The sequence below is a fragment of the Streptopelia decaocto genome (genome assembly GCF_964273445.1).
Source record: "Streptopelia decaocto genome assembly, chromosome: 3".
Lineage (NCBI taxonomy): Eukaryota > Metazoa > Chordata > Aves > Columbiformes > Columbidae > Streptopelia > Streptopelia decaocto.
This window is the reverse complement of record NC_138656.1, coordinates 50,681,585-50,824,232: the sequence shown is the minus strand read 5'-3', so window position 1 is coordinate 50,824,232 and position 142,648 is coordinate 50,681,585. Positions and strand designations below refer to the sequence as shown.

The following is a 142,648-nucleotide window of genomic DNA, read 5'->3' as shown; positions in this document are numbered from 1 at the left end:
CACATGTGGGCTCAGGTGACTCTCCTCTGGAAGCTGAGCTGCTTTCTTTGCAGGAGAGTCTTAACACATGCGGTGGTCCAGCAGTGGGGCTCTTCTGAGCTTCTTCCATCTTCCAGGGAAGGTGGAGATCAGTCACCACTAGTAGCAGACCAGTTGGACTCAAGTGTCACTTCATTGTGTTGAGTATCTTTAAAAATGCAGTAATGCTGTGACCAGCCAGTTCAGCCTCTGCATTTCTAGCAGGTAGCAAAGTTTTGAGGTCATTTACAAGTTTGACCTGGTCACTCCAGCATGAAAGATTTCCTTTATTCTGCACAATCTAGCTTTCTTTTTTTCTTTGAGTGCATATTTGAAAGGGTGTGTTCACCATAGATGTTCTTTATTAACATTTCTGCATTCCTGACAGCTTTTTGTCTCCTCCTTGCAATTAAATTGACAATCAAGAAAGACAAAGAGTACTTTAATTTATGGGCCTACTGGAAACAATAAGGCAAAGATTTCCAAAACAAGAAGATTTAAGTCTGACCCATTTACCTGTCAAATTACTATTTTCAAAGGGCATTTTCCCACCACACTTTGTTGCAACTGAAAGATGGCATAACAGCTGTTTTCTGTTATATATAGCTATTCCATTCCAATGCTTTTTCTAATGATCACAGAAAAATAGTTTTCACAAAGTCCATATCCATCAGTGAACACTGTGGGTTTAACTGCAGGTGAAAAATAATAGTGTTTTCCTTCCACATTTCCAGATATTTCAGTCTGTCACTGATCCCTTTTATTTCTACTCAACAGCCCCCATGAACTAATTAGGAGTGTGGCTTCTTTCCAACCTTTTGATGAAGAGAGTGTTTGCAATGTGAAATCCAAAGTACCCACCTCCTCAGTGAAGGTAGCGTCAGCTCATTTCAGACCACCTGAGACATCAGGTACTTTGATTCTTCAAGAGGCTGAGTCCAGTCCCACCATCCTCCAAGAGATTCCCAATCCTCTCTTGAACTCAGTCCTCAACTGAAAAGTATAACCCCAGAACCCATAACAGATCAGGTAGGAAAACAAGGTCAGAAGCAAGTATAACTCCACTAAAACAGAGGTTAAGATGATAACTGAAGTATTTTTCTTTCTTTTAAAGTTTGAATATTAAAGAAAATAGTACAATGGCATCTTATGTGCCTGGCTGACACTTTGTGTGTACAGCCCAGTTTATATTACTACTCAAAGCATGAATCATAAAAGTGACACCCTAACAGTAAAGTGTCTACCTCATTGCATTGTCTGTATCACACATTAGTTTGCTCTTACAGGGCTGGAAATTCATATTGACGCTGATGTTGTGATACTTTGCAAGGATACAGCTTGAAAATGTACAGATAAATGGCAAGAACATTTAGCAGACCAAAAAAAACCCCATGAAAACCAGTCCTCCAAAACAGAAAAGCAAATACTGAGCTTGATAGTTCATATAACCTCCCTTAATAAAACTAACATGTTTTATGTATGCACTTCAGATGTTTAGATACATGCCCCTCAATGGAGGTCCTATCTCTTCTTTACTCTGGCAATAAGGCTGTAAGAGATATCATCCAAAGTCCAGAACAAACAGTGGAAAACCTCGTACCAGATTTGCAAACACCTTAGCCAAGCATCTAGAAACAATGACAGACTGCTTTATTTATTTCAGCTACAGTCCCCTTGGTGGGACACTGAGAGATATGAAAATGAGACCCACAGTGGCTGTTCTCCTGAGTCCAGCCCTTTGGTATGGCTTATCTCACCACCACACCAGCGTGCAATGAGGCCCAGCCTTGCACAGCCTTTGCACACCAGCCTTGCACACCAGCACAGCCTTTGCAAGAGAGGATGCTTTCCTATGAAGTAGCAACATTCAATGCCCTCATTGGAAGGAACGCGTCAGCACAGAAAGCCACAGCCCAGAGATTCAAGTCTGGGAGAATCAAGCACTGTGATGGAGCAGGGAAGTGACACTGAAAACACTTTTGCTAAACCCAGCTCCTCAGGAACAGGAGTCTGAAATAGCAGGCAAGACTAGGGTGTGATGGAAGAGAGTGGGAAAGTGATCTATGAAATGCTTTAGACATATGAAAGGAGAGGGCTGTTACAGGTAAGAAGGTAACTGAAAATTGGGACAAGATGCAGTAGGAACGTGCCTGAATAACATGATATAGTTTTTTTATAAGATAGATGTCTTTCAGACAGAGGCATACAAGTCAGCCCAATCTCTCTGGACATCTGTACAGTACAACATGGGAATTATTAACTAAAACTGCAAAAATAAGAATCAGCACAGAGATGGTTAGGAGATGAGGACATTTCTGGGGAGATGACGAAGGATTATCCCACAAAGCAAGCAGATGAACTGGGGCAGTTTTCTCAGGAATGAGTCTAAGCACCAATTCAATGTGATCCCTAGCAGACAAAATGGGAACGTCTGGTAGTATTTATTGATGTAAAAAAGCTGGGGCCATTCTTGGCATAGAGAAGACTCACGATGTGTTGTGGGTCAAATCCAGTGACTTAGAGATCCAGACTAATGAAACGGGATGAAGTTTGATAATTTACAAAATCCAAGCTCATGCACACAGGGACAAGTTACCCAGGCTTTTGCAGCTGTCAGAAGTCCTGCCAGCTGAAAACAAGAGTGGAAGAAGACCTGTGTATACAGGTCGTGTGATAACCCACAGCTCTGACCTGGCTCTTCCCATTCAGCTTCCAAACCCAAACCATACTAGTGAGGGGAAAAGGCAGACACAGGACGGTTCAGGAAAGGGTTTCCAAAACAGACAGATAAAAAGTGGTGCCCACTGGACATGGTCAGCCGTGTAGAGACCTCACAGGTTTGCTGCATACAGCTTTCCTTGGCCATCTTTGTGTTGAAAAAATAGATCATGTGAATATGAAGCAGATGCTGACCATGAGACTACTGGAGAGGACACCTTAAGACACCAGACTAGACAAGTCTGGCTTTTCAACCAAAGGAAAGCCAAGGCTGAGAAAAAACATGACTGTCCTTTTTAAATGCAGTAGCAGAGTAAAAAGCAGAGAGGGCAAAAAGGCAGCTTGAGCCAAGTACAAAGCTGAAATGAGTATAAATTAGACATAACTACCCATACACTGGAAATTACAAGTCCGTTCCACACTGCTAGGGGAGCCCTGTACTGAAGTGGCCTCCAAATAGGTGCAGCAAGGACACAAGTCTCCTTGCTTCCCAGACCCACCTGGGTAAAGGCTTGGATGCAGTTTTACAATGGCTGTAGATGAGAAGACTGACCTTCATGACCCAGGAAATTTTTTTCCAGGACCACTTGAGCTGTGGAGGAAGTGCCAAGAAGTCATCAAAAGTTAGATATGGATGACACATGCTTACGGAAGGGAAAATGGAAAACAGAAAGACCATTAAAATACAGGGAGGAAGCCCTAGGTTACTGCAGTCACATAGAAGCAGTAGTATTTGCTTGTGAGAGTCTGTGTGCATATACCTACAGCCATAACTAAACCCCACACTCATTATCCCTTGATTTTAAGATTCCTCTTAACTCAAAATATCTAATAAGACAACTAAAAATACAATTTATTTCCTCCCCTGTTAATGACATGGGAACAGAAGCAATCCTACCTGTGCCAGTTTGCATCATGGCAAGTGTACATCTTTTCTGTGTGGTGCAGAGCCTGTGTGGTGGTACCCAGCATCCCTTCCCTCCTGTAGGCAGCGAGCATCCCTCAGCACAGTCATCTGCAGCTCATTATCTCTATGAAGAGGAAGCAGAGCATTATGCTATGTTGGATTACAAATTGTCCTTAAGCGCCTTGTGTCAAGGAGCAGAGAGTGAATACAAATTGACTGCAAAGGAAATAAATCCCAGAGAAAATACAAAAGCAACAATACTCAATTTATTATACTTGACCCTTCTTTTTTCAGTTTACAAAAATTTCAGACATCTCCAGGAAAATGTAATGGGCCAGACTGTGTTTGTTCCGCTTGGATAACAGCCTTCCTGAAAACTCTATGAAACAGCACAGAATAGTTTTAGCTTCACAGGAAAAAGCCATCACTGGTTGATAAAGAAATCACTGAAGATCTGTGCCCAGTGCTTCAGTGTTTTGCTTAAAGTCTGCTCGTCAAGGAGGAAGGGCAGGAGCAGAGCTGCCTGCCAGATTACTCACTGCTGGCAGGAGGATGGGAATCAGTGTTTGGAATGTACATTGAGCTGAAAGGAGGTATTTGTTGAACTGAAACAAAAGGTTAACTGCCAAGGACTATGATTTTTTTTTTCAGAACCTATGTACAAAGTAGATCAAAGTCTAGGCCTGAATCCGCAAATAGTCACGCATGCAATGAGTTTAGTAGGTTTAGTAGCAGTTGATCAGTTTGTGGACCTGCACAAGTTTTAAGCCCAAACTCAGTGTAATTGTGCAATTTCCTTGGTCAACTCTAACTGTGAAGTAAGAATTTGCTATGGTGGCAAAACTGCAGAGAAATGCATGTACAAGTTCTTGACTCTTCTAACATTATCAAGCCTTATTTTTCCAGAATTTACCTCCAGACGAAAGATCAGGTTCCTGTGTGCCATCCCTGTGCTGCCAGCTTCTGCGGTGCCACAGACACAGAGTTCACAGGGGCTGGAAGGACAAGCAGGGACCTACAGAGATGTGATGGCAATATCGCCATTTGACATAATGACATGGTATAAATGGGGAGAGGGCTACAGTGAGGGATGACAGACCATGTAATAAACCATATTTTTTTGCCTATGATCATCACACAATGTACTGCCTATGCCAAACACCTTGGCAGCAGTGCCATCTATCAAGGAGCGAAGAGCAGGAATTTGACAGCTATGAGATTAAATTTAAAAAGTCTGGAATGTCTCATCCAAAAATAATGAAGTTTTTTATTTCTTTTCTTTGTGTGGTCTCAGAAAAGAATAGGACTGGCTGTCGAGGGAGCAACAGTTGTTACTGTCTGTTTACTGATGTCCAACAGATCAGTATGTAATGCGCAATCTGGCTTACCAAAAAAAAAAAAAAAAAACAAAACTTTTTATTTTCAGAATTATTCTCATGTTTCTATTTTTGTTGGGTTTGGTTTTGTTTGGTTTTTTTTTTTAATCCACCTTCTCTTTCTGTCTCCTTTGGTAAGAGAAAACAGAAAAAGTGCTTGGGGAGTTGAAGAGAAAGGGCAAAAATAGGAAAAAACCCTTACCTACTGAAATTCAAAAGACAATTCAAAGCTGAGTTTTTCATGTGGCTGTTTCTTTGGAAGCACTGAACCCTGAGATTTCAAGAAAAGGACCAATTTCCACTGAGAAAAGGAGAGGGGTTTTTTTCCCTTTGAAAAATTTTAATTGGCTTCATCAAGTACTTCTCAAAGAGGTAACCAAAGAGACATAAAAGCATGTGCTTTACTAGTTCATATTTACAATGACTTGTCTCTAAAACTCATGCACCACTGTAAGACTGGCTAATGCAGTAGTGCCTGGGGACAGGATGGAAGTGAATGTTGATGTGTACCTTAATCCCAGGAGGAAAGTATCTCCTTTAATCTTTTTTGCATTTGCTTGAAAATACCTAGACCCGCCTTGATTCTTTGCAGTCCATGCGTGCCAACAAGGGAGCCAAGTACTCAAGGATATACACTTCTCTCCAAATAGCATATTTCCCCACTCAAAAGAGAAAAAAAATCCCAGCAGTCTGAGAGACTTCCAGGAAACTGTGGATTTAATTTATAGTTGCCAGCATCCAAGCTCTGTTTCTTTAGGCATGGGCAAGAAAAGGGTTTTTTTATATCCCTATTTACATAACTAATGAATACAGGAGACTGCCTAGCAACCTCTCATTGACCAGCATGAGAATCACCTTCCTAAAAACAAACTCACCAAGATATGGTGCAATCATTCAGCTGTTTTAGTGTGTGTTAATAGGGGAAGTTATGACTTTGCTTCGCATTACACAGACATGTTTTTTTCTGTTTTCTAATAGTTTCAGGTTTCTTGAAGGTATATTTTTATTTAATGTTTGAATCTAGTTTTTCTCTTTCTACTCAAGACGCCTTTTATCTGTAATTTCCTCATGAAAAGCCTACTATGCTAAGAGTATATTAAAGTATGCTGTGTTTTCCCTATTCTGTTTCATTGATGAGAAGCTCTTCAACTAAGGCAAAACTGGCTTGGGGGAAAGGAGGCAGACACCAAATGCAGGGAAGAAATTATGTAGGCAGGTGCTAAGATGTTGCATAAAGCAAATCCAAATGTCACAGCTGCGATCTCAAAGGTCACCCCCTCTAAGTGATGAACCAGCAGCCTCTGATTCTTCCAGAAAATCCAGAAGGTGGTTCATATGCAAAGGACAGCTTCCTGTCACCGCAAACATGATAACAAGTTTGCACCATATTACACCTGCTCAGTATGAAACTGGGGCCACCTAAATGTGAGACAAAGGCAGGGACAAAAGGGCTTGGTGGTCTCCCATACCTGACTGTAGCCACAAACAGGGAGGGCAGGGCTGCGCTTAGAGACAGCGCTCCCTGCCAAAGTGAGTTTGGTCATGTAGTTGATGGACAGAGAGGGGAGCAACTGGTTTTGGCTTCTGCCCCAGGACAAACCAGTCCCTCCCGTGACACCTTGGTAGTTGCTTGATGTTTTACAGCTGTCCATGGTGAAATCCCAGCTCACTTTCTACTGAAGTTTTAGTTTAAACGTGGTTCAGGCTCCTTGGAAAGGCACCTGGCTTTCCAGGCAAATTACTAAAATAGTTTCTTCATATTAATTTTTCCTTTCCCCCCGAAGCCAGCAGGTGACATCTGGAAAACATACAAAACAAAGAGCAAATTGTCATTTCAAAGAGATGAGCAACTCCACCCCATCCCTGTGGGCGCTGCAGCCCCTCTGACAGGCTGCCTGTCCTCCCATACCACACAGCAGGGCTGGGAAGCGCTGCAGGAGCAGGGTCAGCATCCTGGCGGTGCGCCGCGTCCCCACCACAGGTATCTGGGTACACCTTGCGTCAAGGTGAAGGGGAACATCAGGAGGAACACACAGTATGGTCTTTGTCACCAGCCCCAGCCTGTTGCATCCAGCCCTGCCACTGGCTCAGGGGTCCGCACTGGTGCCTCTCAGAGAGACTTTGAGCGTCACGGCTTGGCATCTGTGTGCTTCACTGCACGTGCTTGAAATGCAGATCTGCATGCTCAAATGCACAGGAGTGGAAGAAAAGGGATTTAAAAGATGAGGAAGTGTGAGAGACGTGAGGAGGCAGGAGGGACAGAAGCCCTTTCTCCCATGTCTGTGTGTCGCACAATCACACAAGCTGTGCTGCCTGCCTGGTTTTGTCAGGCATATCTGCAGTCTCACCATTCAGGTGCTTTCATTTCCTCTGCCAACTCTTTGCACACTGTTAAATCAGCTTTTCTCTTTTCTCATCTTTTCTCTTCCTAAATCCACCAGCCTGGGACTGGCAGAAAGAGGATTTCTACCCGCTCCATTACTACCACCATCTGTGGCCTTGGACAGATTGCTGCCTTCTTGTGACCCTGCAAAATGGAGGAAGGAACTCCCTTTCACATAGGGAGGGTAGCAGGGTAAAAAAAACAAACAAAAAACAACAAATTAAGTGATGACTGGTGCTTAGAGTCTGTAGCAATGAATGCCATACATACACTTTGTTTTGATGAAAAGTTACTGCAGAGGTATAGGAATCTTCTATTACCTGAAGGAAATTCAGTCTATATGATGTGGGGACACTGAATTTCCCCTCTCCAGTGGCACTTGCCAGCCACCCCAAGCAAGCAGCATCCCTCTGCACAGCCAGCTTTTGTTCCCCCAGGGCTCGTAGCTGAGGAAATACATAGCACAAACACAATCATCTGGTCCATACATTCCCCATAGCTTGCTGTGCAGGTGAGTCTTAGCAACCCAGCGCTTAAGGTGTAAAACAGAAATACAGCAGGCATACACAAGAGCTGTGTGAACCTGCACATGTTTGCACCGTGAGGAGGAAGCAGGCAGGGAACCTACTCTTCTCATGTTTTGCTATGCCAGCCTAAGCAATGTGCTTCTAGGGCAATGGCTGCCTGGCCAGGAGCAGAACGTGATCATAGAATCATAGAATCAAAGTCACCTAGTACAACCCCCCTGCAATGAGCAGGGACATCTCCAACTAGGCCGGGATGCTCAGAGCCCTGTCCAACCTGGCCTTGAATCTTTCCAGGGATGGGGCATCTACCACCTCTCTGGGCAACCTGGTCCAGTATTTTACCACCCACATTGTAAAAAATTTCTTCCTCACATCTAGCCTGAATCTCAGATTTGGCTCTGTTTTGTCCTCTCTGGGGGTGGGACACGACCTTGGATGTGGCCAGTCAGCTTCCAGACCAGAGCTGGTGCTCATCCTCTGGGCGGGAAGCAGGAGCCGAGACCGTGTATCCAGCTGCAGCCCCCTGTGGGAACATGTCCCCTGCCTGCCAGATTTTAGAAATGTGTTTAATAAAAAGTCCAGGATTCCAAGACTGCAGCAAGATCCGGGATGAGGCACGGCCTGCCTGAGCCATGTGACCCTCATAATTTTTGGCACATACTGAAGTACAAAAAAACCCTGTGCTATGCCTAGAAACTCATAAAACAAATAAATAAAATCATTCTTACTGTAATTGTATTATAACCTTTACACAAAAGGCTAACAGGAAAACTATTTAAACTTTGCAGAGACATGTTGGCTTTGACTTGTCTGAGTGACAATGGAAAGGGAGGATGAGGAACATCTAACACTAGTTTACTACAGACTTAAATGTTAAAGTAACATCCACAGCCAGGCGTTTCAAAACAATGCATAATATTCTGTGGTAAGTACTTAAAGTAATAATTAAATCACATTTTCTTTCAACACTGCTGGTATTGTAAATGAGCTGAAAATCAAGTTCATGTCAGCAAATGGTTTAACGAGCAACATTACACTGATTGTGTAATGACACATACGAGGGCTGCTACTGAAGGTCCAAGAAAGCTTGAGCTATTCCAGCATGCGGAAGGGTTAGAGAATGCTTGAGCGCTCCCTCATGCCCAGGCAAGGAGTCTGATTTTGGACAGAGCTATGGGAGGCAGAGTCAGTGTGATCAGGAGGTGGAAGGAGGCACAGGTGGCTCTGTGGTGCTCAGAGATGAGGAAGAACTGTCATGTGTGAGAAAAAGACCTGGTTTTGCCATGTATATGGAGGGTTTTCTCCCAAAGGATGTGGCATAATCAGAAATAGGGAAACACAGCAAGAGACTCAAAAAGTAGGAGATAAACAGCAGAGGACTCTTTTTCTTTGAACCATCATGTCCCAAGGGTTTCCTCTTGCCTGCTTCTTTCTCCAAGCTTAAAGTAACTGAGAAGAACAGAGGCAGAAAATGAAGAGGACCCACATGAGAGACCTCCAAGGTAGATCCAAAGATGTGTGAGCCTGGAAAAAGATCTCCTGAGGCTGTGGCCAAATGATATGGTGTATACAGTATAAAATCCTCTTACCTGCATTCTGGGAAACTTTCAGAAGACAAGGACATGAAATATGATCAGTGCTTTCCTCTGCTGATAAAGCAACAACAACAAAAAATGGCATGATGATTAATTTTACTACCTTGGTTTGCTTCATATGTGGTCTTCCAGAATGCCAGCTGCACAGATGCTGAGGTAAAAACAACATTAAAAATATTTTTTTTTCCTGGGATTCAAGGGAGACCACAGATTCAAATTCAAACCCCAGGTTTCCCTTCAGGCTTTGGTTATGAACTGAATCCACAAAACTCTGGGGGACTGTCTAACCTGCAGTCACATCTGCTGTGGTAAGGTTTGGCTCAGGGAGTAAGAAACTTAGAACAGCTCAAAAAGATTTTATAAATTCTCATCCCTCTCTAGGCCCTGGTTTTGTTCAGGCTTATCCTAAGCCTGACCCAGTTCTGAAGACTGGCATCACTGTGCAGAATACACAAGGGAGATGCAGCATCCACTTTCTCTGAATATCTCCTTAGGAAAATATAAATTTTGCTAGAAGCCAAAAACTGGACATTTTTATATAAAGGCTTGTCTGAGTACGTTGCATCCAGCTCTCTGTGGCCAAACCATTAGCCAGATATGAAGAACATTTTCTCTCTTTAGCTCTGATACACCTCTACAACAATTCTAAAAAGTGGACATGGTTATTTTGCTGAGCAAAGGAAAATCATCCCTACCAGTAGTGAAGCTGTCCAAACAAAAAGTAATTTCCTGAGCTGGCATGTCTCGCCCAATTAATCTTGTGGCAGTCTGGCCAAAGTCAGACTGCATTCACTCTTTGTTTATTTTCAGCCAGAGCTACATGTGTTGGAGCAAACTTGCTTACTTGCCCATCATAACAACTTCTCAGGAAATGGGATTGCAGGAACTTCACAAAACTGAGTTGAAAATATATCTCTGAGCTGCCCCACTGAGCATGTTTCTTTCTTCTTTAGCATAAAGAAATGGCACATAATAATGGAAAGAAGTAGTTTCACTTATTTGGGAAGGGTAATATTATAACCATGGTTTCTAAATGTTTTCTAAAGAGCCAACCTGTCTAATGCTCTTTTAACATCTTGGCTGACATATGAAGCTTGGAGCCATGATTTCCAATTATCCAGAAAGCCAGAAGAGGTGCTCAGAGGTGCTCCGAATGAAACTTTGACTGCAATACTTCAAAGCTATCTGTGCAGCTTCTGACCAACCAAACTCCCTCACCCTGGAGGGCAAGCACAATATGATAATAACCCAGTGCTTTCTATTTGCTGTCTGTGACTCCAGCTAACAACACAGCAGCATCACACGTTCTATGGCATGCTTACAAAAACTTGCTGTACCTGCAAGAGGTAACAGCCTAGAAAGCAGCTCTGGCATGTGAAAATCACAGACCCGTTACTGTGATATCCTATGTGTTCATATCCTCAGAAAGGAATCAATTAAACTACCAAACTAAGTGAGGAATACCTTCACTTTTCTAAAAGTCTCATCCACAGCCCTTTGTATTCTAAAGAAGTCTTTATATTGAGTTATTGCATAGCCAGCCAGCAGCTGTGCTGTACATATACAGTTTTTCTTTCACAATCTTCATTGTAAGACCCTCTTGCAGTTTAATCAGATAACCTGTCTTTGAACTCTTTGACCAGGATTTGCATGATGTGAAGATGGTTGGTCTCATCTGAACTTTAGGCAACTACCTAGGTTAACTCTTGTGTAATGAGGGAAGTAGGATGTATGGAAAGCTGAGGAGCCCCACTCAGAGACAGCTGCCTGTCAGCACTGAGACCCGTCCTCCCTGGGCACCTGTGTTTCAGGGCTGAGGAGGAGGTGCAGGACCTGCAGCTGCTGCTCCTGGGTGCTAGTGGCTGCTGGGAGGCTCTGGACCACAGCAGCAGGACGTGGTTATAGGTGTCTCCTGACATGGAGAAGGATTAACAAGCAGGGAGTAGGAACAAACCCCATGGTTTGAATGCAAAAGTAGAGAAACGGTGAAAAGAACAGATGACGAAAAATTGCTGAGGAGTAACTGGGAATGTGGGACTATCTGAATCAAGAGAGACATGGAGAGAGTGTTGGGAGGGAAGCATGAGGGGTGTACACTGGAAGTCAGTGCAGCTGTGGGGCATGTTGGGAGGTCAGGTAAGATCCAGTAATCTGATATGTAGAAAGATTAGATTGGGAGCTGAAATGACTGTAACACTGGGGTGTGAAAGAGGGAAAATGGAATAATAAAGGGCTGGATCTGGCAGAAAAGCACGAGAAATGTAGAAGCATGGACAAAGAGAAACAGGAGGCTGGTTTCAGTGAATAGGAAATAAAGAGGTGGACAGAAATGGAGCTCTAAAGACAGGAACAAAGTCCTCCTCAAGCCACCCAGATGCCTGTCAGTGCCCACCTACTGTGATGCTGAAGAACTGCTTCTCAGCCAGGGCAGCTTCCACAGTGACCACTCCCAAAGCACACCAAGGGGAGGACCATCATATACCATCTTTACCTCTGCAGTGCAGCACCAGCAGTCTCCAGAGCCTGGCAGAGAGGACAAGGAGCCCCAGGGAGGGAGGGGGTGGGATACCCTGTATCTCCATGGGGTTTTTCCCAGGCTAAAGGAGCCTCTGCCTAGAACAACCCTATGGCTCCCCAGAGACGATGGAAGGACTGTAGCCAGCCTCATACCATCCTTCAAGCAGGTCTTGCATGCCTTGCGTTGGCAGATGAGGCATGTGAGCAAATAATCAGCATGGATGGTGTGCAGGTGAGCCACCCAGGTGAGCAGGCAGTAGCACCAAGATGATAATTTTTAATCCATGTGGCTGCAGCCCCCCCATTGACTCCAATGTAGCTCTTCCTGCTAACAGCTGGGTTCAGATCAGGTGCATGGTTCCAGGGACCAGCTCTCTCCACTGAAGCAGGAGAAGGGATAGACATCTCTGCACCTTGCTGCTGCCTACAGCTGATCAGGCAGCTCTGTGGGGTGCCTCCTCATCAGTGGACAAGGTGACACTTGTGCCGATCACCATTTCAGGGCACCCTCCTCTGAAACCACAGCTAGAAAGGCCAAGTATCCAACTTTTCCCATTGCTTCTACAAACCCAATTTAGCAGCATGTGGTGTGGGTTTACCTCCCTTTTAACCAGACAGACAAAGAGGTGTTACCAGAAAGCAGCATAAAGCAGACTCTCAGGCACATCCAGCCCCACACACTGCTGCTGTTTTCACAGCCTCTAAAAGGTCTTTCCAGGAGAGCTATGACTTTGCAGCAGCCAGAGACATCTCCCTGTCCGTGGTGTGCCAGGCCAGCTGCTCTCCGGGCAGCATGCCCCACAGGGCACAGTTGGTGGAGGGATCTGACTCATACATGAGTTGTCTGTCAAGAAACAGCTGGAGGCATTCAGCGGTGCTGGGGTGCTGGACACAGAGCCTCCTCGAGGTTCTGAGAGGCATACTCTGGTGTTTCATGATGGGCTGCCTCTTTCGGAGCCAAAAGTCATGGGGTTGGTGGCCAAACAGATGGACTTCACTTGGAAGAGGGGGAGGCCACCTGAGGAAGGGTAACAGAAGCCAACACCAAACATGTGTAGGGCTCCTTAGCAACATGAGATTAGCTTAGACAGGCCATTGCATCGCAGACCTCCAGATATCCACATGGTCTCCCTTTCACACACTAAAACCCTCTCTGGACTCCAGCATCTCCAGTGGCGTCCCTCCAGCATCCTCCCAGTGCTGCTCCCTCCTGCTCAATGGAGGCCAAGAGCCAAGTCCCAGCATCCTCCATAACCTTTCCACACCAAGTCACCTAATATACAAATGCCTAATACACCTCAGTCCGCTCCTCTTTTTCACCTCAGGATATTACAGGATCTTCCACAACATTGATCTATGAGAGGAAGAAGGAAGTCAGAGTAGGGCTTTCTAAATGGATATAACTACCACCAGCAACACTCCCTCCTTGTCTGTATCATGTGCTCAAAAACTAAACAGTCTTAAGGCATCTCTGACCCATGTTCTGGGTCCTGTCAGCAGCAGCATGTCCTCCTACCAGAACATAACACAGCTGGTCTTGTTTCTGGTAGCTGCTCCCCACTGTCACAACGTGACTGATGAGCAGAAAGAGCTAAACAGAAGAAAGAGAACAGAGAGAAAAGAAAGAAATGGTAGAAAAGGCAGTAGAGGTGAAAGATGGAGGAAAAAAAAACCTTAAAGTAGTGGAAAACAGGCAGGAAAGAAAAAAAATAAGAAACAAAAGGCAGATAGTGAGGATCAAATAGAGAGGAGGAAAGAAAAAATATATAAAGTGTCAAACAAGAGGTTAAAAACTGAATGAATGAAGAAACAACAGCGAAGATGAACAAAGAAATAATAGAGAAGACAGTCCCCACCTTTAAGATATATATTAAGACTGGGAGCCTTTTAACCAGTACACAGTAGATACCTCGGTCATGAGGCAGCAGATGCAGCCCTTTCTGTGGGACTGGTGTTCTCACAGGTGGGATCAAAGGCACTCAAAGAGGGGGGAGTTATCGCAACAGAATCAGAGACAAAATATCTTCCACAAGCTTGTAAGGGCCATTAAACCAGTTATCAGAAAGCTGATCTGTTGTGAGTTCATAGTCAGTTCAGTGTTTGCATGCCCATGTCCTCCTTGCTGCACACACAGGGGGAGCACAGACGGGCCGACAAGGGAGTTCACAGCACACCAGTGATGAAGCTTTCTGCCTCCTTGCTCCCTGTGAAAGTGGTGCCAAATCTATACTACATGCAGAAATCTGTGCTCTCTTCCAGTGCAGTCATCCAACTGGTTTTAAAGTTGTTCTCTTATAAAATAGAAGACTATTTGAACTCTGGTTTATATCATTTTTTTCATTGCTAAGATGTAAATCTTTCAATGAAAGCCCACATTTTACCAATTTAAGGAATAGTAAATGAAAGCAATGCTGATACATTAAATGTTAAATCAAGGGAAACAAGTAAAACCCACTTTATCCTCTTTATAATTTTCTGAGCACACATGCTACCAACCAAATTCTGACTGAGTTATCTCCATGCAATGCAAGACATGGAAGGAGATTGCAGGCATGAAACTGAGGGCAGAGGTTGTGTGGGGAAGTTTTCTGAGATCACAGAAATGGTGCTTTTGTCCCTGTGAGGACGATTACTCTGTTAAAGCACGTGGTTGCTGATGCACACACTAGGCTCACTAGATCAGAAAATGCTGGAGCTCTTCCACAGGCTCTTTGCTTTTGAAACTTATGCTCTCTGTGTTCAGAGTAACTAAATACATTGAGGTTCGGAAGGAAATTTTTCAAAAATTGCCAAGTGATCTAGAAGCACCTCTTGCTTTCTAGCAGAGCACAGGTTTCTGTGCTGCCTGGACAATATCCCTACACAGGTATCAAAATTGGCTTTCTCAGAAGTGGTGTTCTCAGAGAAATGGGAATTTACACCACACAATTTTCTGCCCCTGGGTACCCACTCTTTATATGTTGAACTAGCAGAAACATCCTTATCATTAAAGGCTATGCCTGAACAACAAAGTCAGACTCTTCAGGATGTGCCGTTAATGAAAAGACACATTATCAAGAGATTAAGACATTCGCAATATAAAAAGACTATTTCTGAGCCATTAAGGCATTTTGAAGGTCTTGGTTTAAAGCACTACTTGAATCCTACTTGAAACTTTCCTAGAAACAGAAAAATAGGAAAGCGGCAATAGTATGCAAATAAGACTTGACTAAATAAAGGTATTTGGTAAGTAGAGTAACTTGTTAATTATTTTTAAACAATTAGCAATCAATGGGATTAATTTTGTTTTAGAGCAGTGAATGTATAAAATAGAGAAGGGAAAATCTTTTAATTGCATCAGATGCCAAAACATTTTTCTACACTCACTCATATGCAACTGAAAAAATACAGGATCAATGTAACAGTGTTATGTCAAGGAAAAAAAAATACAAACAGCTATCTTGTTGCTTTCCCACATATGTTTCTTAGGTTGGCAAGTCTTCAGTCCTCTTTATCACATTCTTTAAATCACCTTGCACTGAGGGAAGTTACTTCTGTTATATAAAAGTGTGATTTGTGTTCTGGTTGACTAATGAGGTTGTGGAGGGATGATGCTGTTATATGGTACTTCTCAAGGGTTCTCCAGTCAAGGTTAGAAAGAGCTCTCAGTATTTCCTCACTGGTACTGGGAAAAGGAGCATCAGGACCCTTCTGAACTGGAAGCAAAGTGTCCCTCATATTTGCTGTTTCTCATGTGTCACCTCGTCAGTACAGGCTACAGTAAGGCCAGACTAGGCTACACAATGGTATCAGCAGTTCAGAAATGTTTCTTCAACATGACACTGCAGCATACCCCTTCTTGTTCAAATTTGTCATGTGCATGATGTTGCCTTGAAGCTGGACTTAACAACTCAGCTCTTCCTTTGTGCAAAGCCCTTCCCCTTACCCACACCACAGATCATCCAAGAGACTGGTATCCCAGTCTCTGAGATGGTAGCCACTGGGATTCATCTTTACAGACATTCCTACTGTATGTGCTCTTAGTCACAATGGAGGGGACTGACCGTGCAACCACAGAGACCCTCTTACTCATGTCATTATTAGATCCACACTGTGCATTGGTTAATTAATAGCAAGTATGCCCTTGGGCTTGTTTGAGGTCCATCTGTTGGAGGAGGACTGCAGTCTTTTCGGGGGAAGGGACTAGTTCACTAATTTCTGGATTTCTTCCTCTGATTGCATCTTGCAGGTTGTCTTCCTCAGGTCTTGCTCTATATATGTGAGGCAATGTCATACACTAAATTGTGATAGTGTCCCTTCAGTTCAACATGTCATTGTGGCAGCCTCATTTTACACATAGTTGGCCAAAGATTTAGCAATGTGTTAACAGAAATGTGAAGCTGACATTTTCTAGAAACAAACTCAGTAACCACGTCATCTATTTTCAGTGTCTAAACTAAAAAAGAACATAATATGTAAACATACAGTATCAATAGCCATAAGCTATTTCAAAGTGATTTTTTTCTTTGAATTTTAATATCAAAAGCTGTTGGTCATAAAAGCACAGAAAATGTTTATTTTCTTTAAAAGCAAAAGCATTTTTAGCATTCTTAGGAGCTGATGCTTGTGAATAGCTGCAGTCAATTCTTGAGATATTAAATCCAACATGTTTTAAATGCATATTCATATAGTTCTAAATAATTAATCTAATAATTATTTTATTCTTTCTCCAAAGGATAGAATTTTTCCTTTGTCACATCTGACTTTTAAAAACTTCGGTCTCTGCACTAGGTAGACTGCATTAACATAGAAAATGAAATCATCTCATGACAAATACACACTGTACTGCTGCATGCTATTATTCCAAAGCCTAACAGCAAACTTCATCCAAACAAGCAGAACACTGGCCAAACTGCTTAGTTACCAAATGTGTTTGCAGTTGTGTTTACAAACTGAACACATCCCTTCCTTCTTTTAATTAAAGAAAAAAAAAAAAATCCTTGTAATTTATTAAACTGATCCTGCACTTGCTTGCCAAAGCTTGAACAGGGGAATGTCCCTTCCAGTCAATCACCAAAATTAGTGACTGCACTTCTCCCCATCATCTCTTTGCCACACCCGGTATCAGTGGAGACATCTCCACCCCACTCAGAAATCTCCTCTGGACATGAACACAATGTGTGCTAGGAAAAACAGTTAGTCTTTGGCAACTGCGTGTTTGTGGGCACCAGAAAAGTCCATGTGTTTTGAGTGTGAGTAGGGGTGATAACTCTTCCTTATCTGACAGAGTTATTGTAAAATTATTTATGTTTGTGAGGAAATCATTCAGTGTGGTCTGCAAGAGAAAAGCCTGCCGATAAACCAGGGATGCAGCTCTGCAGAGGATGCTGAGAACTGCCTGTCAAGTGGGATGAACTGGCCCAGCAGAGAGGAGATACCAACAGGATCCAAAGGTTCGAGAGGAAGTCAACATTTCATAGCCTGGTCTCTATGACAGCTGATGGAAAACTAGCAAAAGAAAAAAAAAAACATATCATCACGTTATAACAGGAGCGGCCAACCAAGTGCAACAGACTGACTGACTGGCCAATACTGTAACATCATATTTTCCAAGGAGGCTACATTAGAAAACAAAAGTGCACACTAGGGGCAATCCTCATCAGCCGTGATTCTCTGTACCGACACTGAGCCTTTGAAGGAAAGCCACAAGCCCTCACACAGGGTTAGGACCTTCTCAACCTGTGACAAAGCTTAATGGGCAGAAAAAAGGCTCCTTCTGCTGCTTCCCCTCACATTTCTCCTTGGAGGAGAAATGACCCAGTATAGCCTTGTTGGAAAACATGTAAACAGATGCAATATCAAATGCTTATTTAGCCAAGAACTGCATTTTCTCTGTCATACCATTTTTCCCAGCACACATTACAATACAGTTACAGAATTCCTTACAGCTCTGCAGGGAAGACTCCTTTATTGCATGATCTGTCACAAAACTTCCATCCATTCAGCAGGACTGGAGTTTCACCCAGTCTCTCTTCTACAGCCCTTTTCTGCCTGGAGGGGGAAAGTTTGTGCTCACATTGTCTTGCAGGCAGGTTCCTGTATACGCTCAGTTACACCAAGCCATGGCTGGGCTCTGCACCATCCTTCAGGTGCACCTCCCCACCTTTCTGCCCTTACAAGCCACAGCAGAAGAAGCTGCATGGGTGTCCTGCTGCTTCCAGTAAAAACATCTCTGTGGCCTTTGGATTTTGCAGTTTTGTTATTCTCAGTTGATCACTTTATTTTTGTATTACTCAGCCTGTATTTCAAAGTATATTGTCCCCTGCATGACCTCAAGTAAATTTAAAGGTACCATATGCTAGAGGACATAAAAAAGAAAAAGTACATACATTATCTGAGCAAATATGCAGAAACCAAATCCATTGTGGGGCTCTTTCCTTACAAAAATCCCATCCTTGAGGTGTGAGGTGTGATACATAGCATCACTGCCTGCCAGACATTTATTCTTCTTTCTCCTCACCATGCACAGAATAAATTATGGGCTAAAACATGGTGATGTGAGATAAGGACAAAAGCAATGGCTCAACCCACCATAGCTTAACGCTTGCAGGAGACTCTGCCATCCACCACATCAGGGCACGCTGGTGGTGGCCACATGCCCCCAGCTCCCCTCTTCGCTCCCCAGTGCAGGGGGCTAAACTGGCAAGATCAGAGCCCTTCTAGGTGTGGGTGCTACTGTGGGACAGCCCACAGGGATGCTGCACCTTGTCCTGCTGTTGGGGTATCAGGAAGGAGCACCCTGTCCCTGCAGGGGTACCCCTAGGTGCTGCTAATGAGGGCTCTGTCTCCACTCACACTGGCTACCAATGGTGGCAAGGCTCTGAAGTCCAGAATGACTTTATGTTTAATATGTTTTCCCTAGAAGGAGAAAAAATATCGCACTAAGAAAGAAGCTGTGGAAAAACTGAACAGGCACATGCAACTCCTTGCAAAGAAAGTTTTAATTTAGAATTAGATCATTTTAATAAGCAATAATAGCAGTGTTTGCCAAAGTACTTGCCCTGTTCAGTCTCTCTCTAGCAAAGAACTATGTGCTGAAACCTGCATGCTGTATGGCAACACTCATTACCTTCTATAAAATCAGATTTGTCTCTTTATTTATTTGTGGTCAGCTGATCAGTTCAATGAAGCTGCCTCCTGATGTTTATTGCATTTGCATGTCAGTGTCATTCTAAGAAACCAGTCAAAATTGGTGTGAAAAGGAGTTAAAGCCTCAAATCCCCCAAAAAAGGGTGAATATTCACTTTTACAAAATGAAGTCAAAAGTACTCCAGGCATAGGTTTGAAAGTCTTTTGTCACAGGTACAAAAACTATCTACAGTCTGTATTTAAAATAATTTTAAAATCTTATACAGAAGGACTGCATATCTATCTAACTGAATAAAATGCCAGCACAAAAAGTAGTATGACCACCAAAAAAAAAAGGTATTAGGAGTAAGGACAGTCTGTAGGGAATAGGAAAAACTAATTAGTCAATAAAGAAGTCTATGATTAAGAGTTCAGGAAATACAAGTACAGAGATCAAAAAGGCAAGGAGCTGGAAAGAAATTAAGAAAGTTTTTCTATTGTATATAGAAGGAGTAGAAGGACTGAAAAGTGAGGCTGATGGGCAGAACAGAGAAGGTTGAAATGAAGGATAAGCTAGACAAGGCCCTAAACCTGATCTTTAAATAAAGGTGGTGATCTTAAACATGGGAGCAAAGAGGCGATGGCTAGTAACAGTAGTTGGAAACAGTAGTTGTCCAAAAACAGGGTGCAAGTAAATCTGAAAGAAGATAATGAATGAAATGTAGATGGCATATATGTTGCTTTCCCTGTAATCCTGGAGTAACAAGTACCTGGAACTGATAAATGAAGAAGTCAAAGAAATGAAAGGCACTGTGACAAGTAGAAAAGGCAATAAACTCTAAAGTGCATATAGTAGGCCTAACATGATTTTTGGAGTACAAGAGAAGTGATTTTTGGAAAAATAAAATGCAGAAGACCTATTCCTTTTGACCTAGAGTAGAACATGTGCTACTGCACTGCTTGCAGAGATTGCTGCAAGCCACAGCAAACCAAAAGCAGAGAACAGGCTGCACTAAAAGGGCATGACTGTGTTGAAGGGAGGTTATTAGTGGAGTTCATCCAGCAGAAAGTATTGGATCTTATGGCAACACTTTCAGGAATGACCTGAATGACTTGCTACAGTTTGTCCTGTGTTAATGAAATCCACAGGAAAGAACTGCCTAGAGGGAAGGACTGCAATATCACTTGGGAAAAACTGGATGACCTTGAAGTATGGAATTGAAAGTACAAAGTCATGTACTTAATGGCTAATAAGAAGGATTTCTGCAATAGCCCAGGAGTTTGTTCGTGTGTAACAACTGAGCAGAAAGACTTAGGTGTATTATTTAGGGTGATGTTAAGCCACAATTATGGTGCATCCATAAGACAGACAGACGTGATCATTAGATGAATCAGATATTTCCAATCCATGAAATAATGAAACATTAAGACCACACAAAGTTCTTGTGACACCTAATTTATACTGCTGTGCACAATTTTGGTCACCTCTACTCTGAAAAGAGTAAATGAAATTGGAGCAGCACTAAGTGAGGTTACCGAGGGGATCAAGTCACCGGAGAAGTTATTCTACACAAGAAGAACAGAAAACCAAGTCTGAATGTGTGCAATTGCTCTCCAAATTTGAACAATTAAGATGCAGCAGAAAAAAAAAAATATTACCTCTGAACTACAGCTCTTATTTCACTGTAAGGCCATTGGCTTCCAACCCCACCCAAGGCAGCTGTGCTCGAGTTTTTCAAATCAAGCCTAAAACTTGTGACTTGGTTTTTGGCTGGAGGAGAGCACAGAAGACTGCTTGAAAGGAATGCTTGGAAGCAACAGTGAGACTGGGAGAAGAGAGCTGCAGATGCAGGGCTGGTCAGGGAGGATGCAAAGGGGCATCTCAGGGGTTGTATAATGAAGATCCAGCAATGGCTAGAAATACCTGAATATTAAAGGTAGCAGCAAAAGATCAAGCTCTAACTGTGCCTGACACAAACAGCATAGACAGCCCTGAATACCATACCTCTTCAAAGGCTTTTTTTTTGAGAGAGAGAGAGAACCGAAATTTACAATTCATCTGGGATTTATTTTAATTTTATGTTATTTTGTAAGGAAGTGCTCCACATTTCATATGATCATTTGCAAATGGAAGGAAAAGGTTGGATGTGTTTAGGAATCCCCCAATACATGTTTTACAAATAACCCTGCAACTCACCCTTGTGCCTCTGCTCTGGGTGAGTCACCAGCACACATAAAAGACAAGGAAGGAAGTACTGGGGTTAATGAAACACAGCCTGCTTGCAGGCTTAATTCTAATGCTAACAATTAAAGAAAACTAAAGATAAAGTATTCCTTCCAAACAAAAAACTCAACATTTGTTCAGAGCATGCCAAAATCAAAACAGGAATAATCTATTCCCCACAGTGTTGCAGAGGAAGAAGAATACAGAATTTATAGAATAAGCACTGTGCGTAGGAAAAGTTCTGGATTTTCTATAGTGTACAGTGGGAACTGTACACATTGATAATAGAAGCAATCCTGCGTATGGTTACTGTCTCAGTGCCTGTCCATACAAACAAGCCATGGCTTACCTGGTGGCCTTACAGATTCTCTCAGCACCCAGCAGGGATTTACTGGTGAGAGCCCAGCAGAATGGACATTCCCTGGATGCTGCTACCGACATTGCTGTTTGAGCTGCCCTCTCAATTTAGTGGACTCCTTCTTTTCAGGGATGTGTTTTTTCTAGTTTGCCTGGGTCTTCTCACATGGTAATGGAGGCCAGGATGTGAAACACAGCAACTGGAAAGAGGAGACCCTGCAGAGGCAAAGTCAGCAAAGCCTGACCACCTAACAAGAAGGTTCTGCCTTTTGTGACACATCCTCTAGTTACATAGGCAGCAATCATTACATGTACACTTTACTCTGTACTTCTTCTCATCCAAGTTCTTTAGCCATAAGGTCCCAGATTATTCCAGCAGCATAAAGAAATGCCCTTTCCAAACAGACCTCCCCTGGGAATGCATGCAACTGTAAGGATGCCAAGTGCTGCTGGTACAAACATGGAACCACCGATAAAACTGACACACCATGAGTCCAAAGCTGCCACACTAGTGCAACAACCTTGGTGCTGTTTTGGATTTTGCCAGAAAATGGGTGAACCGCAGGCCTGGCCATCAGCCACCTGATACAACCTCCTCTCCACAAGTAATCAAGGAGATCAGCTGTCAGTCACAAAGACCATGGCACAGCCTCAAGGGGAGGCCTTGGAGAGCCCTCATCAGGGTGAAAACCCCCTCAGGGGTCTTCTGTCAGCACCACAGACTGAGGTCACACAGGTCCCACCCTGGAGCACAGGGCCAGGGGTGACTCCCTGTAAGGACACGGCAGTACCAGCTACCTCACTATCATCTCCATGTCACACCACCACTGTGGGTGTAGCTATGGGCACTGTGTCATGACAGTGGTGGACAGCTTGTGCCAGCTGAATGGGGATGAACAGGGGACTGTATGGAAACTTCCTTATATGCTCAGGTGGCTGGAGCTTATTTGGGAGATACCGGAAAGCTGAAGAACAGAAAAACCTGAGATGTAGACCACTCAGGTGATGTATATACATTTTAAAAGGCTAACACTGGGTGGACGAGAATCCCACCCTTACCTGCTACATCAGACATTGGCCCGCAGTTACAAACAAGAGGTGGTGGAGCCAAATCTTGCTCTCAAAGACATTGCCACTGGGGCTGAGGGATTCTGGCTGGTCTCTCCCCAGAGGCACAGTGAAGGACCCACTCTGCTGGGACAGCTAGACCCTGCTCCTGGAATGGAGTACTGTGCTGCCTAAAACTATTGTTACATGGTGTGCTCCTTCCTCAAAATCCCCAAACGTGGCTGAGCTGGCAGAGCTCCTCTGTGCAAAAGAAGCCTGAGCTTAACATTCCCCACACAGTCAGAACAGGATTTTATGCAGCAGGAATAAGTTCAACAGTCTGGGGTATCTCTTTCAAAATAAATCTACAGATCTTATCTTCAAACAATATCTCGTGTGTATACAGATAGACAGTCAACCAATCAATCAATCAATCAATCAATGTGCCTATCTATCTCAATCAGCATCCTCCATCCTTTACCCTCTGCTCAAATGATCAAGTATTCGTTTGCAGTCAGGTCAATAAAGGGCAGTCTCTGCTCTAAGTCTGCATCAGGCTCACATCTCCGGATCTGCCACCATAATTGTGCTGCTACCACTTCTGGCCAATGGTGATTTTTTTTTCACACATATTCTGTCTGAAAGCATTGCTGCTACAGTCACCTAGGAATGAGGCTCTTGCAGCAGAAAGACAGAAATTCAGCTGCCGAAGGAGTCATGCACAAAGAAATTTACTCAGAAACCATATTTCTTAGCTCATATGTTGCATAACTGGAAAACCTGAAATTCATATGGTCTTCAGAAATTAAGAAAAACATGCCCTTTCCTAAATGTTAAGTGACTTCAGAGCCAATCAGAAAACTAACTTTCTATAGTGCAAGTTGCTTCTTTTTCTAAACCCCTGAACCAAGAGGCTTTGCATCCAGTATCTATTTCATCTGCTGGCCTGCCCAAAGGTCTTTATTGCCTGTTAAAGATCTGCAGCTTGTTGAAATTATACTGCATTCTCTTGGCATTCAATCAAATAGTAAATCTGTGTATAACAACCTTTTCCTTCTTAACGAGAAATCTTGTAAGCAATAGAAAAACAAATTAATTCTTTACAAGTACCACATAAATAAAGCTAAAAATCTGTACTTCCTGTAGCAAATGTTGTAAGCTGTTTATCCTGAAAAACAATTGATAGCATTCACTCTTCGAATATTTCACTAGGGTAATGTTATGGAAAAAGCTGCAGCAGTGGAAACTGTTTCAAGGCATTTCTGCAATGTGCATCAGCCTTGTTTAAGCGTTAGCACACCCTACAGATGAACACAGCAAACCCAGCAGTGAATTTCTCTGCCCGTTCTGCTTTGGGCCTGCCTATAGGAAGGGTACCGGATAACACAGCAGCTTCTGTTCTGTGGACAAAATTTGTAGTGGGATGAAACCACTAAGCCTTTACACAACCATCAATTGCCGTTTTCGTTCAACCTTAACTATGATCAAGCCTCCACATCATGGTAGGTGATGTTATTTGGACCTGATGGTTGTACACTCATTACACCCCATTTCTCAGGAAATCTGAGGCTTGGAGCCAGCCTGAGCAAGCTGGTGGCTGTAACACTGGTGGGGTGGGAGGTGTTTCATCCTGGTCTTCCTCTCTCACACCAGCTTCAGCTCAGATATGCTCAGGCTGTTTCCTGGCTTGAGGAAGGAGTGATGCCAGCTGTGGACATGGGAATGGGAGCAAGTCCACCTGAGGAGGTCTGTACAGGTAGCAACATCACAGTTACAGAGAGGGAGACCAAGGGAGGATATGTTTATGAAGACTGAGGTTCACCAAGTAATTTTAATAATATGGAAACAGAACACGACTAGAAGAAACAACTGACCAGTTATTATCAGAGACATGGTACAGCTCACTGTCTAATGTCCTTCCAGGAAGATACCACAGACTCTTCAAAGTTGATAGACTGGTGTTGACTTATACCTGCTGAAAGACTGGCACTTTTGTTTCATCTCTGGAGCAGCTCGGATTCAGACATCAAAAACTTTACAATACAAAGCCTGCGTGTCCTTTTTCAGAGTGGTGTTGATATTTTTGGTATTTCACGCTGATACAATGATAATGTGATTGAAGGTTTCTCATCTAGTTCTATCAGTAATTATAAATGTTCTGCAAGAGGACAAAGTTCATCACTTTTGCCTCAAAAATATAAAAGCAGATGTAAATACATAGCAAAGAAGGGATCCACCCTGAAGTCTGTTTCACTAACATGTGCTAAAAATATTTGGGTAGCTCTTGTTGCAGTCCTGTGGAGTTAAGTCCATATATGCTATTGACTTTGATGTAATAAATTTAGTATTATCCACCGTTATGTTTTATGATAGTTTCATACCCTGATTGACATAAACCGCTATAAAACCTCATATCTGAACTCAGATGAAAAGAGCACTAGCTCAGACAAATGCCTTTCATTCAGCTCTTTCAGAAATGCCTGGAATTTCTACTGCAAGCCTTCCTGGGACTTTCTGCAGTTAGCCCGTCATTCACTGAGCAGCCTACAGATTTACCAAGGTTGCTGCAGACCTTATGAGAGCTGGAAGAAAACTCATTTTCCATAGCTCAGGCCACTTTTTTTTCCTGGGGAACCCTACATTCCATGGGTTTTTCACTGTCTGAATTTGATATATGTGAAATCCAAGCTTTTAAGTGTGTTCCCCATGAGAGATTTATTTATTTTGCTACCATAAATACCTTAAAGCAGGCATCATGGTAGGAAAAACACTGGAAGAGGATAAGTGTTAGAATAGATGGCAACAGTATCATAATTTCCCAAAGACTGAGACACTAAGAGAAGTCTACACAAATTAGTCATTCATTTAGAAAGGAGTGTTTATGGGAACAAAGTGTTATTATTTTTTCTGGAAACTGAAAACCCCAAACCTTAGTGACAACCAGCTACCCCTGGCTTCAAGGCTCCATGATGTGTGACACTCCTCCTTACACCTGAAAAACTCTCTGTGTAGGGAGAGCGGACATGGTATTTCTGACCATACTAATAATTTTGATGTTTTCTGACAATGTCAAGAGTCACAGGAGGAGTTTCCTGTGACAACAAGCAGCAAGTCCTCCATTTCATAAGCCTAGCACACAGAGTCATTTAGATCACAACTGGATCTTGAACCCCCCTCTCCTACATACCAGTAGGATTGGGATTCAGCACTGGGATTCCGCAGTGACATTTTGTTTGACTAGTGCCTCACAATCTCTATGGCCATTCATAAAACCTACTACCTGCCTATCAGTGATGACTGCAAGTGTTGGTGAGATTTGGCAGCAAGAAACTGCTAAATGTAAAATGACAGTGCAAGGCAGTGTCTTGTTTCCTCTGCAACATCTACGACTAAGCCGATGCTGCCCTTCGGGACAGGGACCTCACTTGCCTTGCTGTGGCAATTTTGTGTGCAAAGCTCAGTGGGCGCACTTCTGTGTGGTCCAAGAGCAGCAGAAGACCTTCCATCTCCCTCCTCCTCCAGCCCTTAGTCACCTTGGTCCCCTCCCCACCTTGGACAAAGGCAAACACACAATCTGGGAAAGATCTTCTTGCCAGACTATTGCTACTAGTTCTCACTGACCACATCAGCAAAGCTGTGAGGGAAAGCCCAGCTATAGGAAGGTTTACCTGAACTTGGCAAATGCTACATGACTGCTACCTCAACTAGCCCTCAACACCCTATGCCCTTTCCAAACACTGTACCCTGCCAGCTTACAGACAGAGGTGCAGGCACTCCAGGCTCTCCTGTGCCTGGCCCTGCCAGCACAGAGGGAAGAGCCATGTGCAGGGGGAAAAAAGTGGCCCAGGGCTTGGGCTTGGTCATGATCCAGCCCCTCCCTGCAGGCAGGCAAGGGCGCTGAAGCTGGAGAAGAGCAGTTCTGCCTAAAACACACTTCTTTGCGGGCAGCAGTGACATGAAGAGCGGGCCAGACACATAATGTCATCCTTTTTATCATCCATAAATCTCCTGTTTTCCATGCTCCCAGCCAACTCTATGACACGGTGGATCAAACTTTGCTAGAGAAGGAATAGGAGCCTACTTGTTATTTCGTATTAAATAACCTGTGAGTCTGCCACAAGGGATATCAAACATTGTTTATCCAAATCTATAAATCTTGTAAGACTTAACACGGGGATTAGGATGTACCTTTGGTGCAGCTCCGTTACATATGCTTTGAGAGAAAAAGCTTTGCCCTGAAGGGACAGCACTTGCAAGTTTTGAGAAAGCAGTGTCATGGAACATCTCCTTCCCTTGCCTTTAGTCTTGCTGAAATCATCAGACAAGCAAATACCCATTGTGTCCAGATAAGAAAGATGGGGATTGATGTGCCAGCCTTGAATTTTAGGGCCAGTTTCATGTATATGTAGCAGTGTATAGCAGATCAAAATAAAATTATTCAGAAGACGTGAAGGAGGGAAGTGCTAAAATGTGTCCACATGCAAGCACCTTTGCCTGTCCCAGAGGAAAACATAGGGTGAAGGGAGCTCAGGCTGAGAAGTACAGTTGGAAGCACAGCTGTGTTTCCATCTGGAAGGACTGGCCAGGTTCTGTGCCTTCTGAAGGCTACAGCATTTTTGACATGAAAAAGCACAGAGGAATCAAGTACCTCATAATCCTGTATTGGAAAGAAATGGTGCTAAAAGGAGTTTGAAAGGACACCAGTGGGATGTGACAGTCAGGTCTGTAGCCAGTAACTACCACTAGATTTCTGTGCATGGTGGAGCTCATAAAAGTATTAAATAAAGCGAACCACTAAATTTTTCTCCAAACTTGTAGATGCTTACAATCACATCATCACTCAGATGCCATGTACACAAGTGCACACCATTATGTACTTCCAATACTGACAGTGTGGACTTCATATAATTGCCACAACTCTAATTTGGCAGAGAACTGTCAATAGAACAGTCTTGAGGGGCTCATTGTAAAGATGAGCTCAACGGTTAACGCATAAACATCATTCCATGTAAGAATCTCCCAGGGTCCTGAGATCACCACATATTTAAATATGGCCAGTTTGCTCAGCCAACAACAAAATCCCAAAAAACTTTATGGGCGTTGTGGGAGCTGAAGAGATAATGAATTCCTGGGGAAGGAGGCATGGCTTTTTATTGTGTGATGTTGAATGTACACCTATACTTGGAGAAAATAAAAAGAAATACCAATGGCATTTAACTTAAGACAGGAGTTACTAGTAGGTCACAGTTTTGGCCCGGCAGGACACAGGCTGCAACATTTATGAGGATGGTTTGAAGGAAACATTCGTTCATATTAATATGAGAAGAAACCATGCTTTAAACACCTTTTGAGACCTAGTCATTTCTGAGCCAGCAGAGAGTCTAAAAGAAAAATGACATAGTGCAATGCGGGACTTGCAACTGGAAAAAACCCACTGTGGGGACTCACTGTCGGTGCTCGCAACCCCACCTCTTTTCCTGTGGTACCTTGTACTTGCGCCTTTTGCACACTTACTGAAAGTTTGCTAAAAACTGTTGGGAAGTCCAGGAGGCAGTTGTGGGTGTGAGAGTGATGTGGCGTTGATGTATATCAAGTGCAGAGCAGGAGGAACAAGTGTCCTGCAGCCCTTTCCAGACCTGATCCCTGATGCTGGTCCTGTGGGACAGGGCCCATCCCACTACTTCCATGCCTGCACACCCCAACTAAAGAAGAAGTTCACTTCTATTGGTCTTATTCACAATGTACATGGACTCAGTCATGGAGAAAGGTGCCACACGAAGTACCTAAGCCTGAAAGCGCACTTTTATGTTTAAGAAGTGTTGAACAATTGCTCATACTTACAAAACTTATTTCATGGCAGTTCTGCCTCCTGAACACTGAAATTAGGCTTCTCTTTGAAAAGTAGCATAACATGGATGACTGAATCTACAATGGGAAATGTGTACCAGCCTTTCTTCCTCTGTAGCAAGGATGGAACAGGAGCCACCTGTGTTGCATGACAAGACAAACTCCATCTCCCTGCTACAGGGAAAACACAGAGGACCAAACCTGGGCATTCTGTGATCCACCAGCATCCTCACGCCTGATGTCTCCTGCCAGCACACAGTCCTCAATGGGTCCCTGCTCAGCTCCTCCTCAGAGACCCATGGGCCTTGCTACTGACAGGTAAAATTTGCTGTACATGCCTTACATCTTGCATTAGGTAATTCAACCCACCAATTTAGTCACCTACATCCCAGACTATCCAGTTCTAAGAAAAATCTGGAATCTGCCGTGATCATGGCTACCAGCATGCATAGTTTTAAAGGAGGCTATTTTGTAGAGGAAGAACTACAACACCCTGCCACCATGAGCAGGCAATTAATCTCTTCAGAGCTCAGGAACCACAATTCAAAGACACTGTCTTTTCTGGAAATGGAGCACGAGATGCCCATCCTTGTGTCTGACAGACACCACCATCTTAATCCAGAGTAAACACAGCATCAAAGCAAAGGATGCACACAAGCATGTCATGTATGCAGAAGCCCGCACTGAGTAACTATTTAGACTGTTATTGTTGATATCTCTTAAACAGTGCATCTGGCCAATTCTCACAGCCTGCGAGGACTCGAGTTCTGTTGTTTCTTACTTAGGATGTTTACATGAACAGCAAACTTACTGGCTTGTGGCCTTTTTGGGAAGTATAGATTATTAGTATTTGTTTATATCAAGGGAGTGCCTAGAAATTCTAGGCACAGACCAAAGCTCAGCTTGGTAAGGTGTTATCCAAACAAATAACAATTCTCCCCTCCTCTTCAAGACCAAGATCAAAGCAAAAGAAAAGAAAGAACAGGTACATATGGAGCATAAGGAAACAACTTCAATGTATGACCAAAGTTGACTTTAAGAGTTGCTGGGTTTGACTGATTAAAGACGGTGAATATAATTTCAAATGAAAAAAACGTCAGAGTTAAACATAAGAATTGTTGTGCTGGGTCAGAACAGGCTGCTGAGCTGCTCCTCAGTCCCCTCCTCACCAGCAGGTACAATCTCGTTGCTTTTCAAGGTCTGGACATCTCTGTGGCAATGGCTGTTCATGAAAGAGTCACAACACATTCCCATCTATCTTTTCTGGCTAGTGCTCCATGTTCAGAAAAAGTGTGCTGTGACTTAGACACCATCCCCAGAGGCAGCTCCCAATCCCAGAACGTGGGAATTGCTCCCAGCCTGACTGGCTGCAACAGAGTCAGATTGTGACCAGTGTATTTTATATAAGCTGCAATCACACTCAAGAGACCATGGCATACAACATGCTTGGAGGAATGTAGTCCTGCTACTTAATTACGTAGCTGCTCTGCCAAAAAAATAGTTTGCCTTTTTTCCTTTCTTCCGTCCTTCCTTCCTTACTGGCCAAGCTGTGCTCAGTGAAACCTCTTGTACCCATCTTTTCGCTCATTCCCTTTAATCAGAGAATTTAAATATTGTAGAGAAAATGCAATTCCTGTAACACTGCTTCACTTCCATGAAGATACTCATGCATAAGGGCTGCAGGTTTGTGACTCTGTCTGTGTTCACATGAGCTGCTCTTTCAGAGGAAGAATCCAGCTTTTGTTCTTAGTTTTCCATTACTATTGCTTCCCCTCCCAATGGGTTTCAAAAGTTAATAGAGCTTCTTCAAAATGATGATATTGTTCCCTTTTCTTGAATACCAGGAAAATCTGATACTCGCAGTAATAGTTTATTTGAAAAGTCTTTCCACTCACCTACAGCTATGACTAATACTTAAACATATTGTAATATCATCAGTCCGAGACATCTGAGGCTGAATTCTTCTTTCCATGATATTTTGGAATGGAACTGCAGCTGATGAGGTTCTACAAAGACATTTATACAAAGTGAGGAGTGTTGGAAGTGAGGGTAACAGCACTTACAGGTGCAAAATGCCGCTTACCTGGGCACTCTCTCAGCAGATGCAGGTGGATGGCTCCAGGGATGCAGATGCTTACAAACAGAGATCTCTCACATCCTGCAAGTCTGAAAAAAAAAAAGGAGGGGTCCCTTGCCTTCCTCTCAGGTGTTTTGTCCGTAGCTGTTCATTTCCTTTCTTTCCTTGTAAGTGCCTGAATTGAGACATTTAATCTGGAGTCAGAACGAATGTTTCTTGCCAGACTAAGTAGAATTAGTTAGATTCTGCTTCACTGGGTGAGAAATAAAACTGCTTCCTTTTTACACTACTTCAATCCAAAGCTGAATAATTTTTCCCTTCATCTGGCTATTTAAACAAAAAGTCTTGACATAGCCTTACGAAGAACAAAAAGCCCCACAACCAACAGCTCAAGTGCAAGAGGAAAGGAAGGAGATGGGCACAAACCTCTTGATTCTCCTGTCTTTGCAGAGGTGACAAGAGTGGACATAGTCTATCCTTATCCCCATATCTATTGTGAGTGCTGTTGTTCCAATGCTGCTTGCCTCAGGCAAGACAGGCTTCTCATCTTTAATGACAAAACTTTGCATGGTGTCTGTCACTTTATGGGTGGCTGGGATGAGACAATAACATGTAAGACTTTCTTCATGGAAAGGGCTGTCAGGCATTGAAACAGGCTCCCCAGGGAAGTGGTTGAGGCACCATCCTTGGAGGGGGTTAAAAGATGCATAGTGATTCTTAGTGAGGTGGACTTAGCAGTGCTAGGTTAATAATTGGACTCAACAATCTTAAAGGTCTTTTCTAACCAAAACAATTCTATGATTCTTAGGTAAACTCTTTTCAGATGTGCCAGAGATCAAACCAGCCTACTGACTAAAATAAGGAGGATCTCAGTAGTAGTTTTTTAGTTTCTTATGTCTCAGTAGCTGACCTGCATAATTTCCGTACCTTAGAGTTTGGCATTTAACACCATCAATAGAGTTGATTCCCCCTTACAGGCAAAAGTCAGCCATCTCAAACTAAAAGGATGTTTGCCTGATGTAGTGGTGAGGGAGATACATCTCACACAAATACATAGCACCATTTTTTGCTGCTCATCAGGGATATGTGTCTCAGTTCCCTCATGAGCTCCTGTGCCTTCCTGCCTAAGACAAGTTTTCATCAAATAAGCTAAATAAACAAGCTGCGCACACACACACACACAAAAGAAAAACCACCACATCAAGACAAAACCCTGGATGATGCAAGTTGGACTGTAGTCACTGGTGTAGCACCCAAAGGAAATTAAAAGAAAAAAGACAGGCCAAGACAGAGTTTAAGCCACTGAAACTGGAAATACCATTACCTTTTCTGGACTGTTTTCAAGCAAATCTGGGCTAGGTGGAAGTATTTCTCAGTTGGCTACATCACAGTTGCTGCACTGGGACATGCAGGGATGCCAAGATGAATGACCTGTCTGCACTGTAGTAGCCTTCAGGGACTGTTTTGAGGCTCATGTGTTTTGGCTATTGGCCTCTGTACATTCCCCAGAACACTGTTGAGCCTCAGGAAAAAAAGGGTACTCATAAAAGAGAAGAGCAGCATGTGGGTGTGAGATCCCCAAAGAGTATCCTGCCCTGCTGGCCTGGACCTGCTGCCTGGCAGATCTGGGGTGTTGTTCAGGGCATTGGTTTAGATCTGCACCAAGGCTGCTACAAAGACTTCCTGGGAAACTGCATCATCCTTGCAGTCTGCAGAATTACTGGGGAGAAGTTTCCACATCTTGGTTTGTGGGTCTCCAGACACAGATGAATCCTATATTTTCTTTCAGGCATTTGGAAAGAGGCTGGCACTAGTGTATTAAGGTCAGTTCAGCATACACATTCATTTCTTGGTTCTGGGCTAGTTCCAGACTGCTTCCGCTGGAAAAAAGCTTTTCTAACAGCCAGTATCCCTGCAGGCTGCCTGTTTGAATGCCTGTAGGTGCTGTCTTTTCATCCTTCTGACCCTAGTCTTGTCTCCTCTGGAGGCCACCATGTGCCGAGGATGTGAGCATTGGATACTACCATGAGGAAATGGCATTCCCTGAACTAAGTTCTATATGAGCAGTGGTGTCTAGAGTTGTTTAACATTGGCAGTCATTGCTCTGTAGTTCAAGTCCTAGTGTCCCCTCCAGCTTTGCCTCCCAGCAGCCTTGAAGACTGCCTTCAACTTCTGGAAGGGATTTTGGATGTGACAATTCAATTAACACGCTACTGAGACAAATTTTGGTAGAAGGTGAAATCTCATGTTCAATTCTGTAAAGAACAAGAGTTTGCTAGCAGTGCCTTAAAATACCTGAACACACTGTATGTATGCACACAGGGCTGCTGTGAGCATCAGTTCCGAGTTTCTTTGAATTATGCACTAGACACGTCTTCAGCTCTAACACCTCCTGACAATTTTCTCTGCAAAATCCAGATTTTGTTTTGTCTAGTTTTCACCTCTTGAGTGGAATAGACAAGGTTCATGTCTGCAGGATGTGTCCATGGGCTGTCCAGCCACCTTGGTGTGCAAGCAGAATAACCTCCATCACCACAAGCAGGAGAAAACCCACCTGTCTCCTCATGGCAACTCTGTCCTCTGTTCCCATTGGGTTGTGGGTGCTCTGCCCTGGTTCAGATACCCTGGTAAGCTTTCCCCCGAGAGTAAAACAGCTGCTTCCTCTCCTGTGCTGCACATCTGGAAGCTCCACTACAACTGCCCCGCCAGCAGTATGACCTCTTCCAGGATGATCATGAACAACACAGACATATAGCCTGCACTTAAGTGCAGGCATCTCATAAAGGGCAACAGCAATTTCCATGGCAGTAACCAGTCTTCTCTCTCTACAGCAAATACCCCCGAAAAGCTTGACTCAGGGCCTGAGTGCTTGGGTGTTTGGTAGGGGATGTGTAGTTGCTACTGAAGGGCAAGATGGGTAATGGCCTGGATGATTGTGGCTAGAGGGGCAAATGGGTTGACTGAGGTAATCCCCACTAATTATAGGGGTCTCTGTAATTAGGAGGTTAGTACTCTCCCAGAAGCCCAGAAAAGGAGCTGGTTTCCTGCAGGGGTCAGCAAGGAATTTTCCCCACCATCACTCACTGTGCAGCACTGGGGGGATGTCTTGGCAGACAGGCACCTACCCTCAGCCTTCAGCCTCCTGGCCTGGTGGCCAGTAGGAAAGCACAACAAATAATCAGTGCCAGGTTCCAGCCCTCAAGGAGAACATCACAAACTCGTGACCAGTGGGGAAGCAAGCCACTGGAAACCTTTGTCTTAGACCAAAAACCATGGCCGTGCCATTACAGAACGTTATCTGGACTGTTCCAGCAGTAACTACCCCAGAATTCTGCTGTGGCTGCCCACACAGACCAGAATTGCTTGGCTTGTGGTACATCAGTACTTGAGTCCTCTTTGCAACCTCCTCTCCTTCTCTTCCCCTGGCCCTGCAGCGAGGCAGCATTTGAGGAAAGTGCAGCTGAAGCAGGAGACAACATTTGCCCCACAGCTGCAGAAGCAAGTGACAGGCTCAGGCGACAAAGGAAGATGTCTGAAGTCAAAGGTCTTGTTCATGGCTCTTCACCTTATCCTAGTCCTTACCAAGACCTGTTTTTGGAGTGGGAGGTGACAGTGAGCAGGATGGGATGAGTTGTCTTTTGGATTTACTAGCCAGGTATAGAGCTATAAGAATGGGCAAATACACTTGATTATTCAGAAATTATATATGTATATATAAATATATACATATGTCCTTAACTATATATATATGACTGTATATAGAAAAGATTTCTATACGTGGCAAACCCATCAGAGAGCAGTCCTTATTCTTAAAACATTTGCTGCCTCCCATGGGATACAGTTAAAGGACAAGTAGGCTAAGACCTTGGCTCAGATCACATTATCTATAAAGAAGATGAACATTATTTTTCCAGTCTGTAGGTTGAGGTGACTGGCTGGGTTTTCCTCCTTCAGTGGAAGAATACTGAAATATTCAGAGGTCCCACGTGAAGCATAAATATGCCAATTCCATTAACTTCCTTAATCATTACCACAGCATCAACCTGAAAACAGATTTGTCCAGAGGTGATTTTTTCCCTAATGGGATAAACAGAAATATCTGTAAGAAGCATCGTGACTCTGCCTCCTCCTGCAGAAGAGCTGCTCAAGGGCCCAGCGAGGACAGGACTCTTACATGTCCTCAAACGAGCCCAGGGACAAAAGCAAAGTGCTCTCTGCAGTGGCCAAGAGCCTGGACCCAGCCAAAACCTGCCAGCTGTTCCAGTTTACTTTCAGTGAGCACAAACCTGCCAGAGGTAAAAATGGAGAAACATCTTGGGAGTTGTCGCTTAGAGTTTAGGTCTTCCCTTCCCCAGATCTTCAGTTCCTTTGTGTCACACCAACAGAGCTTTTGCCTTTTCCTGCAAGCGACCATCAGGCTATACAGATAGGAAATGACAGACAGCTCTCTGAATTAAAATGACAGACAAAGACTTTTAACTATGCCTCTAAACACCCTGGTTTCAGTGCAATGACCTCAGTTGTTCTTATTAAATTATCTGTCCACTGCAGCTAATTGACCAATAGCATTCACGTCATTTCGTGTTTTCTCTGTGAGACAGGGAAGAGTTTTTTGTTGATAACAATGAAACACAACCCACATTCTGTCTTAGGTAATTCAAGATTGTACAGCCCTGAGTGCCAGTGAAATTTTTAAGATGCTTGACAGTTATGGTCCAAATCTTCAACCACAACTCTGTTAAAAGGTGGGAACAGAACTCCTCTCAGAAAATATCATCAATGCACTATTTGCAGATACCAGATTGAGATATGAAAACACTGTGGGACTGATGCAGAAAAAACCAAGCTGAAATAAGTTGCTGATAATCAATGGACACACTGTGAGATATTATCGGAAAAGACCCGACAAAAGGGCTTAGCAAATGTTGCAATAAAGGCGGAGGGATGTAGAGAACACACTTCAGGACTAGCAGACACATGATAAAAGCGCATGTTGAATACAATTATATCGCAGAGTGGGCAGTGGTTGAAAAGCCAGCACTTTAAAAAGTGAAACAGGCTCCAAGGGGAGACAAGTAGAACAGGTTAATAACAAGATTTCAGAATGTCCGTATCAGGATTTCTTGGTGTTCATGCTGATGTTTCTGAATTCCCATTTCATGACCAAAGACAGGCGTGAACTATCAGTCAGCAAATGCCGTAAGTCAAAAAATATGTCTCATTCCAACACTTTGGCAGTAACTTAGAAACAAGTTTGTTGTATAAATCACATACATACATTCATGTACAAATATTTAATTTAAAGTTCATTTTTTACCCTCCAATAGGGATTACAGTGTAAGCACTTTTAAACTACTGTAATAAAATATTTTCCTAGAAACACCTTCATAAGTCCAATGCCTGACTGAACTTTTAGCCAGTCTTCAGCCAACCAAAGCAAAATATTTATTGGCCAAACATTAATGACATGATGTTGTTAGAGGTCATTTCAGACAAAGTGGGTACTGTTCACTATATTGCAAAGAGAAAGCCTTGGAAGTCCAGTTGTTTGTGGGAGGGCTCATACCACTACATCACTCTGCCTCTGGAGGGGACATGGTCTGTTCAGCAGTGCCACGTTTTCAGCACTAGAGCTGAGAAATGTCTTAGGCTTTTTTAAGACTCATGTTATGAAGGAACAGAAATAGATTTTTTTGGCAAGTGTTCTCTCCAAAATGTGCAGATAATTCCTATACAGTAAAAATGAATGATAAAACTGCACTGTACCAAGAGGAAAACTTATAAAACAGACCTTGCTGAGAGGAGCCAAGGTAAACATGTCTAACACTCTTCAGAAACCTGCCCTGCTTCATCTCCTGTTGCCCCTACCACAGGGTGGTGTTGGGCTTGGCAGAACCCTGAATGCTTATGCTGACAACCTGGTGATCCCAAGGGGCTGCCCTCCGCCAGATGCACTTGGTAGCCAGCACCATTGCCCTTCTATGACATGACCAGACGCTGCCCCCATCACACAGCTTTGCCTGTGCAGGACCACATTTATACACATACAGGCTCATACTCTTTGTTTATTTCTATAATCTCTAGTGCAATTTCTCTGGCCAATTTTTTCCCCTGCCTGTTGTCTTTCCAGGTCATCGTAGCTCTTCAAACAAAAAAATTATCCTCAGCCTCGTCCTCCTTCCAACACCTCCAGTGAGTCTCCATCTTCCCTCTGCTTCCTTCACAAACCTCACATCTGATCTCTCTGTGACTGTATGAGCCCAAACATCTGCCCAGCTCTTAGATGCTCTACTGAGACACTTCATTATGTATGATCCCAGGCTTTGTCCAGCCTCTGGCAAGCTTACGTCTTCCTGTTCCTTCTACTGGATGGCACAGGCCAAGGTGCATCTGCTTTCATGAAGCAGGTGAAACTGCAAGTTTCTCACCACTTTCTCCTGCAACCAGAACTAGTTTCTCTCACAATCCTTGTTTATCCTAAGGGTCCAAAGCAGAGCTTTTTGTGGAGTGTAACAAGTAAGACGAAGACTGTGAGGTCTGCAGTCCCATTGCCAGATGTTTCCAGTGTTGTAAAGAGGATGGAGGACACAGGGTTGTTGCACAGCTGCAGCTCTGCTGAGACCTGACCCACCTGCTGCTGCACTTTGTCTTTGCGGTCATTGCTGAGCTAATCTGAACCATCTGGCTGCTGCCATCTTCTAACAGCCACACATTTTCTGCATATTTTCTTGTCATTGCCGGTGCTTTGTTCTGGTGTCTTTCAGAAAACATCTGCCCTGAGGATTCCCCCCTTTATAACCTCTTTAAAATATGTCACCATCTGCTCACTCTTAAAATCTCTTCCTTGATCCCATCACTAGTGACTGGCCCCTCAATGACCTTCCATTTTGTAGCAAGGTGCTTGAGCAGGAACATTCATTCCTTTGCTTCACATCATACAGTACTCTGTTTCCTGCTTTGATCCAATGGTTTATTCAGTGTATAGCAGAGAAATGCCTCTGCTTTAGGAAACGCCTCTTCTCTTGGCTGTCAAAGGCTTTCTGCTTCTTGGCATTTGTACAGTGTCAGAAAGCAGCCCCCCGCCCCATATTTCCCTGCAGCAGCCCAGCTACAGGCATACGGTCTTTGGGTTCTGGCTAATAAATCATTTTCTCCACTACCCCAAAGCCCATCTGCATCAAACACCCAGACACAGAATCTTTACTGCCTGTTTTTCCCCTTTGTCACCTTGTTTCTTTAACTCCTTCTCTGCTGGCTACATCCCACACTCTTTTGCTGCTCGCCATGTGCTGCCTCCATTTGCTTTACCTCTTTTCAGCCTCATTTGGCTCTATCAGTCAAAGCCAAAAGTGTTTCTTTTCAGCACCAGCAGGATCCACAAGAAGTTCCTCTTCATCTTCCCCTATTGCCTTCTTCAGTCTGGACTTCCAGCTTTCCTCTGCTCTCTAAAACCCTCATGACACTCTTGCCTTGAGATTCCTTTCTCCTGCTGCATGATACATCTCCAAATAAACCCCTATTTCTGCAGTGCCTCTGCAACTGATGACACAATATTTTTTACTGTCTTAGCTCTCCCTTTCTTCATGTCTTCCCATTCAGATGTTCCATGAATTAAAATGTCACTTCAGGTTTTTTTACATATAGAAGAAACATAACAGCATTATAAGCTACTATTACAATAGTGGCCTTCATTTTTTAAAACTTCACCAGATACTCCCCAGTTAACTTTATGGTCCTCATCTTTACTTGAACACTACTATGCATTTCTCCCTTGCACCAGTTTGCCAGTGTTTCTCACATCTTTCTGCAAATAGTGTCTCATTTGGTCATGCTTCTTAGCTCCTCTCTCCCTTCTTGTTACCTTAATCTCATTATTGTGACTATTTTGCAGCTTTTTGGACTCAAAGATGGCTCCTCGAAGGGGCTGCACGCCCCCACCGTGTTGCTCTGGACAGAGGTTGGCTCTGGCAGCTGCGGGCACACGGCCCCTTTGGCATCACCCAGCAGAGCCTGGGGCTGGTTTGTGGCAGAAAGGTGTCTTTTGTGTGCCTGGGAGCTCCACCCCAGCAAGCCAGCTGGCCCTGGTTTAGAAAAGTGTTGCACTATGATAGAGACAAATTTTAGCATCCTAGAGACCCAGAAAAAGTTACTTCTGTTACTGGATGTTAATTTTGTTTGTTGGAATGCAACATTACCTGTGGGACTGTGAGGATCTGAAACCAGAATCTTTGAGATGCAAAGAAGAAATTGTTTTCGGTTTTGTTTGGGGTTTTTTTTTCTTTCCTTTTTTTTTTTTTTTTTTCCCGTTTGCTTTTAATTTATTAAAATACTTGCGAATCTTCCTGGAGATTCACCAGGAATAATTCCAGAGGGACTAATAATCATCATTTTTTCTGGATCCAGTTAAATCTAACATCCACTGCCCTCATCACTGACATATGTTAAACAGAGCTAAATATATCATCTTACTGTAAATTACATATCATTTGGCTTCTTGTGTTTTTCTTCTGTGGGCACAGATATCTGTTTTCTGCTCTGAATTTGTCATCAATATACCAGAAGTCATCCAGAGAGAGCAATTAACTGCTTGTATAAAATAATCTATCAGAAAATGTTACCAAAGAATGTCAGCAGGTGGGTCCCATGGACATTACAGAGAGTTACAACCATTTCTAAAATGGGGAAAATGTTGCAATTCCTGCCACCATTCACTGCACAACTTGGCTTCTAAAAGTGCTGGCAAACAGAAATTTGGCATTGCCAAATCTTCAGTTGTATCAGGAGTTGCTGATACTGAACTTTTAAGTGAAGTCCCCACTCCTGAAAGCATCTGGATTAGATGAAAATCTCAACTTTCATTTCTTATGAAAACACTGTCTTTCTAACCCATTTGTTTAGAAAAGCCTGGCAAAACATGGGTGTCATCTCATCTAGTTTTATCCTCTGTAACTTAGACACCTAGTACCAGTAGGTTATCTGCTCTAATCTACAGACGATGAAAGAGGCTGGTACCTCCACAGATTAACCTGCCCCCTCTACCCAGTGCTGACTTGAGCTGAGCCTGTATGGAGCTCATGGAAGTAGAAAAGATGGGGCTGCTCTTCCTCCCTGGCACCCGCACTTGCCCTTCTTTGATCCCCCAGCAACGCGATTCAGCCCACAGTAACTTGATTTCAGCTGAAATGCAGCCATGGAAACAAGAAGTTTTGGCCGACAAAGATCAGCCCAAAGAGTGTAAAGTGGAGCTGTCTCAGGTGCCAACTCCTGGGGCATCTGAGCTGCAGCCCTGCTGTGACAGCCATTTACCTCAACACTGGGGAGAGTAACAAATCCAGGGGGCTGTGTGGCCCCACCAGAACCCCAGCATTACCCTTCCAACAGCTGATCCCTGGCCAGGTCTTGGCCTGAACCCCAAGCTGATGCTGGATGCTGCCTAAGCCACAAAAAGCATCAGCTGCACAGGCAGAAAACTGTGAACAAAGAAAAAGTATGGAGCTATGAAGGCAGTAGAGCCAAACAGGTTTCACTGGTGCCAGATGATACCAAAGAGGGCAAGGACCATCGATTGTGACTTAGGAGATTTCATTTAATATCAGGAAAAAACTTTTCATCGGGAGGCACTGCAGCACTGGAGCAGGTCCTAGGTATGGGATGTGCTTCCATGCCTTGGGCGTTTCCCCAGGACTCATCTGTCTGTCAAACATGTGGCTGAACCAGGTGACCTTCAGAAGCACCTTCCTACCTGAGTCTGGAGACTTTGTGATATCCTCACCCAAAGGGAAATGAATTTCCCTTGAGTGGTTATACCAGCCCTCACCAGAGAGGACTCATGGCACGCAAACTCTTAAGGTGCTACCAGAGGTCAGCAGAGAGCCTCTCTTCTGAGAGGCATGAATTGTGACCTATGTGCTCACACATTCTCCATTTTGGTTTTTAATACGCATCTTTTATCTTCACTTGCTTACAACAGTTGTGAAACAAGTCAAAATGCTTTAAAAGCTCCATTCAAAAAATGGTGGCGGCTTTTCTGTTTTCAAGAATCTTTAAAGTAAGTCCAACATCATCTCTCAGTCGATCTGTCTTTCCCTCTTTTCCATCTTTTTGTTAGTATCTCCACTGGTTTTGCACCGTCCCCTCCCCTCCCCTCCTCTCCCCTCCTCTTAGATGAGTCCAATATCCAACATGTTCTCCCTTTGCATCACTGATGATGGTGCTTACGCCTCCTCAAACAGGGAAATCCCTGTGCTCATGAACTGAATGTAGTTCTTCCACCAAAGCTGTAACTTTAGACTGGAGTCAGGCAGATCCAACACATCACCTAAATGGTAGCCATGTGTTTCTGCACCAGGAGGTGCTGGTCCATTATGATCCTAGTATGAATGGCACTCACACTCTGTGAGGTACCATTTAAAATTCCATTTATTACAGTTAACACTAGAAGAAGATAGTAGTATAGATTTACATGTCCCTTTTAGATGCTGAGAGACTCGAGCAGTGCATCCTTGAACAGGACTCCAACTCATGCACTGTATGCCATATGCAGACCCCATCCACAGACTCTCCGCTTTCAGTAATTTGAGCTATTATAGACTTTTCTTACAAGGAAATAGCTCTGTAATGGTCTGTACAATGGTCTTCTGGTCAGGGTCACACCACCATGTCAAGCAGAGTGCCATAAGCAAGTGAGAGAGAAGAAAAACATGAACTAGCAGTCTGGCTAAAATGAGTCCCCATGAGCACTAAAATGAGGCTCAAAAACTATAAGCCAAATGGCAACAAGAGTTGCATAGATAGGATTAGAACTGTTCATATCACTGCCAAAAACTTTTATATGCCCAGAAGGCCTGTTAAAAATTGGGGAAGTTTAATGTTGGCTAGAAATATTGTGTTAATAGAGGGAAATGCAAGTTCTGGAAAAGAAAATTATTGCATGCTACACAAATGTAATAAAAAGCTGTTTGAAAGACATACAGTAGTGTATTATGGGTAGAGTAGAAGTGGCTTTGAAAGAAGCAATGGTTAAGAAAACCTAGCACTTGCTTTCACTTTCTAAGGCAGATTCAAAATTTAAAAACAGCAGAAAAGCTGGAAAACAAGCATTTCTTCCTATGTAAAAGGTAGCTAGACATGGAAGTTCCTGAAATATGTTACTTGAGGACTGGAAAATGCCATAGGAAGAAGAGGAAGAATGGAGTAATTTCACACTTCGAAGCCAAAAGTCTACCTACAAGGGGAAGGCTTCTCCAGATATCCAAAAATCTATCCCACCACCTATGCTGGTGTGCATTGTGAGGAACACTAGATTTCTGCTACACATAAACCCTAGATGCTCAAAAAACTGTGTTTAAAGAAAAAATATGGAACAAAAGAAAATGTGCAGAATGTACTGGAACATACACAAGCGAAGAAGCATCAAGCACCAGTGCAAACTTCAGCCTTAATAAACTGGATATTTTTCACAAACCTGAAACTGAGGTTGTAAATGCTGAGCTCCAACACCCCTTCCTTAGCAGGAGTAGCAGGGTTTTGATGGGACATCTTGACTTTGAAGGACAACTATGCTGCTGAGCAAGTTCTCCTGGCACCCAGCTGCTGGACCTTAACTTAAAATGTCTGGCACAATGTTCGGCCTCACTACCCTGCGTGGCCAGGCTTTTCTTTGTGGAAGAAGGTTATGAATCAAAGTGACAAAAGGAGTTTTACTCTCCCGGGTCTGATCACGGCTCATAGCTATATTCTTTACAACAAGGCTAACTACATGCACTGAACAAAGTGGAGAATGGCACGGGGCAGATGCAGCCCGAAGCAGCAAGGGCCAGGCAGTGCCCCCACATGGGGCTTTTGGTGGGGCATGAGGAAGAGGTCAAGACACTGCTGGACAACAAGAAAAGCAAAGTATGCTTTGAAGGGTGTCTTTGTGATGTTTTTTACATTACTTTGCTGGCTGGACGGCAGCATGGAGCATCTGTTTTCAGCTACAGAACTGCTCATGGAAAAGAAAATACTCTGGTGGCTGCAGAGGCTCCCTTCCCCCGCCCTGAGGCCTCCCCCCAAACCGCACCAGCACTGGATTACAGGCTCCATCACTCAGGGCATTTTGCCTATGATCCTTGGCAATAGATTTACATGTGGAGTCCAATTATGTCCTCAAATTTATGATTACAATGGAGTAATTTAGACTGCAAACAGAAGAGCTAATGGGTCACAAGACTTGTCTTTCTGTGTTTCAGTTTGTTCCTCTGGTGTTTTTTTTCTTCTTTCACTTTTGGGGAGTTGAGGTTTGGGTTTTTGTTGGGGTTTTATGGTTTGGTTTGGTTTTTGTCAGATATGCTACTTCCTCATAGCTTAACCGCACAAGGCAAGCAGGAAGAGGCAAGCCAATAGGAAGTAGTGACTTGCCATGCCTTGTGCATTTAATTGTTTTTAATTTATGAGCTGTAGGCAGACAGTGGCTGCAGCACATTAAAGTTTCTTTAGGAAATAACACAAAGGGTTTTCCCTCCACTGCCTGAAAATTTTGCATCCTCAATAAAAAGAGTGAGAGAGTGCAGCGCAGCATCAGCACTGGCATAGCACCTGCACACAACTGGCAAACCTGAGGCTCCATTGTTGCTCAGGGCTTTTGCTGCATGAAGGCAGCTCAGGGAAAGTACAAGAGCTCCAATGAAATCAGAAAAGCTGATGACAATGGATGTTTGCTTTGGAGATGTGCACTCCCTTTCACCCTGTGCAACACCATCTCTGTAGCCACTTATCTTCTCTGAACTAGTGAGAAACCTCAAAGGAAAAGAACAAAGTCAAAAGAAACAGGATCTTGGAAGAGAAGAGCTGCTGCTATGAATAAAGTACACCAGATGGGAAAATCACTGCACAGAAATGCAGTGTGAATCACTGCGATGGGAATTATGGCTCTTTTGGTGTACCTGGACCTCAGCAGGCAGACATAGTTGCAGATACTGTGTGTCAGAAGCCTGGCATATATTGTTACTATTACTAAATATTTCATCTCTGCTCATTTGGAACATCTGGTTCTAAAAAATCTCAGGAAGAAGACTGAGTATCTCTCTGAACCACACTACTGATAACGGTGAAAAGGCAGATAAAACCTTTAAACCTGTTCATGACATGAGGAATTCACCACCAATATCTTTCCACACCAAATATGCTTGGCATAGGATGCTGCAGGTGTAAAAGTCTACTTGTGTTCAAGGGACAACTTTGGAAGTTCATGAACCAGAAATAACATCAAGAGCTATTACATACAAAGGCACTCCCTTCTGGCTCGGACACAAGTTGCTGGAGGATGGGGAAGCATTGCTTTGCTGTTGCTGCAATCTCATATCATTGCCTGGCTTCAGGCCTAGCGATGGTAAGGCACAGCTTCCTGAGCTGGGTGAACCTCTGTCCTGACTCACTTGGTTGCTCTTATGTTCCTGTAGGTGTATTTTATAGCAAGTCAATTATTGATAGATCATTCCCACACGTCCTCTATAATCTTCTTTCCATGAAAGAGCATCTCAGGCCTACTACACAGTAGTTTGTGCTGATGTAGCTATTAAATGTTTTAATGAGTCTGACTGGAAACAAAGATTCTGATTGGACAGTGATATTGTATACACAGGCACCCAGTGCTGTAATACTGTAGTCTGGCTTTTCTTAAACCATTCTTTTTATTTTTCAACAGAGTAAAAGAGAACAGAATAAGCCACTCCTAACCCCGGTAGCCTACACCTACACTGTCCTATCTAGCCACACCAGCTAAAATACACAGTATTAATTAATCCCTGGTATTTTGCATGTAGAACAGAACTTTCTTGCAGCTCATTGGGGATGCTTTGCTCAGCACTATGAAAATGCTGCTGCTGTAGACAGAAATTACTTTCTGAGAGAATATGTAAAGGTGATGCAACGCTAGGATCTAGCATGTCATCCTGCATGCCACCAGGGTGACAGCAAGACCCTTTCTGGTTATGAAGGAAGTGAAATACCGCAGCATTGAGACTCAGCACTCGTGCCTCAGGTTCAAGCCTTCGAGGAGGTGGAGAGACATCTTTTCCCTGGAAAGGCTGCTTGAAGTAATAGGATGCCTTCGAGGCATCCAGGCCCTGTGTGGGATGAGCACTTTGTTCCATTGCATTAAGAAGAGCAAACTTAAATTTGGACTGCTTTGGAATACAAGTATAAATAGGAATTACACACAACACATACTTCACACCTTGCAGTGACAGAATGTGCTCTAAGTTGTTCTTTCCATTTGTCTGTCCCTGCTTCCAACAAAATGATTCAACCTTGCACACCATTCAGAACTTTAACCTTACAGGGATTATTTTATATCCACATGCTTGCAGACATGAGAAAGACTTTTGGTCATAAGGCCATACTCAATGTTTAAAGCAAAATCATATGGAAAATACATTGGGAATCTGGAACTTTTGAACAGACAATATTTAGAGCAGCTGGCTTCTGTTAAAGGAGAGTGTAGAAGCTGGTAAAGACTCATATTCCAAATGAAGCTCCAAACTGAAGACAACCCATTTTATAATCCCAGTTTGATGTTAACCAGCCTTCTAACACTACAAGCAATACATACCAAGGTCAAGGCAACCAGCTTTCCTGGGTCAATCCATTCACTCCACCCTTGCACTCAAGAAAGGAGAGCATTAAAAGCCTCCTGGGCTGATCCCAAAGAGCAGGGCAGTGCCAGTCCACACCATTAAAAGAGAAAAACTGGAGCAGCAGCAGGGTTTTTGTTGGCACCGCTTTGTGTATCTCACTCCTCAGCGTTTGCTGCTGTGGAGCAAGCGCACAGACACTGCGAGGGAGCTGCCATGCGAGCCCACACCAAACACCACCAAGGGCCGGAGCTTTCGCCCATCGGCAGCGCGCCTCCATCCACACCCTTGTCACCTGCAGCTGGGACAGCTGGCTTCCCCTATCCAGGACCGCAGCTCCGGTTTGGCAGGGGCAGGAGCCAGCAGATGCTGAGCTCCATCCCAGCCCTGGGTGTAGGGATTGGGGAGCAGTGCCCTGGGGTCCCCTCCCCGCAGGCTGGGTGTCCGGGAGCTGCACAGTCCCCATCCAGCGGCTCCCGCCAGCACCGCTGTTTTCTCTCTGGGCTGCTCTTGGCTTCCTCCTGTGCAGCTGTGCTCTCCACATCAGAAGGGACTTTTCAGAGAAAAGTGAAATTAGTAAAAATTAAGATAATTGAATGCATTTTGTTTTACCAGAGAGACTGTTTGTGGTTAGCAAATAGATGTGAAATGTTATAAAATATTTTCTAACAGTACCCTATAGAGATGACTTGTCTGTAAAACATGATATAAAACTGGCAGGCAACCACCACATTGACTTAATAAAACATAACATTAACTGACACCAAAAAGCAACTTAGTTAAGAAGCAGAAAAGTTTACAGCCTCAGTTATTTGAAAAACACAGAGGTAGCCCAGCTATTACGATGAAAGGGATCATTAGGGTAATTTCCACTATTTGGTTCACTGCTATTAAATGTGATGCCATGAATACATTGGCTTGGAATTTCTTTGACTCCATGATTCTTCTGACTACTCCTGCTCAAAAAAACAGTAAAGGACTAACTGCCATTTTAAAACCATACAATGTTTTGCAACACTCATTTAGAAATATTTCCAGCTGAGCCAATCAAGGCTTCAGAGTTTATAGAGCATATATCTTGCCAGTGCATAATGGTATGTACATTCTTGACATATTCCTTGGCTCAAACTGGATAACTAGAGGTACTGCCTGGGTCTAACCCAGGCCCTGGAAGCCTGTTAACCCTTTCTGTCTTTTAACTGCGATTTTGCAAGAACATCTGTGCACAGAAAAGGTGAAAACAACAGTAGGGTGCTAACCTAGAAGATAGTTATTTATTCACACTTACATTTTTGTACTGATTTAGTCCACAGAACCCAGCTGGTACTACACAGGTGTGAGACAAATGCAGAGCCTGGGAATGGTCTCCACTGTGCTGAGCACCTGCATCAGATGAATGAAAAGAAAGGGCAAACAGCTGAAGATGTTCTTAGCCATTTTTTAACTACTGTGGACTTCTGGACAATAGCTCTGAAGAGGCAGCCCTGAAGTATCTCTCAACATAAACAGCAAAAACATTCTTGTTCACCCTAGTCCTAGCTTAGCCCTTTGTGCCATGGGGCCCAGCAAAGCATCACAGTCACTGCTGTTCTGCCTGTCATGAGCAGCTTTCTGGAAAATCACAAGGTGTTCAACTGGCTGGTGAGGTGGGATCAATGTGAAATCACAGAGAGCTGAACATCGCTGCTTGGGCTGCAAGCAAGCCCTCGCAATGCCTCTGCTGTTATTATTTTACTTGCAATACCACAGTCCCAGCTCTTTAGTCTTTGGGTTGGGAATTTAGAGTACCAGATTGTCTTGATATGACTGTCGGCAAAAGGCTCAGTGTAACCTTACTGGAGGTGGTGCATGATCCCAAAGCCTTGCTGAAAAGGCCTGTCCCATAACTGGATGGGTCCTGACCCTATTCCTCTCTGTTCTCCTTGCTGTCTGAAGTGTCTCTCTTTCATCACATCTCCTCTAACAGCACAGTCATTTGTTCACTTTCAAATGCACAGGTCCCCTGGGGCAGTCAGCAGTTCCTCCTTTCTCTTTCTAAAACCAAGCACAGCATATGTTGGGGTGCCAGGGATGCTTCCAGCTGCCTCTTCATCAGACAGACACCAGACTTGAAAGGCACCTCGTGCAACAACAAATACAGGTACCATAAACTTTTTTCCCAGAACCTAGACAGCCACAAAGAGAATTGTGGGTGGTTTTGTTGGTGGTGTGTATTTTAAGAGCATCTAGTACCATGGATTACAGCAAGTAACTAAGTCTCCTGAGTGGTAAAATAATACAAAGAAATTAATTAGGAAAACAAAGTACTTGTATGGGGTAAATGTATAAGAGCAACTGATTCAGCCATCCTCCTTAAATTCTGAAGTGTTGTGCCATTGTTCTAAAAAGAGAAGACTCTGAATGCCAACAGGCAAAGATTTAATATGCTTTTCCCCTTAGGCTAAACTGAAGTAAAATTGGCTGCACTTTCCTGGAGTTAACAGCAAACAGGTCACATTTATCATCCTGCCACTTATGTTTGAGAACTAGCAATTTAACTGCTCCTAAATAAGCTGGTTTGGCCCTCCTGAAACTGGAGATGGGTGGTGGTTTATATGCAACCTTATCTGCTGGAAATGACTAATATTAGAATAACAAGGGACTGCAATCTTGACATTCTGGAAAGCTGGCGAGATCCTGGCCTCAAATTCTGCTTAGATGCTGCTGGTAATTTCAGCAGTGTTTGTTTTATTGCTATGATTTATGTATATAGGTCCCAGATAAGTTACCCAAGAAGGAAAAAGTAATTGACAAATTCTCCACTAGCCTTCTGAGTTGTTTTTTCCCCTCCCAGGATCAAAATTTCCTTAAAAAAAAGACTATTATTCTCTCCCCACAACTATAAATTCCTCAGCCAGCTCCTCTGTTACCATGCAGTCTGCTGGGCACATTCCAGAATTATTTCTGAAGTTGTCTCAGACTTCCATATAAGTCCAAAAATTCCACAGTCCTGCTCTGTGCCAGCATGACAGACGACCCTTACTGCTTGGCATCAACTTTCGAAACACCCAGTTCCGCTGATGCTGAGCAGTCAGTTACACTGACTGGTAAATTAAGGACACAAAATCTGCATAAGACTTTGGGCAAGAGCTGCCACGATAATCACACCCACGTCTCCAGGAGCTGCAGTAGCAAACCAGTCTGCCCCAGAAACCATGGGGACAGGGAGCATCCAGCCATGCCCACACGCTGCAGCATGGATCACCTCCAGAGAACATGGTGTTGTGAAGTAGTTATAAAAAGCGGGGGCGGAACCCCAATATCTGTGCAAAAATGCATGAATGGTACAAAACAAAATAACATTCATCCACTGGAAGCAAATAAATCACTCCCAGCTGTGAAGTCAAGCGTGACTGAAAGTGCTACGTGAAAATAGATGCAGTGTCCTCAGCATGGTGGTGTTCATGACGAGGTCTTCCTGGTGTCCCAGCCATGGTGTGGATCCCAGCCCTGCCATGGGCTGGAGGTGCAAGGCAAATGTCTGCTCAGGGCTTGTGCATCCCTCTTCCCTGCTAAAAGAGAGAATTAGCCAACAATAACAGTGTTTGTTTTGTTGCCATCTCAGTAGACGCTCTAATAGAGCTAATAGGAAAAAGAAACCTCACCAGAGAAGGGAAAGGTCAGAAGGCTAATAAAATAAATGCAGCTATTGTGCTTTCACTTGGCAATTCATAAGGGAGTGTGATGTTCTTTACTTCTTTTTTTTTTTTTTCAGTAGTAAAAGAGTTCACTGATTAATCCAAAAATGACATTTCAGTTTTCATACGTTTGTTGCTGACAACCGCATCATTACAGAGTCAGGAATTTTAGACACTTAGGTCTACACTTGCTAGATTCCTCTCTCATATAATTTATTTGGTTTTGAGTTTTTCTTCCAATCAGTTCTGGCTATCAAAAAGAAGCAGTGTCATCCATGAGAAAATGTTGGTCAAAAAGGTAATTTTATACCAAGAGCCCTGTTTTGTTCTTGAAGAGCACATCTGGCCAGTTACTGCTCTTTTTCAGTGTTGCCCAGCTAGGTAATTCATGGTTGTTTTATCTTCAAGCTTGTGAGTGTTCCTCTGTTTATAATCAAGCACCTGCTGAAGTGTTCAGCTGGTCCGGGGCTTTGAGTTGACAAAACACAGTTTGATGGATGGTTTACTTCTGAGTATGCTCCTCCCCATCACCGTATCAGCACCACGGCACTGCTGGATTCAGGGCCCCCATTCCTGTGTGTCTGAGACTACATGTATACACATAAATGTATATCCCATGTATCTGAGAGTCGCCAGGTACACATGGGGCTGAAATTTGGTCCTCTTACCAGTACCCAGGCAGGCCCTCCTCATAGTGGAGAGAGACAGCCACGGCTCCGAAGCAAGGCAGCTGTTGTAAAGCGTGCGAACATAGGCTGTGGTGCTGGAAATAGCTGATCACCAGCACGACAAAAGCTGAGGGAGAAAGTAGCCTGAAAGGCTGCAAAATAAGTTGCACAGCGACACTTAAGAGCGCTGGTTTGTTCCCAGAAACCAAGGCAGAAGGTCACTTGCTGCGATGAAGTTCTCTCAGATCTGCAGAGGGATGGATCCCATCTTTCACACCAGCCAGCACAGCTGAAACAGCAGCATCTGCAATTTCCCCAAATGGCCAAAGAAAATATCCAGTTTTAATCTATCAAACACACAGGAAGGCTTCGTCCTAACTTGTTGTGCAGCAGGCTGATGCAAGTAAACACCCAGCCCCGTGCCCTGCGGAGGAAGGAGGACAGTGTTTTGGTGGGATATCCTTCCCTTCCCAGCATACTAGAGAAGAAATACTAGAGAGGAAACTCACCACAGTAGAGACGAAAAATAATCTGTCATGTCAGCCATCCCTCTGCAGCACTGGAGCTTTTTCCTAGGCAGTATGTTTGTTGTTTTAAAGGGTCCAATTTTGCCCTTTTCACATCAACCTTTTCTAAAGTTTTACCACAACCACAAAAAAAATAGTTTTGTACTCTATCTAGTATATGTGTTTTGTACGTAGTAATACATCCTTTCTCAACTTCTCTTAACTATACTTCATTTCTTTAAAAAAACACAGCCTGAGATTGTCCACAGAGTTAATGGGATGTTGTGGTAGGTAAGCAGGGGATGAAGCATCACTGGCCGGTGCTTTGACTCTCTGCACCCAGCGCTGGTGAAGGTAAGACAAGGAGAGCTGTAAGCTACCAGGTTGATGACCACACATGAAAAGTGATGTTGGAAAATGTGGGTAGGCTCATAGATCAGCTACAAGAAAAACCTCCCCTTTGGTTGGTGTCCATGACCATGCAATCGGTGACAGACCATATAGGATATGCCTTTTGGCAGCTCAGTTAAATAAAGCACAGCATAGGAACATGAAACTGGCCTGTGAACATCTTAATAAAGTTTTCACTCTGCAGAAAAACCCATTGCTTTCCACATATAACCTATCTTCTTGGCAACTTGAGTATTCAGCCTACATTAGTACTACAGGTCCTTAGTTTTCCTATGACAGTTTCCTACCCAAACCTTTTATTCTACTGGAAAAAAAAATATATGACATCAGTGTGATTCAGATGGGGATTAGTTATTGCTGCCTCTAAAACAAAGATAATCTTTCCTTTTCGAGGCTTTCTTGTATCATAGGGGATTAGGTGGCCTTGGACAACCTAGTTGTTCCATACACTTCAGTGCAGACACTCAGACTAGCCACAGGAATCCTACTAATCTAATGAATCACACAAATTAATAACAGTGAGACTAGGATTTGATCGAAGCCCTCAGCTTTTGGAGGGAGAGAGAAATCAAGTTCTCATCAGGGAGAAAGACAGGAAGGGTAAAGCAAATTATATGGGAATTAAGAAAGGAAAGGAAAAGATATTAAGTTTACTGGCTTTAAAACACAAAGAGACACTGTGATCATCCATTTAATATAAATTCTTGCATAAGCCAGGCCACTACATGATTGATTACCTCCCAGCAAACACATGGTTAGTTCCCCTACAACTATAATCACAAGCGTCTTCAGAATAAGAACATTTGCTTTCATCCCAATATTGCAGTTTTTCACTAGCATCACCTATCCACCTTTTGCGAAAACATTCTTACACCCCTTTCCAGACACTGTATGTGAATTCTTGTCCAAAAATACCACAGACATGGCCAATACATTCACTAGGGGACCTCAAAAGAATAGAGGATGTCCCAGACCTCTTTATTAGAGAACACATATTGCTATTCAAACTTCTTCGAAGTCAACATCCCTCAGAGGAAGAACTGTCTCAGACTTTTCTATGAGCTCTCATTACCAACAGCGATATTTATGGCTGTGCCTTAGGGGGAACAAGCAGACAGCCCAGGCCGTCCCACGCACATCCAGCAGTCTCTGGGCCCTACTTACAGCATTCTTTTAATGCTAATTTCATCTCAGACCAAGAGTTCAGGCAATGACCTTCTAAACATCACCACAGCCCCAGCAGTAATTGTTTGGGCAGAATTTTATGCCAAGTTAAATTTCTTAACCTTAGGCTGCTCAATGGCACTGAAAGAAGAGCACGCAGCCCATGCGCTCGTCACTGCTCTAACCCAGTGTTACTGATCAGGCATTCACAGACCATCGTCATGTTGGATGGGACCCCAAGGGCTCTTTCAGTTCCCAGTGCAAAAATACAAAACACTTCTCAAGATATTAAAGCTTTCGGCAAATGCATACAAATCGGATGTGTTTTCAGAAAGCAGCAGGAGCAGCAGTGTGTTTCTGGTCTCCATTGCTCGTGTTCCTTCTGAAAGATATCAATATCCCGTCTGTTAAGGAAATTGAAGTGAAATTCCCCAGAGGACTTGTGAAGAATTGAAGTTTTGCATGCTGGGGATGCAGCACAAAACCAGCAGTCAGGACCTCATGGAATTCTGCAGCTTCAGAGAAGTGTTGAGACTTGCCTGATAAAGAGATCACTGAAATGCAGCTGACTTCTTACTCCATGACACTCCTGGCTATTAATACCACATGTGAACAATTTAACATAAGCTGGAGATAAATGTACTTGTTCAGAATTTAGATCTCTACATACTTAACATCCCAAAGTCACCTGAACTGCTTCCTGAACTCATTTTTTATCAAAAGTTTCACTGGCTTCAGGAAATTTTCACCTGAATCTGGGCCAGTTTAAGTTTTTAATTGCAGTGTCTTGCTTGGATTACTTCCAAAACAAAGTAAGTTTATTAATCATTCATTGTAAATGGGATCCACACAAAGCTTGCAACTCAAAACCAAGTTCAGAGAATAAAGGTGGCATGCTAAATTAGAAGAAAAATATTCACCTGGCTCTCAGCTAAGAAAAACATTTTTCAAAGGAAAGATAACATATAAATCAATCATTTAAATGCAGAAAATATATTTCAGGGCAATTTTCTCATTGTTTTCTATGTAATGCCATTTTCCAGAAAGTACCACATGATTATTTGCCAGCTGTATCAAGCACCACTTCCATTCTATACTGTGTTGCGGTACTTCATCCTACTAGGAAGGATGAAATACACAGAACACAAGAAACTTTTACAGACAATTTTGGTTGTATTTTGGGCCACCTTGAATGATGGATGAAGCACAGCATTGTGAAATGCCTACACATCCTAACAAACCAAAGCATCCCTCTGGTTAATGGAAAAGTGGAATTTTATTTTTATTTGGTCCCACTAAAAAGCACAATCCCAGTTAAAGGCATATAAGAAAGAACAGAAAATAGTCCCCAGAAAGGTCACAGGAAAGCAGTAGGTCTCCTTTCACTCCTGTCAGAGGAACGCAAGGCTGGACTCCAGGGAGAATGAAACGAAAGCAGATCACTTCAGCATGGCAGCTCTTCCATTTTCCAGGTATTTGAGCGATAGTTTACCAAGAACAATAGTAGGGAGTTCCTAGGGGAAAACATGAAAATGCCTTTTTGTTCAAAAACTCATTTAAATTTGCATGGCATCATCTGCACAGTTTTAGAGAGCACAGGGAGAAGCCAGAGGTTACCATTGTCTGTTCCCTTCTCTCTTCTGCCACATAGCAAAGGAAGTGACATTAAATGGCTTATGCTGTTCCTATGGAAATAAATACCATGTCCTGCTAGAAGTGCTCACCCTTGCCTAGGTAGGTCCTGTCTTAACAGAGAGCTCTCTTCTGGATTCATCCAGCTGCCTGCTCCACCTGACTCATGGTGATCTGGAACTTGCGACAGCTGTCAATCAGGACAGGTGGATGTTTGAATCTGGACTGTCAATACATCAGACAATAAACCCAAAAAGCAGTTACAAACTCTTCTGGGAGCATTTTCTTTGGTGAGAAGGAGCAAATACCTCTAGGAGAGCAGAGGTTCTGCACAAATGGTAATGCTGTTTAGTTTAACATCAATTTGAGAGTGAAGGATATTGTGGCAATAGGATATTGTTTGATCTAACTGCGGTCTATCTGATTTGATGTATTTTTTTAAAGGTTTAATGTTAGCAAGCCTGGGCCATTCTGGCTAATTCTTGGCTGTGAGCTGAGAACTTGACAGATGAGGCCAACAGAGGTGACAGCTTGTTTGTGGCGGATGGTGGTGATACTAACTCCTGTGAGCAGCTTTTAATCTTCACCAAAAATTACTGTAACAGGTGACCAAATAACTGGCTTTCTACAAAACCAGGGTTTTTTTGGTTTTGTTGTTTTCCAGTTACATCCTTTATCTCTGATTCCTTGGGGTTTTGTGTGTGTTGGTTTGGTTTTGGTTTGTTTTTTTCCTCCAGAAAATGTCTACAAGTTTCTCACCATTGTCAAGAATACCATACATATCAGTGCAAGAGACAGAAAACAGGCTCTCTTTCTGCCTCTTCTGCTGCATTTATTTTTCTGGTCAAGGTGAGGGATAAAAACTGATAAATTCTCCAAGAGAATCTGAGGTCGTGTTGCTTTAAAAAAAGAACACAATAATCCCAATTATCATTCTATCATCTCTTTTTTTTTTTCCCCTGGAAAAACTAACATAAAATACTGATGCTGTGACTTTCCAATAATACTCTCCTTTTGATTTGCAGTTTTACCAGTAGTTCTTCCTTTTCCCCTTGTTTTTCAAATTGCTGATTTCTACTTGGTGCTATATTTAATTTTACACTATATTTAGTTTGGTGCTCAAGTTCCTATAACCCAAATGTCACTGCCAAGTGCCACCAAGGCAGTCATTCTGTCTTGAGGTGAACAAATTCATTGTAAATTCCTTAAAAAACAAACAAACAAACAAACAAACACTTCTCAGCCCAAATATCTGTAGATGATGAAGACTAAATTTGATCATGAAGAAAATCAGTAAATCAGAGTTCTTGTTTAGCTGTCATTACATGTTCTTTGACTCAGTCAACAAATTTATTTCATTCATGTTGCCCTTTCAGACCAATAGAAAATCATTTCCTGGAGCTGGAAAATGCTTTGGGCACGACTGGGAGAAGCAAACAACTTCTTTACTGAATACGGGGTGTTGACTGATTCAGAATGTCTTGTCAGTTTATCCAAAGTCACCAAGCGCTTGGAGCCAGAAAGAGGATGTGGAGCTCAATTAGTGGAACGAGACCGTGACGAGGGCAGACAGCTCCCCTTGAGCAGTCAGAATACTGCCAGTACCATTTTTTGGAACTCCAGTCTCCCTTTTAGGTGAGAATCTCAGGCACTGGGCTGGAGGGGGCCACCTCTGCCTGACTACCCCAGCTAACCAGCATTTCAGAATTCACCACCTCCAAAATGCTGCTGGTGGGGCAGGCAGGGTACTCCAGTGGGAGATACACGTTCAGGTCAGCTTCAGCAGAGGAAGAATTCAGTGCTGCTCTCCTGCATTTTGAAGGAGTGTCCGAACTGCCCACCCAGAGTGCGGAGGCAAAGCTGCAGCACCTGCCTCCTCCCTCCTTGCGGTGCTGTTGTCCCACCCATTTTCATTCATCCAGAAATAAATCAAGGGAGGTAAGACACAAGGTCTCATTTCCTTAGGAGTTAGGGAGAGGGAAAAAAAAAAAATGTTTTTCCTGAATTTCAGTTGAGAGGCTAACAGGAAGCCTTTATTTTTTATGGCATTCACATTGCAGGACTAGCATTTCACCTCTGTGGTACTGCATGAGGTAACTGCATGAGCATTTCCAGCCCAAGCAACAGGTTTTTAAGGCCAAGGCTTTAGTGGTGAAGCGATATGAGAACCACACACACATACTGCCACTTGGACTAACCTGGCAACACTTCCACATAAAAAGGTCTAATGGTGGATGCCTCCTGTACTTCCAACAGAGGCCCAGCTTGCACTCTGCTGTGAGGGGGAAGTTCCTCTCCAGTGCTCAGTCGTAGTGGGGAACCAAAGCATGGAAACCATACGAGCAGAGATTACACAGCCTCTCCAGTCTGGCAGCCAGATGTTGGATTGCAGGAGTGAGCATAACCAGATGATTTTTCTGCCACTTTTTCTCCAAACACCCAGAAGAGTTTAACAGAACAACACACACAGAAATAAACTCATGATCACATTTGCATATTTAAACACATAGACATATTAGTCCCTTCAAAATGGTAATCCCTAAGAATCCAGCACAACTAGGATTTTCAGCTGTCAGGTCCAGCTCACACTCTGCAAGAAGCTGCGAGTAGCAGCTGGACTAGGACTTCTCCATGTCACTGCCTGGATGCCAGGACCAGCCCAGGGGTGCAGCCCACAAAATGCCTCTGCAGGTGGCTCCTGGGTGCAGCACTTGGGGACAGGTTTTCAGCTGGCCATGGACAGCTCTGCTCTTTTCTACCCATGCAAAGCTGCCTTGCAGTGAGCTCTTTGGGATTTGGAGTAACAAGTACATCGGGAAAATCATTGCACTGCTGTGAGACACTTCTGATGCAAAGGGCCCAGGCAAAGGAAAGAGGACTTTGGTGGGATATTCCTACATCCAGCATGAGCTAGCTCCTCAAATACTTCTCTGAAGTCGTAGAAACACACGAATTTCTAATGAAGCTGACATCAGAGCTCACTGGAGAGACACATGGGCAAGTTAGCCCAGAATCAATAGATGCAGATGTTACTTTCAAGGACCAGTTTCAGGGTTGAACCCTGAGCACCAACCCACCCCTGTATCCGTCCCACAGTGTCTACGCCAGACAGCCACATCTGGAACAAAAACATTTTGTTCCATTTAATATCCTGTGCTTTCTCCTGTATGAAACATGGGTTCGACACTCACACACACAACGTGTGTTGCGCAGTCCCACACCAGCTGGAGAGAATGCATTTACGACAGCAATGAATATCAGCAGATGGACAACAACCACCACTTAACTGCTGCAACTTATATTTAAGATTAAACAAAATCCAGGAACAACTCCAATTCTCAGCTAGATAATACAGAAAAACAGCAGTTCTGTCTCTGAACTGCGTTTAACTGACCTGGATTTCATGAAGGCAAGGGAAAAATCCCCACTGGAGCTTTTGACCCTCAGACAGGCTAATTCCAGTTGAATGTTCCCATTTTATTTAGTTATGCAAACAAGCACCAAGCCCTACACATAAGCCTCATAAATAATGTTCCTCCATCCCAAAAAAATTCAGGTGAGGGTTTTAGTTTCGTGATCCTTATTCTGTCATGAGAAAAATAAACAAGTAGAAATTCATGAGCATTTCTTCCCTGTAAATAACAGTGTATCTTACTGTAACTAAAACCAAGGTCTTTTGAAATGGCCCGAAATCTTAAGTAGCAGGGGGGGAGCCCAGATGGAAGGGTAAACTGATTCTGACACAAGTTTCTCTCAGCATCTTGAGAAATTAACTCAAACACTCAAAGGACCCACAAGTTGAGCTCTTCTCCTGGCAGGCTGGCCAGGTTTGTGCACATCTTTTATGGGAGGGAGAAGTCGAAGACAGTCCGATGATGCATCCTTTGACAGGCTGCATCTCCCCTCCTCCCTACAGCCTCTTACTCAACACAGTTCTTCTGGAGGGCCAAGAGTGGCTGGAAATAACCCAACGAAGCATTTAGTCTGAAGACAGATACAGAGATACACAGAGGAGGAGAGCTTTCTGAAACACTACCTTGCTGAGCCCAAAATGCTTTGTTTGAAACAACTCTCTCTGAATGACCTTTGGGGAAGCCTGAGGCTTGAAGCCCATGACAGCTGCCCCGACAGACAAGAACATCAGACTCCCCCAGCAGCTGTAGGGCCTGGGGAGCTTCTGGATTCCTGGAAATACTGACAAGTTTTCAATTCTGGCCAGTTTTGACCACTGCCAAATTTTAAAATTCCTGCAAGAATTCTGGCATTACCTTCAAATCACGACAACTAAATTAACAGATGTGCTTTCCCCTTACCTCCATGTTTGCAGACCTCAGAGGTGCCAGTGACTTCACACAATAACAGTGTGAAAACTTTTAATCCTCTCTTTAAAAATAAGGAAAAACTGAAATTCTTATACAGTAGCCTTCTGCTATTGCTTGTGTCACAAAACTCATGGAAAAAAATAGTTGAATTACCATGCTACTTGCTTGTAGATCTGACTTTAGAGCTACAGCTCAGTTGCCAGTAGCATAAAGAAAAAGCCTTTAGGATGCAAGCATTATGGAGCAGCTGGTGGGAAGGAACCCAGCTACAAGGAACTAAAGAACTGCAGAGCTCACTCTGAAGGAGGCGGCTCTCAATAATGGACCTCAGCAGAAGTAGGGAGAAGCCAGGGAATTAGACACATGGCTCCTCCTCAGACAAAAAGGTGGCAGAAACAAGAAAGGACTAGGGAATTGTAGTCCAGCTGAAGATAGACCCAGGCTTTTCAATGTTTTTACCTTCGTCCAGAAGAAGTCAGATTCTGCAAGCTCACCACCTGTCTGCAAATACATAATGCAGTAACCAGCAACTTTTGCAAGTTTCCCCAGAGTTTTGGAGAAATGAACACCTTCAGAAAACTGTCATTTCTTCTGCGACTTTATGTGCGATAGGAGACCTCAACTAGGGGACTGCCAGTCACTTCACATAGCCCTAGTGCTCAAACTTGCCAAGTGCTGCAGTGTGGAGAGTTCTCTGTGTTCCAGGGATTTGCCATCAACCCAGAGGGACATATTGTCAGTGAGCTGCTTCAGTAACGTCACAAGGCTACACCACCAGCTCTGGCATGTCCAGGCAGCCGGTTTGCTGACTGGCCTCTGTGCTAAGTTGTCCATCCACCTCTTCAACTGAGAAAATCCAGTGAAAAGCTGGAGTTTGTCCGGAGCAGCAACAGCCCCTGGAGGCAGCACGAGTGTAACTGCAAAGCTCCGTGCCTCAGGTAATCGGCTATGCATTCTCTAAAGCTTTGGCTTAACTATAGCAACGTAACAGACATCACTCCCTGTGGTTAAATAGCTGGTCTCTGCGCCTGAAAGACGGTGCAGGATGTCATGGACATTATATGTTCCCTACAGAGACATAGTTGCAGTCTGATGAGGCAGCCAGGTGGGAAACCCAGAAGCAACTTCATTTTAATTAGGAGTACCTTCCTCTAGCCTCTGCCTGCCCGGCTTTAGTTATAGCAACACCTACATTTGACTGTATGTATTAATATAAATTGTTTTCTCTGCAGCAGCATTGCCTCCTCCCCGCATACTGACAGGTGGCTTCAGCAGCAGGGCTGACCCTGATCATTTAGAAAGTAGAAAGCAACCGCCCATACAGTTCCCCCTCCCGCGCAGTCGGAGCACACAAACCGCTTCTGGACCTGCGCCTTGGGAACGGGACCGGGAAGCGCTTCGGAGCGCACAGCGCGGCGGACCCACACCCCCACCTAGTGGGTCCCGGGCACAGGAGTCTGCAGTCACACACATACCCCCCCCTAAAACTCCCAGGGACCCCCAGAGCCGCCTCGCCTTCTGAAGGAAAGGGGTAAAAACAGCTATGGTGAAATCCGAGCGTGTTGCTTTTAATCATTAAGCAGAAAGCTAGCGGTATTTTATCCTCTCGGCATCAGACAGGACTGCAAACACAGCTCTCTTGCTTCACGCTAGCGTAACGATTAACTTCGGCAAGGTCAATGCAACAGGCATGTAAAATGTTAGCGGAAAGGCATAGCAGCATTTTAAACCTATTTTGTTGCACTAGAGAGAACTAAATTCTTGAATGCAAAACAAAGACAACTAAGTCTTCCGTAAATAAAGAAGTTTTAATATGTCTAGAAGAGCCTGCCAGCTCACAAGCCAAGTCTCTGACAGTATTTTCTGGAGACAGTTTGGGGTCTATTACTTTTTTTTTAAAAATACATGATAAATGTGAAATAAATAATTGTGAGGTGAAAAGCAGAAGCCAGAGGAAAACAAAACAAAACATCTTTTATCTATTTCCATTTCTGACTGCTCAGTAAAGCCATCTACAGACCCCTTCTGTTCCAAGAAAAGGACAAAGGTGCCACCCTCCGGGCTTGCTGGGAGCAGCCACCACAGAGGGACAGTGGAGAGGCTGCAAGAGCTCGGTTGGGCTGGCCTTGCATTACTTTTCTCTTTTGTAGTACAGAATGAGACACAGCCTTCAACTGTCTTTTACAGGTCAGCAAAAAACCACAAATGAGGGCTTGCATTTCACAGAAGCCTGTTGCCCTTTGAGACCTGATTGCATCTGTTTCTGAAATGAAGTTCAGCCAGTGAAATCTGTTCAGTCTTCAAAGCAAAGCCTCTAAGAGCAGCAGTTTTGCCACCCATAAGTATTTTTAATGGGATCACCCCGATGTACTTTTTTCTTCCAACTCGTAACACATAATGATTTCCAAGAGCATTTGGGTTAGGTATGGCACTTTTTTCCCCTCTTGAAAATAATTCCAAGCGCTTGTTTTAACATTGTGGCCTACACACAAATTATCTGTGTATACACGCATGACACCTACATAAACAACACAGTTAAGCAAGGACTGACAAAAGCTTGGCTCAGGGTGACTGTCAGGATGCAATTCTTCTGCAACTCTTCTGATTTGTCCCAGCTCGAAGTATATTGAAATCAGCACTGAAGTTAGAAAACTCATTGTCCCTGTCATGCAGATCAAGTCTGCCAGTAATTCCATGCTCGTTGGCAATAGGTATCCTGCACAGTTCAGGCTGGAGACAACTTTACACACACAACTACTGTTTTTAGTGTTAGGGTCAGGAAGCTCCAGGTAGAACAAACGTCAGTAGTTCAGTTTTTGAGTAAAAGGTCGTAGACTTGTCCATTCAGAGAGGGCACATGAATTGGCTGTCATTATTTACCTTCCTGTTTCTCAGTTCATGTGGGAGACACACACCTGCCCGCCTCCAGAGCAACTTCTGCAATGCAAAACACTAGTTCTGAATAGCAACAAGCAGTTCCAATTTTAACAGAGATTAGTTAAGAGGTTTATGCATTTTCACTGACAGCTTTGCTAGCAGATCTGCTAAATGACACGCAGGCACTTCAGTTCCTAGTACCACAAGAATCACTAAAACTTTTTCCAGATTTCATGGAAGTTTGGAGTTTAAAAAGTTTAACCAAGACCTTCCTTCAACGGCACCACACAATCCACCTTTGTTTGTCCTTTATAACTGTCCACCAGAACAAGCATTATATTGCTTTCATTGCTTCAGTGTTCCTACTGTTTGCCTTCAACATTTAGTAAATTTCCATCTTCCTGTTCCACAAACATTCCTCTTTGTATACAGCTTTGGACTTCCTACATTCAGACTTAAGGGCAAGATACAAGACACAAGGTCAAGCTCACCAGCTGACTGTAAGCAGATGAACAGAGCTGCTTCTTAACCTGGTGCACAGCAGAAACCGAGCCCTACCAGCATGTGTTGGGTCTCACACTACCAGCCTTAAAGCCTCAGCAACAGTCAGTGCTGCTTGAGGAGCTTCCTGTGATTTACCTCCTCGCTGCCTGGAGTTAACTCAGGCTTACTCCAGAGCTTACACGCGCCCTTCCAGATCACCAGCATATGGCACATTTACCTCTCTGTCCTTCAGGAGTACACAGCACCAAGAAGATGCCCAACGCATGTGCTATGGCACTCACCCACCAAAGCCCTGCCTCAGCATTCACTCACTGAGGAGGAGCACTCCACTAAGGTTTTTTGTTATCTGCTATACGGTATTTCACCACATCATATAGACTCGTATAAGGAAAGAAAAAAGAAAAGACTCCACTGTTTCCTTCATCTCCAGGTACACTCCATGGTAAACACAACCTCCATGGTAAACACAACACGCCTCCTCTGTGCTTCTCTCCACATCTTAAAAAAATTTACTTTACCCCCACTCAATCCACCTTGACTGCAGGATTTCAGTAAACTGAAGTCTGACAACTAAAACCTACACATGGCCTTAAATCCAGATACCAATACAATTTGCTTAAATTAAGTTTTAAATCTATAGTTAGCTACAAGATCTACAAGTTACAGTGCTTTTCCTTTCTCTCCCTAATAATTACCAACAATATTAGTCAACCCTGTAACTAGTATTAAATCCTTAAAAAGGATTTGCCTCAATAGTCTTGCAACAGGAATACTGTGGGCTACACAATGTATTTTGCATTCTGAAGTGCTTAAAATGAAACATTCAAGGACAGAGGCTGGAAACATTAAGTTAGGAAGATGTGCTTCAAAATAAACTGACCACCCCAGTTAATAATTGCTGCAAAGATTTTTGTATTGAATTGCCACACAGGAAGTGCCACAAGCTTGTATCGTGAAAAAAATCCACATGCTGCTAGTATTTACTCATGGAAACCCAGGCTTCCTCCCTAAGAGGAAAAACTGAGCATCGTTAGTGACAGAGTCTTCATTCACCAGCTCTCCAAACTTACAGACGATCTTGCAGACAGCAGGAATACAGGTCTGACTTTTTTTTTTTATTTAAAGTCAAAAACTGCCAGACTGATTACCAAGAGACTTTTCTTCATTACTGCTCTCACACCCTCAGAGGTAAATCGAGGATATGAGGGATGACAATATGTTTTAAACAAGATGATGAAGCAATCCAGACTTCAGCAGAAGCTCAAGTTGCACATCTGAGAACTGGGCCTAGAGAAAAAAATATTCCACGGTAGAAAAAAAAAAACCACTTTACAGGTGAAATCAGCCATGTTTGCACAACTCACTTTCATTTGCAACAAAGATCTTCCACCAGTCACAGCTTTGCTTAGCTACTGAAAATTGTTCCTATGGTCATGGTATCTTCTCCCCCTGCATCTGCTAATGAAAGGCCTTTCTTTCTTTATAAACACTTCTCCCTTTAATCTTGCTTGCTACTTCAAAACAGAAGCACAGCAGTATGGTAATGTAAGCCTAGTCCTCGTTTCCCTGAGAATCCATCCTGAACTTGTAGGACTATACCAAAAAAGCTCAAAGAAAACTGATACACAAGGTACTATGAATGTCCAGTAGCATCCAGTCTGAAATACTTGCAACAAAATTGGTAAAAAAAAAAAAAAACAAAACAAACCACACACCAGCTATTTTTTGTATTTTTCAAGACCTTTTGGGCATGCTCCTTTACACCAGACAGTACTTCATTCCCACCTCAAGCATTAACATGTTACAGCTGCTTCAGGAACAAACACAGCTATGCAGAGACAATTTACACCTGAAATATGTACCTAATCAATCTCTTGAGTTAAAGGATGTTTTAGGATACGCTTGAGCAGCTAGTATGAACTGAGAATCACATGCTGTCATTCAGTCCCTGTAAGAACAATTTAGGCTGACCCAGTATTGGAATCTCTTGTCCAAGGTAACACTTAACAGCCTCAGTGCAATAAATGAAGATCTCACTTAAGAGACCCAGGAAGGAGCAGGGATGAGTGCAGACAGCCAAGCCAGGCAGGCACAGCAAGGCCCATTTCTCGTTTTTAATCTGTAAGAAAGTTCCATACCCGTAACGCAACAAATTACAAAAGGCATTTCTCTTCTCCAGTCATGTTCATATCAAGTAAGTGAGTGGACCAGCTATCACTAAAAATGAGTCTTTTGTAGACAGTTATAGAAGGTTCTTCTTTTATTTGTTTATAGCAACATGAAGTACATGTTTCCACTTAGGTATTTCAGTGCAACAAGGAAATCCATTACCTCATTAAGCTTCAGCAAAGTGATCTATATGCAATGGAAAAGATTATTTAAAGTATTTTCCTTAGATGCACAACAGTGTAAAGCTTCAAAAATCTAAGTAAATACATCTCACAGAATTAAACAAGCAAACACTTTGCTTGATTATGAAATGCTTTTGTTGGACAAACTTGGTGTGCACGAAAGCAATTCATTTGTAAGCCACAGGCACTACTACGAGAGTGGAATCAGAGTACAAGTGGTGACATTTCAGTAGTCTGTGCAAGAATTCCACTCTACTTTTTGCAAGCTGCATATCTTGAAGATACATTCTCCCAGCTGATCACATTCCAGATGGCTTTCAAATAATCAGGTCGAACATTTTTATACTGAAGATAATAAGCGTGTTCCCATACATCGATTCCTAGCAAAGGAATAAGGCCTGTAAAAGAAACCGGAGGATAAATTTTGTAAATTTATCATGCTTTCCATGTAAAAAGTCTTATATTGCATCCTGAAGTTGTACCCAATTTCTGACCCTTTATCTGCAGGAAGACAAAGAGCTCTCCAGCACACAGGTGCCTATTGCAACATTTCACAGAATTGTTTGCTCTCCACATACACATATATTGTATACATTGAAAGAGCTGATCAAGATAAACATCTATGAATACTCTAGAACTGCCTTGAAGACAACTGAAACCAGGTAAAGAAACTTTTGAAAGGTTTACATCTTTTGCACAGTTACGAAAGCATTTTCATCGGAAGTTACACCATGAGGGAGTAGCTTGCCATGCCAGTTTGCTTCAATATATTTTAATCACAAGTTCTTAATTAAGTATGTAATTATTTTCCTTGCTTTCGTGCTAAAATATCCTTCTCACTAAATTTTTAGTGGAGATTTTTCATGGGGGTGGGTGATATTTACCCACATTATGCTGTATGTTCCTATACCTTTTTTTTTTTCCTTACTGAAAAGCAATACATAAAAGTCCTTGCCCTTCCCTATGAATTCTACAGAACATGTTTTTAAGATATCTGAAATAGAATTTGGACAAACAGCCACCGCAGGCAGGACTGTCATTGGCCATGAGCTTCTCCTTCTCTGGAGGGTGTCCAGCATGCCACCGTCACTGCCATGTCTCTCTAAGCATGTAAAAATGTCTTCAAAAGTGATAAGGCCAGCATTACGCTGTTTGCGTAATTTATCCCCATCCAAGGCTTATTTAATTGACACTCACTGCTCCTTATCAATATTAAGGAAGCAGATTATAAGCCTTCCATTTTAAACCCAGCCTACCAGTAACCCTTGTTACTATGTTCACCTTCCCCCCTCCTGCTGTCTGACCTACACTGACAGTTCTGTGAGTAGTGTCTCTGCTAGAGAAAACAGTCTAAAGGCAGGAGGTTTAATCTTTCTCAACATAGGCAAGTTACTCCAGTTACTCAAAAATAATCCAAAGGAGCCTAAACTAAAACTATTGTCTGAGAAAGAGTGCTTTCAACAATATGCCCCATCTAGTTCCCCTTTGCCTAGACAGACCTTAAGCCCTACTGCTCTTTGTCTACCGTTTCTAAGTCCTGATTTACAAATGCTGCTTTAAAAATTGCAACTGTTTTTCACTCCTGCTAGTAGTGACATTCAGTATTCCAGCCCTATTTATCCAGCAACAACTTCTCAGCATTTGGCCACAAAGCCCTTTTCAGATTTCATATACTTTTCTAAGACATCTATAAAGAGAGAAGTGGAGGGGAACAAAAGAAATTGGACCTGTTGTTCCTTGCAAAGGGTCTTGATTTGCACAAGCTGCTATTTGTAGGCGTCCCTGCTCCTTGTTATAGCCAAGCCACCCCCAGCCTGATCCTTGAACACCAACTGATACGGCTGTCAGCTTCTCCTTGAAGTTTGCAAAGGAACCAAAGTCACGTTTGATGGCTTCCATCAATTCTCCTTTAAAAAAACAGACAAAAAATCAACAGAAGGTCAGATACTGAACATGTTTCAATTTCCAGATATCACCTGGAAATAGAAGGAAAGAGTAGCAGAAGCATTTGGGCTCTGTGAGAAGGAAATGTCTAGACAAACAGAGTAGTTGCATTGTTCTGTCCCAGCCTGCTTAAGTGGACAAGCAAGAAATCAGTGCAGTGGTCAAACATGCTGTTCTCAATGCCACAGTCAGGGTGCTACCAACAGGACATTCAGGAATTTATATTCTAGTCTAAAAGGAAAAGGAAAGTCACGGGGAGGACCAGGAAAGAAGGTAAAGAGCTAGTTTGCATATCTAAAAGGACAACACTAAGGGGCTGCCGTTTCTTTGTCTTCATACAAAGAAATATTTGGACATTTCTGACATCAATATAATGAGCCTACACATAGCAAGAGGTATTTAACCACTTCTCTCAGTTTTAAGATTTACATCTGCTTCTACAATTAAGTAGTCTATTTGATATGGCTAAGTAGGCCCTGTGATTAGATCCCTTCTTTATTATACAGTTAAACTAACCTGTGCTGGGCCACAGGGGACAGAAACTAGAATTGTTTTAGTGTAACAATGCACTTTCAAACTACTTCCTTTCCCCTACATCCCAGCACACTAGCAGTTTTCAGATATTTAAGTATTTGCTCAAAACCTGAAGGTATCTACACTTCTCTCTAATTAACACACGTAAGAATACTTCACACAGTGCAATGCTAGAGAATTCTTCATTCCTTTCACCTTCAGGAAGATGGTCTTGAAAATCGCTTGGTGATAGCTGAAGTGCATCTTAAGATAAGCTTTAGCAGGCTTCCTATAAAAGCCTTGAACTGTTCAGTTGAAACTGAAAGATGCCATTTTAAACTTACTGATTTCCACAAAAACTTTACAGAAACTGGGAAACAAAAATCACGGTTTTATAGCATCTTTTCTGATAACGTCATCTAAAAACAAGCTCTATCAGAAATGCACTAGTATAAGAACTGCTTGTTGAAATTTCAGCTTCGCAGCCTCAAAACTTTATGCTCTAGTCTTAACTGGGCCATCTTCAGGGCATCTTCGTACTTCCGTGGCAGAGTCAAAAGTCACAAGCAGATGTCACCTATGACCACTGCAGTACAAAGCATCTCAAAGCCACCAATTTACAGACAGGCATATGAACCTCATTTAGAAACCCTCAAGTTTATCACAACAGCTTTTGTGGGGCCTGTATTATAGAGCCTTTACCTTTAATTGCAGGTCACTTATAGGAAACCACTACGCTATCCTCCCAAAGGGGATTTCTTCCTTTAGGCTTTAACTGCTAAACTATCCCTATTTAAAATTAGAGGATAAACCCAGTCACTACATTGGGCGGTCTGCAGCACATTTCTTCCTTTTCTGTGAAGCAAGTACATATATGACAACTTAATAAGTATAGCTTTGAAAAACTATTTTCTCATATTAAGATGGAAAGGACAACACGCAGCAACAGCCAAGTATTTTGCAGTGTAGACAATTAGACTTAGAAATTAAAAATACTTAGCACAGGGCTAGCTTTTCATGTTCTTGGCTTGCACCTGAAAAACACTGAAGTCCTCAGACCTGGAATAACTGTCACATATAGACAGGCAAATTAACTCTGAAAAATAAAGATCCTTTACTCTCTGAAAAAGAGAAATTATCATCAGTTTTACTAGTTAATTAAAATTGACACAATAAAGTAACAAGCACTAACCTTTAGGCTCTCCTCCTCCATTAGGAGAAAGGTTTGTCCAGAAGATGGTGTGATTGATATGACCCCCACCATTGAACTTCAGGGCAGGCTGAAGTGATACCTGAGCTGTAACATCACCTAAGGATGCACAAGATAAAAATTCGCAGATAAATAAAAACATAATAATCACCACAGTAGTCACTAAGTTGCTATTAAGCCTCCATCGATCTCCAAAATCTTTCAAGTCTTACTAGTCTATAACATGTCCATGGAAAAGGTTTGTGACTGTTAATCATATTTTAGTCACTGACATAAACTACATTAAAGATTTCTTTATCGTTGACTTTTTCTTATCCTGTAATTATATGTGATCTGGCAATACTGCACTTATCAGGCAACTCAGACCACACATATAAGATCTACTACCATTCTAGAGCAGAATAAAGCAAATAGTAGAGACAGGACACTTTAAGCACTCAGCATTTGTAAATTGCTCCATGTTAAGACTACAAGACAAGAACACTGTTCATCCATGAGCTCACAAAAGTGCACACTCATTTTCAAATGAGCTGACAACTTAAGTCAACTCTACTCAGAACAGCTTTTATTTGAGCTTTCTAAGCAGATATAGATAGGTGAGGAAGATGTTAAAGATGATCTGAAGAAAAAACTTTACTTTCTATTGCTGAACAAAAACCATTGACAAGGATCTGTTATCCAGAAGAGATATTAGTGATTAGATGTGCTCTGTAACCCAACAATGAAATGCAGTGTAGAAAAGATTTTTTATTATGCTCAGTTTTTAAATACGGAATAAGAATGACAATACTGAGAGACTGAGGTGGTCATTCAGACATTCCCTTTTCATGAAGCCCAGCCTTAGAAGTTTTTCTACTGATGGTCAAAATACTACAAGAAGTTTTTCTACTGAGGGTCAAAATACTACACACAATATACTGGCATACCAGTTCAGAAAAAAAAGGCCAAACCAAAACACACACACACACAGATATCACAAGCAAATATTTGCCTGCTTTGACATGCACGGCCATCACCAATACATTACCCATTTGCAAAATAATGCCTGCAAAATCCATAAGGAAAGCTTAACTTCTACCTCTAGACAGACCATTTCCAACAGCTAGCAATGAGACACTACCAAAGTACAGTATTTTTGAAAAATACCTCAAAGCATCTACAATACTGCAGATGTTTCTGCTAACCAGAAATTCTGCCTCCACTAGTGGCTGAAACCTTGCTCATTAAACAGCATTAGTAACATCAGCAGCAGATACACTGATTTCTAACAGTTCAGGTTCCCTCAGGTCCTTCCTGGAGCTACTGCTGGCAGCCAACCTTGAGTAACCGATTCTTAACCAAATCTCATTAGTTCATTAATTTAGACTGCAGAAATTAATTTTAGGTTTATTTAGGCACTTGAAAATCTCTACACTTTCATACGTAACATTCTCTATTCAAGCACACTGGCTCAGAAACTGACAATTCTCACTTTCATGCAAACCCAGGCAGTTAAATTACAGTGTGTCATCACCTGGAAACCACACAGAGATCAGTCTATAAAGTAATCACTTATTAGAGATAAAATGATGATCCTTAGAAAGATAATAATGATAGGAAAAAAAAACCTCAGAAAATATTCTACCTTCCTCACACACATTATATCACATACTTTCATCAGTCCCACTGAAAAACTGAAAGATTTGAAAAAAGCATTTCATGTGTTTCTGTGTATCACTGCTAGAACAACTGTAAAGTTTTCACAATAGTCAGCATATCTCAAGATTCAATCTGAGATCTTAAAAAAAATCCCATGATGGTTTGACAGACATTTTTGTGTCTCACACTGGCACGCAACCTACGACCTCTTAATGTGACCCAATGATATGACAGCCAAATTCAGATCTCTTCACTGGGTGTCGTATACCTTACCTGCACATCTGTCTTACCTCCATTTGTTGGTGACTAAGATTATTTTGCAAGATTCAGCAAAGTATTTGATGTAAAAACCATCAAGGTGCACAAATTTTACTTCGTATAAATTTGTTACTAGCCTTTCATTAAAAAATATTTGTACAGTAAAATGACTGCAGTTTCCTATTGACTCAGTCTTTGGTTCAAGTTACTAATGTAAATATGGACTAAAGCCACAACAATGAATTGTCTTATAGTTTTACAGCACTACGAAGAACAGAAATCATGCTTTTTAGTTACACCTAGCTTCCAATTATCAGCACCACTGAAGCTTACAATGAAAGCTCATTCCTAATAGCACTTCTCTTTATTAAAAAGAAAAAAAAAAAAGCTTCAATTAGGTAACCCAAAAAACCCAAAACTTCTAAAATAAACTATTTCCCCTAGAATGAAGGACTATCCATTTTTTTCCTTCTGTATCATCTACATCAACTAGCTTCTGCCTCATGTGTTGACTGTGTATATACGAACCTTTTGCCAGCGCCTCTTTGTATTTCTCCTCCGTAACATTCAGGTTGTTCACGTAGGTGGCATGATGTTTGCTGTGGTGCAGCTGCATGATCTCTGCACTAATATGAGGTTCCAGAGCACCATAGTCATATGGCAGGTCAGGAAGAGTGTGCTTTTGCCTGGAGACCAAGCAGCCCAATGGTGCTATCAACTTGGTGCTGCTTCTAGAAGAGAAAACACAGGAGAAAGCAGTCTTATTCAGTACTTGGGCTTTACCACTGAAGCAGACTATAAGCACGACTGTTACAATCAGCTGCTTTGAGTATATGGAGTGGTATCTTAAGGTCAAGAAGTCAAACTACCATTTTTCAGGAGCTCAAAGCAAGCACACTCTAGCTTAATTGCAAAGATGAATTCACATAAAGGTCACAGATGCAGGGCTGTGCAATGTAAAGCTGCCACTTCTCAAACGGAGCCCCCCAAGCCCGTGCGAAGTGTCACCCGCCTTCCCAGACACAGCAAAGATGGGTGCAGGAACGGAGAGCCAGCAGCAACGTGCTAACATTCAAAGCTTCACCGCATCTTTATCGATTGAAAACAGAGGCCAAGATGTCCCTGAAGTGCCTTTTCCTTACTATCCACAAGGTCCCCGTACCAGAAAATAAACAGGCTGAAAACCCCACGCAGGTTGTGGTCATCCTTGCCCGCTTCAACATCTCGCACTTGTCATGAAACATAAAAGCAGAACCGCTGGGCCAGGAGAAAACTCAGCTCTTGAGGCCCTTGTACATTTCGGTGGTGACCTTGGCATAAAGCAGAGACAAACCAAGAGCGAAACCCTCGGGGCCGTGCCGAGCGGCCGGGTGCGGTGGCCCTGGCCAGCAAAGCTCTGGCAGCGCCCTGCCAGGTGCCGAGCCCTGCGGAGCAGCCGGCAGCGCCGCGACCTCCCTCCTCTCGAAATGGCGGGGCGCCGCTGAAGGGCGACCCCGCCGCCGCCTCCCCTCCCGCTCGGCCGCCGCGGGCGAGGGCGGCCCGGCCGCCGCCTCACGCTGCTGAGCTCTGCCCACCATTACACTCCCCCCAGCACTCCGCGGTGCGTCCTCACCTTCCCGCCGAGGCGAAGCGGCACAACATGGCGGCTCCCTCGCTTCACCGACGGCGCAACAGGGTTTGCGGCCGCCCCGCAGCCCGGGCTGTCGGCGCGGAGGGCGGCGCCGAGGGCGGGCAGCGCAGGGGGCTGAGTTTCCCCGAGTCGCAGGTGACACAGTGGTGCAGTCACCGTATTTCTTCACATTAAGAAAATTACATTAAAAAAAAAATAAGAAGTATGTATCACAATATTATAAACAGAACCACTATATAGAGCCGTTATGTTAAAACCCAGCGCTGCGAGCCGAGGTGAGGAGGCCCTGAGGAGCCTCTACCAGGCAGAAAAACGTCTGCCGGGAGCTTCTGCCTGTGGGCAGTGGAGAGGATCTGGCAGCACAAACCAGCCATGTTAAGCTCTGAAAATTTAATGTGGATACCTTAACCCCATCAGATAAAATAACCGGTAAAATGAGTACAAATAAGTTCAAAGACCAATTAAAAACTGGTTCTCCAGAAAGGTCAGTGAGAACTCAACTCCTCCCTCAGGAGGCACACTGCAGAGAAGACAAACAGCAAGTAAAATTAGAATTGTATGGAAAACATCTCTGCTACCACAAAATAATCAATCTTTTTTGGGTTTGTCTTTTTGAATAAAACATACATATTCGAAGATCTTACAGAACTCACATTTACCAGACCATAAAAAACACCCAAAAAATTAAGTGGGGGTTAGGTCTGAACAACCTTGTTGAAATCAAATAAATTACCTTGTCTTGGAAATTTCCAGGAAACCCATCTGGAGAGACTCACACTGGGAATGTGGGGATCTCAGCCCACACAGCAGCATGTGTCCATGCCCCTGCTTCTCGACAGACCTTGGAAAACCACGTTAATGTAGTTACACCCATCAGCCAGTGCTACTCTCTGGAATCTGAGCAGTGAAAATAACTGCTTCATCAATAAACACAATAAAAGGTGAATTGTCCAAAATCAACAGGAGCTTTGGAAACAGTATTTCCCCCTGAAAACATATACAGCAAGATTCTGGCAGCACCTAATTTTAAAGAGGAATATGTAGTATTTATTGTTGATCAACAAAATGTCATCTGCTAAAATGAACTAACTACATTCAGGATTACTAAATGTCATAATATAGGCATTGACAGCAAGGCAAGAACACGAATATAACAGGTTTTAGTATTTCTGTGTGTATTATTATATTGCAATACACTAATGATTTGCAGGAAGTATTCCATGAAACACATAAATTATATGATGCATTTTGTTATTAACTGGTACAATTGCTCGATTGCTTTCATTTTGGGGGAAGGAAAAAAAAAAAATCATCAAATAAAACACCCCAGCCTGCTTATTTAGAAGACACCCTCCCTCTAAGCAAGGAATGTCAAGGGGAATTGCTTACCTTGCCTTACAATTAGTTTTCTCCAACAAGTGAAGCTAACTTCTAGGCTGAGGGTAAAATTTGTATTTCTAAGGTTTTTTTAGCTCTTTAAGCTTTTTTACTACTTAAAAATTAAGCACCACACACTCTTAAGAAAATGAAAACCATCCTTATAGGAGTATTTAAGACATGTGAGTTCTATAATAACTGCCAAATTTAAGTAGCATGCTGTCACCTGTAAACTATGCATTTTTTTAACCTTAGCACAATTAATAGCAATTACTGTAACTCCAGATATTTATTTACACCCTTCTAATTCCTTATACTAGGTAAAAAGATGTCTACCATTTTCTTGGCATGAATTGCTTTCATGTTTCAGACTGATTTGAACCATGACCACATATTTCACAGGGATTTTTACCATCTATATCACCAGATAAAGCCAATGTTATAGTCTGTTACTAGCATTTTAGGCTTAAGGTATTATTTCTACCATGTACAGGATCTAGGATGTACATATACACATGCTATGGATAATCAAACAATATGACACTAAGACCAAGTATAAATCACCAGCAATTACAGAGCTACACCACCATCATGGATTTTTGTAAGCTAGAAATGACTTTGTGTGCCAGATGCTGGTACTTTTTTATATAGATACTTGCCACTTCCCTCTCACGCATTCAGCTGTTAACTACTATTTCTCTGGCCCCAAGGGCTCATGTTCAAAAAACAACCAGGTAGCGCAAACGGAATTTAGCCTTCCAGTGACAACTACTTAGTGGTTTTAATACATTTAAGTGAAAGCAGTGAAATTAAAACAGCAGCAGTACATGCACTAGCACGTCTCCAACACAGATGACAGCACCTAGTAGTGTTTTATTTACATCCATTTGTCTTGCACTACTGCAGATGCTAATGGTACCACAGAAACCCTTCTACGATCTAGGAATTTAACTGTAAATTCAAAACAAATTAATGTCCTAGAACTCTGGAGAAATACTGCTTTCAGAACAAGAGTCTGTTTCCACACTGAATTCCAAGCTGTAAGTTACTTACTGTTGTTTTTAATGGCTACAAATGAGATTATTTTACTACTCATCTGGCAATTACAAGATTCACAGGTAAGAAAAATGTTCAAACCAGATTTAAGTCTACCTGAAAATATATTGCTAAGTACTTTTATCTTCCCTTCGAACAGTGCTTAAAAGTCAGAGCTTTTTCACTTCCTTGTCTATATGCTACCATCACTAAACTAGTAGATAAAATAACAACCAGAAATTCAGGTTCTGAGAAATCTGTAGCTCATTGCTACTGAACAATAAAAGTATGCGCTTAAAGGTATTTTTTTCATTCTCTGCACCTGTTAAGAAGTCAGTTCCCTCAGGGTGGCCTTTAACAACAACAGGAGATATAGCTGGTTTAAGAGGCTGAATTACTAACTCCTTCTGTAATTTAATTTATATATTTACCTGTGGGATAATTCTAGCTTTTCGGAGTTTGTAAAAGCCAGGTTCCAACTCTAAGGTTTAGTTTTATTAACTTTCTCTTTTTTTCCCCCCCTTTCTCTGTTATCTGCCAATAAGGAAAAACCTTTAGAATAAGCACTGTCAGGTTAGCCTGAAATTAGTATGACAGTGCACACCTGTAACTTCAGGTATTTGGCAAAAGCTGTATCAGATAGGATTGAGACAGGAAGAAATTAAGCTAAAAAAAGCAAGTACAGTAAATACACTTTGTACAAATAAAACCGTGTAAGCCAATGCAGAACAATGAGGAAATAACATTATTAAAAGTTTTTATTTAGGTTTGGTCAGTACAGGTAAGATAATATTGGAGTCACAGAGCAATATGCATGAACAGGATACAACAGTTCTTAAAAACTGAGTAACTATGCACACAATTCATAAACATTCGGTCACCTAAGGAGAAAATGCACAGATGTGTGGTGGGAAAAACTGTAATTAACACTGAAACTACTACAGGACTCCTTCAGTAAGTCCATCTTTTAGTGATAAAACTACTGTACTGGGCAAACTTGGCAGTCATAAACCCACAGCTATTATGACAAGTCTCGAAGGTGGTGTAAGTTCAACAGTATGAGTAAGAACGCTCTTACACAGCACAGGTTCTAGATATACACAGATTTGTACAGACATCATTTATGTTATACTTTATGGAAGTAACTTCCATTTCAACTTCACATTAACTCATATAAAAATAACTTGAGCTACACAAACGTCCTTTTAGCAACATTCAACATAATTAACTGTTAAAATTTCCAAAGTGGCAGAGGTATTGAAGCAAAAAGAAACCCACAAAAAGGCAAAATTGTGACAAGTATGCACTAATTTAAACGGCTTCTGGACAGTATCCTCTCCCAATTTAAATGACACTGTATAAAAATGTTGCAGAAAAACGTTACAAAACTGAACCCTGCACATTTACACTGGAGTCCAAACCATTCTGGACATGACGAGAACCCGCAGTTCTGTTACCTTTCATGCTCACTGTTTTCTCCTCTTGAGGATCATGATTGGAGTCTGTGTCATTTGAGTGGTGAGTGAGAGAGTTTTCACTGCCAGTGGGAGAGTCTACACTTTCATACCCAGTACTGAGCTGGTTTATGTAGCTACCACTTCCTCTACCAGTTCTATCTTCAGAGTGGTTGGACAGCTTATTACCATTCCCTGGAGAAGCCGGGAAGTCATCTTCAGTGCCGCTACCCTCCCTATAAAATCCAGGCCCAGACGTCCGCTGATGGGAGGAGCTCCCATTGCTTGGTCCGTTTGCCAGGCGGCTGCAGTCCTTCCCCACCGCCTCGCCCTGCTCTGTGGGCTCGGGAGCTGCTGGAGTCCTGCTGGTGCTGGGGTTGGCGGCCTGGGACTGCTGCTGCTGCTGCTGGTACTGCGCCAGCTGCTGACGAGTCTCCTTCAGCTGCTGCTGGAGAACTAGAATGGTACTCTGCATGCCCTCTACCTCCTCATCAAGCTGGATGATGAAGTCATTCAATTCTATATAAAGAAAACACATTTGTTGCAAATACTTAATAGCCAGTATATAGCTTGAATCTCAGACAAAAAAACTAAAACCCTGTAACTCAACATTTTACAATTAAATGTTTCAACAATTTTTCAGCCATCAGGTAATGCATGGCTGTGACACTCTGCCTCTGAAGGAGGAAATGCTTAACTATCATCATTTTATACTGCTACTCAGAATATATGACAAGAAATTAATTTCCAGTGGAGGGTATTTGGAAAACAGTTCAATTCCAGCAATTAGTATTTTGCAAGTAGAACCACCTGTATCTACTTTTACTCAAGTATAAAACCTTAGAAGTACTCTGAAAGTGACCATGAACCACATCTGTATCTAACAGATCTGAATAATTGCAAAAGCCTATTCAGCAATCAAAAAAAATTTAGTCACATTTCAATGAAGTTTCAGCTCTTCCTGTTTTTACTTGCTGCTATGAGAAAAAAAAAATCATTAGGAAAACTGCTGCTGCAGGATTATCATTGTCTTTGTTCATATGGGGAAGAAGCAATAGGGGTTAAAGAACACATCTTGGTTCTGGAGCTTACTTTACTACATTGCATTCAAGAGCAGAAGTCTTTAAAGAATGTCCACCTTTGCTTCAGTTATGAACTTGGTAAATTTAGATGAAGCGCATTATCTAAACAGTAGTTAAGAAGCAAAAGGGTAACTATTCCAACAAAAAGTAATTACAGAAAGAATAATTTGCCTTAAGAATTCTAGTTATTGTATGTCACTTTATACTATTACTTTCTCAAAAATATGATCCTACGGGGATGGGGAGGGAGAAATCTATCCTTAATACAAGATATACCAGCTTAGATTAATGCCAAATCAAGTCTATGCTATCCTACAAACTTCAGTTGCAAAACAAAAACATATCCAGTTTTATGTGATACCTAAAAAGCTTGCATCCTAAGACTTGTTGTAATAATCAGATAGCTTACTGTAACATTATACTAAAAAACCAGTGATTCTATGCAGAACTCTCACCTGAAGATTTTTTTAACTTTGCATTTGCCCCTCCATTTAAATAATGCAAGAGATCAGAGTTTATACGTTATTTCAATTTAGGTTTACAATACTGTAAAATTTGGACTGTGAACACAATAATCAGGTATTTTAGTTCACCTGAGTTACCCAAGGTTAAAAAATATATTTTTTTTTTCCTGGGCAGTTAAAAAGCTGTTGATTTTAAAAAAATAATGTCAAAATTAATCAGACCTAACAAGCAGCATTCTAGTCTCAGTGCATGCTTAGCTTCATGCAACATTAATAGCTTCCATCTTACCAGTTCACCAAGTGTGTGCAGTCTAAACATTCCCTGTTAAATAGCAAGACCTACAGTATAAAACCTGGCAATTTCAAATTCAAACACTGCATTACTGGAGCTGCAAATCCCTCCAGTCCCCCAAAGTTAAGGTTGTATTTATTATTTATAATTTAAGACTACCAATGAAGACTTAATTTTCATATTTTACTTTATATTGCCCTTTCATTCTGGCAAAGATGGTTTTACAGTGTGTATCATCAGGAAATTAAATTGGCAGAAGTGCAAGGCAACTCCATTTTCTTAAAAAAATCCCTTACCATCCTGACTGCTTTTAAGTTCCTCACTATATTTCTTCTGTAAAGCCAACTCTGCCTCAAGCTGTGCAATACGTCCTTGGGACAGCTGCCTTCCAAGCTCTTGATTCTCCTGGATAAGCATTCGACACTTCGCCATTAACTTTTTGCCTGTTTGGCTGTAAAGGAAAGAGCCATCTATCACAAAATGAATACAAAACCTTCAGTAATCTTCCTCAATCACAATTACAGACAAAAAGGAGATGCAATTTCTGCATGTCACAATTCAATGAACATTATGTCTCAACATAATTGTCATAGCAGAAAGTCTCCCTATAGTTACCACGTGCTGTTCCAACGCCAGTTGATCTTCTGTCGCTGTCCCATAAAGTGGAAGGCAAGTTTTATTACTGCAAATATGGATAAGCATATTGTTCTTTTTTGATACCAACATCTGGATTATCAGTATGCACAATCTTGTATGTGCTCTCAATTGAGTTAAATATTTGATTAAAGATGTGCCTATAATTTAAAAGATCAAGTACTGCATGAAAATTACATGTGTAAACTGAATTATAAATAAAAACCTCCTTCATTCATTTTACTAGTAAAACTTAACTATTACATTTGGGTGAACAGAAGAAGCTTGCTAGGGGAAACTTTAAATACCACATTCATTTTTCACTGTGACATCCATTTCTCTTTAAGAGGCTCAGACGTTCTTTTGAATGCTGTTCAGTCAGTCTAATTTAAAAAATTCAATGTCTATTTTTCAACTCAATTTATATATCTGACAGTAATGTACAGTCTGTTTAATGATTTCTATGGTCAGCTTCCCCTAAGCACATCTTGCATGGTGAGCAGAAAGTAAAACATAGTTAAAAATTGGCAGGAAATTAAGGAAGGAGTATATTATTAATCTACTTCCTTTAAAATGACAGATTTCAGCTCATGAGTAATGATTATTAGGATATCCAGTTTCTGAAAGAAACAGGAAACAGGCAGGAAAGTAGTATTTTAACTGACAAGATTTTCTTTACGAAATGGGTAACATCACACATCTTTAATCTTCACGATAAAAATTGCACTGTAAAGCATTATAGGAAGAAGTATGCAAATTAATATATAGGCAATACAGCTGACTCCATAAATGAGAAAAATTAAAGTCCTTTAAGACTTTTGGTCTGCCAAAGTCAGTATAGTAACCACAAACAGTTCTCCTTTTAATATGCCCAGCAACATAATGAAGCTGTCATCTTTTCTACAGAAGTGTAAGCTCTGCCAGAAAAAAACAACAATGAAAACCAAACCAACAAAAAAAAAAAAAAAAGCCACAAAAAACGAACAAAAAAACCCCACCAAACTTGAACAGGTTTATTGCAAATTCAATGGCAGGACTTTATTACTTTTCAAGACCAAGAAGGTCACTTAATTGTTTGTTTTTAAACAAGTGATGAAGACTGAAAGAGATTTTGAGGATTAAAAAAGAAACCAGAAATTTCTGCTACAATTCACAGCCACAGTTCTCTCCTGAAACCAAAATAGTAATTTCCTTATCAGCTACCTTTTAAGCATTCAATCCTCAGTCAACTTTTAAGTTCTGCCAACTCTGCCCCATTTAACATTTTTCCGACTGACTCTCCCAAACTTTTCAGATGGGCTGCTCCAGAAGGAATCTGGCTGTGTAAGGTCCTGGATGCCTGCAACTCTGCTAAAGCAGCAGCCTTTTTTCGTTCTTGCCGTGATGTCCAATGCCAGGTCCTTGAAGTTTAAATTGTGCTGACCTAATACAGTCCAAGTCGCACACTTAAGATGCAAGTTTCCTTAGAGATGTTCATTCTGGGTAAAGCAGGACCGCTTTGGAGATAATCAATGTGACAGTACCCCAAAAGTTATTAGGCAGACATGCAATGATTTTTAGCGATTCGCAAATTCCTGTTACCATCACTAAAAGTTGAAGAAGTTCACAGTTTAAGTCATTTAATGCTTTTCTCTTCACAAAATGTCAACTGTAGAATTAGCATGTACCAGTTACCTTGGAATTGGGACAATTTTAGAATCCCGTTAATTTCTTCATGTTAATTCCTGCCAAAATGTAAAGTATTTATTACCTGTATAGAAATTTGCATAGTTACCTATAATGCTATTTCTTACCATCAAATTTTTTCCAGATGTTCTGAACTAGTATGGCACCATGTAACTTCCCCTTGCAATTTACAAAAAAGACAACACATGCAAGAATATAAAATCCAATAACTATTAAAATAACTCTTATTAGCTGAAAAACTAGGTTTGCATTCTTTTCACAAATCCTCTTGAACATACATGCAACAAAACCTGTAAGAATATAAGTGGTTAAATTTCAGAAGACTAGTATTGGTTGTACTAGGCTTACTGCAAATGACATTTCCACTAATTTTTAATCCAAGTGTATACTCTAATGACAATTGAAATGGCTTAGTATAGCCATTCCTTTGACTAAATATACCCTTTTATTTCTCCATCCAGACATCAGCAATGATTATGCTGTACACCTTTATCTGTGGTTAAGGCCCAGAACTAACACTGCTTAGGGTTGCAGTTAACATGTTACCCTAAGAGCATCAGGTGGAGATGTGACTAAGAACAGCATCTCTTTCAAAAACTAGGTCTGATGCCATGAAATAAGAGTTATTGCATATAAGGATGGACAATTAAAGCAATTAAAAGAGGGAGGCAGGGACTGGGGACAGACAGGATGTGCAAGGAGAATGGAAAAATCTTATAAATACTTTACATGAGTCATCATTTCTTTATCTTTCCAGAAATAAAGATCAATAAAATCTTAACCCAGTTAATGAAGACAGCCTCAATTATTTACCTGAAAATAACTGTAATTTTCTGTATTCCAGCTACTGCATATATGAATTATGCACATTCGCATCACTGACTTAAATTTGTATGATGCATATTAGGGTATGTTGTAGCTACAGAAATAACAAAATTTTCTTTTGATACTTTTGCTTGAAAGAAAGTGGTAAGTTACTTGTCTCTCCTCAGTTGTATACACACATTTAGAGTCCAAATACTTAAAAAAAAGAACCAACCTGTATCTAAAAGTATAAAATAACCTTCTGAACTCAAAGTTAAACAAGCAATCTCCACAACATGCCTCTGTCCAAACATTAGAGTCAGCTTTACAAATGGCTTGGTAACATGTTAATAATTTATTAATTCAAGTCTTACCTCTGTTTTGATGCTAGATTGTTAAAATCTTAAGATACTGCTATAGTAAAATAATTCCAGATGTATCACTTTTTAAAAAGTAACCTTTTTCTTTAGGTTTTTCTTTTGCTATTAAGTCATTACTCATGCAGACAAAATAAACCTGCATAAGTACACTACTCTGTGATCCCACATTAATCATCTGAAGCATAAACAGTCATGATACTTCCGAGTTAAAAATATGTAATGCCATCTTATTAATTCATAAAAACAGTTAGACATCCAGCTGTCACAGAAGGTGATGTATTCTTTTTTTAACTTAAATTTGAACTTTTTAGGATCAAACTGAGTCACAAAATGTTGCCCAACTGTTTTGAAAACCAACCTCAGATTACTGAATAGAACTCAATTCACTAAGGAAAAAAACAAACACACAAATGCTATACCAAATCTGCATTTCACTTTACACACCTCAGACATGCCACTCCCAACTGTCCCGGATTGCTACTCTTACAAGTAACTTGGGACAACAGAACAGAGGCATCAATAGAGTAGCAAAGGCTCCTTCACTGGTTCCACCAAGGAAAATGCATGCATTTACGTTTTTTTGGTTTGTTAAAATACTGACTTTGTTTTCAGAGAACGAGACAATGCATAAATAACAACCTGTTCAATTCTCGTTCATCCCAGGAGTTTCACAATACAACAGTATAACCAGTAGTGTTCCTTGAACTATATATTACAACTATTTCAAGGCACATTTTATATAGAAGTGCAATACAAAAAAACAGGTGTACAAAGGAATAAAAACACCCCACCAACACTGAAGACAGTTGCCATTGTGTGCCTTCGGTATTGAGCATTTGAGATCAGTTCTTAGTATAGAAGGATCGAAATATTCTCATTGCTGCATGAAAACATGCAATGAAATACTTATCACAACCAGTTTTTGTTATACATGCTAGTTGTGATCAAATATATATATATAGCTGTCATACAGTCCTAATTTTGAGGCGTCCGTGGTATTACCAATCATCCAGAAAACAGTTCATTATTTAGCAACATTGACTTAAGGCTCCATCAAGTGCTAGAGAGCCCAAAGGCTAAACAGTCAAATGTGTACGCTACCACTGTTGTGATAGCAAATAGCACTCTCATGGCTATTCAAAACTGGTTAGCAAGTAAACTCGTTAACGCAAAATTCACCTCATCGACTTCTGACCCAGCAGTTCAGTGAACAAGCAGAAAGTCCACAGTCTTATTGGCAAAACTGACTTACAGTGTCTCTAAGTCACTAGGCTCAAGGTTAAGAGCGAAGCATATTCCACTTCTACATTTTACAGGAATTTTACATGTTCAATTCATGATTTTTAATCTCTAGGTTCTCTCTCCTCCAAACTGTCTGTAGACACAGTGTGCCACAGACTTAAGACTTCTGTTTCTCCCTGTATTTTCTTCAAATAGAACAATTTTGCAAATGTCTACATGTTCTAGAAAAATTTTTTCGAAGATGGCCATTTCTTCAGAATAGTCCGACGCCGTCAGGCCTCTGAAGCAAAGGGGGAGAAAAAAGCTGAAACACAAGGTTCATCTGGTAAGTTTTACATTAAGCATTACAAGCTGGACAGTATAAGAATGTGGCTTTTGCCTCAAAACGTCTGAGTCTTGGTGTGGAAACGAGTACTTGGCTGTCCCACCATAGCATTCTCGTAGTGGGACTGTCAGGGAAGTCTTGACTGGGGAGTATTTGTTTTGTTTACCTATCAGGCGTAAATTTCCAGGCACTCAGTTCATTTTGGGCTTGTTCCAGTTTGTCTTTAGTCTGTTCCAGTTCACCTTTCATTTTTAGGAAAAACAAGTTGATGGCTGGATCCACCATTGTTGATCGCAGTTGGGCAACACTAGGCTGTTGGACTTGCTTGAGGTACTGAATCTGATTCTGCATAAAATAATAAAAAGGACTGTTACTCATAAAACATTAAATAAAATTTAGAAGTTATTTAGAGACAAATAAAACTAGTTATTGTAAAGATAATGTCAAGGAAGCTTGCCTTCTTTCAATGCTGTAACCTGAAAATGGCAGGATAAAAATAACTTTTGCCCACCTGAATCCTATCAATGTACATATTCACCCAATTCCCCATCCCACCACCTGCCAAGTTTAAACTTTAAAAGTTTGTTTTGGTTTCTTTTGTGTTTTTTCTTTTTTTTTTTTTTCCCTTCTTCTCTCTCTACTTCAAAGTGTTTTCTACATGTCAGTTTACATTTCTCAAAGCAATGACTGGAGCATTAGAATGCTCTCTATTATATCTGCCTGCACTCTTTTGGGGGGGTGAGGGGGAAGTATATACAAAGAGTTATCTGCTTAAAACAGATAGCTAATTTCCATGTAACTTCAGTGAAAGTTATTATGGAACACTACAGCTATTATTGATGAGTAATATTTTTCTACACACACTCCGTAATGAGGTCTTTACACAACAATAGTAAAGAGAAATTACAAACATTCTACTTACATTAAAAATAGGTAGTGACCCCAGTCACTTCTTGGTTCAGGATATCATACATTTTAATTTATATTTTGTCAAGTAGAAACAATTCTTGGATTTTATTTCAAATAAGTGATTTTAAAGGTATTGAAATAACTGAAATATTTCCATTGACTCCACATTAATTTGATATTATTAAAATAAAAAATGAAATAACCACCATACTTTGAATTTTAAACAGACAACCCTTTACCTGTCCAGAAAGAAATATAACGGGAATAAAGCACTGCATAAAAATATTTTCAACAATTAAAGCACTCAAGGGCCCATCTACAAATACTACTTGGAAACAGTAAGTACAAATTAAGATTATCCTAACATTTCTGAGATGGCATTTTACCCCTTTGCCTCACTGACTGTACACAATATTGCTCACTGAATAAAGATCTACTTGATTTATTGATATATCTTTTCTACCCCCTTAAGTTTCTGATGCTTGCACTACTGGAAGTATTTCAGCAGCCTGTCAATTCTTTGTGAGGGGTGGCACTGGTAGAGAGTGAAACAGCTAGTTTAACAGATGCCTGTACACACAGAGATCCTCCAGCTGGCAACTTGTATTCCAAGAATATAATTATGCTACAGCAACATGGTTCCCAACCTATTTTTAGACAGGCATCATTGAGGGAAAAAATGACCATGTTCCTTGTCTTCCCCAGGCCCAGCTCCCTCCCTTTTCTACTGCCAGCCTAGGAACTGTAATAGATTCCTTGCATCAGCAGAGAGAATTGATGCCACCTGCTCCTCATTCATGCCAGACATGCATCAAAACACTCAAGAGGACCCAACTGATTCTGCCTAAAGTCCTTTATTTAACAGTCTAATTTGGATCTCTCTAGCTCATGCTCCTAGGCCAAGCAGAGCACCCACATAGGCTTCACATAACACCTCAACTATCACCCCTAAAACAGTAGTACAGAAAGAATTTACTAAAGCTGAACAACCCTTGCTCATTCTCTCCACGATCTTAAAGACCATCAATCCCTCCAGTTTCCCTAAGTCCAATTTCTCCAGAATTCTCACCTCTCAGGCTTTTCTGCCACCCAGACCTAGCAACCTCCCCCCAACATGACCCACTCCCAAAGTGAGCCCAGACCTCTTAACCCTTCTGCCTGCCTACTTATTCCATTCTTCCTGCTTGGCCAGTCCAACCCTCCCATTCTTGCCACCTCTAACCCCTCCCTTGTACACAACTCTTCCCACTGGCATTCCAGGTGGTAAGGGGTGTGGGATCTAAAGAGTTTTTCTGCAATCAGGACCAACTTCTTCAGGCTAGAGCTGAATATACAGGAATAGTCATTTCAAATGCCAGACCTCAGGACATGTGCTCTAACAACCAAAATGCCTACTGGCTGCCTGTATTTCCAAACCACACAGCACACACTAGCTGATATTTTTCAAAAGCCCATCAAATGGACAAATAGGGATGAATTTTCACAGGCAGAATAAAAACCTTGCAGCTTTCTCTCTGCTCTAACCCAATGCAGAATACTGAAAGTAGTCTGTTTAAAGGACATCAGGTTGTGAGGGGTTTGGGTGGACTTTTTTTTGGTTAAGACAGACAATAACATTTTCAACCCTTCTGCTTCTCCCATATTTTTGGAAACAGTCAAATCCTTTTAGCTGAAGTTGTCCAAAGATATCCAGAAAGAACCGATCCTCTGATATGAAGAATTTAACAAAAGATAACACAGTTGCTTAACAGAAAATGTAGACAAACTAAGTACAGTTATCTATTTTTCTTAAAAGGAAGAGTAGGAGGGAAGAAACTGCATACCTCGTTTCCCTGAAAATAAGACCTACCCCAAAAATAAGCCCTAACACGATTTTTCAGGATGCTCGAAATATAAGCCCTACTCCAAAAAATAAGCCCTAGTTACAGTTCATTAAAAAAGTCAATTTAAATAGCATCCAGGCAGCTATACATGTTAAAAAGTAATAAGTTTCGGAGTAAAAATTCATACAAGACCCTGTCTTATTTTCAGGGAAACAGAAAGAAAGAAACAGAGAAAACACAAAAGAGCTGTAACCTAAACCACAAGTAGGTTATTAAGAGTAGTGACTATCTAGGTACTATAGTCCAACTACATCCACAGGAAGCTTCCACTCACTGTTATCTGTTCCATGGAAAACCTACTGGAGTAGCAAGTATTCCCAATGCCTGTCTGCTTATTGGCCCACAGTAGCCATGTGCAGTAGCTTAGGAGAGGGTCAAGATCTTTCCTGAAGTAGCAATATCCTCATCACCACCTCTGCCAGAAATAATGCTTTTATGTAGAAACAGCAGCTGATATGTTACCCACACTTCCCCAAAAGCAGCAACCTCTTTATGGTGTTGCTACTGCTAGGACTGGGAAGGCAGCTCAAGTCTGATGCTGACAATAGGGCACACAGGGTACTAAACATCTAAATTTCAACAGAGCCCTTTAGTTAGCTACCCTAAACTATGCAGAGTAAGTTTGCAACACCAATCAGGCTCCTAGCTCAAAAGAAATCCTCAAGCTCCTAGCTCAAAAGAAATCCATATATTCTGCTGCTAGACTCTGCACCGAGCAAGAAAGAAAACAAAGCTTTGCACTCAACTACCACCTTGTTCAAAAAGAGTACTGAATGAGAATCCGGACAATGATTCTGCTACTCTGACATGCACACCTACACCTTCAAGACAGTGTCTGGTGACTTTTATAGGATAAAGTACATTTTGTTGTGGTTTATATCTTTAGAGTACAAATTAAAATAGCAACTAAGACAGTCTGTCACACCTTACTTTAAAACACAGCTAGTATATTTTAACTACTGAGGTGTTTTATACATCAGTAATTGGAAATGTCCTTGCTAATATCCTTAACAACCATCTGAATACAGTATGGTATTTTTAAGCTTTTATTAATTTCAATTTGAACATGACAAGTTTGCAAGTAGAATCACATTGAGTGATAAAATGTTGCCCAACAGTTTTGAAAATCAAAACCTTAGATTACTAAATAGAACTAAATTCACTAAGGAAAGAAAACACACAAATGTCAAACCAAATCTGCATTTAGCTTTACACACCTCAGACATGCCACTCCCAACTGTTCTGGATTGCTACTCTTACAAGTAACTTGGGACAACAGAACAGTATAAAACCTCCCAAAAATAGATTAAGAGTAATATGAACAATAAGTTCATATTATTCATATTATATGGTAAATATTCATCTTTAGTTTTCAAGAAAATTGACACCATAGATGCTCAGTCTTTCTAATTTAGATGTGACAGGGAATATTAAAGGCTTACATACAAATAACTACCAGTGGTATATTTTACATGTAAATATTATAAAAAATGGTTAACTATGCCAAAAATACAAGTTACTTAGAGATGTCAAATAACTTACCATATGGTGAATAGTTTTTTGTTCATTTGTGAAATTATTTAGCAACCTGCTGTTTAGCTTTGTGTCTCATCCAACATGACTTATTTTGCTACTGTTACTTTACTCGACAAAAAAATACTGTCTAATACTACAAAACCAAGTCCTCCAGAGCTTCTTGCAACTTTGTGCATTTAAACTCAAAAAGACTTTAAGGTACCAGTATCTTCATTACAGCTTTTACCCCCTTCTTCAAGGATGCCCCTTCCTACCCTCCATGCACTATGGAGCACACAACATACTTGATGTCATTCGTTTATCAATACCTGGAAAAAAATAAGCACTACTTGGGTGTGTGGGTTTTTTTCTTTTTCTGGGTTGTTCTACTCCCCCCTCCCCCCCCTTTTTTTTTTAGGTCCACAGAAATTAATAAAGGCTTTCAGGAAGTTCTTCTAAATAGATGTTCCAGAACAACTTTTTATCACAGCCATAAACATCTAACAAAGTGCAGCAAAAAATCCTATGTCTTTATAAGCTTGTCAAAATTCATTGTTTTCAATATCTGAAATTTGTGTCTAACTCATTCTTTTAGAAATAAGGAGGAAGAAAGGTGAAAACAGTACACACAAATTTGTTTTGGTGAAGTGTTTTTAATTTATTTTTGAGCTATATGCTCAGAAGTTCAAAAGCAAAAAAAACCAAACAACTCCTATTACTGCTGTTCTTCATAGCAGAATTTATCAATAAAACTAGCAAGAAAAGTAGGATCAATACAGTAATTTATTACTAGGGAAGTGTTGCAGTACAGTACCAGAACAGATCTTCATTAGCATCCTGAGCTGCATTAGGAGGAGTGCTGCCAACAGGCTGAGGGAGGTGATCCTTCCTCTCCACTCAGCACTGGTGAGACAACTGGAGTACTGGGTCCAGTTTTGGGCTCCTCCAGTAAAAGAGAGACATGCACATAACAGGGTGGAGCAAACAAAAGGCCATGAAGATGATTAAGTGGCTGTAGCATCAGACAGACAAGCAGAGGCTGAGAATGCAAGGGCTGTTCAGCCTGGAGAAGGCTCAGGAGGATCTTATCAATGTTTATAAATACCTGATGAGGGAAAACATAAGGCAGAGCCAGGCTCTTCTCAGTATGCCCACTGAAAGCACAAAAGGCAAGGGGCACAAATGGAAACACAGGAGATCCCACTTCAACATATGAAAACGTTTCTGGTTTTGTTTTTCTGTGACTGTGTTTGAACACTGGCACAGGTCCCCCGGAGAGGTTTTGGAGTCTCCATTCTATAGGAGATGCTCAAAACCCAACTGTGCAGAGTCCTTAGTAATACAGTCCAACTGACCCTGCTCTGAGCAGACAGGTTGGACTAGAAAAATGGCAAGTCTCTTCCAACCTCAGTGATTCTGCAATTCATTTTTTGCCACTGCAAAGTAAGCTTTTTTTCTCTTCACACTAGTGTTTACTATAAACTAAACTTACAGTCTTAAGAGAAGTTAAAATAATATGTACCAAGTGTCACACCATTATTCCTGACAGCTCTGAAAATCTACAGGAAAAAGGAAAGGAAGGCTAAAAAAATATCAGAAGAAAGCTACAATAGTAATTAATAGTGTTGCACATATTTTATGTTTTTCAAAAGCTCTCGGAAGTATATTACCGAAATTAGCAAGAAGCAGCTTTTTACAATCTTCTCTCAGAAACTGACAAATTAAAGCAGCAGATGAAAATTATGTTAAGAAGCTAATCCGAAAAAGATCGAAAGTCCAAAAGTGATAGAAGATAGTTTCAAGAAACCAAAACTAAACAGAAGAAAACAGTGACAGAAAATCCACTGAAATAAATGAGAAACAGAAATAGCAAGGAAAAAAGATATTACTTACAAAGAACATTAGAAACCCCGAGAAGATCTGCCACATTTCAAAATTATTTTCTCTGAAAAAGTCAGTAGCTCTTTCCCCTACCTAGCCAAACAGATGCAGAAGTTTACAAATACCTTGCTATCCAAATCAAGCATAAATATTAGCCTAAAATCTCCTAAATGAAACCCAGTAAACTCAATGTTATCCTTACATTTCAATTTGTTCCTGCATCCAATGATAGTGTCAGAAGTAACATTTTTGGTAAATATGCACAGCTGAAAAATGCTAGAATAAAGTAAGCATGGCTCACGCAAGAATTAGCTTGGTTCTGAAGCAAAAGTCCTTCCAAGCACAATTGCTGCTGAAAATCACCTGAAATAACTAACATTTAAAAAGCAAACTTTAAGAAGCGATCTCTACTGATTTAGTGAAATTTTAAGTGCCCTGCCATTTATTCAAGCACAGAAAATGTGATGCTATAGATATACAGAAAATATAGAACATGAGTACTGGCTCAAAAGCTGATATCCCTGTAACAGTCTGAAAACACTTATCCTCTTTAAATACTTACAGTACACTCTTGCATCTCCTGTTCCTTAGTTGCCAGCCTCATCACCAGAATATTTTCTCTTCGGGCAGACTCTTGCTGTTGCTGTTTCAACTTCTCTTCAGATTCCCTCAATCCCGTCACATCATTGGCTAATACAAGCAATGACATACAAAATGCACATTTTATAGCATCCTCTCATGAACAGTTTTTGAAGACAGCTATAAGACTCTAAAAACCAAACTCAAAAACGGCAAGTGTCATAACCAAGCTTGACTATAATAAGCATAAAAAAGGAAAAAAAAAATATCAAAATAGCATTAACTATTAGAAAAGCTTGGCAACAACTGATGTTAAATACATCTTAAGATTTACTGAACTTTTGAAAATGTTTCTGTGTTTATATAGGAAATAAATTGCTTGCTTAACCAACTACTACAACTTGCAGTCTGAAACTTGGAACTGTTCTTTTATCTATAAGAAACGTTGAGACCAGGGTGAGGGAAGGGGGAAGTCTACCCTCTGATAAAGCAAGCCACAGTCTGTAAAACAGGGCCATTTGTGGTCAATCTTCAAACTGGTCTCAACACCCCATGAGTAAACAGTTAAGACATTCAACAACTTCAGAAAGAGCAGTTCAGTCACAACTAGAACTCTTCTGATTCATGAATATTTATGAAAGTTTATATCTGAAATGAGAGAAGGCAGCACAGCACATTTCCAAATTACTCAAATAGGAAGACCTGATATAAACAGCAAATATTCACTCTGTTCCTTATCACGTATAAAAGGACGGAAAATTGGAAAAATTAAGATTTTTATTTTTTCTAACTACTTGAGAATAATCGGCTGTAAATGTAAACTTAGAACACCACAAATTGCTTCACAACAGTTATTTAGAAATAGTTCTTCGTGGATGATTCCATAATAGCGATTACTACAGCCTGTATTAGAGTTTCCAAAATTGAAAAACTGAGAATTTTGAAACAACTTATTTATGTCAGGACAGTTTGAGATTAGAATGAAATCACATGCTTCCATTTGCTATATTTTAGGCTCTCCAAAACATTATAGGGTGGCAGAAGAAGGATGTAACAACAGAAAAAAGAGAGAACACATCTGTTTGGACGACAGAAAAATACCCTTCAAACTCAGTGATACTAAGTCTTTAGATTGAAAAGGTGAGCAGAAAACAGGAAAGAGCTCATCTCTAGCTTCAAACACAATTTTTAAAACCCACTTAAAATTCAGTCACTTCCAGAACATAGCCAGCTTTCCCCATTTGAGAGTAGGACATTCGTCCCATATTCTCTTTTGAAAGACTGAAGTACAGACTAAGTTTTAAAGATCACATAAGACTGACAAACAATTAGTTAATTTGCCTGATCAGATCAAACATGACTTGGGGACTCATTCTAGATCTTTACCTCTACAAACTATTCCCCCTCCCACGTGGTTTACAATCCTGTTAGACTACTCAAGGCACAAACATTCATGGAGAATTTTGCTAGAGGATAACGTTTCCTTTTTAATTAAAAAAAATGAAAATACACCTATTTCTGTATTTTTCCCCTAGAAGTCTGGGTAAAGATGGTCTTACAGATGTAAAAATAGATTTTTACATGCTGTGTGAGACCTGAAAAGAAAAACAGCTGAAAAAGCTTGGAAAGGCTGAAAACTTACACTAGAATAAACAGGGATTTTTTTTCTGAAAAACAATTGACATACAGATTACCTCTTATTTCTAATGTCTGTGCTTTCTAAAACTATTAGTTGAACATTCTGCTTTATACAAACATTCAGGTAACTCATACCATTTTGAAACTTGACCAACTTACAATTAAGGTCTGTGTACTTGCCCTCCAGAGCTTGCACATACGCTTCATACTGTTTCCACCTATTGCAGAGACAAAGAGGAAAAAAAAAAATTCTGAAGCTCAGTTTATTAAGTCAAGGCATCTCATCCCTAGACTTTGAGTATACATTCATACCACAATCAGAAAATATCAACAGGGAATTATGCAACTGCATAAAAGACAATTCCAGTTTTTAAAAAAAGTGTCTTTTGATCATAGAAAGTTAAATACACTTTGAATCTCAAAAGGGTAAAAAGGTAGCTGCATGTTACAACACTTAAAATTGACATCTTAAAACTTACTGTAATACTGTGGACAAACACTGCAATCAAACACTTATTACTTAGTTATTTGTCTAAGTACCTAAGATACATCTCATTCTCAAAGCAGGAAAATTTAAACAAAATTCTGTAACAGAAAACATAATATGAAGTCAACATCAAGCCTGTTACCAAGTGAACAAAACAAGCACAAGTGTATTACAATACACTACAATTCAGCCTACGTTAAGTAGTTACACCAGCTCATTTAAAACAAGACCATACTCTGATTATTTTCATGAACCAGAAGCCAAACAGTTTAATAACTCTTTGAAAGCATGTTATTTAAGCAACTCATCCAGAGTCAGAAAACACTTAAGAACAGCATTGCATTTGATATAAACCATCAAGTCAGTAGCAAAGTCTGCAGTAAAGCTTAACATTACATGCCTTACCAACAAAGTTCACAAGATAGCGTTTTGGGATTTTTTGCTTGTTTTTTTTTAAAGAAGTACCTCACTTCTAATTATGCATCATCCCCATGATAGTACAATTCCACATTATGAAACAAATATATCTAATAGCTTACCACTACAGAAAAGGAAGGCTTCTGTTCCACCCTCCCAACCACCCTTTCTCCCTGACACTTATTTTATATGCCAGACTCTTAACTCCCCACCCCATCTAAAATCAAAACTATAAAATTAACTCTAGACCATTTGCTAAATTCAAACAGGTCATTAAAAACAGAAGTTTCACTATTCGACCTCTAGAAGTTCTATGCTAGCTCAGATTTCAAAACTCCAAAAATTAAACAGCTGAATATCAAATCCAGAAAGAACCTAATTTTTACATGAAACAATTACATGAAATGAAAGAGTTGGTCTTCAAATACAGCTACAGGATTACTTGACTTTTTAAGTTACATCTCACAGCCTGAAAACAATAATTCTGTCAAAATCTTGACACCCTCCCTCCTCCCCCATTAGGAGCTATACAAAGAGTAAGTGAAATGAAGACCTGCAACACAAGCTAAGTAGACATGACAGACCACCACTGCACAAAACCAAACCAAAGAAACACCACACACAACACATAGTCTGTGGTCACTAAAAATATTAAGAGAGAAAATCTCTAAGTGACCTCTCAACAAATACTAGTATTTAAGCAAGAACTGAATTCCTGGAAAATAAAACCCAGACTGCACTAGGCCACGTCACAGATTTTTCAAGTCACATGCCTGCCAGCTCTGCTAGAAACATGACTCTTCATACGTTTTGTCAAAAACCTCATGATGACTGTTACAGTTCATCTTCAAGCAAGTTTACAACATTGCACAGAATAAACTTGTGATCATCACACAGAGTCAGAGAGAATTCTTCAATAATCAAGCCTTCAGCATTAAAGCTTGAACTTTTTCTACCACAGTAGCTTTACTTTCACACACATGCACTATCTCAATTTGCTACAACTATAGAAGATTTCAGAAGCAATTTTCTCTTCTAGGAATTGAGATGGTTTTCATCTCACTTCAGTCAAACCAGAAAGCTAGCAATCATGGAGACAAAAATTCAAACCAGGATTATTTCATGTGACTGAAAAAAAGACCCACCAACAAAAACACCACCACAAATATATTAAACCAGACAAATAGACTAAAAGCATCAAAACAAGAAGTGAAATAATTAAAGTTTTAAAACATTCACATTAATGAAGTAGACCATCTTGTAACTTCCGCTCAGGAAAATTAGCAACTATATTAGTAGGCCCCTACGGAAAGTGGACTGATTTGTTTTCAAGCTTGCAGTTGCGATACATCTGATACATATATATTTTTGTAGTGTTCTCAGTAATCCTGAGGACTAATATGTCAAAATATTTACCAAATATATCAACAAGACAGTTTTTCAAGAACATTCATTAAACCAAGTTAAAGGAAGAAATAAAGATTTATATATACATACACATACATAGACTACTTTTAAGTATTTTTAAAAGTCTTGCAATGGCTTTGATAATTTAGTTTTCACTTAAGTATCTAAGTGACTTAAGACTTTAAACACCTTTAGTAATGTCCAAGTTCTTAAGCATCCTCTTGCAGTAACTTTTCTTGTTCAGTGCCTTTAATAATCTGGTTTCCTAAATACTGTCTTTCCAGCTTGTTTCACTCCAATTGTTTTCCCTTGTTTACAGTAGTAGCACAGATCATTAACAGAAGGAATTAAAGTGGAATTCTGATCTTTCAAAGCCCAAGTTACAAAGATGTACCTTCTGAAGTCACACAAAAGAAAAAAGAAAACAAGGAACTACGACAGAATATTTTTTAAAATGAAGATGCTGAAGTTCATTTACAATATGTTTAGCGGTCCAACTCTGAACATTGTTAACTCTTATCTGTTTACTTCTTTTTCTCTATTATGTCTACACTGGTACAGAAGATCACATGATACTAAAATCACACAAGACAGGTATAAAACTGTATTTCTAGGTCTCAAATGACCAAATGAACGGTGTTTGAGTCTGGAATACCATTCTCTAAATGAACAATTCTCACAGAAAGTCTAGTTTTACCTGCACAATACAAGGGCAGTATTTCCAGATGCACAACTTTGGTCTCATATTGTACAACTGAATCTCCACATACAACACTTTTGCTTCTGTAGTTTTGTAAATAATATGGACTCCCAGCTGCCAACATGCAAAACTGAGGTAAGCCTGCATTCCCATTACATTAATCTCACACGCTGTTTTCACACTGAGCTTGAAAGAGGTGACAAGGACAGCAGTTTGTGGAATGCTGTAATGATGTCTTTGCTCAGTGATGTTGAAACTACACAGCAGAAGCTGAGGCTCATCTAGCAGTGGATACACCATCACCTAGAAATTCCAGCTACTAAGCACAACTCCAGTACAGTCCAAAGGTTCAGAGCTACAAGTCAACAACAACAGAGAGAGCAAGTATGATTCAAAACCTCCATCAAGTCCTACTGCTACCAAGAAATGGTTAGAAAAAAGTCAGCTCACAGATTTAATAATATGTCACAGAGTAGGTCTTTATTTGAGATCCAGCTGGAAACTTTAATGCAAATTGTATTGAGAACTATCATAATTCTCTGCACAAAAATATACAACTTTCCCATAAGACACCAGAACTCATTAAAGACCTCTCATAAATTATGGAAGCTTCCATATAAATAATATTCTAAAAATTACATACTTCAAGTATTTTCCAGCTAGCTAACATTAAAGGTTCTTCAGGGAAAATACTTTTGCTCCTAAATACATCCCAAAGTTCAGTAAAAGAAACATGCTCAAAAAAATCCGTAGCTGATAAAAACAAATACTTTTCTCCCCCCCAAATTATGTCAGAATTAAAATCTGAAGATGGTTACTAGCACATAATCTACTACACTAGGAAAGCATTTCCCTCTGGGACATTTCTTTGCCTTACTTGAAGATGATAGATTTCTTCTACCAGGTTTCATCTACACAAAATACCTGCATTAAACTTTAACAGACATTGGTAAGAATCAACACTTTGTGACACAAAAATCCAGTTTTCAGTTAAACTATTTAAGAATTTGAACGTACTCACAAAAGCTTATTTAAATAAACCAGTGATTCATGGGAACTTGCTGGCCAGACCTGAAGTCTGAGGCCCTTCTTCCCAAGATCCAAGAAAGGGAAAGTTCGCCTCTTCACACATGTAGTCTAAGAGATACATCAGTTCAAGCAAACCTGAGAGTTGCTTTGACCTCCATGACCCATACTGCCCCTTCTGGGACAGCTGTAGAGGACATGGGCAGCTCATCAGTCAACTCAAGTGAGGAAAAAGACAAAGGCTAAAAGCCACCTTTTTTTCTCTTATCAGTTTGGTTTCACTTAATATCAGCTTCTTGAACTGGTTAGTAGTTCACATTGGTAATCTAATGACTGAATAGTGACAATCTGAAGACCTTCGCTAAAGTGCTACTTGGAAAGGCTCTAAAGAACAGAGACAGAACTGCACACAGAACTACGAAGATAGCCCTGAAGTTAATTTACATTCAAAGGGTCTCTTAGAGCCTCACAATTACAGGAAGGTAACTGAGCACCATTATGTAGGTTAGTTAATTCATCATCTAAAAATATTAGGCAGACTTTAAGACTCCATTGATTCAAAATATCTCCATACATACTACTATTTTTCCTGGAGCACCCCTTTTTTATGCTGAGTTTTGGGGTCCACTTTTTCTGAGAACAAATGATAAGCACTTAGGGGGTTGGGCACACACAGCATTGCACCTTAGCCATTCCAAAAGTGACTGGCTATACGTCCTCATTGATTGAAGTTCTGTAAAAGCAGTGTATTTCCTCAGAACTGCTTCTATAAACCATGATGCTTCAATGTTTTACAGGCTAAAGCATCAGGACAACACCAATCAGATTTTTAGCTGTGATCCTTAGACTGCTTTGTTAGTGTGTTCTTGGCTCTACTTTCTTCACAGAAGATCCCACACAGTGCAGCTAAGTAGTTACTACATTAAAGAGGGGAAGAAAAGATGAAGAAGATGAGTCTGCAGCAACAAGTAATGAGACAAGCAGAAATTCCCAGAAGGCCAGACTGAAAGGCTTATTGCTGATCCTGCTCACTTTTAGTTAACAGAAGTAAAAATAAGCAAACCTAAATTACGTACTTTGTTGAAAAGAATAGTGGAGTTGGGATTCATTGAACAGGAACTGACAAAAAAGAATTAGTATTTTCTACATATCTGTTTTATCCGCAAGTATACAGCAACAATGATGTGCTTTTTTTGTCTTCACACTATCAATCAAAAAGCAAGTGGCACAGAATCTACATTTGATACTTTCACAGGACTTTCATAGCTGGAAATAAGGGCATGGCTTTACAGACTTGGGAGTTTGCTATCCCCAGGGATAATCTTGAGTATGGAAACTTTTATAAAAAGGTTCACAAGGCCTAAACCACTTGACATCAAAGAAACATTTTTTCCTACTATTCAAATACATTTTCCTTTACTACTCAAAAGGCTAGACACTCACAGGAAGCCAGAAACCAGTTTTAAACACATGCAACCAGGCTGTTTTCACTCCCCTGGAGAGAACTGTCACCCCAGAAGTAGATGGCAGGATAATTTTCCAAGAAGAGGAAGTAACTGATCATAGCCTTTAAGTGTTGCACTTATATTTTGAAGTTTCTACACAGTTCAGACTTTGTTCTATGAAACAGCAATATTTAACTTGACATCTTAATAATGCTAATAACTCACAGGGTACAAAAAGCCAAGAGCTAAAGTTTACCAAAATGCATGCACAAACTACTCTAGCAGATAAACAGATGACCACAGATGCCTGGTTTATTTAGCTCCTTGTTCACAAATCAGGAAATTTAGGTGTACAGAGACAAAGGGCTTGGGTCTGTTTCTTTAAGCAGGTGATCTGTGTGACAGGGTTGCCTACTTTTTTTTCCATGGTGACACTTCGCTTTTTAAAAGGTGAAAAAAAAAATAGTCAGGCTCTTCCTTATGCAAGTTCTAGGTGATTAAAAATTCATTTTAACATTTTGCTGTTAATATCAGAATATGCTGAGAAGATAACTGCACATACGAGAAAACCTAAAACTCATCGTAGGAGTAAGGAGTTGACACTTTTCTGATGTTTAAAAATAACCTGCTATCTAGCAAGGAATGTAAGCAACCACATCTTCTAAAGTTAGAAATGAGAAAAACAATTCCTATTCATGTATTACAAAACATTGTTCAGGATTTTGTCTCTAGAAATAGTGTTTCCACCCCAAACCACATAGAAAAATATTTGAGATAGGATGAGAACCTTACAAAAGAGATGTGTCATGTAACAGATAAAATAGTTTTTCAGAACAAGGATGCTAAAAAAGGAATGGAAGAGGGAGGTCACACATCTTCCATTACACATTCACTAAAATTTTAAGACTAAAACTCTTTTTTACTTTACCTTAGGATGAGCTCATCTCTAGGTAAAACCTTAAAATCTGCTTCGCTAAGGCGAACCTACAGAGCAAAAGAAAAATCACAACTTACCAAGCTGTCATGATTACCTGGGAGGGGCAAGGGGTCATAAGTATTTTTAAACATACCTTCTTTGGGAGTGGTTCTTCATTCGTCATCGTGAACTCTGAAAGAGAAAAAAGGGAGTTCTAGTTAGTGTAGTTACTAGTGTACATGAAATGCTGAACAAGTTAAAAGCTTGTACTTCTAGACTTTTTTTTAATTTGCAATATTAGACTACTGAAATACTGGTTCCACGCAACGCAAAGCCAGTGTACAAAACACTATGACAAGTTCACTGCTCTAATCCACATACAAAATCAACAGATGCATTTTTTTCTAAAAGTCAACCAAGACTTTTAGATGTCTAAAAAGCCTATCAGTAATCAATTCTTCCTGCTTACCTAAGCAACACCCCAAAACTTTGTCCATATTTGTTTAGATCAAACAGACATTTTGTATGTGCCTATATCTATTTAATGTATTTTATTATGCAGAAGATAATCAGAGTCTCAGGAACACAATTTACACTACTACTTCAGTACTCTTTGGAATAAAAGTAAATAATTTGTGAACATTACCACTAATGTTTGTGTTATGCCAAAATAACACACGCTTTCATGTACTTATTCTCTTACTTTTAAGATTCTGATAAACAGGAAGTATTATGAAGTTATTTTAAAACCCTTGTGAATATTTTTAGGAAAAGATGTCAAATAAATGGCTTAGATACACCATCAAATTCAATTCCTTCTGTGTGTACGTAGCATAACAGGATTGCATTGTACCAGGTTAAATATTCACACTTCCTTGAGTTACAGGACCTGCTTCCTTACCTCAGAAGTATAATACATAGTATTTTCTACAACTATGATTATATATAAAAAAAATTGAGTCTGCAAAGATTATAAGCACACAAGTAACAATGAACACAAGGCTTGCTAGAGGCATGCATCTTCACAATATGCTTTTCAGCAGAAAAGCAGCATATAATATTAAGATTCAACAAGGTTGTAAAGCTGCTGCAATGCACATATGCCAGGGAAAGGATGTGTCAGCTCCTTAGTTGAGAACACTTGGCTTCACAAAAACAATGTTCTTAAGCAGTTAAAAAATATTTTCTCAAAAACTTTTATAGACTACCTTAGGTATTTTCATGACAACACAAAAACTAATTACTTTTCCAAATCTTAAATCCTGAAATTGTTTGTCAACAGGACAAATACACACCAAATGAAGTAAAGCCTCTTCAAACTACAGTAACCATTGACAAATACGCAACATCTACCAAATAAGGCCCTGGTTAAAAAGAAAAGAACAACCAAAACAAACAAACACCCCACAACACACCCAAAACACTAAACACAGCAACACAAACCTCCTCCAAATAAAGAAACAAAAACCCCACACCAAGCATGGTGCACTGATGAGACAACTTCCAAGCTTTCCATAAAACAAAAACTGACATTAGAAGCCAGGGAAAAGTTTCCAAAAACATTCAGCAGAAGCACGTTTGACAAATGGCAGCTTCCTGTTCCTAGTCTTGGTAACACAGAGGCTTCCCTAGCCTAAGAGGTCCCTCCACCCCCATCACCTTCCTTCTCTCTCACCAGAAGTTACTCAAGCATTTTGCTTTAACTTCTAGATGCAGCTCCTTATTTGAGATTGTTTTACCAGAAACATACCTTAAAAGTACTCAAGCATAAGAGGCTATTAAGACAAACTGCTGGTCCCCAACTTGGTCATCCAAGAATAACTTGAGATCACAGGGATGCTTGCAATCCCTGTATTTAGGCCACCTACCTCTCCCACCAAAATTTTTCCTAAAGGTTTTTATAATCTTTTAACTCCTCCAGTGTTTGGAATTAGTTTTGAATATCTCCACAAGATGTAAGTCCTTGAGACAAACAGAAACATGCTTTTCAGATGTCCCACAGAACTACATCTAACACTGATTAAATTGTGTACAGATGATACCAAGTCATGATTTGTGTGTTCCTCAGAAAAGTACCAGAAGCATACAAATACCAAAAGGTGAGTTTCCCCAAAGACCTGGCTTGTGAACTCTCCAGCAGCATACAACCATTAATGCCTGATCACTGCCATAATCATAACTGAAAGAAATCAAAGGCTGATATTCCATCTAAGTATAGGTACTCAATCTCATATCTCTAGACCTCATCCAAGGTTCCTGCATCCAGTTCTCTACAGCAGCACCAGACCCAGCTACTCTAACCTCTTTGCCCAGCACACCACCATTTACAAAGCCATCTCCTGCTTTCAAAAGAGCACAAAAGTGCTGAAGACTGAAGTTACAGGCTACCACTTTACAGAAACTACCATCTTACTGCCACCTACTACCACTTGTAGTGATAAAACTGTACACTAAAGAGAAAAAATATATACACACTAGCTAAAAATATTCTACAAGTTATTTTGGAGAAACAAGGTTGATCATATCTACAAATTAACACTGGTGCTCTTTCTGTATCTGTGAATTTCACCTCACTATTCCATGCAATGGCATTTTTGGCACCTGCAGTAACTTATCAAAAGCTTAGAAATTATGGCTCTGCCGTTTTGCTCAGTGTTTTTCAGAAACATAAGAGCATCAGCCTGACTACATCAGCTTTCACTGTTATTTGCTCTACCTTTCTGTTCATTAACAGGTTCATTTGTATGCTACAAACAGTAACAAGTGAAATGTTCATTCTTTGAATTTAATACAGTAACTTTTCAAACACTGTACAGCAAGAGGTGCTTCTCATCCCTTGGCTCTACTCTAAAAGAGGAGATGATCTCTTTCCTATGCAGATCAGAAATACTTTGCAAGAGCATGACGAAGTGTTATTTCCTACCATAAAAAGAATCAACGAAAACAACATTCCTGTATAACTGACTGGAATTAACACGATTATATTTAGTGATTTATATGATGAACAGCTTAACTGTACTATCCTAACTAAGCACTTTCACGATTTTGGGGAAACAACGGCTGCTACATGCTGCTCCTTCTGCGTATCTGCTCCTAGCAACAAGAAGTATAAAACCGTATTCCATACTTGAAGTAACCCTGTAATGGGCACTGCAGGAATTTTTCAGCAATCTCATCAAGCTTTAGGCTTTTATGGCAATTAAAACATGAACAGAACTGAAACGAGGAAAGTGCATTTTAACTGTGGGAACTTCCACCAGTCTGTACACCCTTCAGTACCATGTTTATAAAGTGCATGATTTAAGAAGCAAAACCAAACAAACTTAGTAAGTATGAAGAAAAAAAATAAAAAGGAGCTTCAAAAGAACACTGTGACTGGTCAGCCTCCGCACTGGCCTCAGCAGCCGCGGGGTGCGGGCGGGCCCCGCCCCCTGCGCGGAGCCCCCGCGGGCCGGGCGCAGCTGCATTGGCCAGACCAGCTGCAGGCACCTGACAGACCCCGCTGCCACCGCCTCCCGAGCCCGGGCACTGCCCGCCTCATCGGGCCGCCCTCACTCGTCCTCAAGAAGGGATGAGAGAAACGCGTCTCCCGTACCCGGGGGAGCGGCGGCTGCCCTGCCCGGGCGCGACGGTTGCCGGAGACTGGGGGAGGATCCCCGCCGAGCAGCCTGGCCGGGCTCGCGGCCTCGCACAAAATGGCTCTGGGAGTGCTTCCGCTCCTCCCCCCGCTCGAGGTGAGGGAAGGGAGCAGCCGCTGCCGCGGTTTGGCGCGCCGGGACCCCACGGTGCCCGATACCTCCCGCGGACCCCGCTCCCTCCAGCGCAGGGGCAGACGGCGGTGCCGGAGGAAGGGGGGCGCTTGGCGGCGGGGAGGAGCGCTAGCGCGGCCACTCACCTCCCGCCCGCGGTGCGGAGGCCTCGCTCTCCCAGCACACTAGTTGCCTGGGCCGCACCCGTCACATCGAGGGCGAAACTCCGCCACCGCTCACGCCTGCTGCTACTACTGCCGCCGCCTCTGCGCCCGCAACCGGCTTCACGGGCACCGCCGCTCCGGAGCTGGGGCCGCGTCCCCCGCCCGGGCTCCCTCACACGCCGCTCCCGCCCGCTCTTTATTTGCGGATTCTCTGCGCTACAAAATGGCGGCCAAGGAGGAAATGAGCGCCCGGCTGCCCCGCCCACCCCCCACGTTAGGGGCGGGGGATGCGCGCGCAGCCAGCGTGGGGTGGCGGGAGCCGCCGCAGTTGGGTCGGCCGTCTCGGCCCTGGCTCGCTTGTGGGTCTGACTGTGGGGAGGCTGCTCCGCACCTGCCGGGACCGCTGTTGGGGCCGTCCTGCCTCGCCGGTGCGGCGGATTCCTGGGCTGATTTGAACGTTGTTTTGAAGTCCGTTAGTTCTACGGGCGGAGGGGAGCGACGGGGAAGCGCGCGGGGGGCAGCGAGCCGCGGGGCATCCTGGGGCGGGCGGAAGGATACGGGCGCTGCGACCTCACCTGCCGGCGGGAGGCGCCGCCGCGGCCCTGAGGGGCGGGGGCAGCGGGCCCGCACCCCGGGGCTGGACCTCACTGGGGGTTAGCGCCTCAAGGCCTCGCCACCGGAACGGGCAGGCGGGGTGCGGCGGTGGGGTGCCCGAGAGGCCGCCTGGGAAAGCTGCTTGGAGCTGTCGTGGAAGGCTGTCAGAAGAGCTGACATCTCTAGAAGGGAAAAACGCGCATAGCCGTTAATAACGAGACGGGCGCCCGGCTTCCCAGCCTGACCTCTGGGGCTTCCTTTCGGTCTCCAAGGCTGGGGAATGGTTGTTTCCACTCGTTTGAACTGAGTTCCGCGGTAATCGATGCAAGTCGGTGTACTCAATCGAAAATTAAAGAAAAGGGAGTTAAATTTCTGTTGCTTCCAAATAAATTAAACTTCATTTTCAGCATGTAGGAAAAATAAAGCATACGATTTGGTCTTAGTTGCAGTCTAGCACCAAGCTGCTACTTCAGAATTGAACTTACTTTTCTCGTTTATTATTGTGATTTCTCAAGCAATGCTGTTAGGGCAAGCAAATACATTCTCTTCTTGCCAGCAAACTCTGTAGGCTAAATCAGTCTCAGCTGGGCTGCACAGGTGTAACTGATTGTCACTCAGTGTGCTGCTGTTGAAGATGCTCCAGAAATGTGCTTTCTGTAGAAAATGATACTGAAAAGTCAGCAAAAAGACTCTTTAACAGTGTCTTGAAACTTTTATTACAGCGCGCCGGACACTGGGAGGATTGCTCCTCTAATCAAGCGTGGACGTGATTTGCACGTCTTGGTATTTATTACTTATACCTATTGCATATTCATTTATCTCTACCGCTTAGTTAATGCATTAAACATAAAATATTTACATAACCTTGCCCTTTGCCAGCACTCCATCTTTGGTACTTGAGAGTCTTCATCAGGGGTCTGTAGTGATCCCTGGTGGCCTTTGCAGCTCCCGCTGTCGGCTTCTTGACCTAATTTCTTGAACAAGCATATTGTAATTTTGTGCTGCTACTCAGCAAAAGCATGTAGCTCTTTCTTCATTGAGTGGAACATTCTGCTTTCCCAGCTTGCAAGCCAAGGACATCCCACTTTGCCTCATGTCCAGTCTCTGTAGAGCTATTGTTTCTCTGTCAAGTTTCTGTTATGTTAGGCCTAGTCTTGCTACATTAGGCCTAGGGGTTTCTAAAAGATTTTTGTTCCTCTTACCAGTATTTGCTACAGAATAGATTCCAAGATACATGTCCCCCAATCTGTGTGTGTATAATATATAATATATAAACACAGATGTTTTCAGTGAGAACTTGAAATATTTTGAAGACCAAGACATGCTAGAAGTGATTTGACGTGGTTACCCAAAAAAGGGTGAGGATCATGTAATTGGTGACCATGATGTAACTGGTGACCATGAGAGCAGAGTTCTTGAATTAATTCCTTTGAACTCTTATTTTTAAACTGAAAAAGAAATTGTGTAATTACTGTCCTGGGTTTCCTGCTCCTGCCTCTGGTTTTCTCCAAAAATACCTTGCAGGTATTTGTTTTAAGCATTCAAGATGATAATTAACAGATGAAGCCACTACATATGGTAGCATTGATGAGGCACTGAAATACCACAATAGTCCTTAATATGAACGTTAATATAGCAAATTGACTTGATTTCCTCATGCATAAACATTACAATACTAAAAGTACCTTATAAGCCAAGTAGGACAAGAAATGCAAACTTTTTCCATATAAAAGGGATGCAGAGCTGTACTTAAGGCTGTTTCTGTTCTGTGTAATTCTATTTTCAATGTAAATTTCCAAACATTTTCAGTATATCAGTGGTGATTTAAACACATGACCTCCCAATATTTGCCTGGAGTTTGGCCATTCTTTATTATGTTCAGAAACCAGGCCTTCCTTGTGTCTTTTTAGTAACACAGTAAAAGTCTGATGCAAATAACACCATGAGGTACAGGACCTTGAACCTTTTAACAGTGTCTGCTGTTTGTGACCATACAGAAAATATGTCTGCTTTTTTTTTTTTTACCCTGTGTGAGCACTTAGTTATTTAAAATTTATCTTTACAGGTGCAGATTCCATCTGTGGGAAATGTGCTATCTGACCAAGAGGCAGACAGCCAGAGACATGTAGAGGGAAGCATAATCGGTCTGCAGGGCTTTGTGTCCTGGCCTGCCTTCCTGCTGTCCCTTCAAATTAACACCTGTGCTATCAGGCTACACTTAACAATCTTTGCTTGAGAAAATAAAAGCAACAAATTGTTAACTGGTCCTTTTGTGCTTTTAGGAAGAGGTCATTTACCTGAAGTAGTCTTTAATTCTGTGTGCACATCAGCTAACGCAGTGAGAACTAACCTGGAATTTTTTGATGCTACTGGAATAAATGAGTTGACACCTGCATTGGTTTGTGTTTACAGCGCGATAACGGGAGTAAATTTGCTTTTTGAACAATAGGTGCTTGCAAAATCTTCAGCAGCACTGTTTGCCCTCAGGTTGAAAGGACATGTAACAATCTGTCCAAGCACCAGTGAAAAAATAAGAGTAATATATTTTTTCAGCTATAACAATAAGATGAAATAGGAGCCAGATTATGAATGTATAGGCAGGATAGCTTGCCGTAACTAACATAAGAAAACGTTTAAGGTGAAAATAACCACTGCCCTTTCATTAACTATGTATATTGTGGTTTTATCTCTGTTGAAGAGGCCTTGTGAATTGTATGGTAAAGTTGTCGCAGACTCTCTCTCATCTGTGTTTGGCTTTGATGCAGAAGTAGATGGAAGAAAGCAGGCGAATGTCCGGACAGGAGGGACATTTGGCATTGGGGTGTCCCCCCACTCCCCTGCCTGCCCTTGGCCTGGCACCTCTTGCACTCCCAGGGCCTGCACAGGGGTATTGATGGAAACGGTTCTCATTTTTTGCTTTAGGTTCCTTGAATGACGATGTGTCATTCATTCACCTAATCATCCATTAACTGGAAGGTTTGTGCTCTTCAGGCCTGCCCAGTTCTGGGTTTCCTTCCCGCCCTGGTTTGGGACAGAAGCCAGTGAGAACCACGCGAGCGCCAAGATGCCCCTAAACTTAGAGGGGTGCTGTTTGTCCCCCTTTTTTAGCTCATTTTTCTGCTGGCTGCCTGTCACGCCTTCCCCCGGCCGCTGCCCCCCTGCCCCCGCGTGGCGGCACGCCGGGGGGCGGCCGCTGGGGGGCGCTGCGCCGCCCCGCGCGCGGGTCTGCACTCCCAGGCGCGGCGGAGGGAACGCGGGCTTGGAGCTGCGCTATTTGCGCCAAAAAAGGCTCAAAATAACAGCCTGCAGGTGAGGAAAGCTAGGAAACAGGGGAAAAAAGGGAGATAAAGCGTTGTTCAGAATTTAAAAAAATGTTTGGAGCACTGTTATGTACGTTTCTTAGCGCTGAAAAGTACCTTAAAATATTAGGAACTAAAGGAAGGCTCATCAGTTCTTGCAGGAGTCGTCGTTGACTGGGCAGGACGTGTGTTGGGGGGACGGAAGACCGTGGTACACCCGCCTCTGAAGCAGAGAGTGGGCTCCCGGGAGGCACTGGGAAGGGCTGCTGCAGCCTGCAGGTGTGGGGAAAGAGAACAGGTGTGGTTTGCTGTGCTGTAATCCTGAGAGGTCCTTCAGGTCACTACTGGGTAAAGATCTAGGCAGCAAAAAGCCTAAATTTGAGTTCTAGGAACTCTCCCTCTCTGAGAGAAGTTTTCTGAATACTAGGCTGAAGGCTTAATCCTTTCTTTATATCCCCTGATAAGACTTTTTAAGAGTCTTACCGGAATTATTACATGCTTTTCTTCCGTTGTTAAAGCAAGAGGTAATCAATCTTCTTCAGAAAGCTCTTACAAGGACTCCTCTTTTAATTACCAGTATTTTTTTTATGGTTATATGTATCCACAAGACTTCATGAGAGCAGGTAAAATCATCAGTATGATGATATACAGCTCCACAGAACCAACTGGACTTGCTACTCATGGCTCCAAGATGGCAACACTTGCGATGCTACCGCACACCTGTGGATCGGTGTGTGCAACAGGGTGGGCAGGAATTTTGTTACTGTTGGGGGCTGAACAAAGCGGTGAGTGAATTCCAGCACCTCTCCTGAATGATAATCAGTCAAGATAAAAATACAGCCAAATGGTGCCTTGAGTTGAATTCAGTTTGTGGATGCTTGATAAATACAGCAAGCTTGCATTTGAAGTACTAGTAGGCATATTGTTGCTAAGGATATAAAGCCAGGTATTTACTGTATCCATTTTTTAAGCCATAGAAAGGCCATGATTGTTTTAATAATGCAAAGTTTTTTCTGTCTGAGAGGAAGACAGCATTTTTTACTAAACACTGATAAGATTATGAGCTTTCTCTGGAAAAAAAAAAATAGATTCAAGGAAAGCACAGATTGCTTGTTACACAGCCAAGGACATTTTTTGCCTATCAGCAACTTGATTTCCAAGGACTGAGTCAATCGGGTTGTGGTTTGAGGTTGAGGAATTTTAGAAAATATAAATCTCATCCTCACTGGGAAAACAGTTTGTTGTTTGAGGCATACCTTAGGTGCCGAACCTACCCAGAGACAACTGAGTGTCAGGCCACTGTAAGAAAACGTGGAAAAAGAATGAGTTGTCTTTCTACACCTGAGAAAGAGCCTTAAGGTAATAAAGGTGCTTAGCAAGCTTGAGTGCCCTGCATATCCTTACACGATGCCACTGTATGTGCAGAAAGGGAAGTATTTCCTCAGCTCCTTCCCAAGTGAAGAGGGCTCTGGTTTTAATGAAATTATGCTTCTTGTTGAGCTGACTTGTTTTGGCAGCTGATTTAATTTTTTTAAGGAGAAAAAAAGGATGCCTTTGCTGTCCCTTTGTCAAGCTGTTTTTTTTTTTCTTAGATCAACCAAAAAACAATTCCTGTTCCCTATGAGGAATAATAGTAATTGCAAACACAGATGAAGGACAGAAAAGCTGTATCTAAAGGGTGAATGCCTCTTAAATGGTTTAAATGAGAACTATGACCCCAAAAGTGTCAAGGATTGTGAAGTGTCTTACATAATTACGGGGCAAGTAATTATGTATCTTTGAAGATGCTGGTTTTCATGTACTCTGCTGCAAAAGTAGTCAAGTGTGTTCCATGCTGCCAGCAAAGAATGAAAAAATGAAATAAGGAAAAGCAGAAAACTCTCATTGCTATAGTAACAGAAGCCCCAAATATTGGCCAATTATTTGACATTGAACTTAAGTATCATATCCTACAGCAAAGGGCTAGTTCCATAACATATGGAGATGGATCAGTTCTGCTTCAAACTTGCATCTTGATCATGGCAACACATACGCATTTGCTTATTTAATTGCTGTGTTCCCACACAGCTGCAGATGAACTGAACACTGATGAGGACGTGAATAATGTCATATTTTCACAAGTGATGAGAGGAGCACAAACTTTCTTCTGGTTTTATGATAGGGGATGATGCAAGAGAACATCAGCAGAGAAGGAGAGGAGCCACATCTCCTTCCATGAGGAATCCCACATGCATTTTTTTCTGCAACAAAGCAGATCCTAGCACCATTCTTTAGGTATAAGATTTTAAAGACTAGAGAATTTCCTGTTACAGGAAAGTTTTTAAATTATCTTTTTTGTTTGTTTTTAATAATAGAATGATCTCTTATCAAGATTTACAAATTTAAAGTAATTGTTCTTTGCATTTTTTTTTCTTGTAAAAGGCGTAGCTTAGTTTTTATCAAACTCACATCCCCAACAGAAGTAGTATTTTTTTGTAAATATTCACTGACCAAGTGTCAGATTTTTGGTAAAAAGCAAGGCTTTCACATTTTGGTAACAACACTGATCTCTGTAAAGGTTAAATTTAAAAAACATTTTTTTAGCAGAAGAGTAATTTAGTGAACAATGAAATGCTCTATTAGCCTATTTCTAGTAAAACTGAGCCACCATTACCAAAAGAAAATGCTAATCTTTGCACTTTTGAGTATTTCACATACGGCACAAGTCCATTTCATTGTGTTCAGAGAAAGGTAATAAACAAACTTTGCGCAACATAGCTTTACTCTTTTACTGATAGCAAGTAAGCTCTCTGTTCTGAATTGATGACCTCATTTTTACTGATTTACTTAATTTCACAGAGCTTAGATTTCTAAGAAGTGGTAAAATGTACCAGCATTGGGCAGTAGTTTACTATTGAATATTATGCTGCTCATTAACTACACTGAATTTAAAAACACAGCTGCCTAATCATGTTCAATTGTTTCTTTTTTTTTTCTACATTTAAATAACTTAGCTTTCATCTGTACCATACATGTTTCATAATTATTTGCCTTTGTGCAATTGCTACATTATTTTGTTTCTCTACATGTCCCTTTATGCATTTGGATCTCAATTCTGGAGACCATCCAAGCAGAGTTAAATAGGGTACCGCAAGCCTGATAAAGATTCAAACTCTTTCCATCTGCTGGTGGATTAAAGGTGAAGTGCAGAAGGGAAGGGGCTGAAGCCTCAGTTCATGTTCTGTTAAGTATTTATAGTGATATTTGTAAAGTTTTAAATACAAGGGAATCCTGTCTGTAAGCCTTACTTCAGGTGTATTGTCGTTTTTGGACTTTGCATGCCTGATAACATTTAGTGTTAATCTGAGCTCATCTTACATTGTTGATTTTGTGTTTGCATTGACGACCTTATGTTGTAATTAGTCAAATATTACGTCAAGAATGACGTATTGGTATATGGTACATTTCATAAACTAGGTTACTTGGTGCTGCCCTGGTACATCCATCTTACTTATTCTCTACTGAATTTTGGAAAGGTGCAGAGACTACATTCAGTTGTATAGAGTTGTTCAGGAACTGTACAATGGTTTTCTAAAATAGCCTGTATTGCTTGTGTGGCAGATCTACTAAGTACTTACTGATGAGTCTTATGAAAAGACACCAAACATGTTTTTCCCATCCAGATTTAATCTGGTGTCTTTTTTAGTGTTATCAGCTGCCCTGAGTGTACAGCATCATTAAAGAAAAGCTGTAGCACATGCCCGTTGCCTTTAACACATCCTTAGGAGACTGGTGGATCGGTCCACCTAAGCATTTGGCTGCCCATGTAATTTTCCAGAGATTTCCTTTCCTGAAGATATCTGAGGGGATTCTTCTCTTGACAAAAGCTGGAAACCCAAAGTGACTGAAGAAACCTTATTACACATGGTTCCTTCCTTTTGCCTTATCCTTCAGCCAGACTGAAATATCTAAAAGGAGAAATCTATTTTGAGTGTTGGAGTTACTCTGACCAGCATGGTTTTACAGAGTTATTGCTGAAATCCAAGGTAGCAGTCTTGCTTTCCATAGCTGAAGTGGGTTTATTTTGTTTTTTTCCTATCTAGGGATGCTGTAGCTTTTTACATTGTAAAGCAAGAACAGTGACTGATAGGAGCCAGAGGAATCAAACTCAGATATTGCATTGCTCCTATTACTCAGTGTTGCCACACAGAGGGTTCAGATACATTTTATGTGTGCAGATTTAATACCACAAAGTTCAGATTAGCCAACATGCAGAATGAGATCACAGGTGTATTAGTGCATCCCGTCACACACATTTGTCATCACATACTATGTGCTTTTCTAGGACTTTGTATCTTTCTTTCCCCCTTCCTGAAATCCTGCTGAATTTTACTTACATGGATTAAAAAAAAACCAAACTCCCAACTCTGCTGATACTATAGCTAAGGTAGGAGCAACAGCGCATTTTCTAACATCTTCTTGGTCTTCAGCTGCAGCTTCAGTGTGGTGCTTTGGCAGGCATGTCCATTAGGCTGAGTATCAGTTCTGCAAACAAGTCAGCACAGGACTTAGCAGAGGAAGGAATGAGGACGGAGGATCTGGGCTGTGAGACAGATTAGTGTTTTCAGCACGTTTTTTTTTTTTTTAATTACTGTTACTTTCTTTGACTTAGGCTATTGGTTCCTCCCTTTATTCTGTCCCTTGTTCCTTCAAATGTCTTCATATTTTTGCATCCCAGCCCGCATTTCTAGGCTTCCTAGCCGCATTTCCCCACAGAGAAACATTTGTCTACCCGCCCTGCTAAGGGTTTGGGACATCCCTGCTGCCACCTCCTCCCCCGCTCCCAGCACCGAGTCCCTCTCGGCCACCCCGGCTTTCCCCTCGCAGCACCCACCTCCCCGAGGGCAGCTCGGGAGCAGCACCCTGCTTTAAATGACTGTTGTGGTTTGTTTATTGTGGTTTGGTTTTTGTTTGTTCTGTTCACATAGACCTTATAAAATTCTACCATGTAATAAACAAACTGCCTATAAGCAACAATATAATGGTAGGGCATTTCATCTGCATCTTTCGTTTTACGGAAAAGCAAACCCGAGTATCGGCAGGAGCTGTCCCGAGGCGGACGCGCAGCCCCCGGGTGCAGCAGCGGGCAGGCGCTGGGAGCCGCGCAGCAGCCCCGGGCGGGCAGGCGGAGGCGTTGCCGCTGTTCTCACCGCCCCGGGAGGGAGCTGAGGGGCCGCCCTCACGCCACCGACACCCGGGGGACGGGTGGGCCCGGCCGCGAATCAGCTCCGTCGCCCGGCCCCGGTGCCGGCAGCGGCCCGCCCCGCGCGGCGGCAGGCGAGGGGCGGGACCGGCAACACGCGAGGGGCTGCCCCGCCGCCGGCTCCGCTCTCGCTCCGGACGTGGCCGCCGCTGCTCCCACCGCCGCTGCTCCCACCGCCGCTGCTCCCACCGCCGCTCCCCGCCTGCCGCTGCCGCCGCCATGAGCGCGGACCCCGTCGTCTTCGTCTCTGCCGCCAGGACCGCCGTCGGTGAGGGGCGGGGCGGCGGGTTCCCCCCCGGGGCCGGGCCGGGCGGCGGGTGCTCCTCCGCCCTTGCCAGGTGTCCCCCGGGCCGGTGCTGAGCTCTCTCCCTCTGTCTCTGCCCAGGCTCCTTCAACGGCGGCCTGTCGGCGCTGCCGGCACACGAGCTGGGGGCGGCCGCCATCCGGGAGGTGCTGCGGCGGGCCGGGCTGCGCCCCGAGGAGGTGTCGGAGGTGATCCTGGGGCAGGTCCTCACCGCAGGTACGGGCGCTGCCTCCCCACGGCCACATCCCCCAGCGGCCCCATTGGAACAGCCCAGGTTTCACGTTTCAGAGCGTTATTCCTTGCTGTTGGGAACGTGGTTCCTTAACAAAGGCTGGAGCGGCATCCTGGGCGCTGCTCCGTACTCATTGCCGGGGTTCTGGAAAGGATGTGCTGGGGGGAGACCTTGTTTAACAGTTTTTTGGTTGTTTATTTTGTTGGTTGGTTGGTTTCTATCTTGAAACTAGCCAACAGTGTACTTGTGAAAGTCAGTTTCTTTTCTTTGTTGCAGCATCCCTTCTCTCCCTGCCTTGGTCATCTCTCGTAAATTTAACCTCATAAATAGGTAACTCTGAGATTTTAACAGTGAGGCCTGTATTTGCATTTATCTGCATGATCTGTGATGTGCTTGCTTGGAGGCAAATATTCTGATTTCATGAAAATGTGCCTGTTAGGGAATTGTTTGTTTTGAACGGTCCTCTCCTTTTACCAGGGTAAAGTTTAATCGGCAGAGTCACAGGGCAGGTTTGTGTTTTAAAGATGAAGACATAAAGGAAGTAATTTTTTTTTCCTTACTTAAAGCTGATTCAGATTCTTGTATATTTTTAGCTCACTGAATGATGTGCTCCCCTTATCCAGTTCTTTGTGCACAAGGAGCTGGCATCACTTTGGCCTGGGGAGATGCAGATAAAGAATGTTTTCTTTGAAAATAGTGCTCTTATTATTTCCATCAGGATTACAACAAAGAATAGAAGCTTTCAGGACTGTCCTTGCATAATTGTGCTTTTACTTTCCATAGGAACTTTTATGGAAAGTTGTCCGTTCGTGATGTGCAGGAGATGGCAAAAATAAACCCTTCAGCGAGTAGCAATTGAAAGGAGTTTTCATCTTACACACGTGCAACAAGCTAATGCTAATTTGAAGTTGGTGTTTTGTCTGATCTGCCATCAAAAGCAGAGTGGCAGATATAGAACTACCAGTAGCAAGTCCCTGATCTTGCAGATATTTTATTGATCATCATAAATGAGAGCGGTCACTGAGCTGTTTACAGCTGGGAACTTCTCTATCTACCAGCTGAACATGGGATCGAGACCAAAACTTTTGGTGAAATCAGGGTACCTGTTGTGAAAAGTGACAAGGCCAACATTTGTTTCTTAAAAACAGACAAAAGAAAAATAGATCCTGTTCCTGCAGGTGCTGGCCAGAACCCCGTCCGGCAGGCGAGCGTTGCTGCGGGGATCCCTTACTCTGTGCCTGCTTGGAGCTGCCAGATGATCTGCGGGTCGGGCTTGAAGGCCGTGTGCCTGGCTGCTCAGTCCATCCTGACAGGAGACTCCAGCATCGTGGTCGCAGGAGGCATGGAAAGTATGAGCAAGGTAAAGCAAATGATTGCACTCACATCGTGCTGGCTTACTGGGAGCAAACAGCATTAAGTTATGTGGAAACCCTGTGTTTCTAGGCTAACGCTCTGGAGACAGGTTGAAAGACCAGCTTCAGTTTCTGCACTTGAGAATGAATTTGCGCATGCAACAATTGACTTTGGTAGTTCTACTGAAAAGGTGCCATGCAAACACAAACTACATTTAAAATTCCATTTTAATTTCCATCTAGCTCTGTCATGTTGAATGATTTGCTTGTGACAGCTGGCAATAGACAGTTTTTTTTGTGTTGCAAGAAGCCCAAAGAAGGAATAACTGGAAATGTTGTTGTTCACCAAGCACTTTGAGCTTGGAAAGGAAGCAAAGTACTTTCATTCCAAGGCACTCAATCCAAGCCTGTATTGAGGAATGGTGATGGGATGGTGATCTGATGCCTAAGAAGGGGGAGGTGTCTTATGCTGGGGCTCGCTAGCTTCCTATGCTAGGAGTGTTGCTGACGTTTGCGGGCAGTGAAGTGCGATTGGGAACCACCTAGAGCAGCCTGGTAGGACGGGGGACCTGTGGCCATATGGCCCCAGAGACAATTGATTTGATCTATGGAGAGAAAACGCTTCCTGCTTGGTGATCTGCTGCTTGGGAAGTGCACAGGCCAGCTGGGAGATACCAGGGGGTAGAGGTGGAGCAGACTGCCGAGGGGACTGCCGGGATTTGGGGTATCTACCTGCAGCCACAAGGCAGGGGTCTGTCTCTTCAGCTGTCTGGCTGTATTGTGCCCCAGAGATATGAAACTTCTCACTCTTTTCAAAATACATTCTTGCAGGCTCCTCATGTCATTCACATGCGAGCTGGGGTAAAAATGGGAGAGGCTTCTTTGCAAGACACTATAATCCTTGATGGCCTTACGGATGCTTTTTATCAGTATCATATGGGTATAACAGGTAAGCGGTGACAGTCCAGAAAATGAAATGGCTAACTCAAAAGGGGAAGAATTCACAGACATGAAATTTCAAAATAAAGTGTTTCATGCTGTTCTTAAGTTGTAGTCATGAAAAAGAAAGAAATCCATAATATTGAAATGCATTGAAGGCATTTTCTTCTTTGTTTGTAAAAGTACCTTTTTTTTTTTTTTTTCTGTCTGAGCTAATAAATTATTCCCTCCGTAAAAGACTTCCTGGCTTGTGCCTCTTGGCGTCTTATCCCACTGCATGTCTTTTGCATTTGAGCAATTTAGTTAAACGTCAGGAAAAATAAACAAAATAATCCCTGTATGTTACTGGAGCATTCAGCAGCACAGATTTACGCGGGGGGCAGAATTACGTAAAGTGTACTGTGGATACACGTGGTTCTGCACCTCCAGGTTATTGCACCCTGGATGGGATAGTCAGCCAACTGCTTTTTCAGTCCCTGCTTACAAAACAGAGTAACTTCAGAACTGTTCCCTCCTCTGTCTGAAGTGTTATAGCTGTAGAGAGATGTAAGCATAATAATCCAGAGAAGCAGTAAACTCGAAAAGCTTGGTTGCATTTGTATTTAACTTGATATGCCATCTGGGAGGAGATACTGCATAGGAATTTTCATGCTCAGGAGAAAATAGAGAATCATGAGCAAACAGAATGAGGAAATCAGAATGAAAACTGACAAGTTTAGATGCTTGCTACAGCAAATGTTAATGACTATGTGCTTACAATTTTACAACTTGGAATTTTAGCATTTCCTGATGGCAATTTACGTTTTTCCTATTTCAGCTGAAAATGTGGCCAATCAGTGGCAAGTCAGCAGAGGGGAACAAGACCAACTTGCAGTACAGTCCCAAAACAGGGCAGAGGCAGCCCAGAAAGCAGGCTATTTTACAAAAGAAATTGTTCCTGTTCTTGTACCTTCTAAAAAAGGTAGGTGTGAATGGATAATGAGAGCCGATTTTGATGAAAAATCTGTTCTCTGCTATGATTGATGGATGATTTCCCAGTTATGCAGCCTTTTCAGTAAGCTGTTCTGTAAGCATGTAGCTGTTACTTGTTAGTTAACTATGTCAGGTTACATATATTAGGTATGTTCTCTTTAGGTCTGTTGGGGATATATTATGGTGTTTGATTCAAAGGTCTGTCTCTAGAGCAGGGAAATTCATCCAGCTCCTTGTGAGGTGGATGCAACAACTGAATTTTCCAAACAGAAATCAATAAATCATTTGCATGGAATAGACCTTGTAGGAGAAGTTCTGGCAGTAGGCCAGTTACAAACTAATGATGAGCTTTCCTCTTACCAGTTTAGATAATAATATTTAATGACACTTGAAGAACAAGATCTGCTTTTATACAAGTAGACAGTATTTTAGTTGTTAGTGTTTGTGTCAGAAAACCCAGCTGTTGTCCTCCGAGAAGCATCTGGAGGGGGGTTTAATAATTTGCACAGAGTTGGAAGCTGTCTCCAACAGAGTGGCTTGTTGGTTAGAAGGAATGTGGTGTCTATCCCCAGTCAGCCTGTTGTTTGTGCCAGATTTCTGTTTGAGTCAAGTGCATGCAAATAGACCCACCTGTGAATATAACGCTTTGTTTTTCAGGTCCTATAGAAGTTAAAACAGATGAACACCCTCGACATGGGAGCAACTTGGAAACAGTGGCAAAGTTAAAGCCCTGTTTCCTGACAGATGGAACTGGGACAGTAACAGCAGCTAATGCCTCAGGTTGGTCTGTCTGGCTAAAAACAAAATGTAGAAGAACAGTAGCTGCTTGTGGCTCAAGGCAGAGTCTCTGCGAGGAGTTAGGCTGCCGGGTGGTTATTGCTGAATATATTTTGCAGGAAATGGCAACGTGTTTGACAACATAGGTAGAACTCAAATATAACTGTGGTGGAGGATTTCTTTACAGATGAATTGCCTTTTGTTTGTTTGCTTTCTATGAAGCTATACAAGTTTTGGACAGTAACAGTGGTTTCTAATACCGTGGGTCTGGACAAAGGAACACTTAGCAATTCGAGTTTGAAATTTCTACTCCTGTGGGACTAACTTTCCTGCTGTAGGCAGTCTTGAAACTTCTTCCTTGGTCCTTGCACTGTGTCTCCCAAAGCCTGCCCAATAACGCTGATGTGCTCCTTTTTCAAACTGTGCCTCAACTCTTCCGCCTGCTTCTTTCTGAATAGAAATCAGAAATGTGTCACATTTACAGCAGTATAGATGTTACCCATTTTAAGTGTTGGTGCCAGAGGTCAGACTTGGCTGATCAGAAAAAAAATACTGAGCTAATCCAAGAAAAGATCTGTGATTGTTTTGTTTTGTCTAGATTGAACTTTACAAGCTGGAAAAGGTGGTACAGTAAAAGCCATAAAACCCAACAGATACATACAAGTTGTTTGTCATTACACAGGTATAAATGATGGAGCTGCAGCTGTAATTCTAATGAAGAAATCGGAAGCTGCTAGGAGAGGTCTTATGCCTTTGGCTCGGATTGTATCTTGGGCTCAGACAGGTGTAGATCCATCTGTAATGGGAGTAGCGCCCATCTCAGCAATAAGGAAAGCTGTAAGTAGTTATCTATGTATCTTATTTAAAAACCCTTGTAATTGTTTTTCATTTTCTGGCCATGTTTTTTCTATATTCTAAGAAAAACTTACTAGAAAAAATAAACTTAAGTTAAAACAACACTTAAAGTAGTGGAGAATATATAAGATGAACGTTTCTAGTGCTACCAGGCTAGTGCCTATTCATTGGGGAAACAATTAAACGCATAGGCATATGAATGGAGTTCAGAACATAAACTAGTTGGGTTTGGATGCATATACTAACCTAATTTGGGGATGATTTGGTCCTGATATTATATGGTTCTGCTGCTGTGTCTGGCCAGGTTAATTTTCACATCGCTGTCTGATTGTATTTGCAATAGTACAGCACTGAGAGAAGGGCCACTGGGTGCATCTGCATTACCCAGTGTGATGGTTCCCTTAATGTTTTAGTTTGCCCTGCAAAAAGAGAGGAACGTGCCAGCTGGATCCCTTTCAGGTGAAACTAAACGAGGTGCACTCCAGAACCACATCTAACGTGCTCGGACCATTATTGCCCCCACTGATGTGCTGTGTTCGGTCCACAGGATGAGATTCTCATCTGAAGTGCCCTGAGTGAGCAGCTCCTATGGTACCATGCTGCTTGTTAGTACAGACTCAGCCCTGGGCAACCCCAGCTGAGGATGTGCTAAAATTGAGCTATGAAACTGAGCATAAAAAGTTCTTGTACAGCTGATAAGGATAGTTTTGCTTTAGTATTCTTTCTTAGGTTTATTTATACTGTGCAAAGGCCTTATTTTGTTCATCTCTGCAATGTCGTAGCAACGTAGAAGCCTAAATTCAACTCACCCGAGCTCTGTGGCTTTTAACGGGAAAATCAGAACTGTAATGCTGAAGCTTTTTCTTACTAGATCTCAAACCGTTCTTTTAAATGAAGAATGCTATTGTAGAACAGCCAAGCTGTGTTTAACAGTACCTGTAATCTTATAGGTACTCTGAAAAAGGGCATATGACTTCTTAATGTAAGCTTTGTAATGTAGATTGTCAAACACTTCAGTCTCCATATATTATCAGTTTCTCTCCGGGATTTTTAGTAGCACTTTATAGTGATATAATGACTAAGCCATGCATTTTAGCGTTGCAACAACATAGTAGATCTTTAAAAGATAAGACTTTTCCCAGAAGCTGAATGGTTTCATAGAATCATAGAATTGTTTAGGTTAGAAAAGACCTTTAAGATCGTAAGAGTCCGACCATTAACCTAATGCTGCCAAATCCACCACTAAACCATGTCCCTAAGCACCACATCTATGCATCTTTTAAACCCTTCCAGGGATGCTGACTCCACCACTTGCTGGGCAGGCTGTTCCAATGCCTGACAACTCTTTTGGTGAAGAAATTTTTCTCAGTATCCAATCTAAACCTTCCCTGGTGCAACTTGAGGCTATTTCCTCTCATCCTGTTGCTTGCTACTTGGGAGAAGAGGCCAACACCCTCCTTGCTACTGTCTCTATGATATCTGGTAGAAAGAGGCCCTCCTCTCTGACTACATAGTCTTTCTTGGAGATGCACCAGCCTCGCTGGCTGGTTGTGAAACATTATTGCTGTTAGAAACAGAGTGAGCGCAAGTAAAAATGTAGATATGTGAAACACGCCTAAGCCTGTACCCAAGTAGGCAATCACACCATGAGTTTCTCAAGTGAAAATATTAGCCAGGTCATCTAAAATAGCCCCTCTGTGAAAAGCTTCAAGAGGCAACTTTCAACTTAAAGGAAGGAGAGGCTGGAGAAACAACACTTGAAACCCACCACTAATGATCATTTTACTATTTCCTGTGTAAAAACCTGTATTAAGCAGAGAATCTCTAACAGTCAGACTTAGGTCCTGAAAAAACTGCTTTTAATCTGTTAAAACCTACTTTTGAAAACATTGCTTGTTCTGTTACTGGCATCACATACAGTTTGAGTCCTACAATTGCATCACCACCACCACCACATGTATAAAATTAGTCAAGATTTTTTAAGAGCAACCAGCATGTTATAGCACATTGTATTGACTTCTGCTGATGCTGAAATTTTGTGTGTTGTCTTCAAGCATTCTGCCATCACCCTGGCTATTAAAAAAAAAAAAAAAAAAAAATCAGTTTCCTTTGATTTTTTTACCAGTGGCTTACTATCAGCCAATTTAAGTGTTATGAAAAGCTTTCTCCAGTGCTGAGAAAAACCTGTATGGTAGTAAAGCCTGTGTTTGTTTTCTCAGATTGACAAAGCCAGCTGGACTCTGGAACAAGTTGACCTGTTTGAAATTAATGAAGCCTTTGCATCACTATCTATTGCAATAGCAAAGGAACTGAAAGTAAATCCAGAAAAGGTAATGAATATATTTCAGGGTTTTTCATTCTGTACAACTGTATTGTATCCCAAAGAGGCAAGAGCAGTCTTCCTGCAATAACCTTGCCATGAGCAGAAAGGATGGGAACCACAGTAGGTGTTTCCTTACACTACTCAGCTGCAGCCTTCCTCTGCTAGCAGGCACATTGGGTCCTACATTAACAGGCCGCAGCTTTATTGCAGTGGATTTGTACACAAATATAGAGAACTGCTTGAGCAACCTCAGTTGTCACCTTTCAGAAGAAATACTAACAGCTGTTGCATGCATGCTCAATTTCTCCTTGAAATGGTGGCTGCAGTTCTGGTCTTATTCACAATCAGGGACTATATCCAGTGAGGTTGTTCACATTGAACCTCAGCTTAGCTAGTTCAATGATTCCTTAACTTGACCTTCTTCTTTATTGGCTTTTTTTTTTTTTTAGATTAACATCCAAGGTGGAGCTATTGCTCTTGGTCACCCTCTTGGTGCCTCTGGTTGCCGCATCCTTGTTACTCTTCTACACGCACTGGAACGAACAGGTGGAAAACGTGGTGTTGCTGCTCTCTGTATAGGAGGAGGAATGGGAATAGCCATGTGTGTTGAGAGATGAATGTGAATGAACGAATGACTAGTGCTAACTAGCTTTGGAACAGTTTACTAATAAACTTCTATTAATGGAGCTTGTTTTGGTTTGCCTAAAATTAAATAAGCTTACTTTATTACCTCTTGCCACTCATTCATCGCCCTGACAAGATTAGCAGCTACTGCACTCTCCTTATTTACTGCTCAACACAAGGACCAACCTCATTTTCAAAAATTAATCTACAAGAAAATTGCAGCAGCATTCAATCACTTGTTTTATTAACATTTTAGTTATGAGAGTGGGAGGTGTAAGTTAAACAAACATAAATAAAACCTAAGTTATTCTTCAAGTGCTCCAGAGTGAACTGCGTCCTCGTAGCACCCTCTCTCTTCTTTAGTTTCAGGGTGCAGTTTAATAAGATCATCAATTCGAAGAATAGTAATTGCAGCTTCTGTTGCAAACTTCAGGCTCTTAGTTTTGACCATGGTTGGTTCAAAGACACCAGCTTGCTTGTTATCGCGTGGTTTTCCATTGATCAAGTCAAGACCAATCCTGAAAAGAATAAACAGTCAGATGGAGAGGTAGAAAAAGCAGAAATACAGTTGGGAGCATGCTGCTCAACTACTACTAAGGCCCAGTGCCACACATATAGGACTGTAGGACACAGAAAGTCAGTGATAACCTACATCCTTTTACATGCAAATCACAGTTTAGTAAACTGGCATTATGTTTTTCATCTAAGTCACCCACCCACTTAATTCTGAGCAGCCTTCCTACAAACAGATACTTGCCATTTCAGATTTTTGCGATCTGGGTTAACTTGGGCCTCATTGTGGAATGCTCTCAACTTCGCAACAAGATCTGTTGCATCTTGAGCGGCATTTACTGCCAACGTATTTGGAATTATTAAGAGAGATCTTGCAAATTCTGCTATTGCAAGTTGTTCACGTGATCCCTAGAGAGAGGAAAAAGTTTTTAAACCAATTGCTGCAACGAAAGAAAAAAATACAACCATGACCAAGACTGTCAATAGTAGGGAGGGGTTTTCACATGCAAAACCTATTTTTAGGCCAAAGAACCATATAGTCAAATTATCAGAGAAAGAGTAATATTCTCCATTTTAAAGAAGCATCTTACGTTCTTTAAGATGATTACGTTTTCATGAGCCACAGAACCAACTTCTACTTTAAAATAAATGCTTTAAAATTCACATTATCCAAGTCTAACACATACACACTGTTCTTCATGTGAAACTCACCATGCTGGTTGCATAATTTTCAAGATATATTGAAAGTGCTGCCTCTACAGCACCACCACCTGGGACAACAGACTTGGATTCCAAGACCCTTTTAACAACACAGAGTGCATCATGTATAGATCGTTCCATTTCATCACACATGAAGTCATTAGCGCCTCGTAAGATAATTGATGCTGAAGTACGAGCCTTTGTACTAGGGGAAAAAAGGAATCAGAAGTCAGTCTTGCTGAACAGAATACAAATTAAAACTATTATTGCAAAATTTTTTCTTCTACAGCCAAGTTCAGTTGAGTCAGGTTCTTTCAGTATCTAAAAGAAAATCTTAACATTGTTATGCACACTTGCAGTATATGTACGCTGTACCTATTAAGTGAATATTCAAGTTCTAATATGCAAGAAACTAGTTTCAGTTAAGTCTTTTAAAGAAAGCTACCTGACAGAAGTGTGACAGATGTTTTCCCATCAAATTAGTGGAAAATGTAATTAGATACTAAGAAAGTTCTGTTTCGTATAGGCATCAAGTGAGCTCATGACTGCCAGCATTTACAGTACAAGCAGTCACATAACAGCCACACAAGTGCCACGGTCGGAATATTTAATTCACACACAAACAAGACTACAGAAGATGAACACCAAGAAGGGATACTAAAGCAGTGCAAAAGCCAATATCCAAGGTTTGTTCTTGTCAAACAAACTGATACTAGAGTCTTCATGTACCAGACAGGAGTGACATACTAAAAACTTCAAGGGAAAATACCACGTGTGGACAGTTAAACATTGCTCCTCTTACCCATTAAAAAAAAATAAATCTAAAAAAAATACCATTTTGACAATGTGGTCCATTTCATGCTGCCAACCAAGTGACTCATTCAATGAAACCAGCACAAGTAAACCCTGTCTTCCACTACAAATCCTAAGATTTAGCTTGCACCTCCTTATTCAGATGAAATTACTCAGATGGTACCCATTTCCCTTTCCTGTCTGTAAGGGAAGCCAGTATGACTATTACTGCTAAAAGCCAGGTAGAAGAACATGATATGAATGCTCTTACAATGTCTCTAACAATTTAATATAATTTTATTGTAAATTTTAGAAAAAGTTGTTAATAAGCAAAACCTTAAGTAAAGTCTACCTAGCAATCTGATTGTCTTATACATTATGGTTGATAAAACAGGTGTCCAGCCCCAGACTTCCACTTCTAATTCTCGGTGGACTTGCATACTCTTCCCATGCATATGACTACTCATACCACTGAGATAGCATGGAAATAAAAAAAATGGGATTTTACCTCCAACTTAGCAGAAAGTGTACAGAAAACAGAGTATTTTAAAAATGATCCTTACTTCTTGATTAAAATGAGCTCATCATCACAGATTCTCTCTTGAATCACCTCTTCTGCCTGTCCCAGCATTAATGCTTCAAAACTCTCCTCACCTTCAAGGTTTGCAAGGGTTGAACATATGGTTGCTTAAACAAACAAAAAAGTGCAATTAGCATTCCATTCCAGCACACTCTTTGCCAACTTCCCAGAACAGCCATAAAGAAAAACAGAAATTGGAAACAGAAATAAAAGCAATATAAGCAGATTTTTCTTAAATTCAACAGCACTTTAATTCTCAGGTAACAATTCAATACTCCACAGTTTATAATCAATACTACTCTTTTTTTTTGCTCAGCTTTTACAGGGCTTACTTTTCCACAGCTAGTACAAATTCCTGTCCTTTACCACATGACAACGTTTTCATGCAAATTTAAGAACTAACAGATAAAATCTGTATAGGACCAGAACTATTTTCACTATGTGTATAATGATTTAGGAATGCTTCGTTTCACTTGAACTATCTAAACGAAGTACTTAACAGAACCCCCCAGAGGCTTATCAAGGTGTGCTCGATAAAGACTTCTAAATAAATGCAGATTCTGGCTCCTACTTCTACAAGAAGACAGTCTTCCCAGTGCAAGGCAGAATTTCTGTTCCCCTCTGTAAATCCTCAGCAGTCAACTCTTAGAGTACTCTCCTATTGTGACAAAATGGTCACTTAAAAGCAACAGTCAAGTTAAAACCTAACAAGAATGGCTCAGCTCTACTTATCCTCTCCTTGCATGGCTTGCAGGGTAAGAAGCAATGTTTTGAAAATCGTTACTAATACTCTAACAACATCTTTTACTTAAAAACCAAAACAGACAGAGACATACCTCCAGATGCCTTAGCAATTCGCTTAAGGTCCTTTTTCACAACTCTTCGTACTGCCATAGCACCAGCATCAACAAAGTATTTCAGACACATATCATCAATGCCTCCAGTGGTAAGAATAACATTGGCACCGGTGGCCAAAATCTTCTGGATCCTTTCTTTGGTAATATCTGATTCTCTGTAAGGATAAAGCTAAAGTTATAAAAATGTATTTTAAAGTCTTCAATCACGTTCTAACAGCCCGTGTCTCAAAATCTTCATGCAGAGCTCCACTGCACAAGCATACCTGGATTCCTCAAAACTGGTCCTAATACTAGTTCTGCCTCCAGAAGTGAAGGCTTTTACAATTAATATTTGCATTGAGAAACGTAAACATTTACAACATTTCTACCTCTTGTGCTCAGCCAAAAATACATCAAGCCACCTCAACTGAAGAGACCAAAACAAGCCTGTGAAACCCCCCTGTCTCAGTTACTCAAAGCTTCCACACACCTCTGCCTTATCTGGTCCAGCTTCTCAGGGTCTGAGATAACAATCTGAACACCAAGCTTCATTTTCGCTTTCTGCAGGCTGAAGTCAAGGCATGCAATCTTTGCATTGACTATTCTTTTCGTCATACCTGACAAGAGAGAACAAGAAAAAGGATTCTGTCAAATGTAGTTAACAGTAAATCAAGTTAGCAGCAGAGACTAAAACTAATGCTATTTTCACATTTCAGATTTGTATTCAGTTTGCTTCTCTGCCTCCAGTTCTGCCCCAGTACAGAAAAATACTTAGCAAGGACTTTCAAATATGATTTTTTCTAAAAAAATCTCTACTATAACCTCTGTTACCTTTTTACAAATCCCATCCTCAAAATGTGAAGGACTGTGAAAAGCTGACCCATCAGTGTTGCGTTCTTTAAGTTAGCTTATCAACACAGCTCTGCTAAACGTAATAGTTTCCTACCAACACGGTAAGGGAGCTGCTTATGTTCCAGAAGATCAGTTTTACCATGCAGATGCTGGGTCATGGTAACTACAGTAACTTACCAACACTTTGTGGATCACTACTAGCTGGCAGACCCTAGCCTAGAAACTATGGTGAAGTGGTAAAATTTTTTACATTCTTGTTTAATTGTTCCAAACTGAAACCTACATGATCTGCAACTAACAGTCAGTAAGAAAATCTATGCAGAAAGACTAAGAGGACTGAGTTCACACAAAAGTTTTATGAAACACTGTATGTTCTTACCCTGTGAGCCCACCACGCAGTTCAGAGCGTAACCATTCACGAGTATGCTCTCTTTTTGGCTGCGGCCATGTGCCTTCAAAACATTAACCGAGTTGATTGGATACCGAGCCTGACCCTTCTGGTCTGTGTATTTAACTGCCAGTGCAGCATCCACCACCATGTTAGCAAAGAAATCACCATCACTACAATGCTGTTAAGGTTAAAACTGGAGCAGAAAACTAGTACTATGCTTAAGAAAAAAAGAAGTCACTGACAGTGCCCAAACTAACAGTCAAAAACTGTTTCCAAAAAAAGAGCTCCAGAAAGGTATGGAAATGCTAGCTTTTTGCACCATTCCCTTACAGGATTGAGTTAATTCTGGTAAGAAAGTTTGACAGGCTAGTGTGATGCCTGCATTTTACACACCTTTTGTTCCTTAACAGAAATATTCTTCTTATGGGCAGTCTCCATTCCTTTGGTAGCACAAAGGCTAAAAATGTAGGTTTTTCTATGACTATGAAGCAACCTTCTTTCCTCTAGTTTCACTCCCCTGGTACCTGACTTCTGCAATGCACTCTTCCATTCCCACAATGCCTTATCTAGTCTCACTAAGGAAACATTGCACTGTTAAAGCTCTTGTTTTGTGCCTAACCAAGTTTAAATAAGTACTAGTATCTGTGAAAAGATTTTCACATCTGTGTTATAAAAATGACAGCTTGAATACTATATCCCATTCATAAGAACTGCTGCAAAAGGAACTAGACTAGCTACTCAGTTCTCCAGCTAATCACTCTCACTTAAATAACTTGACAAAGGCAAAGGATACATTCCTATAATTTTAGAGGACATCGATGTTTTAGCAGCATTAATTAGGCACTCTCTGCCCAATTCATCTGTGTTAATAATAAGATTTTCATTGATGTAGCGAACTGCTTCCCTGTAGAAGAGAGAAAAATACTGGTAAAGAATTCCACATGCACAAAGAAAAAAATCCTGCAGGATATGAGCCCGTTCAAACGTTATCTCAAAGAACAGAGGGATGAGATCAATTAATCTTCTAGACAGTGACATTTTTATGTGAGACTATAGAAATTCTAAATAAATAAATAAACAATAAATTAAAAAAGACAATCATTAAGAAGAAAGCCCAGAATACATGCCAAAAACAAAACGCCGTAAACACTCTGCACAAGAAGTCTGTATTAACACAGTCACTAATACAGAAAGAAACAAAAAGCATGCAGTTATTGTACCTTAAAAAATGCAACTTCAACTGTATTAGTTTCTTACTTGCAAGCAAGTCGGTATCCACCAATAATGGAGGTAGGATGAATTTTCTGTTTCACTAGCTCATCTGCATTTTTTAGAAGTTCTGCAGCAATAATTACCTATTTGAAATACAAACAATAAATATATATATTCCACACAAGCAAAATAACTACTTGTTGCTACTAAGTGGAAAGTAGAATCACAAATATTTCTTCAATGGCTATTCAGTGGAAAAGTACTTCCACGCTGGAATTATAAATAGTTTCTGACATCAGGTAAAAGCCACCTCATTTGGCCCCCCATCCCCCAAGGTATCAAAAGTCTCAAGCAAGTTTTCAACATGCAACATCCTTATTAGTCCTAACACTTCAGTTTCTCGTGGTTGTTAAAAATTAAGAACTTCAATTCAGAATCTATCTTCAAAACCTCAAGAAATGAAAAAACAAATATCGAAACTGAAGTAAGCAAATTCCATTCCAGACCACCAGCTGCATATGGAAAGTAGCATCTCTAAAAAACCCTCAAGTCTAATTCCTTTATTCTGTAACCTACTTTAAAAAAACATTTATATTCAGTCAACCGCAAGGTTTTTCATTCTGTATAGCTGATCCACATTGCATCAAGATTTGTAACAGATAAATCAAAAGCAGCAATATGATAATGGAACACTGACTTTCGGTGTGTCTGCCTGTAAAACTTTCTACATACCACTGAAGTTGTCCCATCGCCAACTTCTTTGTCTTGCAAGTCTGCCAGCTCACAAAGAACTTTTGCTGCAGGATGTTCCACTTCTAGAAGTTTCAAAATGGTTGCACCATCGTTGGTAATGGTCACATCCTAATTTTCAGAAATCAAACATTAACATGAGGTATATTTCTATTATGTTCTTACCGCTGTGTTTCATACTGTTTATGCCAGTGAAAGTCAATTACTTTTCGTGAATTCCCATAAAGTAACTATACTAAGTGTTCAGAGCTTCTTTTTAACCAGGAGTCCCACTCTTATAACAGAAATGTTACCAGAGAATAATCTGCACTTCCTGTTTATCAGAAAAGTTTTTATGTTTCAGAAACTCATCAAACATTTTGCACATAACAAATTGGTAGTAGTGAAATGACTACTCTCTAATACTGTATATTATACAGCAACCTCTAAAATGGCAAACTTTTCTCATTTACTTGAAATACTTTAAAATATGAACTACTGCTTTTATATTGGTATGGGATTATTTCAATCCCTTTTTGTTATTTCAGCAGGATATACAAGTCAACACCATCACAAGGCCTAACTTTAATGGCGATACTCATGCCTGTGAACTTGACCAACACTTGTTATAGGTGAGAAGAACTTACATGTAGAAAGCAGAGAACTGTGCCACATAAACTACAGTACTGAATTAAACTAAAATGATGTAGCGTACATTACCTGATGCTCAATTTTACCACATTTCTCCTCCTACCCCCTCTCAGAACCATGGAAAAGAACAGGTATGTGTATGTTAGACCTTTGAAACACACCAAGTGGAAAAGCTTATACAAAAGAATACAAGTCCTCCTGACACTTATTAAAATAAGTTTACTTACCCCAATATCATCCACCAACATCTTATCCAGACCAACTGGCCCAAGAGAACTCTTCACAATGTTGGCAATAGCAGATGCAGCAGTAACTGAATAAACAAAACAGAAAAAAAATTTTATCTTTCCAACTTCAAGACAATCGAGGTTTACAAGAAAATGTGCCAAGAACCTGCAATTCAGAAACTTCAGCTCAAGTAACCTAATTTGGCTAAGCTAGTAATGGCTTGTTTAAAGAATGTTCTGCCAACTTCATATAGGAAAAAGATACAAACAACCTTTTCCTTCAGACCGTGGCAAAAATTCTCTATCCCACAAGCATAGCCACTTTATCTGAAAATTGAAAAAGTGGTAGTTTAATGGGAGTAGTGACAAGCCAGACCTTTACTTTGAACTTCAAACAATATAATCCATTTTGTTTTGAAGGAATAATGGCAGGTCTCTGAAATAAATAACCGCTGCATCACCGAAGTCTCCATTATAAACTATCTCAGCCATAGACTGAGGTAACTTTAACTGTTCTGCCTAAACCATCACCAGAACTGCATGCCTCTCACGATCATCAGAAACACGTCTTAACCTTCTTCCTTTGTGTTTTACCTACTCAGAAATTAACAAGTCTACAAATTTGCAGCTTTCCCCCAAAATTTAGTAGGAAAGCCGGCAGAATGTGCAACATTTTCGAGAACTAGTTAAAAGACGCTCATCTTGAGGACGGTCCCCACTTTCCAAAGCAGGTTATTTTCCCCTGCTGGGAAGCAACACGCTTCCGTAGCCGCCCCGGCCTCACCAAGGCCCGTCTGCAGGCCTTGCCGCTTAATGCCCTACGAGCTTGGGCTGGGACCCAGCCGGTCCCTGGTCAGCAGCCCCCCCGCTCCCGGTGTGAGCTCCCACAGAAACACAGCCCACGGGAGCGGCACGGGCCCGCAGGAGCCTCCCGTCTCCCCGTGGAGGCCGCGGAGCACAAACCGTGCCTCCCGCCCGCCCTCCCGCCGGCAGCGACCCTCCCAAGGGCCCGGGACTGAGAGCGGCCGGCGGCAGGCAGAGGCCGCTCCCGGGTAAGCACATGGCGGCGGCAACGGCCACGCCATGTTACCTCCTTCCCGCCCCTCCCCCCGCCACTCATCAGTGCCGTGCCGGCAGCGCGCGGCCGTTACCGTTCTGCGTGCGGATCGTGTCGCCACTGGTCCGATCGCCGAAGACAGCCAGGGGCCCGTCCATCGCCGCCATCTTCCCGCCCAGCCGTGGCGCCACACTCACCCACCCGGCAGCGCGCCGAACCGCGGAATGGCCACGGCGCCGCAAGGAATGCTGGGTACCCCTTCTCCCCCTTCGGGAGAGGGTGGAGGGACAGTGGCCAGCCTCGCGTGCGCGACGGGCGGGGCCACAACCTGCCTATCCAATCCCGGGGCGCGGCACGGCGCAGGCTGAAGCCGCGATTGGTGCGTGCGGTTGAACAAAGGCGCTACACCGCGGGAGGGGCGGGAGGACTTCCAGGAGGTTCTAGAAGCTCTGCGGTTTCCGGCGCATGCGCGCTGGCTCCTTTGCCTATCAGGGGCGCGGCCCGGGGCTGGTGGGGTGCTAGTGGCTAATGGGTTCCACTTGGCGAGGTCTTACAGCGTCGTACTGGGTGTGTGCACGCTCTAGGTCCCTGCAAGCGGTGTGGCGTTGGGCAGAGCTCAGGGTAACTGTAGCGGTGGGGAAGCTGGGTGGCGGCTGCCGCGCAGCAGGCAGTATCGCACGCCTGCCGGCGTCACTCGTAGCGATACAGCCGCAGTCTGCAGCCAGGAAGAAACAGTTCTGTTTTTACTAAGAGTATGCAGTTCTTGTAGTGGCTCTGGTCTGTGTCCCGTGGCTTCGATAAGCGCTGGGAGGACGGGAGCCCGCCTCCCCGCTTGCTGGGCTCAGCTGCCTCTTAGGCTCTGTCCCAGGAGGTGCAGCCCCGGGACCTCCTCACGCCCTTTTACTGATAGAGGAAAAAAAAGAGTTTCCCTGGGTCGGCGAAGAGTTGCTGCCTGACATACTATCCGCTTTTCCCAAGGAGCTTGCGCAGCGGCTCACTTAACCAGCGGAACGGTACCTGGCCGCTGCTATACCGAGCGGGCAAAAGAAATCAGTGCTTCCGTATGACAGCATCCACTGCGGGGCGGAAGCGCTTCCGAGGACGGCCCTTTCCGCCGGAAGCCGGCCGCACCGAGATGGCGGCGTCCGGGTACCGCTGAGCGGAGGTGACTGCAGCCCGAGGCCGCGGCGAGCACCGGCTCCCCATGGCGCTGAGCAGCCGCCTGCTGGCGGCCGGCCGGCTCCGAGCACGTGGAGCGGGTAAGCGCAGCCCCTCCGCGGCTCGCCCTGCCGGCCTTTCCGTGCTGCCGGAGGACGGCCGCTCGCTGGGTGACCCGGCAGCCGGGTGTCTTGGCGCGGCTGCTCTGCGGTGCGCGGGCTCGGTCTGTGCCGGTCTCCTGCTTGGAACGGGTGTTCGGGCTGCTGCGAGACGGGGGCGCCGCTGGTGCGTTTCGGCCGGGGCGGGCGATCTGCAAGGGGAGGCCCTGACAGTTACTCTGGTGAGGGGTTCCTGCTGCCTCTACGGACCAAAAAGTTGCGTGGCAGATTGAGTTTGCAAGCATGTCTACACAACCTGTTTGTTAATTAGCGAGAGGATTTTTACCTTGTTATTTGGTGGTACTGTCATTGGTTCTTTGTGTATTTCACTTTCAATATTTTGTAAAGCCTTAGTCCTATAGGTCTTTTAGTCATGCATCAATTTATATTTTATGAGTGGGTTTTGAGCCACTGTTAATATACTTTTCATTTTTAGCCTACAGCTCACCTCATAAATCGGAGAAACAGGTTGAACTCTGGTAATCCATCTATATACTGGGTTTTTTTTAAAAAAAAGCTAATTTTGTCCTGCTAACTTTTACAAGGTGCATCATTCTGTGTTGTGTTTGTTCTACTGTCTGCAGTATACTTTTTAACTCTGAGGTTTTTATTTCTTGCTTTACCTCAAGGTATTAATTTTGCATCAACTACAGCCAATCTCAAAGCTGAGACTGAAGTGGACACAAGCGAAAATGAGATTGTTGCCCCAGAGTTCACTAACAGGAATCCTCGGAACCTGGAGCAGTTGGCCCTGGCTAGGAAGGAGCGTGGCTGGAAAACAACATGGCCAAAGCGTGAGTTCTGGCATAGGTGAGTCAGAAAGTCACCAGCAGAAATTACAACTCTAAAAGAAAAACAAACCAAAAACCCAGCAGGTGGAAATGCTACAAAATGTGCTTTTGGGGTTGCTGAATCAGTTGCCTCCCTTAGTTGTTCTTAATCAACAGGTATTGTCCATGTTCAGAGAACAGCAGGCTAGTATCGCATGGTAGTTGGCATATGTGTTGAAGATCTTGCCATGCAATGTAGCAGTAATATCGCTTAAGCAACTGCTGCTTAACTTAGGATTCTTCTAGTTGTGTGCTGACCATGCATCATTGTTTTATTTGGGACACCATAATAGTCTGAGTTTTTGTTCTTAAAAAATGCTGATTGCTTGTCGTCTGGAAAATAAGTTCATTTTCAGCTGGGGATTCAAAATCGTTATTTTGTTCTTGAGGAGAGAACCATGTCCAGTTTGTTCACACCTGGAAATCTGATATTGCCTCAGTGCAATAGAAAGTAGTTGCTCTTAGTACTCCGTGGTTATGTGTTACGGCTTAGGAAGTTGTGCTTGACCACTTGCTCATCCTGACAAGTTGTTACCCGCTGTGTAAGCAGAAGCCTTTAAGAGACTGCGTAGCAAACTTAGAGCTACATTTCTGCTGGAGCAGTTCCCCTGATTGAGCCTTTTAGCACCTGTGTACAGTGTACTGTGTACGGTGTACAGTGCTTGGCTTGGAGTGAGTGCAGGCATGAGACAGCATAGGACTGTCACCCACGTAACTTCCAAAAAGTTACTGTTGGAATTTCAGCACATTGGACTGACAAAATGAGCCCTGTTTTTATGTTCTGATAAACAAAAACCTAGATAAGATAATAAAAGCACTATTAAGACATCATTATTGTAGTAACAGCTCAGTACTTTGTTTTATTTACAGTGAGTCATTTATGTATTTAAGGATTTGAATGTGTTCTCTCTTTAGATCTGGAAAAGACATCACATCCCATGTTATTTCTTTCCTTCGCTCAGATTACGGCTTGAGCGGACGCAGCATTATGTAGAAGCCTTCGTTGAGCGCTGTAATGGGGACATTGTGGTATCTGCCTCTACCCGAGAGTGGGCCATAAAGAGACACCTGTATAGCCCCAAGGGAGTAGCGGCGTGCCAAAACCTTGGCCGTGTAATGGCACAGCGCTGCTTGGAAGCAGGAATCAATTTTGTGAACTTTAAAGCTGTTATCCCCTGGGAGTATCGTTGTGACTCGGCAAGTACCCATCTCCTGACACTCAATTTGGTCTTTTTTTTTCCTTTTTAAACATTATTTTTCTCCACCATTAGTTTTCTTACGTGGCTTGACAGTCCCTTCTTGCAATGCTCAGAAGGGTAACTTTGACAAGCTTCAGTTGCTGGCATTATGCTTTAGTGAGGCTGTTAACCTCTGCCCCTCCACATAAACATGTCCCCACTGATATTTTGGTGCTGTGGCTTTTCTTTGTACTTACTTGTGTCTCTCTGTCTTTTATAAAAGATTCAGGCATTTGAAAAAGCTGTGCAGGAGGGTGGTGTCGTTCTGCGTGAACCACGAAGAATCTATAAGTAGGTGGAGACTGTTGGGAAAACTTTCCAAAGAACAATGAACGCTTCTTCAGGTGTGTGTAGAGGCACAGTGAAAGTCCAGCGCTGGAAAAACTTGAAATGTGGCATCTTATAATAAAATGTTCTTAAAGGTGTGGAAGTGTGTCACATTCTTGATTTTGAAATCTTCAATGCCTTTATTTTAAGGCTAGAATAAGCTGTTACAGTTCAACCTGACAGACTAACAGAATTCACTTCAGAATTCAATAATTTTAAAGTATATTTTCTCTTTTTTTGTATTTGATTTTGTATTTGTTCTAAATGAACACCTTGCAATCCTTGATCCAGCAAAATGCAGTCATTTATGTGAATGTTCAGAACTGTAATAAAGTTATGTGCTAAACTTAGTAAAAATATTAAATTCCCCTAATTCGTCTTTGCAGCCCTAGGATTTGTTTTCTTATCCCTCGCAGGTGGAGGGATGAGCAGCCCGTTTCCCTGCGCCTGCCCCCCGCTTGTGCGCACACGGGTGCTGGCAGCTTCCCAGCTGCCGCTTCCGCCGGCTGCTGCCTTTTTTTTTTAAAGGTGGGGAAGAGCCGCCCCCGCCGCAGGGCCGGGAACGCAGGCGCGCCGGGCCGGGGGCAGCGCGGAGGCCGGCGATGGAGGTGGGGGCTGCGGAATTCGAGCGGCACCTGCCGCTTCTGCGGGGCCGCATCCGTCGTGCCGCCTTCCTGGGTGAGCCGCGGGGGGCGGCCCGTCGGCCGCTACCGGCGCCCTGAGCCTTGGCTGCCGTCCCGGCCCCTGCCCGCGCTGAGGGGCGGCAGGCCTGGCTGGGGGCCAGGCCGTGGCGCCGCGGGTACTGGGTGCGTGTCAGCCGGCAATGGCGCTGGCGTGTGCCAGAGCAGCCAAGGCTGAGGCGCCGGGTTTTGGAGCGGGCAGCAGAGGTCGGGATGGGAGCCCGCTCCGAGGTGCTGGCCTCGGTTCGGTGGGGCTCAGGGAGCAGTTAGTAGGAGGACACTGCACAGAGCGAGGCAGCCACCCCAGAGTGCGTGAGTACATGAAGGTTTGCTTTCCTCGTCCTGCCCCAGGGGTGAAGGAGCAGGAGACCTCGCTTCCACAGCAGGCAGTTGCCTTTTCTCTTGAGCTCATACCCCTGGGTCTGAAACAGGTTAGGGTGAAGAGAGGTGCCTCAAAGACCCTCCTCCCGATGCTGGGGAAATGCATGCTTCATATTTCAGATTTTTTTGTGTGTGTGTTCTTTCCATCCCAACAGCCTTTGATATGGAGTTGACTGGCTTGCATTCAAGTTGCCCAGAAAATAACGAGCCCAGGTAAAGCTGTTGGACTTAAAATATGAGGGAGACTTGCTGCTCTAGCTGTGTGAGAACAACCTGTGCGCTGCAAACTGTGTTTCTACTCCCCCCAATCCTGGTTTTGTTCATAGCCTGTTTGATTCCCCCGTGGAGCGGTACCTGAAGGCCAGGCAGAGCGTTCAGCGCTTCACAGTTACTCAGCTCGGTAAGTGCTGTTCTGACACAGAAAATAATCTCCCGAGGTCTTAGTGGTAACTGGCTTTTTGCCAGCTGGCGAGCCCTGCAGGTAGCTCTGCTCGTAACTCACTCATTACAGGGACAGTTGTTTGCCATGCTAGTTTGCTTGTTTGTTTTTTTCCTCTCTGCTGTTTAATACTCTCAACTATTTTAAATAATTAGAAGGTCAGGTTGACTAGATACTTTTTACCGGTCTAAAGTTGTTGATGTTTAAAGATTGCAGGTACAAATACAGGGCTTTTAAAACAGAGTATGCAAACAAAAAGTAGGTGACAGCAGCTCCTATTCAAGGGTGTGTCATTTAATACAGTGTATGAGTAAGGGGACTATCGGAGGAAAATGAAGGCTAGTATTTCTGATATTCCTAAAATTAAAAAAAAACCCCACAGCCTTTCTATGGTAGTGAAGGGCTACACTTAATAACCAGGTAGAGGTCAAGAAACAGCTCCAAAACTGTTTAAAATATTGTTCAAAGCCATAGACTGTGTAAAATCTTAATGTGCTTTTTAGGGATTAATTAGGAAAAAAAAAAACCAAAAAACAAGGAGTAAAAATCATGTTTCAGTCCTCTGTGGTACCTAGCTCCTTCCAAATGCTTCTGTAGTGTAGTTGGACCTACAGATCTCTGTACACATAGCTGGAGATTTTTGTCACCCACTCACCTCTTCTCACCCATGGCTCAGTCTGTTTCCTATTTAATCAAACTTAAGTCCTTTTCCCACTTAGCACTAAAAGTTTGTCCCTCTTCAGCTCTCAGAGAGCTAGGGAGCAGCCTGGCGGTGGCGGTTCCTCTTAGGATTTGCACTGTGGCATCAGTGAATGGCAAACTTGTACTCCATCAGGGGATCCCCGCATCCCTGACCTAATTTTCACAGTGTCCATAGACATCCAGCTAAACATTGCCATGTCAACAGAAATTTCTCTCTCTTGCAGGGCTGGCAATATTCTCAAATGAAAATTCAAACAAGTAAGTAAAAGAAAAAGACAGTTTTCTGTTATAATGAAGACAGTGCAGTTGAGATTTTATGCTGAATTCTCTTGGGAGGATTTATTTCCTGTAAGTATGTTCTAGAATTTTTTTTCTTTTAATTGTAGGTATGTGGTGCATTCATACAACTTTTATCTCTTTCCCGCAACATTGGGAGTTACGGATGTTGAATTCACCCTCTCTGCATCTAGCATTCAGTTCCTGTCTCATTATGGCTTTGACTATAATAAGGTATGTAATCTCTCTGCCAGAAATCTAGAACAAAGGAAGTCTGTGCAATTACAGGGGAAATTAGGATTAATATCCCTAAATGCTCCATTTCTGGGGTAAGTACCATCTTGCTAAAGTATGAATGCTTCATGTGGCTCATTATCAAGAGAGTAAGTGGTGGTTTTTCTGAACTGCCGTAGGGTCAATAACCACATCTTTGTCAATCTAAGACAGATTTCCTCACCTCTGAAAAAGAAAACCTCTCTCTGGTGAGATGAGGAGGTACTAAAAAGACCCCAGTGGGAGTCTTTACTAGCCGTGAAGGTGGGGAAGTCTCAGTTTACCTGCATCTTGCATATCACCACATTTCCCGTAACATTCAGACTATGTCATCACATAAGAGCACTGTTCAGCAATTTTGGACAGGAAGCATCACGATATCTTAACATTTTAAGTATCTCATTAAAGGAAATGTAAAAGCAGAGCAAAAAAACATCTTAGAGGTGGTAAAAATCCTTTTCTTTCCTCCATACATAAACACATCTTCCTTTTTGTAAGAATGCATCTTGGATTACCTGCAGTTTGTATTTCCAAAGAGGATATTCTGAGAATGAGGAACACCAGCGTCTTTTAAGTATATACCAGTTTTGGACCTACCTAACCTGTTATTCTCTAACTTGCTGCAAGAAAGTCCAGGAGAGAGTAACCAACCTGGCATATTGTTTTTTCCCCTGCTCAGTTCCTCAAAGATGGAATCCCATACGTGAATGAGGAACAGGAGAAGATCTTTAGCCAGCATCTCTTAGCGGGTAGCTGGAAAGTCAGCAGGTGGGCACTATTCAGAGAAGTAGATCCTCAGTACTGACTGTGTTGACAGCTCGCCTGCACTCAGATCACATTTTGTAGAAATATTAAAGCCTATTGGTCTGAATGCCTTGCTGCCAGCTGTTCCAGCATGCTGTGGTCTGTCTGAAGGAAGACTGAGATCACAGGACACAATCTGGAGAGCTGTGTGAATGTTGGAAAGTGATGCTTTTGCATTCCTGCAGCAAGGCACAAGGCTCCCTCTGTAAAGAGCTCTTTTTCACACTGCCTCTTTCTCCCCAATACTGCTGTAGTGGCCTAGACAGGGATGTGCTGAAGAAGGCTATTGATGAAGTGACCTGTTGGATAGCTGCAGCAGAGGAAGATGATACTATGGTTCTGCATGATCTGAGTGGTAAGAAACAGGGTGCCTCCCTTTGGCACCTGTGGCCTCTGAGGGGCTTCATCACTTCTCCTGAACCTCTGGGGTGGCTACTGTCCTTTGCTGCCTGTTCTGTTAAACTGCTTTGTTGAGAGTGAAAGCATCTGTGCCCATCCTGCCTTCACAACTCTTTGCCCCCGTCCACGCCTTAGTTCCTGTGAGGCATTCATCTCTGGATTCTACTTTTCTCCTCTGTTATGGTGATGGGTCTTTCTCTAGTGGAAGTGGGTGTCTAGATGCTTGGGGGCATGCTTTGTGGTAACCAGCTTCCATTTTGTGCTGCTTCAGAGCAGCAACTGGAGAATTTGTAGTTGCTCTGGGTCAGGACAACTTTTGACTTGTTTTAAATCCTGGGGGATCTGATTTTTGTTTTCTTCACCTTGGAGAAGGGAAAGGCGGGCCCCCTTTCCAAGTTTGTTCCTTCTCATGGGGAGCAACAAGGAGCCCCATGGAGACACATATATATGCCAGTGAGGACAAACAGGCTGCTTATCACCTCTGGTAGCTTTTGGGAGCACTGTAGCAGAGCTGAGGAATTTCTGTGCTGGGTTGGAGGAGTTGAGGGACAGGGAATTTTAGCAGAGAATAGTTTGTATGTTTGCTCACAGAGACCAAATCTTAATCCTTTAGGTCAGGGAGTAAAATACAGAAAAGGTTAAGAAGGACAGAAAGTAATAAAGGCTTTGTTGTTGCTTTTTTTGCAGTGTGTGAAATACAGGGGGTGGGGAGTGCGCAATGTTTTGTATCTGCTATGCCAGCTGTAGTAGATATGTTACTGATAGTGCAATAGGGTCTGGCAATTGTGAGCACCTGTGACAAGGAAGACATTTATTTAAGTAAGCAATAAGAGTGATTTGGGTGTCCTTTTGTGTACTGTTAAGAAGAGGGTTGGGTTAGTTCTTTATCAGCTGTGGGTGAAAATATGCTGGTACCTTTCATCTGTGCTTGGCTTCTGAGTGTGTTGCTCTGAAACTTTCCAAAACCACAGACAGTCTTTTTCAGAGTAGTAGCCTTCCTCCTTCTTTTCAGATAGCTTTTTCGTTTCCTCTGTGTCCCCACAAAAGCTTATTTGCTTGTAATTCTCACTGTGGCCTTTTTTTTTTTTTGAGGAGGAGAAGGAGGGGGGTGGGTTTGGTGGGGTTTTTTGTTTGTGTGGGTTTTTTTGTTTGGTTTGGTTTGTTTTTTTGTCTTTCTTTTGTGTTTTTTTTTTTTGTTGTTGTTTTGTTTTTTGTTTTTTTTTTTTTTTTTCTATTATTGTGTATGGTAATGTACCAAGGTCTTATATTCATGAGTATTTTCTGTATACTGGGGAAGAAACATCTGGTCAGTCCTTTTGTCTAGAAGAATGCATTTTCCTGAACAGGCTTGTCTGCACCTGTGAAGTTTTCACTAGTGTTTTGGGTTTTTTTTTTTTGTCTCAGGCTATCAGATGTTTGAAGTTCAGCTGGTTTTGAGACAGGCTCTCCAAAATGTTTGGACACAGCCTCTTGGAGACAAGAAGGTGAGATAGTAGCGTGGACTTACTGAAAAGGGGGCTTCTGTCTAGGTAGATAGAACTGACATTCTTGCAGGGACTCTGAAATGTTGCTTATACATTTAATGATAGGGTCCTGGAGGAAGAGAAGAAAATTACAAAGGAATGTTCTGGGAAGTGTTGATTGTGGGATCCCAATAAAAGGGATCCAGAAAACTGAGTAACTTTGTTTTCTGTTTGTCCTGTAGCCACAAAATACTTTTAGGTGGAAGTGCTTGTCCTCGGGGCACTTCTGGAGGGACCCTTTCTGTGTCTCTAGACTTTGTGAGATCTCTCCTTCAATACCTCCACAAGAATGTACAATTAGCCTCTTTTTGTGTTTTTTCCTTTGCTGACTTTTGCCATGTAGTTGCTTTGAAGACTTTTAATCTGTTATGTGGCTTGCTGTTTTGCTATTTGCTATTTTACATTTGATGCAGTATTTTGTGAATTATACCTGTGGTTGTGGACTTCTCAAAACACGCATCAGAAAACATACCAGTCAGTTGCTTAGAAGTAGATTACAGAAGTTTTGGGGTTTGTTTATTTGTGTTTTTGTTGTTGTTGTTTGGTTGGGGTTTTGTTGTTGTTTGGTTGGTTTTTTGTTGTTTGGTTGGTTTTAATTATTACTATTTTGGTCTGATAACCAGTGTCATCAGTGACAGATTTACCCAGACTTCTCACCTGATGCATAGACTTCGGGGACACTGTGTGATTGCTGTTTGATTCTGCTTTTCGGTACTATGAACTTACCATATTGGTGTCAAATTGAATGGTGTTCATTGTGCTTCAAAAAAACCTGTGGTAGGAACCATCCCCTTATCCAGAGAAGCATTAATAAGACACCCTTAGAGCAGGTCTCTTTTGTTACTGGAGCACTGATCTCCATATGGAAGAGAAGTGAGACAGTTCTGAGGACCCAGGGGATGTGCTGTTTCTGCATTCTTCATAGCCTAGAAGCTGAACATGTCCTTAGCATTACTGAACCCCATACAAGTAGCATGGGAGGCTGAGATACTCAATGACTCTTCTTTTTAGGTAATGGTGAAAAAAGTGAGTTTCCAGCATCGCCGGCTTCTGGAGAACTCTCCTTATGACTGCTGCCAGAAGGAGCTCATTCTCCTGTCTGCCCGGGGCTTCACCAACCTCTTCCAGACACTTGTTAAAGCCAAGAAGGTAAAATGCCTCATCCCTACTCTCGTTTTCCCTTTCTTATGTTCTGTATGCAGATTATTGAATGAATTTTGGCATCAGGACACTATGGGTGATGTGCAGGCAAAGGCTATCCTTCCCCTTGTGAGTGAGCCTATAAATCTGATCACTGGAGGATTTTACCAGTGTTCAGCTGAGCTGAGAATCCACTTAGCTCCTTAGGTCCACTCAAATTAGAATGCTGCTGAGAAAATATGCTCCTTAGAGAGTCCACAAGTCTGATTTCCTGAAAGCAGTAGTGTTCTCCTATGAGCTTTGCAGCCTGAATGACTTTTGGGTGAACATGTGTGGATGCTGTCTGCAGGAGGAAAGCATTACAGCTGTTGAGCATGCCTGAAAATGGTTTTCTCTGAGCTCTCTACAAAATTATGCTCCAATGGGCTGTTATGTTTATATTCTTCCCTTAGCCCCTGGTGGGACACAACATGCTTATGGACCTTATGCATCTTCATGACAAGTTCTACAAGCCCCTTCCAGGTAATGCTGTACTTTTCTGTCCCCAGGCTGCTCCCTTTGCAGCAGGGATGGGACAGAAAGCACAGTGGTCATTTACTGCCCCAGCCACCCACAGTGCTTAGCAAGCAGCTGTGCTAGATGCCTCTTCTAAGCTTTAACTGCTGGAGAGGCATATTGTTCCTCTGACTTCACCTCTTTCTTATTCATTTGAAATACCCTTGGCTTTTCCTCAGTTTTACAGTGTTTTTATTCACATGTGTTTTGCTTTCAGAAAGCTATGAAGAGTTTAAAAGGAATATTCACATTCTGTTTCCTGTCCTCATAGACACCAAAACTGTAACAAAATCTATCTGGAAGGTGAGATGCAAAGGTCTTTTTATTTAGAGTTAAAGCTTGTCTTTCACCCAAAGGAGAGGATATCTTTCCTTGGTGGTCTGTGGTTACAGAACTGTGAACAGTTCTCAGTGTTGCCCTGAGACATTCTGCTTTTTAGACCTCATCTAATGAATCAGCAGGACCACTAACTGAGCTCACGTACCACGAGGTCTGTCTTGGTTGGTTTTCAAACATGTTCTTCTTTTATAGAAATATCCGTTTCCTCGAGTATCTAATCTTTTGGAGGTGTATGAGGTTCTGTGCAGGTAAGTGGTGGGCTATAAAGCCTTCAGCAATCCTTTTGTTTTCTTGGGAGATATATTTCAAAGTCAATAATTTCATATGTTCATAACTTCCCTCCTCCCACATGTTTTTTTCAGCTGCTTTCTTGTTTTTCTAAATTTAAGAGCAACATATTTGCTTATCTTTTATATAAAGTAATAATGCAGTAAATTATTTGTTCTAAGTCAATTCTAATAGTGTACCACCATTACTTCGGTCAGAGGTTTGGCTTGTAGACAGCCTTACGCACAACTTTAGTGTTGTATGTTGCTTATGTCATGTTATGAGATGGTTGAGTTTCAGTTCTCAGTGGAAAATACACCCTAATTTCAAATGCCAGCTCCCAAGAAAGAGCTGCACTGAGCCCAAAGCAGTAACTAAATACAATGTTCAAATGGAGCACATGAGTAGATATCGTGTCTGGTTGTGTCTGGTGAGCTTAGCTGTGATAGTAGAAGAGTTTTCTTTTTTTTTTTTTTTTTTTAAATCTTTTTTTACACTTATTTTGTAGATAAATTGTTTTCACATCAATTTTGCTAAGAAAAGGAAGATTTTGCAACTTTCCCCTTACCCCCTACTCCCAAGGAGGAGATGTGAAATTAGTGGTTATAGAAACAGTACTGGGATTCTGGTTACTTTTGTTTATCAGTTTCAGACTGCAGATTCTCATGAGCTTTCATGCTTGCTCGTTCTTTTGTTTCAGTCATTCCATGGGTATCTTTATTAATCTGTCTTCCGAAGTTCCTCATTCAAATAGAAACATCTAGTCAACCCCTTTCCTTGGAGTTTTCCATGAATTTTTAGTTCTGTTCACATGTTTTGCATGCAGTTAGAGCAGGCTTGCTGCTTAGAATGTTTGATCGGGGGAGGAGACTGAGAAGGTATTTAGGAGTTAGTTTTCAGGAAGAAAACTGGTCGATACTGTTGAGCTAAGTATCTTAGCCTTTTCACAGAATTCTACCAAAAATCCTTTTAAAGTCTTCAGTAGCTTTTTCTGAAATGAAGCCGCTGGTCACTAGAGAACAGTAACTTTAATGTAATGAGGCAAGACAAAAATCTTACACATCCACTTGTCTTCAGCAGCAACCTAAATCCGACAGATCCAGCATCCCCAGTGATCACTCTTGCAAGTGACTGCTCAAGATATGGTATGTTCCTCCATAAATCTTCGAAGTCAGGTAGCTAAAAGGGGGTTTGTTTTACTTGATGGCTGTGCACATGCAAAGCATGAGTGAGGTCCGGTGGGTCTGCTGAATTTGCACCGAGCTGCTGATACACTTTTTTGTCCAGACCCAAAGCCTGGGTTCCCAAAATGTCACGTGTCCTGCATGTCCCCAGTAGCTGCTGAGGGTAGTACAGGGCAGGTTTGCATCATGCTAGCACAGATGGTGTTCATGCTAAGTTGGGTTGAACTGAGCCCAACTTGGGCCTGCAAGGAGTCAGTAGCCCTTGGAAGGGGCAAGGGAGGTGGGAAACAGTGGTCCTAGAATAGAAAACAGCAGGAGATGGTGGCTCATGTGCAGAGTTAGCGGTGCTGTGTGTGCAGGGGGCTGTGTTCAGTACATGGGGTGATCCTGGCTGTGAGGCAGATGTATTCTGGCTTCTCTCGGCAGCGTCGTGTCCTGCAGCGTAGGGCCTCCTGCATTTTGAAATGGTTCCTGGTTCCTGTGCCATCAATAACTTATACAACACAATTTGATTTAGATCTTCATGGGAGTTAATATTTTGTAATGTACATCTCGCTGAGCTTTTGGGTGATTCATGTAACTGCAGCCTTTTTGTTGGTTTTGTTTTAAAATCCATGGTAGAAGCGTTGACGTTCTATGGGGTGTAAAGGTTTCAGGGCGAGGAAGGAAACAGAGCTGAGGGTGGGGGCAAAAACCCCAAAACAGAACAGTAGTTCTTATGAATGTTTGGATTCTGCAGTGGAGCGGTTTCCACAGTGTACTAAAGGTGTTTACTTCTTTTCTAAATTTATTTTGTCGGACACTTACAGCTGAGAAGAAATCTCCTCACGAGGCAGGCTATGATGCATTTCTCTGTGGTTCAGGTAAAATGCTTCTGAAACACTTCTCTAAACTTTGTATAGGGACTTGGTAATTCCTTTCCTGCTCTATAGCTCTCTTTGATGCTAAGAAATATTTGTTTATATACAGTCTGTTGCTATTAGTAACCTAGCTGCACTTTAGTGAGTTTTTGCTTTCCATTTGTTTAGTTCTGTTTCTTTAGCTTTGTTCTAATGCCACCTCATTGTTCCTTCTAGTTCTTCTGAAGTCAGCTCATTTGCTACTGTGCAGATCCACAGAGTGAGTGATATTTAAATGTTTACTGAAAATTGCATTACATGAATGGGTCCTAGGGAAAACAGTTGTCAGTTCGCTCTGGCTGACTCTTTGTTTTGCAGGCTGGCCTTCCTTTTGGATAAGAGAAAGTGTTACTGGAAATGTCACTGTTCTAATTAGATTTTTATTTTATAAATCTGAAAGTAGTAGCTTTATGTCAAAGCTGACATTTAAAAAAATGAATTCAGGGGCCATGCAATGGCTCAGAGGTTGGGAAATGGCATTGTGACTCCTTTATCCTCGAACAAGCTCTCTCAAGTTCAGTTCACTTGGGTAAGGGTCAAATCATTTTCCACTAGTTTCCATTTTTGAAATCTGTGTGATTCAGTGCCTTCAGTTAAGTTGCTAAGAGGCAACTGTTCAAATCCCTTCCCTTTGCTTGCAGCTTTTTAACTTCTGTACAACATACCAAGATCTGAAATACCTATTTTGTCCCTAGTGAAAGAGCTTCTTCAGGAGCTCTGTGCTCCAGAGACACTGTGCAGCCGTGCAGCGCTGGAGAAACAACACTTTGTTCCATTTTGTTTTCTGATGTAGTGATGCAGTGGAGGCTGATCCTTCTTTCTCTCAGTATCTCACCGTGTTAGCTGAGTATCTGAACAAAGTGAATTTCATCCGAGGAAGCGTTTCAAGCATTGTGCGTATGAATTGCAGGCCTGTGACCAGTTGGTGGGGTGCGTAGGTCAGTCACCTACTTGATGGCTTCATTAGAGAAGAAAAATCCACCAGTGTCTGGGCCCACCTTGGCAGAAGTTGCCATCATATAAATGACACAACTGATGTTTCAAAATGGCAAATGAGTTGAATTTCTGCTTTGTGAAATGTTTTCATATTGTTATCCTGTAAGATGGCATTAGCCAGTTTACATTGCCCTCATTCTCTCTGCTCTGTTAGAGAGCTTGCTGTTTCTCTGGTGGTTTCTCCATGGTAATCGTGACAGTTTGCTTTTATGACTCATGTTCAGAAGAATCTTGGGACAAAAGAAAAAGAATTTTACATCAACAGCTGTGTTGTACAACCTGTCTTATGTGTCATGTTTTGCGTATTTTCTGATTATATTAGTAGTGCATCTGTAGTATTTCTGAACTCAGATCTATGTCTCCGTATTGCACATTTTCCAGAATTTTTCTGGAGAAGATGCTTCGTGCCAGCATCTCCCTCTTCTGGTTGTCCATGTCCAAGGCTGGCCAGGGCTGAATGAAAGGCAGATCTACCAAGAGTTTAATGCTTTTTGTCGCTTTGATGTCAGATGGCTTTCAAAGAACCAGTTCCTTCTGCTGTCCAATAAATTTAAGGAGTAAGTCTTAATTTCCCGCCCCTTGATCCTCTTTGATTTAAGTCTGCTGTGACCACTCTTGGATAAAGAGATTCCTGTCCTGAGCTGTGGGATGCTGTAGGCAGCCTGCAAGCCGTGGCTCCTGACATCTGCTTTCATTACAGCATCAGGCGTGTTCTGAGAGATTATAAGGATCACCCTCACCTGCGGGTTTCCGTCTATCGCCACTGGAAGCACTCTCCGAGCGTGAATTGCCTGCTGCAGTGAGTTACGGGTTCCTTCCGAGGGGGCCTGGTCCTGTCCCAGCAGCAGTCTGGTGCTCTTTGCCATGTTCTTCTGCCAGCCCTTCAGGAGAACAAGGGGTTCAGAAGCAGGTTCACTCGCCAACTGCTGAGTGGCCACCTGTGAGCTTTCAGCCCTGGGCAACTGGACTTTAATCTTGATACTGATTAACCAGAGAACATTACCCCATGGATAGCACAAAACTACGGATGTGCTATTATAACAGACAGGGACTTACCTTAATGAGCTGTAGTGCTAGCTCTAATAAGCTTGAGGAGTGAGAGGCAGAGTCTTTCACGTGCGGGATGGATGCGTGTTTTCTCCAGCAGAGTCAAAAGCTCTGGAGAGAATTCCAGATTCAAAGTGCATCCCTCTGGTGAGGTTGTGACAGCAATGCTCTTGCAGGGTGAATTTCTGGCCTGACGTGGTTTGGAATCAAATCTCAGAGCTTAGTGAGAACAAAATTGAGCCCTAAATAAAAGAAGTCTAACAGCATTTTATTTTTCTTGCCCTTTAGAGTTTCTGGTATTGTGGTGCTGTGGTCTATCTTGGCCTTTGTACTCGGAGGAGCTCCTTGCTCTTAGTTCTGAAGGATTGCCTTACAGATGAGATGTCAGGAACACAGTTTTTATTTTTTGTGTTTCTCTGTTTTGTTTAATATCATTCAATAAACTATGAGGAAAAAAAAATCTATGAATAGTATTTTCAATTGTTTTATTGCAAATGTGTGTTTAAAGAGGATGTGTTGGTTTCCATTTTGTGCTATTTTGTAATCTGTTAAAAGCACAGTCCTCTCCTGAAGAGGGAGAGAGGGTTCTTCTGATGCCTAATTTACTTTGATCCTCTGGTGGTTCTTCACGGTTATTCATAAGCCCAGTTATATCCCAGTGCTTGTGCTGCTGTGTAAAACACATTTGTGTTGAAGTTTGGGAATTTATGAAATGAAAGGGGCTATTTTTAGTTTCAGTTGTAAAGCAGAGGAAATGTCATAGTTTACAAAATGAAAATGGGCAGAGTTGATGCAGAAACTACTCTTGGGCCACATGAAGAATTCTGGTGAATAGTAAAGAATTTGCAGTGCTGTTAGTGTTGTGCAGCAGAGC

General features: G+C 42.0%; 6 protein-coding genes and 1 long non-coding RNA gene across 11 annotated transcripts; 4 read left to right on the top strand and 3 right to left on the bottom strand.

Annotated features, from left to right (window-relative positions):
• Positions 1-63,315: 63,315 nt before the first annotated feature.
• Positions 63,316-70,743, bottom strand: SOD2 (superoxide dismutase 2). The gene is made up of 5 exons (XM_082048088.1): positions 70,600-70,743; positions 69,516-69,718; positions 67,074-67,190; positions 65,152-65,331; positions 63,316-63,822 (listed from the first exon to the last, which is right to left on the bottom strand). Exons 1-5 carry the CDS (start codon positions 70,626-70,628, stop codon positions 63,677-63,679), a joined length of 675 nt encoding a protein of 224 aa, XP_081904214.1. The 5' UTR covers positions 70,629-70,743; the 3' UTR covers positions 63,316-63,676.
• Positions 70,744-73,769: 3,026 nt separating this feature from the next.
• WTAP (WT1 associated protein) lies at positions 73,770-100,564 on the bottom strand. 4 transcript variants are annotated; one of them, XM_082049723.1, is made up of 8 exons: positions 100,499-100,564; positions 96,349-96,386; positions 96,207-96,262; positions 89,956-90,014; positions 88,142-88,269; positions 81,558-81,736; positions 76,618-76,772; positions 73,770-75,002 (listed from the first exon to the last, which is right to left on the bottom strand). In XM_082049723.1, exons 2-8 carry the CDS (start codon positions 96,376-96,378, stop codon positions 74,410-74,412), a joined length of 1,200 nt encoding a protein of 399 aa, XP_081905849.1. In that variant the 5' UTR covers positions 96,379-96,386; positions 100,499-100,564; the 3' UTR covers positions 73,770-74,409. The 4 variants fall into 4 exon arrangements, with proteins under 4 accessions (XP_081905849.1, XP_081905848.1, XP_081905850.1 ...); XM_082049722.1 differs by lacking the exon at positions 100,499-100,564 and adding an exon at positions 100,090-100,362; XM_082049725.1 differs by lacking the exons at positions 73,770-75,002; positions 76,618-76,772; positions 100,499-100,564 and adding exons at positions 77,953-81,346; positions 100,090-100,397.
• On the top strand, positions 99,540-102,901 carry LOC309438410. Of its 2 annotated transcripts, none has more exons than XR_014183790.1 (3): positions 99,540-99,928; positions 101,424-101,484; positions 102,767-102,901. It is a non-coding gene; the product is annotated as an uncharacterized lncRNA (long non-coding RNA). The 2 variants fall into 2 exon arrangements; XR_014183791.1 differs by lacking the exon at positions 99,540-99,928 and adding an exon at positions 100,494-100,575.
• Positions 102,902-109,251: 6,350 nt separating this feature from the next.
• On the top strand, positions 109,252-117,682 carry ACAT2 (acetyl-CoA acetyltransferase 2). The gene is made up of 9 exons (XM_082048793.1): positions 109,252-109,510; positions 109,628-109,762; positions 110,957-111,138; positions 111,962-112,079; positions 112,887-113,030; positions 113,699-113,821; positions 114,501-114,655; positions 116,893-117,003; positions 117,446-117,682. Exons 1-9 carry the CDS (start codon positions 109,462-109,464, stop codon positions 117,611-117,613), a joined length of 1,185 nt encoding a protein of 394 aa, XP_081904919.1. The 5' UTR covers positions 109,252-109,461; the 3' UTR covers positions 117,614-117,682.
• A 154-nt stretch (positions 117,683-117,836) lies between these two features.
• Positions 117,837-126,439, bottom strand: TCP1 (t-complex 1). The gene is made up of 12 exons (XM_082048792.1): positions 126,254-126,439; positions 125,103-125,188; positions 124,228-124,356; positions 123,541-123,638; positions 123,077-123,187; positions 122,272-122,453; positions 121,531-121,657; positions 121,041-121,216; positions 120,188-120,311; positions 118,845-119,037; positions 118,378-118,541; positions 117,837-118,138 (listed from the first exon to the last, which is right to left on the bottom strand). Exons 1-12 carry the CDS (start codon positions 126,324-126,326, stop codon positions 117,925-117,927), a joined length of 1,677 nt encoding a protein of 558 aa, XP_081904918.1. The 5' UTR covers positions 126,327-126,439; the 3' UTR covers positions 117,837-117,924.
• An 819-nt stretch (positions 126,440-127,258) lies between these two features.
• On the top strand, positions 127,259-129,968 carry MRPL18 (mitochondrial ribosomal protein L18). Its single transcript, XM_082048794.1, has 4 exons — positions 127,259-127,418; positions 128,105-128,285; positions 129,268-129,502; positions 129,767-129,968. Exons 1-4 carry the CDS (start codon positions 127,364-127,366, stop codon positions 129,836-129,838), a joined length of 543 nt encoding a protein of 180 aa, XP_081904920.1. The 5' UTR covers positions 127,259-127,363; the 3' UTR covers positions 129,839-129,968.
• Positions 129,969-130,472: 504 nt separating this feature from the next.
• PNLDC1 (PARN like ribonuclease domain containing exonuclease 1) lies at positions 130,473-142,220 on the top strand (the record flags this gene model as incomplete). The annotated part of the gene is made up of 19 exons (XM_082048942.1): positions 130,473-130,548; positions 131,087-131,144; positions 131,258-131,331; positions 132,297-132,330; positions 132,459-132,582; positions 133,301-133,389; positions 133,680-133,780; positions 135,229-135,308; positions 136,359-136,496; positions 136,940-137,009; positions 137,260-137,345; positions 137,574-137,629; positions 138,726-138,793; positions 139,642-139,695; positions 139,909-139,951; positions 140,525-140,624; positions 141,109-141,284; positions 141,428-141,526; positions 142,063-142,220. The coding sequence occupies 19 exons, from the start codon at positions 130,473-130,475 to the stop codon at positions 142,127-142,129; spliced, it is 1,593 nt and encodes a 530-aa protein (XP_081905068.1). The 3' UTR covers positions 142,130-142,220.
• Between the last annotated feature and the right edge of the window lie 428 nt (positions 142,221-142,648).

What these genes read in the sequence shown, in the direction of transcription:
- TCP1 (XM_082048792.1), bottom strand. Translation starts at nt 126,326, where the DNA reads ATGGCGGCGATGGACGGGCCCCTGGCTGTCTTCGGCGATCGGACCAGT. An exon ending in GCGATGGGACAACTTCAGTG is followed by an intron (nt 123,639 to 124,227) that starts GTATGTAGAAAG and finishes TATTTCAAATAG; the next exon opens with GTAATTATTGCTGCAGAACT. An exon ending in GAGCTCATTTTAATCAAGAA is followed by an intron (nt 119,038 to 120,187) that starts GTAAGGATCATT and finishes TTTTTCCCCTAG; the next exon opens with TACAAAGGCTCGTACTTCAG.
- WTAP (XM_082049723.1), bottom strand. Translation starts at nt 96,378, where the DNA reads ATGACGAATGAAGAACCACTCCCAAAGAAG. An exon ending in AGAGATGAGCTCATCCTAAG is followed by an intron (nt 90,015 to 96,206) that starts GTAAAGTAAAAA and finishes TCTCTGCAATAG; the next exon opens with GTGGAAACAGTATGAAGCGT. An exon ending in TGGAAATTTACGCCTGATAG is followed by an intron (nt 76,773 to 81,557) that starts GTAAACAAAACA and finishes TTTCCTTTACAG; the next exon opens with CCAAACAGGCAAAAAGTTAA.
- MRPL18 (XM_082048794.1), top strand. Translation starts at nt 127,364, where the DNA reads ATGGCGCTGAGCAGCCGCCTGCTGGCGGCCGGCCGGCTCCGAGCACGT. An exon ending in GCTCCGAGCACGTGGAGCGG is followed by an intron (nt 127,419 to 128,104) that starts GTAAGCGCAGCC and finishes CTTTACCTCAAG; the next exon opens with GTATTAATTTTGCATCAACT. An exon ending in AAGCGTGAGTTCTGGCATAG is followed by an intron (nt 128,286 to 129,267) that starts GTGAGTCAGAAA and finishes TCCTTCGCTCAG; the next exon opens with ATTACGGCTTGAGCGGACGC.
- SOD2 (XM_082048088.1), bottom strand. Translation starts at nt 70,628, where the DNA reads ATGTTGTGCCGCTTCGCCTCGGCGGGAAG. An exon ending in CGCTTCGCCTCGGCGGGAAG is followed by an intron (nt 69,719 to 70,599) that starts GTGAGGACGCAC and finishes TTTCTCTTCTAG; the next exon opens with AAGCAGCACCAAGTTGATAG. An exon ending in CCCTTTGCAAGGAACAACAG is followed by an intron (nt 63,823 to 65,151) that starts GTCCAATTTCTT and finishes TTTCTTTTACAG; the next exon opens with GCCTTATTCCTTTGCTAGGA.
- ACAT2 (XM_082048793.1), top strand. Translation starts at nt 109,462, where the DNA reads ATGAGCGCGGACCCCGTCGTCTTCGTCTCTGCCGCCAGGACCGCCGTC. An exon ending in TGCCGCCAGGACCGCCGTCG is followed by an intron (nt 109,511 to 109,627) that starts GTGAGGGGCGGG and finishes GTCTCTGCCCAG; the next exon opens with GCTCCTTCAACGGCGGCCTG. An exon ending in GCATGGAAAGTATGAGCAAG is followed by an intron (nt 111,139 to 111,961) that starts GTAAAGCAAATG and finishes ACATTCTTGCAG; the next exon opens with GCTCCTCATGTCATTCACAT.